Source organism: Diceros bicornis, chromosome X, assembly GCF_020826845.1.
Source record: "Diceros bicornis minor isolate mBicDic1 chromosome X, mDicBic1.mat.cur, whole genome shotgun sequence".
Taxonomy (NCBI): domain Eukaryota; kingdom Metazoa; phylum Chordata; class Mammalia; order Perissodactyla; family Rhinocerotidae; genus Diceros; species Diceros bicornis.
In genome coordinates, this window is record NC_080781.1 from 43,941,833 (window position 1) to 44,086,011 (window position 144,179).

Below are 144,179 nucleotides of genomic sequence, written 5' to 3' on the forward strand. Positions count from 1 at the left end.
TTGATCTATTTGTCTGCTATTTCACCAATACCACACTGATTATTGTAGCTTTATAGTAAGTGTTGAAGTTTGTTCTTCTTCAGTATTGTGTTGGCTCTTCTAGGTCTTTTGTCTTTCCATATAAACTTTAGGATAAGTTTGTTGATATCAACAAGATAACTTGCTGGGATTTTGTTTGGGATTGCATTGAACCTATAGGTCAAGTTCTTGACAGTACTGACTCTTCCTATCCATGAACATGGAATGTCTCTCCAATTATTTAGTTCTCCCTTGATATTTTTCATCAGAGTTTTGTAGTTTTCCACATATAGATTTTGTACTTCTTTTGTTAGATTCATACGTAGGCATGTCATGTCGTTTTGGGGGGTGCAAATGTAAATGGTACTGTGTTTTTTATTTTGAATTCCGATTGTTTATTGCTGGCATATAGAGAAGTGATTGACTTCTTATATTAACCTTGTATCCTTCAACCTTGCTGTAACCACTTACTACTTCCAGGAGAATTTTTGTTTGTTTGTTTGTTTCGTCGATTCTTTAGGACTTTCTGCATAGGCGATCATGTCATCTGTGAAAACAAGACACTTTAATCTCTTTCTTCACTAAACGTATACCTTTTCTTTTCTTGTATTATTGCGTTAGCTAGGAATTTGAGCACAAGGCTGAATAGGAGCGGTAAAAGGGGACATATTTGACTTGCTCCTAATCTTAGGGGGAGAGCATCTAGTTTCTCATCCTAAGTGTGATACTAGCTGTAGCTTTTTTGTAGATGTTCTTTATCAAGTTGAAGAAGTTCCCCTCTATACCTCTATTTCTAGGAACTTTTCTTTTCACGAACGGGTGTTGGATTTTGTCTATTGATATGGTTTTATGACTTTTTTTCTTTAGCCTATTGATGTGATGGATTAAATTAATTATTTTTCAAGTGTTGAGCCAGCCTTGCGTACCAGGAATAAGTCTCACTTGATTGTGGTGTATAATTCTTTTTATGCATTGTTGGATTTGATTTGCTAATAATTTTTGAGGATTTTTGCATCTACATACATGGGAGATATTGGTCTGTAATTTTCCTTTTTTGTAATACCCTTGTCTGGTTTTGGTATTAGGGTAATGCTGGCCTCATCGAGTGAGTTAGGAAGTGCTCTGTCTGCTTCAATTTTCTGGAAGCGATTGTAGAGAATTGGCATCGTTTCTTCTTTAAGTGTTTGGTAGAATTCACTGGTCAACCCATTCTATTTTGGAAGGTTATTAATTATTAATTCAACTCATTGAATAGATAAAGGCCTATTCAGAGTACTTACTTCTCCTTGCATGAGTTTTAGTAGGTTCTGTCTTTCAGGATATTAGTCCATCTCATCTAAGTTCTCAAATTTGTGGACGTAGAGTTGTTCATAATACTTTTTATTATTCTTTTAATGTCCATGGAATCAGTAGTGATAGTCCCTCTTTCATTTCTGATCTTAGTAATTTGTAATCTTTCTTTGTTTTGGTTAGCCTAGATAGAGATTTACCAATTTTATTGATCTTTTCAATGAAGCAGCTTTTGGTTTCATTGATTTTTCCCTGTTAACTTTCTGTTTTCAATTTTATTGATTTCTGCTCTAATTTTTATTATTTCTTTTCTTCTGCTTATAATAGATTCAATTTGTCCTTCTTTCTCTCATTTCCTAAGGTGGAAGCTTAGATTGTTGACTTCAGATTTCTCTTCTTTTCTCATATATGCATTCAATACTATAAATTTCCCTCCAAGCACTGCTTTCACTGCCTCCTAAAATTTTGATAAGTTGTATCTTCATTTTCATTTGGTTCATAATACTTTTTAACTTCTCTAGAGACTTCTTCCTTGACTCATGTGTTATTTTGAAGAGAAGTTTGTTGTTTGACCTCAAGACGTTTTGGGATTTACAGCTTTCTTCTACTGATTTCTAGTTTAATTCCATTGCGGTCTGAGAACATGCTTGGTATGAATTCTATTCCTTTAAAATTGTTAGAGTGTGTTTTATGGGCCAGAATGTGATCTATCTTAGTGACGTTCCACGGGAGCTTGAGAAAAATGTGTATTCTTACGTTCTCACGTGAAGTATGCTATAAATGTCAATTTGATCCAGTCGATCGATGGTGCTGTTCTGTTCACCTATATCTTTACTGATTTTTTGCATGCTGGATGTGTCGTTTATTGACAGAGGGGTGTTGAAGTCTCCAACTATAATAGTGGATTTGTCTATTTATCCTTGCAGTTCTGTCAGCTTTTGACTACATATTTTGATACTCTATTGTTAAACACATATACATTAAGGATTATTGTGCCTTCTTGGAGTTTGGACCCCTTTGTCATTATGTAACGTCCCTCTTTATCCTCGGTAATTTTCCTTGCTTTGAAGTCTCCTTTGTCTGAAATTAATATTGCTACTCCAGCTTCCTTTTGATTGGTGTTAGCAAGAATTTTTCCAGGTTGTTGCTAAAACTTTTCATCTGTACTTAATATGGTATTAATTTGTTGTTAAATTTAAGAAATTAAAAAAATTAATTCACCAAGTTCAGCCATACTAGGCTGAAATTCTCCTATCAGACCTACCCTCCCGCAGGTAACAACTATATATATTCACACACACACACACACTCACAGAGGTACACACTTACCTGAAGGCACGAAGGGTGAACATAAGTAGGCAGAAATTAGAGGAGAATGACATTTTGTTTAAACAGAGAGTTTCCTTTTAATCCTTCTTTAGATCATTTGTCCATTCGTCGACTGTATAAACCAATTTTTCTTTTTCAAATGCCTTATTTTATTTTTCTTTTCTTGAGAATGACATTTTTAAGAAGTATCAGTTTACCATTTTTTATGGGTTTTAGTCTGAGAGCAGGTTCCAGTCTTTATCTGCAGGGTGACTAAAAACTCAGATGGAAAATCTGTAGTCTTGATGGCTTGAAAAACTGGAATACAACGTTTGGGGGCAACCATAGCGGATAGAAAGTGAGGAGGGTATACGCTGCTATAGAAACAGCCAGAGAGGAGGAAGCCACGTTCTTCACGTAACATTTGCCAAATTCTTGGCTGACCTCTGAACTCCGACTACATGGGCAGACTCCAAGCTGGCTAGCTAAGGCTAAAAAAAACTGAATTGAGTGACATCACCAAGATGGCAGAGTAAGTGACCCCCAGCCTCCGTCCTCCTACAAAGAACAACAATTAGATAGCTATCCACAAATAAAAATAACTTTGGGGGAGCTCAGGACTACACTTAAGAAGCTTCAGCAACACAGTGGAGCAAAAAACCTGAGAATAGCCACACAGAAAAGATAGGAAGGACAGTATCATTTTGCCTGCATCATCCCACCCCGCCCCCCAGGCCAGCACTGCTCAGTGCCAAGATGGAACTCCCTGGCCCAAGAGAGTTCCCCTCACAAGGAGAAGGAGAGCAGGGTGAGTGACCAGCTTCCTCAGCCTTTCAGGGCACTGCACGAAGGACTCACTTTGGTTTCATCCCACCCAGACACCAGCAAAGCTGAGCCGTCTAGAGACGGCTAGGAACAAGGAAGAAGGGCAGGGGCTACAAGTATCAGCCACTTAGTGGGAGTGCCCATGGTTCTCAGTGGCCTGCTCTGCAGAGGACCCCAACACCCTTTGCCTCTGAGCACCTCAACATCCCTTGAGGATACGGTGAGCTCCCCCATGCAGCTTTCATCACCGAGGACCCTATTGCGGACCCCAACAGACCACTCTGCAGGGGATCCCAGCAGTTTTGCTGCTGAGGAAACCAATGGCCAGCAGAGACGCTGCAGACTCCGAGCAGATTTTCAGGTTCACAGGCACTAACCGTCTGAGTCGGTCCCCACCCCCTCCCCACCACACACCAGAGCCACCCCAGCCAATGCCATCGCAGATGCCCCAGCCTGGGATCTCTGCCAACCCCAGCCTCTACGGACACGAGTGTGCATGACACCAGCCTAGGCCCCCACAGCCAACCCCCACCACTGTGTGCGTGCCCATAGCTAGCCCCTGCAGCTGCATGAGTGCACACCAAAAGCCCAGGCCTCTGCCGCTGTGTGGGTGCCCGGAGCCGGCCCTGACTCTTGTCACTGGCCTGCATCGCCATGCACGTGCCAGTGGCTAGCCTCTGCAGACACACGAGTGCACACCAACAGCCCAGTCCCCTGAAGTTACTCATGCACCTGGACCTGGCCCCGACTGCTGTCATTAGCCTGCACTGCCGCACACGCCCACAGCTAGCCCCTGCATCTGTGCACCTGCGTGCCACTGGCCCTGACTTCTGTCATTGGCTTTCATGGCCACGCACGCACCAGTGGCTAGACCCTGCAGCCACATCAATGCACGCTGAAAGCCCATGCCCCCGCAGCTACTTGTGTGCCCAGATCTGACCCTGACTCCTCTCACTGACCTGCACTGCCTCGCATGCCTGCAGCTAGCCCCCGCATGCCACCAGCCCAACTCCTGTCACTGGTCTTCACTGCTGTGCATGTGCCCACAGCTTGCCCCTGCAGCCACACGAGTACATACCAACAACCAAAGCCCCACAGATGCTTGTGGGCCCAAATCCAGCCCCAGTTCCCATCACTGGCCTGCACCACCAGGCACGCCCACAACCAGCCACTGCAGCTGTCCACATGCACGCTGCTGGTCCTGACTCCAGTCACCAGCTATCATTGCCATGCATGTGCCAGCAGTTGCCTCTGCAGATGCATGACGGCAATGCCAACAGCCCAGGCCCCCATGTGCGCTTGTGCACCTGGATTAGGCCCTGATCCTGTCACCTGCCTGCATCGCCATTTGTACCCACCACTAGCCTCTGCAGCAGTGTACCCGCATGCCCCTTCCCCCAACCCCTCACTGGCCCCCACTGCTGCATGTGTGCCCTCGCCTAGCCCCTGCAGCCACACAAGTGCATGCTGACAGCCCAGGCCTCTGCAGCTCCTCGTGTGCCCACAGTTGGCCACGACCCTGGTCACTGGACACCAGCCCTCGCTGCTGAACCTGGAGGTGCTGCTAAGGACCCCAACAGTCCTCGCAGCCACCACAAGCCCCCTGCAGCACTTGCCACCAAGGATCACACAGTGGTTGATGTGAACACGAGGTGCCTGAGCTAACAAGACACCATGACCCCTGGATGAGAGCTGCCACATGGCCCTGCACTTGGTGTGCCACACCATAAGACCCGGGACCACAGCATGCTCCAGAGTGACCTCACCCACAGATGAAGATATTTCCTTACAGAAGTCAGTCCATAAAGTCTGGAAAAGGTGACTACTTCCTCAAATGCACAGACACCTAGCCAAGGCTACAGGGACCATGAAGAATCAGGGCGACATGATACCATCAAAGGGAAACAATGAACTGTCCCGTAACCGACCCCAGAGAAACGGAGACCCGTGAATTGCCTGACAAACAATTCAAAATAATTGGTCTAAAGAAGCCCAGAGAGCCACAAGAGAACAGAGATAAACAATTTCACAAAAGTAGGAAAAACAATACAAGAACAAAACGAGACATTCAAGAAAGAGATAGAGGATGTAAAGAAGGACCAAACAGAAATTTTGGAGCCGAAAAATACAATGAATAAACTGAGAAATGCAGTAGAGAGTTTCAACAGCAGACCCAATCAAGCAAAACAAAGACTTAGTAAACACAAAGGCAAGTCATTTAAAATCATCCAGTGAGAGGAACAAAAAGAGAAAAGAATGAAAAGAAACGAAGAAAGCTGTGGGACTTATGTGACACCATCAAACGAAACAATATTTCGCATTATGGGAATCCAAAAAGGAGAAGAGAGACAGAAAGGAGCAGAAAGCTTATTTAAAGAAATGGTGGCTGAAAACTTCCAAAATCTGGGGAAAGAAATGGACATCCACGTACATGAAGCTCAAAGGTCCCCAATCATGTTCAACCCAAAGAAGACTTCACCAAGACACATTACAATAACACTGTCAAAAATCAAAGACAAAGAGAGAAACTTGAAAGCAGCAAGAGAAAAGAAGCTCATCATAAACAAGGGACTCTCCATAAGACTATCAGCAGATTTCTCAGCAGAAACCTTTCAGGCCTAGACAGACTAGGTTTATACATTCATAGCGTTACAAGAAAAAAAACCTGCCAACCACGAATACTCTACCCAGCAAAGCTAACCTTCAGAACTGAAGAAGAGATAGAGACAAACGTTCGCAGACAAACAAACGCCGAAAGAGGTCATCACCGCTACCTACCTTACGAGAACTGCTAAAGGGAGTTGTTCAAGCTGAAAGAAAGGATGCTAACTAGGAACATGAAATCATATGAAAGTTGAAAACTCACTGGTAAAAGTAAATATAGAGTAAGATTCAGCATATACTAATATTGTAATGGTGGTGTGTAAATCACATAACTCTAGCATAAAGGTTAAAATACAAAAGAATTAAAAATAACTTAGCTACATAATTTGTTAATGGATACACAATATAAAAAGATGTAAATTGTGACAACAGCAACATAAAATTTGGGGGCGTGGGGGTAAAAGTGTTGAGCTTTTATGTGCAAAGTTAAGTTGTTATCAGTTTAAAATAGACTGTTATAACTATCAGATATTTTATGTAAGCTCCACGGTCACCACAAAGAAAAAGCCTATAGTAGATTCACAAAAGAGAAAGAGAAAGGAGTCAAAGCATACCGCTCTAGAAAATCATCAAATCAAAATCACAAAAGAAGAGAGCAAGAGGAGAGGAGAGGATGAAAGGATCTACAAAACATTCAGGAAACAATTAACAAAATAGCAATAGTGGGCCGGCCGGGTGGCACAAGCGGTTAAGTGCGTGAGCTCCGCTTCGGCAGCCCAGGGTTCGCAGCTTCGGATCCTGGGCGAGCAGTGACGCACTGCTTGTCAAGCCATGCTGTGGCGGCGTCCCACATAAAGTGGAGGAAGACGGGCATGGATGTTAGCTCAGGGCCGATCTTCCTCAGTAAAAAAAATAATAATAATAACCAAAAAAGAGGAGGATTGACATTGGATGTTAGCTCAGGGCTCATCTTGCTCACACACACAAAAATAGCAATAGTAGGCCCTTACCTGTCAGTAATTCCTTTAAATGTAAATGGATTGAATTTTCCAATCAAAAGACATAGAGTGGCTGAATGAATGAAAAAACAAGACCCAACTATATGCTGCCCATAAGAAACTCACCTCACCTTTAAGAACACACATATATCTGAAAGTGAAGGGATGGAGAAAGATATTCCATGCAGATGGAAACCTAAAGAGAGCAGGGGTGCCTATACTTATATCAGAGAAAATACACTTTACATCAAAACCTGTATAACACATATGGTCATTATAAAATGATAAAGGGATCACTTCATTAAGAGGAAATAACGATAGTGAATATACGTGCCCCAGCTTCCAAGCTTCTAAATACACGAAGCAAATACTAACAGAGCTGATGGGAGAAATAGAAAGCAATACAATAATAGTAGGGGACTACAATATCCCACTTTCAACAATGGATAGATCATCCAGAAAATCAATTAGGAATCACTGAACCTCAACTACTCTTTAGACCAAATGGACCTGACAGACATACAGAACATTCCATTTAACAGCAGCAGAATACGCATTCTTCTCAAGCATCCACAGAACATTTTCCAGGATAGGTTATATGTTAGGCCACAAAACAAGTCTTTTGCTGCGGGTGCTGTCGAGTCAATTCCGACTCCTAGCGACCCTGTGTACAACAGAGCGGGACCCTGACTGGTCTTTTTGTGCCATCCTCTCACTTTCTGGCACTATATCAGACAATGCTCTGTTGCTGTTAACAGAGTTTCCACGGCCAATTTTTTCAGAAGTGGGTGGCCAGGTCCTTCTTCCTAGTTTGTCTCCGTCTGGAAGCTCCACCGAAACCTGTCTACCACGGGTGACCCTGCTGGTATTTGAAATGCTGGTGGCGTAGCTTTCCACATCACAGCAACACACAGCTGCCACAGTATGACAACCGACAGACAGGTGGTGTGGTTCTCTGATTGGGAAACAAACCGGGGCTGTGGCAGTGAGAGCACCAAATCTTAACCACTAGACCACTGGGGCCGGCCAAACAAGTCTTAGGAAATTTTAAATGATTGAAATCATACCAACTATCACTTCCAAACATAATGGTATGAAACTAGAAATCAAAAGCAAGAGGAAAACAGGAAATTTCACAAATAGGTGAAAATTAAACAGCATACTCCTGCACAACCAATGGGTCAAAGAAGAAATCAAAAGGGAAATCAAAAAGTATCTTGAAAAAGACAAAAATGGAAACACAGCATACCAAGACTTATAAGATGCAGTAAAAGCAGTTCTAAGAGGGAAGTTTATAGCAATAAACGCCTACATTAAGAAAAAAGAAAGATCTCAAATAAACTACCTGAATTTACCCCTCAAGGAACTGGAAAAAGAAGAACACACTAAGCCCAAAGTCAACAAAATGAAAGAAATAATAACAATCAGAGCAGAAATAAATGAAATAAAGACTGAAAAAACAATGGAAAACATCAATGAAATTATGAGGTATTGTTTTGAAAAGATAAATAAAATCGACAAACCTTTGGGTAGACTTTGAAAAAAAAGATAGAAGACTCAAATAAATAAAATCAGAAATACAAAATGAGACACTGGGGCCGGCCCGGTGGCACAAGCGGTGAAGCGCTCACGCTCCGCTGCGGCGGCCCGGGGTTCGCCGGTTCGGATCCTGGGCGCGCACCGTCGCACCACTTGTCAGGCCATGCTGTGGCAGGCGTCCCATATAAAGTGGAGGAAGATGGGCACGGATGTTAGCCCAGGGCCAGTCTTCCTCAGCAAAAAGAGGAGGATTGGCAGATGTTAGCTCAGGGCCGATCTTCCTCACAAAAAAAAATTAAAAATAAGACATTAAAACCGATACCATGGGCCAGCCCCGGTGGCCTAGTGGTGAAGTTTGGCGCTCCACTTCCGCGGCCCGGGTTCGGTTCCTGGGCGTGGACCTACACCACCAGTCTGTCAGTGGCCATGCTGTGGTGGCGGCTCACATACCAAGGAAAAAAAAACGAGGAAGATTGGCAACAGATGTTAGCTCAGGGCGAATCTTCCTTAGCAAAAACAAAACAAAACAAAAGACCAATACCACAAAAATATAAACGATCATAAGAGACTACTATGAACAATTTTATGCCAACGAATTGGATGACCTAGAAGAAATGGATAAATTCCTACAAACACACAAACTACTAACACCAAAATGAAGAAATAGAAAATTTGAGCAGACCAATAACCAGTAATGAGATTGAATCAGTAATCAACCATCTCGTCCAACAAAGAAGGACCCAGGACCAGATGGCTTCACTGCTGAATTCTAGCAAACATTTAAGGAATAATTCATACCAATCCTTATAAAACTCTTCCAGAAACTTGAAGAGGAGGAGGGAAGATTCCCAAACTCATTTTACAAGGCCGGCATTACCCTGATTACAAAGCCAGACAAGGACACTACAAGGAAAGAAAATTATAGGACAGTGTCCCTGATGAACATAGATGCAAAAATATTCAATAAAATACTAGGAAACTAAATTCAACAGCACATTAAAAGGCTTACATAACATGATCAAGTCAGCCTTATCCCTGGGATACAAGGATGCTTCTACATAGGCAAATCAATAAACGTGATACACCACATTACCGGTGTGAAGGGTAAACATCATACGATCCTCTCAATAGATGCAGAAAAAGCATTTGACACAATTCAACATGCTTTCATGATAAAACCTTGCAACAATTAGGTACAGAAGGAATGTACCTCAACAAAACAAAAGCATACCTGATAGCTAACATCACACTCAATGGGGAACAGCTTTCAGCTTTTCCTGTAAGATTAGGAATAAGACAAGGGTGCCCACTCTCACCACTTCTATTCAACATAGTACTAGAAGTCCTAGCCAGAGCAATTAGGCAAGAAGAAGAAATAAAAGCCACCCAAACCAAAAAGGAAGAAGTAAAATTGTCTCTGTTTACAGATGACGTGATCTTACATATAGAAATCCCTAAGGATTCTCCCAAAAGACTGTTAAAACTAATAAATGAATTCAGTAAAGTTGCAGGCTACAAAATCAACATACGAAAATCAGTTGCATTTCTATACACTAACAATGAGCTACACAAAAAGACCTTAGGGAAACAATCCCATTTACAAGAGCATCAAAAAGAATAAAATACTTAGGAATAAATGTAACCAGGAGGTTAAAGATCTGTACACTGAAAACTATAAAACGTTGATGAAACAAATTGAAGAAGACACAAATAAATGGAAATATATTCTGTGCTCATGGATTGGAAGAATTAATGTTGCTACCATGTCCATTCTACCCGAAGCAATCTACAGATTCAAGGCAATCCCTTTCAAAATGCCAACGGCATGTTTCACAGAAACAGAAAAAATAACCCTGCAATTTGTATGGAATCACAGAAGTCCCCAAGTAGCTAAAGCAATCTTGAGCGAGAATAACAAAGCCTGAGGCATCGAAACCATACGTCACTGGCATAAAAACAGACACAGAGACCAATGGAACAGAATAAAGAGCCCCAAAGTAAACCCACGCATACATGGTCAACTGATACTTGACAAGGGAGCCAAAAATACTCAATGGGGAACGGACAGTCTCTTCAATAAATGGTGCTGAAAAAACTGGATATCCACCCCACGAAAGAACGAAGTTGGACCCTTATCTTACACCATACACAAAAATCAACTCAAAATGGATTAAAGACTTAAACGTAAGACCCGAAACCCTAAAAATCATAGAAGAAAACATAGGGGGTAAGCTCCTTGACATTGGTCTTGGCAATGATTTTTTGGATTTGACACCAAAAGCACAGGCAACAAAAGCAAGAATAAGCAGCTTGGACTACATCGAACTAAAATGTTTCTGCACAGCAAAGGAAACAATCAAAAACACGAAAAGGCAACTTACAGAACGGAAGAAAATACTTGCAAAGCATATCTGATAAGGCGTTAATATCCAAAATATATAAGGAACTCATGTAACTCAATAGCCAAAAAACCAAATAACCCGATTAAAAATGGGCAAAGGACCTGAATATACATTTTTCCAAAGAAGACATACGAATAGCCAACAGGTGCATAAAAAGGTGCTCAACATCACTAATCTTCAGGGAAATGCAAATCAAAAGCACAATGAGATGTCACCTCAGACCTGTTAGGATGGCTATTATCAAAAACTCAAAAGATGACAAGCGTTGGCAAGGATGTGGAGAAAAGTGAACACTTGTGCACGGTTGGTGAGATTGTCAAGTGGTTCAGCCACTATGAAAATCAGTAAGGAGTTTCCTCAAAATGTGAAAAATAGAACTACTATATGATCCAGCAATCCCACTTCTGGGTACCAATCCAAAGGAAATAAAATCACTATCTCGAAGAGATATCTGCACCCCCATCTTCATTGCAGCATTATTCACAACAGCCAAGGTACGGAAACAACCTAAGTGTCCATCGACAGATGAATGGATAAAAAAAAAATGTGAGGTATATACACACACACTGGAATATTATTCAGTCTTGAAAAAGAAGGAAGTCCTGCCATTTGTGACAGCATAGATGAACCTGGAGGACATTACGCTAAGTGAAATAAGTCAGACACAGAAAGACAAATATCCCATGATCTCACTTACATGTGGAATCTAAGAAAAAGTTGAATAGTGCTTACCAGAGGCTGGGTGGTGAAGGGAAAGGGAATATATTGATCCAAGGGTACATACTTTCAGTTATAAGATGAATAAGTTCTGGGGATCTAATGTACAGTATGGTGATTATGGGTAATAATAATGTATTGTATACCTGAAATTTGCTAAGAGAGTAGAACTCAGGTGTTCTCACCACACTCACAAAAAGGTAACTATGGGAGGTGACGGATATGTTCATTGGTTCGATTGTGGTGATCTTTTCACAATGTATACATATATCAAAACATTAAGTTGTACACCTTAAATATACATAATTTTTATTTGTTAAAAATTAAACAAAAAAGAAGGGCCAAAAAGCCTGAACTGGTATTTGAGCAGTTACTACACCACATGGGAGATGGAATTTTCAGTTTGACTTCAGCCAAGTTAACTGCCTACCCAAACAATAGATAAATCATAAATATATAATTAAATAAGTATTCTGAAAGTAAAACTCTGTCATAATTAAAAATACATTTAAAAATACAAGTAATAGATATTAGGAATATGACAGAGGAAATAGAGGGTGCTATGAGAATAATAGGTGGGGCACCAATCCAAGATGCAGGTGGGGAGCCATGGAAGTTTTCCTAGAGGAAATGACATCTAAGCTTCGACTTGAAAGATGAACAAGAGGAATAAAAGCAAGAAAGAGCTAAAAGGAATAAAAGCAAAAAGGCACCCTGGAAAGGAGTTAGCAGGACTCCCCACACATGAGGGACAGTCTTCCTTGGATATTTCCCCTTTGTAGTCTGCCTCTTGGCGGGGCAGGATTTGTAAGTAGCTGGATGAGAGTAGCCCACCTTCAGATACAACCTAGCTTATTTATCACACTGGCGTAAACCTCCCCGATTACGTAGGCCACATCAGTCCCCATGGGTCAGGGTCTGGCTGTGGGAAGGCTTGGCAGGGAGTGGTCTGATCTCGGTCTGGCTGAGAAGATAAGAGAGTGAGAGCGGGACAGCGAGCGAGTGAGAGAGCGAGTGACAAAAGATGCTATGCTATTGGCCTTGAAGATGCAGGAAGGGGTAGGCAGCCTTTAGAAGCTGCAAAAGGCAAGAAACAGATTCTCCCCTAAGCCTCCAAAAGGGACTCAGCCGTGTGGACTCATTTAGACTTCTGGTGGCCCAGAACTGGAAAATCATAAATTTGTGGAATTTTAAGATCCTGGTAATTTGTTGCAGCAGCAATAGGAAACCATTAGAGAATCCCAATTCCTTTCTTGACCATGAGGCCCAACTCAGCCTTCAGTGAATGTTGTGAAGTTATCAAGCATGTGAAAACCAAGACACTCACCTGGAGAGAAATCGATCTTATAAAACTGGGCTGGGTTCAGGTGCTACTCCTCTAAAGCCCTTGAGAGTAGTATAGCAGTTCTGCCTGCCCCACCTGTCTGGAGGACACCTGGTGGCTACTGACCTCAATGGTAGTAGTGGGTGTTGGAGTAACAGTTGCTTCTGTTTTGCTCCCTCCCTCCCTCCCACTCCCCTCCCCCTGCCCCCTCCGGCTCCCCGTCTGGAATAATTGTCTGTAGCCCCATTGTACAGCAGGTGTTTAAGAAATAACTTCTCGCTGTACAGTGTCAATGAAGCAGAGTAGGAAAAGGAGCTACCATTTACTGAGCACAAATGAGGCAGAACAACAGGGGAGTTTAGAGTAGGGAGATTTGAAGTCACACAGACCTGGACTTGAATCTCCGCTGCCAACTTCATAGCTGAGGCGCCTGGCCACATGTCCTCCTCCATGCAGTGGTGATTCACTGGGCACACTCGGGGGTCGGGCTGCCTGGTTCATATCAGCTTTATTACTAACTTCCAGTGTGACCATGGGAAATTCTGACCCTCTCTGTGCCTCAGTTCCCTCATCTGAAAAATAAGCTTAGTAATACTTCCAAACGGCCTTCGTCTGTGTTCCTAGAGCCCCCTGCTCTTGCTGTTAATTTTCTAGGTGAGAGGCACAGATGTCGTTCAGGGTTACACTGACTGAATCAAGAACGTGAACCCACAGATGAGCGGACTTGTCGAATACAGAGGAGCTCCTTCACACACACCAGGAGACGGCTCTCTCGCTCTCTCTGGCGCGCGCTCTCTCTCTGGCGCGCGCTCTCGCTCGCTTGCTCTCGCTCGCTCTCTCTCTCCGGTATCCGATTTCTTCTTTGGCCACTCATCCCCCAGCCCATCCCAGTCTGCAGCTTCTTCCCTTGTGTCTCTCCTTTGCATTCTCACCATACCCCTAAAAGACTGCTAATTCTTCACGTTAAGCCCTGTCATGTAATTTGTCCGTTCGTGTGTCTGCCTACCACACTAGACCTTGAGATGCTTGAGGAAAAGAATCAAGTTATGTTGGCTTTTAGCCGTCCAGCATCCAGAACACTTCCTGAATCTTGGCATAGAAGAAAACTAAAAATCAATCCAAGGAAAATTTTAGAAACTTAGGAAATCATTGGAAAATGAATTTAGAAATACTACAGATATAATAAATCCAGTTCCTTTCTGCTGTATTAAATACTTCAAATACGTTTTTGAATTTACTCCCCGCTACACTCGGAATATGGCGTATTATTCCCCTTTTCTCATATGAGATTACTGGGACCCAGAGAACTTCAGGACCATTTCCATGGTCGCGGGGCAGGTATGTAACAGAATGAGCATGGACAAGCTCCAGGTGTCTACGGACGATGTAAAAAAATCGCTTAGGAGAAGGGGCTACAGATACAGTTCGCCAATATTTTATGCCAGGACGGCTATTTTAGGATCAGGAGAGGCCTCATTTTCAACAAGTGGCCAATCCTGGCAGTGCAGACAAAAGGGTGGCCGAGTAAGTTCTTAGCACCTGAGCACCCCCCAGCTCCACCCAATCTGCACTGCAGGGTGACGACTTAGCCAGATTTGCGTTTATGGCTGAGCATGCCATAGGCAGGGTAAGGAAGCCAAATGCCGCCCAACCGCACAGCCAAGAGCGGCCCAAGGATCCCTACTCCCCTTGCTCCCTGCCCCCCACGCCAATCCCCACCCTCAGCCTCACTGCCCCCACCAGCGCAGCCACTTGGCTCAAGGCACCAGGTGCGCGCGGCCGCCAGCTCGTGCAAGCCGGGGTCAGGAGCCTGGCGGCGGCAAAGAGCACTACTGAAAGCAAACCGGCAGGCCAGGGAAGCTGGCTCCGAAGACCACAGCTCTGTGCACCGCCCCGGCGCCCGCCCTGTCCCGCAATGAGATGGACCTGGGCGCGCAGCGGGAGCGCTGGGAGACGTTCAGGAAGCCGCGGAGACTCAGCTGCGAGGGTACCGCTAAGTCCCTGCCGGACACCTTCCAGTAGCCAGGCCTGGTGCACTACACCGGGGGCTGCCACTGCGGCGCGGTTCCGTTTGAGCCTGGGCCCCTGCAAACCCGTGAGTCGTGGATCGCAGCTGCAGGCTGTGCAGGAAGCAGCAGCACCGCAGCACCGACGCTTCCTCGTCCTGGCCTTGCGCTTCACTCTCCTCCTGGGCGCCGAGAGCATCGTCACGGATCGATCCCACACGCACGCGGCACTGCGCAGCTTCTGCGGCGGGTGCCGGGTGCAGAGTTTCCATGCATCTGCCTCTGACCCCGGGGTTTATGGCGTCGCTCCGCACTGCCTGGACGCCGGAACATTTTCCTGGAGGTAAAGCCTACGAACACGTGGAGGCCCCCTTACTCTCGTACTAGTCCACGCTCAGCTTTAAGCAATTTAGCAAATTTACCATTTAAGTGTTCTGTGTTTACGGCTCTAGAGGCATCTGCTCCAGGTAAGCAGATCTTGGTTGTGATTCGCTGAATCGGTCTTTCGCGTGATCGTTTGCCCTGCAACCTCACCTCTCCAATGGGCTCAGGAAAAACAAAACAAAACAAAAAACACGTTGATTCAGTTTTTCCAGCGTCGTCTTGTGTCTTGACATGAGTACAGCCATGTTTGGCCGCTCCATTGACCTATAGCCACCAGCACAAACAGAGATAGCAAGCTGCTTTCTGTGTGGTGGGAACTGGCCCTTCCCCCACAGAGAGAGTTGCAAGTTGTAACATTTCAAGGCTCTTGGAGCGTCGTAGCACGGAATGGACTGGCCATCTGTGCCGGGCTGGGACGATAACCAAAGAGAACAATGCACGTACACAACTACTGGGCTGGGACGTTAGCCAGGGGGCTCAGTGCACGTACGCCACTGATAACCATTTTGTGCATGGAAACACTAAATGCTTGCTCTGCAAACTCTGTAATTGCTTACTCTGAAAATTACTGATGGTATAAAAACTGCTGGAAACTGAGCCCTAGTGAGAGTTCCACCTGTGGAAGGGACACCTTGCCCAGGACGTGTGATCCTTGCCCAGCCGTGTCGACTGACAGGGCTCTCCCGGCAGTGGGGCGTGGATGTTGTGAGTAACTGATTTGATGTGAAGCAATTGATTTGATATGAAGTAATTGATTTGATGTGTTCTCTTTTCGGTCAACCTGGTGTTTCTCTTTCTGGTTGATTTGTGTCATTTCTCTTCAGCCGATGTGGGTGTTTTCCCTTTCCAGTCGGGCTGATGTTTTTTCCCTTCTAATACTTGACCTATCTAGATCTGTTTGCAGACTGTCACCTTTACTATCCTCTATATAATAAAATATACCTTCAGTCCATTTGTTTGGAGTGGAAAGTGTCTTTTACGTCTCCGATCGAATCCCCGAACCTCTCATAACATCTTGTTATAAGACAGGGGCTGGCGATCTCTAACCTCTTTACACGAGGGCACTGAAACCAGAAGTTCTCACTTGTGGCCATTTTTCGCAATATGCTACAATCACTGTAAGGCTATGACTTAGAAATATCATGGTAAATTCCAGAGAAACAGACAAGATGAAAGTTGTCTCAGGGAACCAGAGCAGGAGTGGGTAGGGTATGTGTGTGAGAGAGAATTTGGAATAAAATAATTTCTGATTTCATTAAAGGCTAGCGTTACTATTTAACTTTTAAGATCATGTATGTATGGTATTTTGAGAAAATTAAAGAATGCGATGCATTTTATGTAGAAATAATCTGTAGACATTCTAAGTAGAAAAATACATAGAAATAATAAGCTTAACTTCAAGAAGATTAAATAAATGCTCAAAGATACATACAGTTCCTAAAACAGTTATTACCTCTCACCTGTGGGTGTTAATTGTGACTATTTGTAAATTAATACCCATTTTGCTCTCCATCCCAGCAGGTTTGCACACTAATTGACTTGAGTAATAATGTAAAAATTGCACTTTGCTGAATTTGGGGTAAACAATGCAAGGGAGGGGACTATATTCTCACGTCCCAGATGAAGAAACTCAGGCTCAAAAGATTCAGTAACTTGGAGCCACCGGTTGCGGTTGCGTAGTGGTTGAGTTCGCCGCTCTGCTGTGCAAGCGTGGGGTTCGCAGGTTCAAATCCCGGGCGCAGACTGACACACTGCACATCAAGCCATGCTGTGGCGGTGTCCCACATACAAAATAGAGGAAGATGGGCATAGATGTTAGCTCAGAGCCAATCTTCCTCAGCAAAAAAGAGGAAGATTGACAACAGATGTTAGCTCAGGGCCAATCCTCCTCACCAAAAAAAAAAAAAAAGAAGAAGAAGAAGAAGAAGGAAAAGATTCAGTAACTTGCTGAAAGTCATACACTAAGTAAGTGGTGGAACTGGGACAGTCACCCAAGTCCATCTGATATCAGCATCTATGTTATTTTTACAGTATATCTCTCTCCCTTCCTTAGAATGTACATTTTCGAATAGCCACATATTTATGGTGTTATGGTGTTATGCTTCCACTAGGTTTCGGAACCAAAATTACTGTTGAATGCACAAGAAAAGTTGAATACAATCATCCCATGCTTTTAAGAAATGACAAATTCCTAAAAGAATAAAAAAGTGGTTTAGAAGCTAGAAGACAAGACAGAAATCTTCCAAATTTATGTAATGAAGCAAGTCCAAACCCGGATTCCAAAACCAGGCAGAGACAGTATAACACACACACACAACACACACACACACACACACAAACGCACACACACACATACAGAAATATGGGTCTACCTCACTTATTGACACAGATTAAATTTTTTGTCAATAAAGTTTGAGTGGATAAAATTCAACAGTGTATAAAAATCTACCACGTCCTGGTAGTTTCCTAGTCATGAGAGCATGGCGTAATGTTAGGAAATATTTTAATAATCTATGATATCAATAAGTCAAAGGAGAAGAATCATATAATGATCTGAAGTGCTGAACAAAGAATTCAATAAATTCAGTCAATCTGGTAAACTCTGCGGTTTTTCTTAGTTCTTGTTTAATTGATCTGTCATCAGCTGACAGAATTATTATGTTAAAATCCTACTGTAGTTGTATCTAATACTCTTGGGACCAAATGTCTCAGAATTCATACACCATACATTATGTAAGATCCGTAGCAGGGTCTAGAGTAACACTACTGAATCTCATACAACAATATTTCTGCAGTGAAGCATATAAATATTTCACTCCAAGATATATAAAGACTACAAATAGCCTCATGTCCGTTCAGGTCAAGTTTTATGGGCAAATGAGTCAGGAAAAGTAAGTTCAGTTTTCAAAGCATTTTTGATTCTAAAATTGCCTATAAGGAATTGTGAGTCTGGAGTATATTTCTGTCAATTCTTTTTGCCTTTTGTAAGGCTATTTCTTTTATTTTAGCTTTTTTTTTTCCTAAATTGAAGTAGAACATACAAAGAGAAGAATGCGTAAATCTTAAGGGGCAACAACTTGACGACATTTCACAGCGTGAACACACGCATGCAACCGCCGCCAAGACCAAGATCTAGAACCTTACTGGCTCCCGGGAAACCTATATTATGCCCCTATCTAGTGATAACACCTGAAAGTTAACCACTGTTCTGACCTATGTCACTATATATTCATTTTGCCTGTTTTTTTAAACTTTACACAAACAGAATTATCAATCATGTACATTTTTATGCCTGGTTTCCTTTGCTCAGTACTCTGATTTGTCCAAATTTGTTGCATGTAGGGACAGTTGCTTGTTTCCTTGCTGCATAGTATTCCGTTATATGGATACCACACTTGTATTTATTCATTCAACTGTTGATAAACATTCAGATTGTTTGCAGTTTGCGACTATGTCTAAGAATGCTGCTATTAACATCCTTATTCGTGTCTTTTGGAGAAGATGTTTATGCATTTCTGTTTGATGTATATACTTTGTGTGGTAGGCAGGATTCCATGATGATGCCCAAAGACCCTTGTCTTTGTATAATCTCCTCCCATTGGGTGTGGATGGAACCTGTGGATATGATGAGCTATCACTCCCATGATTATGTTAAATTATATGGCAAAAAGGATTTTGCAGATGTGATTGAGGTCACAGATCAGCTGACCTTAAGATAGGGAGATTATTCGGGGTGGGCCAGACCTAATCGGGTGAGCACTTACAAGGGCCGAGGCCTCTGCTGAAAGAGAAGTTTGAAGCATGAGAGAGCATTTGGAGAGGGCCACATGGCAAGGAACTTCAGGCAGCCTCTAGGAGATGAGTGTTGCCCCTGGCTGACAGCCAGCAAGAGAATGGGGGCCTCAGTCCTCCGGCTACAGGGAACTGAATTCGGCTAACAACATGGAGGAGTTTGGAAGAGACTCTTCCCCAGAGCCTCCAGAAAGGCACACAGCAAGGCCACCGCCATCTCACCCTGTCAGACCCTGAGCAGGGAAGCCAGGGAAGTCACACTGGGCATAGACTTCTGACCGGCACAACTGTGAGCTAATGAATGGGTGCTATTTTAAGCTGCTAAGAGTGTGGTCATTTGTTCCACACCAATAGGAAAGTAACGTAGATTTTGATACCTTGATATGGGGTGCTGCCATTGCAAACACCTAAAAATGTTGAGGTGGCTTTGGAAGTGGGTAGTGGGCGAAGGCTAGGGGAATTTTGAGTGCATGCTAGGGAAAGCCTAAGGTGCCTTAGCAAAAGCCTTAATTGCCTTGGACAGACTGTTAGTAGAAATCAGCTGAACGTCCAGACTGCTCTGGGACTCGAACTCCTTTCTGCCTTCCATTTCCCCTCTGTATTAAACGCAAATGTTTATAGCTGTTATCCTATGCCTGTCCCACCATTGTGTGCTGGGGGAATATAGCTTGTCACTTGAGTGTCACCGGTCCTCAGTTGGAGGGGGATTGTGCCCCAGGAGTTGTGCTGTATGGATCATACCCAGGAACCTACCTCATCCCTGCCTGATTTAGATGACTGAGATGGTGAGACTTAGCTGAGCTTTTGGAATTGAGCTGATGCTTTAAAAGTACCATGAAGAATTTGGAAACTGTGGGGTGCGGGTGAGTGAATATTGTATGTGGGACAGACTGAATTACTGGGGGCCAGAGGACGGACTGTGGTGGGAAGAATTCTAAGATGACTCCTAATGACCCTTGGCCTTGTATAGTCCCCTCCCATTAAGTGTGAGAGGAGCCTGTGAATTTGATGACGTATCACTCCTGTGATTATGTTACGTTATATGGGAAAAGAGATTTTGCAGGTGTATTAAGGTCGCAAATCAGTGGACTTTCAAATAAGGAAGTACCCTGGGTGAGCCAGACCTAATCAGGTGGCTGTGCATTTAAGCTGGCCTGTGCATTTCCTGAGACTCAAGTGTGAGAGGGTGCATGGAGGGAGTGATGTGGCAAGGACGTGTGGGAAATCTCTAGGAGCCAAAAGTGGAACTAAATTCTGCCAATAATTTGAATGAGCTTGGAAATGCATTCTTCCAAAGAGCCCCCATAAAGGAACACAGCCTGTCTGTCTTATTCAGCTAGGCTGCTATAACAAATTACCACAGACTGGGTGGCTTAAACACCAAACATTTATTTCTCACAGTTCTAGAGGCTGGGAAGTCTGAGATCAGGGTGCCAGCAGATTTGGTGTCTGGTGAAGGCTTGCTTCCTGGTTTGCAGATGGCCACCTTCTTGCTGTATCCTCACATGGCAGAGAGAGCTCTGTTCTTTTCATCCCCTTATAAGGGCACCAATCCCATCATGGGGCTCTGCCCCCACGACCTCATCCAAACCTAATTACCCCCCAAGGGCTCCACCTCCAAATACCATCACACTGGGGATTAGGGTTTCAACTTGTGGATTTTAGGGGGACACAAGCGTTCAGTCCGCAGCACCGGCCGACTGATTTCTCAGGCTGATTTCACCCTGTGAGACGCTGAGCAGAGAACCCAGGCATGCCGTGCATGGACTTCTGAACCTGCAGAACTGTCAGCTAATACACGGACATTGCTTTAAGCCACTAAGTTTGTGGTAATTTGTTATGCAGCAATAGAAAACTAATACAGAAGGAGTTGCTGGGTTATAGCAAATGCATGATTTCAGCTTTAATAGATACTGCCAAAAAGTTTTCCAAGCGGCAGTACCGATCTACACTCACCGGCAGTTAGAGTTCCAGTTCCTCTCTATCTTCTCCAACTCTTGATATTGGTAGTGATTTGGGCTATTCTGGTAGATGTTTACTGACGTCTCATTGTCGTTTAAATTTGCATATCCCTGATACTGAGTTTGGGCAATCTTTTATTTGTTTATCGGTCAGTTGGATGTCCCATTTTGTGAAGTGCCTATCGAAATATTGTACCAGTGTTTAATTGCATTTACTTTTTTTCTTGATTTATTCTGTACATAAGATATTTGTTGGATATGTGTGTGTGGAGATAGAGATACATATATATTTTTTTTCAATGTTTTTCTTTATTATCAGTGCCCTTTGTGTCCCGTTGCAAATATCATCATCTACTGCAAGGTCATGGAGATATGCCTATACATTATCTTCTAGAAGCTTTATCTTCTGGAATTAATTTTTGTGCATGATGTGAATTAGGGGCCAATGTTGTTTTTTCCATACAGACGGCTATCCAATTAGTCCAGCTCCACTGACTTAAATGACTAGCCTTCCCCCAGAGCACTGCATTGGGACCTTTGTTGTAAGCCAGGTGACCCTAAATGTATATGTATGACCATATATATATGTCTGTCTGTCTGTCTGTGGACTCTTTGTTCCATTAGTCTGTCTGTTCTTGTACACAAATCACACTATCTTAGTTATTATGGCTTTACACTTGGCCTTGCAATCTGGCTGTGAATGTCCTTCAAATTTCTTCTTCTGGTTGGCTTTGGCTGTTCTTGGCTCTTTGATATTCATACATATTTTAGAATCAGTTTGCCAATTTCCATTTACAAAAGCCCAGCTGGGATTTCAACGGGGATTAGATTGAATCCATAGACCATTTTGATGAGAAATCTCTCTTTGATTTAATTTTTACAATACTGTCTTCTAATCCATAAATATGACCTATCTTTGATTTATCTGGGTCTTCTTTAATTTTTTCTAGGAAATGTTATGCAGATTTCTGGGCAGAGGCCTTGTGAATCATTTATTAGATTTGTTCCTAGGTATTTGATGTTTTCTGATTCTACAGTAAATGGCATATGAAAATGTTTCTTTATAATTTTTGATGCTGATACTTAGAAATACAACTCAATTTTCTAACATTGACCTTATATCCAGCGATCATGCTAAATTCATTTATCAATTCTAATATTTCATACATACATTCTTTAAGTTATTTTCTGTAAACAATCTGTTGTGTCTCTTTTATGTTTTTAAGAGCTGAGAAACCTTTCCCTCAAGACCTCAAAGCGACTTACATTTACATCTCATTAACTACAACTGGGAAATGTCCATTCGCAAACCAGTCACTGGAGTGGTAATGAGATTACTATGACCTGGTTAGTCAAACACATTGCCCTTTATATACCAGATACATTGCATTATGATTATGATGCCACAATTTTTCTTTATTTTGACCAAATATATAAATATTTATAAATTAATGTTTTGATTAGAAGGTTGAGAATCAGGAGATAGAAGATGATGGATTGGTATGTGTGGAATACTCTTCCATGTAAATGAGTTGAAACTACGATTCTTAAGTTATATAATTTCTTAAGCAATGACTAGCATGTTTCATATGTGAAAAACACTTGTAGCTGTGGAAGAAGAATGAACTTTTACAATGAATTACTTCATTTCAAAAAACACCCTTTTTGCTGTTTATAAAGCACAAAATTATCATAGAAAATTTAACACATACACATATCAAACTTTTAATAGTTATCAATCACTGGTAGGATGGATTGTGATTTAAATTTTGTCTTAAACTTTTCTGAATTATCTAAATGCTCTACTGCAGGGTTTGCCCAACTCCACACTCTCGGCATTTTCGGTCAGATAATTCTGTGTTGTCGGAATTGACAATGCTCTCCAGTGCACTGAAAAGATTGAGAGCATCCCTGGCCTCTACATACGAGGTGCCAGTAGCACCTCTCCCTCCCCAGTTGTGAGAGTTTTCAGACCGTTTCAAATTTCCCTCCCCCCGGGGGGGTGGGGCGCGTGTGGGCAAAATGCCCCTGGTTGAGAACAACTGCATTATAGTAAAAGGAATTCTAATATATGTAGAAAGCTAGGGGTAGATGTAAAAATAAATACATAGGTAGATGTAAATATAGATCAGTAGGTAGAGTAATATCATGTGTTTTTTTTTTTTTTTTGTATAATATCATAGCCATTTTCCCAAGGCATTAACATTTTTTCAAAAACATCCTGTAAAAGCTGCTTAAGTTCATTCCATGGACATTCAGTATCCTATTGGAAACCAAAGTTGTTTCAGATTATTTAAAATAAATGACAGTTAATGATCACCTTTGAGCATATAACCTTGCGAGTATATATGGGTATCTCTTTAGAAGTAATGCCTAGAAGAAAAATTGTAGCGTCAAATGAACAGGTTTAAGACTTATTTTATAAGTATCATCACCTTTCCATCTGGCAAGACGCTATGAATTTATAACCCCATCCAGTAGTATAGAAGATAGCCTGTTTCTTTTTACAACAGCTTAAAACCTAATTAAACATTAAAATTGTTTTAAAAATGCAAAGGGCTCTACTTTTTTCTGAATACAAGAATAATGTATGCTCATCGAAACATTCAGAAGACAAAGTCTGAGAGAACAAAACTCACCCTTCCAGGTTTTCTTTTCTATGAGCACATATATACATAAACACTATCTCTTAAACAGGAGCACTGGGAAAGAGAAAGGAGAGGGCACTGAAGACACACCAATGGAGTTAAAGAGAGGGACTTCCTTAGCATAAAGTTTGAGATCTTAGGGAAGAGCAAATCAAGAAGTGGAAGATTTTATATATATACACACATACAAATCCTTTAAAGAGAGCCAAGACAGATGGGGGCGTTTTAGCTATTACTAAGTCAAGGATCCTGACTAAGGCCCAGAGATTCTAGAAAGGAGGAAGGGAAAAATCTCAGAGAATAAAGTGAAATGACTGCCAAGAGGAAAACTGGATCCATGAAACTGGTGAAAGTTGACCTACAGAATTAAGAGAATGCCTATAAGTTGGGGTTCATACCCCTAAATGACGAGGACAACTGCAGAGGGCGTAGCGGCTAACATGGTCAGAACAGGATCACCAATTCCCACTGTCTCCGATATTCAAGCCTTCCCTGTTCCAGGAAGTGACACCACCATCCACCCAGATATATGGCCAAAATCTAGGAGCCATCACTGATTGCTGTCCTTCCCTCAGGACCTCACAGTCACTCAAGTTTTCCCGGCTGATGCCCCAGACATTGTGGAGCAGAGACAAGCCATTCCTGCTCTACCCTACCTGAATTCTACCTCTACAAACTCCACGAGCATCATAAAATGGATGTTGTTCCACAACACTATATTATGGAGTGGTGGATGACCAGAACACCTTCTATTCACTTATTCTTCATTTAAGCCATCCTGTACTTCATCAGCCTTTCGTTTTCCATATTCCATTTTTATTCAATTCTGACTCCATCCTTCATAACCTTGTATTCTGTATTTCATTCCATTCTTTTATGGTATTTTTAAATTTATAGTGCATATTTCATAGTCCATTTATTTCAGGCCATCGCATACTCTATTCCATTCTATAGTCATTTCTATTTCAATTTCGATTTTCTTCAGTATTTTATGTCACACTATACTCCATTTCACTCCTTTTCTCATATAACATTGTATTTTTCTTTTATTCCATATGCATTAGATATTTATTTCCATTTTGCACTCCATTCCACTTTCCCGTTATATTCCATTCTATTTTCCATTCCATATCCCGCTCAAGTCCGTGTTCCATTCTCCATTTTATTCCAGTTTCCACTACAATCAGTCTCCATTTCATCGCATTCTGAATCGATTCCATTTCAAATCTGTTTTCCACTCCATATTATTTAATACTCCTAATACCATTCCATTCTATTTTTGAGTTGCATATCAGTCCAGTTGCTCATCCATTCCACTAAATAATCCCATTCCATTCAGCCAAAATTGCTATAACAGCCACTTTCAGGAGAACCACTTGGTGACATTTTTATTAAAGAAGTACAAATGTGCATGGTCTGTACCAAGAATTTCCTCTTCTGAAAATTTATCCAAAACAAGGTCACATTTGGGGATATGAACAATTTTTAGCAAAAAGGATATGTCTCACAACGATGTGTTATAGAGAGTGAAAAGTTAGAAACAACATATGTGTTTATCAATACAGCAATGTTTGAAAATGTAAGCTTCCTCCATAAAAGGAGTATTTTGTGGTTACACAATGGTCTTGTGGAAATTTATTTACTGACACGGAAAGTGTGTTTTCTGGACCCAACAAGCAGGTTACAAAACTATGTATGAATAAATAATGTCCCTTTTATAAAACGAAAGAAGTATGAATTATTTATGAGTGGCCAATCTACCAGAAAATAATTAAACATTTCCAGTACTTGCCTGTGAGTACCTGGGAAATTTAGGTTCTAGTTTTCCTACATTTGCTTTTCTGTTTTGGGCACTAAACCTGCAGTAATAATGACTTTTGTAATAACGACTAAAAATCAGTGTCCAAATATTGAACTTCAAGCCTGTGCATCACAGCATATTTATAGTGACATCACAGAGACAACTGTAACCAAGAATGGAGACTGGGTCAAATAAATTAATGAGCATTCATCAGTGGATGACGATGCAGCTCATAACAAATGACAAAACATATTTAAGGACAGTATCCCCCTAATCCCAGGCATTATTCAGGGTCTGTATTCAGGGGCAAGTCAAGGAGAAACATCTTACTGGAAAATTCTAAATCCCCCTCTGGTGCGTGGCAGTAGTGCTGAACATTCCGAGCCGGGACATTATGGGCCCCATCCCTTTTCTCGCCTTCGGGCCACTCTCCAACCCTACAGCCCACCAGACCCCCGAGTGGCGTCATCCAGATACCCGGAGGAGTTCCGGGACCATCCCTTCTGGGGCCACACATGGGCCCAGTGTCCTGACCAGACTCCAGGAAGGGCACCTGGCTCGGGGCTGTCTCCTGTTGGCCAGCATGGTATTTCTTTCAAGCCATCTCTTGAGATTGAGCCACCAGAGTGGTGCTGACAAGCTGACTCAAATGGTTTATATACACAGCCTTGTCGCCGCCGGCGCCGCCCCTGGAAACACACACACACCCCGACAAGACACACAGACACAGACAGACAGACGCACACACAGTCACACACTCGCTCGTAGGGGCCCAGGTGAGGCTGGGGAATTCCATCATGGACCTGGCCAGGCCAACCCCAGACTGGGTGCAGCACCCCCCCCCTGTTGCGCACCAGATGGAGCTGGGTTGGCGCGCTCTGGGAAGACGAGAGTCATGTGATAACCAGCTCACCAATCAGAGGTGAAGACTTGACTGGCCCCGCCCACCCTCCTGGCTCCACCAGCCCTGGGCTCAACCCAGGCAGCGTCTGTAGCCGAGCTCTCTTCTCTCAGCGAGAAGCTGGCACGATGGCCACCCAGTCGTGCTGGGAGAGGGAGCAGCAGCCACAGCAGGGTGAGGTGCCCCCAGAGCCCAAGAGCAAGGTAGCCCCTGCCCCTGGCCAAGCCCGCGGCACCGGCAATCCCGGTGCTTCGGTTCCCGCAGCCTCCAGCGACCCGTGTCCGCCGGGTGGCGGCGCCCCGCGCGGTGGTGCAGCAGGTTCCTCCTCCTGTGCCACGGCCTCCGCCGGCGCCATTTCCGTCACTGCTGAGGACCCGTGGCTGCCCTCCATGGACTGTGTGCAGGAGAGGGGGCCCTCCGACCTCCAGGGCGGCCAGAGTCCCCATGCAGGGCCGAGCTGTGTGGTGCCTGAGGCAGGCCAAGGTATCCAGTCCGCGCACACGGGCAGCACGGCGGCCATGGGGCAAGCCACGAGGGTCGCTGGCCGGGCCAGCCGGCCTCCGACCCACACCACGAGCCCAGGCGACGGCCGTGGGAGGAAGCAGCCCAGCCGCGAGGAGGCTGCCCAGGCTCAGAAGCCTCCAGAGCTCTGTCTGTTTCCTGGGGCTCCCGGGCCTCGGTGGTCTGAGCCTTTGCGGCAGTCTTCTCCAGAGTCTCAGCCCAGCAGCAGCGGCCGTTCTCGGGCTTCTCCGCGGAGTCACGCATCCCCGCTGGGCCCTGCTCTCCGCAGCCGCACCACCGCGCCAGGCCCTGCTCTCCGCAGCCGCACCACCGCGCCAGGCCCTGCTCTCCGCAGCCGCACCAGCCCGCCAGGCCCTGCTCTCCGCAGCCGCACCAGCCCGCCAGGCCCTGCTCTCCGCAGCCGCACCAGCCCGCCAGGCCCTGCTCTCCGCAGCCGCACCACCGCGCCAGGCCCTGCTCTCCGCAGCCGCACCACCGCGCCAGGCCCTGCTCTCCGCAGCCGCACCACCGCGCCAGGCCCTGCTCTCCGCAGCCGTGCATCTGAGCCACGTCCTGCTCTCCGCCGCTGTGCACCCGCGCCAGGCCCTGCTCTCCGCCGTCGCCGTGCATCCCAGCCAGGCCCTGCCCTCAGCCGCCCTGCGTCCGCGCCTGGCCCCGCTGTCCGCCGCCCTGCGGCCGCGCCAGGCCCTGCTCTCCGCCGTTGCAGTGCTTCCACGCCAGGCCCTGCCGTCCGCCGCCCTGCTTCTGGGTCAGGCCCTGCCCTCCGCAGCCGCGCATCCGGGCCAGGCCCTGCCCTCCAAAGCCGCGCATCCGGACCAGGCCCTGCCCTCCAAAGCCGCACCAGCCCGCTAGGCCCTGCCCTCCGCAGCAGCAGCACGACTCCAGGCTTTGTCCCTCGGAGCCGCGCCCCGCAGAGAAGATCAGCCCCTAGCAGCCGCCCCTCGCTGCCTGGGCCTGTTGGCCAGAGTCCTCCTTCTTCCCCTGGGTTTGCCTTTCGAAGGCTTGTCCACCGGAGCAGCTCAAGCTCTCCTGATCCTGAGGTCCCAAGCCTTGCTGCCCAGCCCCGTTGGCGTGCAGTCCGAATGCGCGCCTCCTCACCCTCACCTCCTGGTAGGTTCTTTCCTTTACGTGCGCAGTGTGGTGAGAGCTTCTCCTCTTCCTCTTCCTCCTCCTGCTCCCCCCCCTCCTCCCCCACTTTCCCCGGGTCTCCTGGTCAGAGCCCCTCCTCCTCCCCCACTAATTTTTCTGGCCAGAGCTCCTCGTCCTCCTGCCCTAAGTTTTGTGGCCTGGCCTCCATCTCCACCCCTAGCCCTGATAGCCTCAGGCGCGCCTTGCTGCCGCAGCTGGATGCCCTGAGCCCTGTCTCTCCAGGAGAGCAGGCTGAAATAGGGAGCACGCCTCGCCCCCCCACACCTCCTGTGCTGTGACCCTGCATGAGCATCCTCATAAGACCCAGGAAAGGAATCAACGTCCACCCACTGCCCTGAATGGGCTGCCTGCTCCGCAGTTACCTGTGAGGTTTCCAAGAGTTCTGTGAGCCCGCAGCCAATGTCAGGAGCAGTTTTAAAGCTGTTTGGAGAGGCAGTTTTGAAGCCTCTCTTCCCCATAAGCTAGCACTTACCTGCCGTTGGCCCTTGATTCCAGGCCCCCTTCTCCCTCAAAAAGGCCTGCCTTTGCCCCTGAGTTGAAATTTCCTTTTCGCAAGTTGCCTTTATATGACGAAATTTTTGAATGAATGAAATAAAAATGGCGATTTCGTTTTAAAAATGTAGCATTTTGTTCTTGTCCAAACAAACTGTTATCCTATGTCTTATTTAGAGGATTAAAGAAAATTGTTAGCATGCTAGCTGACTCTTTGGAAGGGAGGGGGAATAAAATAACTATCCTGGCAATCGTATAATCCCACTGTCTAAAATGGAGTTCTGTCCAGGAAATTGCCATTTATATGCAATATACCCTCTTAGCATAGGTGATTTGCAACTTGGACAAGAAAAGGGGGCGGGGTTTAACCCAAGGCTGCTGGAGAAAGAGACAGTGATGGAGACATCCAGGGTCAGGAAAGAAGCAGTACATGACCCTGTGAGTGTGTGTGTGTGTGTGTGGTGGTGCCGGCGGGGCGGGGGTGGGGGGGGGGTGGGGGGGGATACTTCCTCCCCAGATGGGAGTAGGGAATGGGAGTAGGGAATGCTGGAAGGAAGACTCAGGATCAGAAAGGGGGAGAACAGCAGGAGTCAGGAGCCTAAGGGGGACGGTCTCAGTTTTTAAAGGAGGGAAAAATGTATATGTTGGGAACAGGGGCTCCGGAGGTCTGTGGGGGGGACGGGAAGGTCGGGGAGGGTGATTCGAGGTGAATGATTGATGTGAAAATGGTCAGATATTCGGTGAAAAAATGTTAGCGGATAATCCCTTTTAAAAAAATAATTGTGACTAAGTTTGTGAGCAGGTATGCAAGGGTGAGTGTGTGTGTGTGTGTGTGTGTGTACAGTGTGTGTGTAGACATACTTGGAGAGAACTGAATGGACATACACCATGCTGTGGACAGGGTATACATCCAGTTTTTCGAATAACTGGTGTTATGGTCTTCTACGTTCTACATTGTCCCCCTTGACCTGTAATGAAACTCAACTCAGCTGTTTTTCAAGAAGTCAAGTTGTGGAAACATGGTAGGAGACCACATTAAAGGAATGGAGTGAAAAAAAAAAAAAACCGAACCGGTAAAAGGAACTCGCTCTACCTACTTTCCTATGTTTCTCTTCTCCTTGCTTTTCTAGTATGTGGCCAGTACTGGCATAGACCTGGCCCAGAAGGGCCCTATTCCTGGACCCCACATTTGAGAGTTTCCTGCTCAGGCCCTCTTCATGCTGTATTCAGACCACAGAGCTAGAAGTCCACAAGGACAATGGGACGTACCCGCCAGGTCCCAACACCCTGCAACTTTTGTAGAAAATGTTTCAGTTTCCCTCATTCCCAAGGCAGCTTCCAGGTCCTGTAAGGCCTTATTTTCAGGGTCCTTCTTAAGGAAGCGAGGTCTGGGCCTGTGGTATACACCAAAAGGTGGCCATGCGGCCACTGTTTGTAGAAGCGAAGGGTAGACAAAGCTTGGAGGTGTAGGCTGAGGTGTTCTCAGGTTTAAGTGTGAAACATCTCTTGGTGTAGGATACAGTTGGCTGTGGGAGGAGATCAAGGATATGGGCCTAGGGCCTTCATTTGTACTTTTGCCCCAGACATAGTGCAAATGTTAGCAACTGTCCTACATGCATAATTAGCTCTGTAGCCCAGCCCCAGAGAGTTAGAGACACCCAAGGATATATATCTAGGAAGCCACATCTTGTCCCTGGAGGTGGCTCTGACCACACAATGCCCTCCTCGTATCACAGATGTTGGGAGAAGCAATAGTTCAGGTCCTAGGTCTGGTTCCTTCCTGCAGTGAGCCAGCATTCAGTGGGCTGAATCAGAGATGCCTCCACCCTACTGCATGCTAGTGTTTTAGTGAGCCTCCTGGGCATTTGACCTGCTTGGGAGTGGCTCTTAATCCAATGTCCTTAACTCAAGCCCACCATCCTAAGATCTACAAAGCTCCTATTGACCACAAGCTCTTCTTCCTTCTATTGACCTTTGGTCGTTCCAATACTCCCTCCTTATGAAAGTACCAAATGCCATCACACAACAGATCTTCATACTGCAGAATCCAATGGATAATTCTTAGATTTCACCTTGCTTGACTGTCTGGCAGCATTTGACACAGTTGATCCCTCCTTTTTCCTCGATACATGTTCTTCCTTAGTCTTTAAAGACTACTTTCTTTGTGTTCACCCCACATTCTCCTAGACCTTTCTCATTTTCCCCACCTCTAAGTTTTGAATTGCCCAAGGCCTCAGTTTGTGGCCTTTTCTTCCTATACACATTTACTTCCTAGGAGATCCCGTCTAGTCTCATGTCTTTAAATATTGTTTTAAGTTGCTGAATCAAAACATTGTGTATCCACTTCTATCCATTCTCCTGTACTCCAGTCATGTATATCCAGCTACCTAATTGACTTTTTCACCTGAGATGTCTAAATGGCATCTCAAACTTCAGTAATATGGAGTTCTTCCAGTAGAAATATAATGCTAGCCACACATGGAATTTACCATTTTCTAGTAGCCAAATTTAAAAATGTGTAAAGAAACACATGACATTAATAAATTATTTAATTCTATCTAACATATTATTTCAACATATAATCAATATAAAAATTATTAACGAGATACTTTATATTTTTTCCTACTAAGTCTTCAAAAGCTGGTGTGTAATATACACTCACAGCATATCTCAGTTCTGACTAGCCACATTTCGAGTGCTCAGTAGCCACAAGTGTGGACATGTGTGTACAGCACAGTTTTAGATCTTCAGTCTAACGCTCTCCCAACTGAGCTATTTCGGTGAGGACTAGACCTTCTCATTTCCTTAGTCTCTCTCGTTCATTTCCTATTGAATTGTGATTCTACTTCTAGCAGTTTCTCATAATTGTGGGCTCCTGTCCAAGAAGGGAGCCCTGAGTTGTCAGTACTGAGAGTTCACTGGGGCTATGATGCTCCGAGCACCTTTAGTGCCTCTTGAGCTGGGCCCCATGCACTCGCCTGGTATTGAAAGGGGCAAAAACCCTACCAGTTTCAGCTGCTCTTTCCAATGAGTTTGCTAGTTTGTGGTTTTCCTATTATCAAGTTAGCCAGATGCTGTGCCATTACTTCTTTTTCCTCCTGCACAGACACTGGTACCATGTAGGTAATGTGACTGTTGGTGGTTTGTCCTTGTAGGGGATCAGAATTGGCCACCTCAAGATGTGTCTCTTTGGCATGAGGATTATTTTGGGCTGGTTACCTTTAAGAAACTGCAGATGGGTGAGAAGCTCTGAAAACGGAGTGGAGGTTACCCTTTGTAAGAGACATTTACATTTGTAAGGGAAATCTCCGTTTGTAAAGATATCTCCCTCTCTGTACCAGGATGAGGGGGATGACCTTATCTCTAGAAACTCTTATCAGTGCCGAAGGCAAGGACTCAAATCTTTATAATAACATTACTCTTGTTTACTGTGCTTTTCTGGTAATCTCTCATAACTGACTCCCCCTTACCCCCAACATCCTCCTTTGTCTTTAGCTGAAGATGCTCTTTAAGGTGGCAGCTTCAGCCATTCTGACTGAGTTGCTCAGTTTTTCTGGGTTTCTCCCATGTATACATGGTATAAAGCTTTGTTTGATTTTTTTCCTGTTATTCTGTCTCATGTCAATTTAATTAGTAGCCCAGCCAGAATGATGCAGAGGGTAGAGGAATTCTCTTCCTCCACTACATACTCATCTACTTGAATTTTGGGGGTTTAGGAGATAGCCTGTAACCTAGATTTGTCGAAAATATTGTCCATGCATTTTGCTTTTGCTCTCTAGTTGCTCTGTCTGTCTTTGTGTGGGTGTTTGGCGAGATTGAAAAGCTATATAGCCACTGCTGCCACCATCTTTCCAGAATCTCTACCACCAAGTGTCCTTACTCCTTGAAAAATGTGCCACCTCCTTCTTAGGTGTTGCCCCGATGTCTGATGATAACAACAATGTGTATAGTCAACACTTTGGTACCTCTTGAAGGAACACAATTGGATCCATCTTCTGTACTAAAATGGAGTAAAATGGAAAAAAAATAAATTCAGGAATAAGAACAAAAATGTATTGAGCATGCATCTAAAAATATTTAGAACTAAAGAAAATATTTTTGAGAACACATTTTAAAAGCTTTTACTTTGTCGTTTCACAAACTGGCCCCTGTACATGGAGGGCAAGGAGAGACCGAAGAAAGAGACAAACCACTCCAGATTAGTAGGTGGCAGGTTTAATAATAGCAAGGGAACTTACATACGAGGCTTATCGTGGGTGGCCACAAGACGAGTAGATCTCCGCACTGCCCACCAGAATCTTAAAAGTTTATCACAGGCCTTAACTGGGTTCAGTCAAGTATACAGTCCAGATGGTCTCATCAACACCTTACTCTCTAAAGGCTGCATCCTTGCAACAGCTCCCACTGTGGGAACAGTGAGCAGCACGTACATTCCAAGGACGGGGCGAGCCTCTGATTGCCTAGGTCCAGCTTGTGGGTCAACTGGCGGTCACGTCCTCTCAATTACCTCCTCCAACATACTTATTCTTGAATAATTCTACAGATGTACAAAGACAGAACAAGTAGACAACTTTAATGCAGCAAGTCTCAACCTCCCAATGTCAGAACGCCTATATTTATTCCCATTTTACCGTTGTGGAAATTGAGGCTCAGAGCAATTTTGTGGCTTTTGAGATCTCATTGCTGGCAGCGCTTGGCTCTGGAGTCTGAATTCCTGGGTTTGAATTCTGGTTTTCCTCTTGACTCACTGTGCGTTCCTGGACAAGTTCATTAACCCGGGATCCTAAGTTTCCTTATTTGTCAGTTAGGCACAATGAGTGCACGCCTGCTAGATTGTTGTAAGGATTAAAGTGGATGGTGCATGTTAAATGTTTCCAAGAGTGTCTGGCACATAGTGAGTGCCCAGTAAAGATGGTTCTTATTCTCTTTAGGATTATGATCATGTACCCAGATATTTCTGACCTCAACAGCTAGACTCTTAACATTTTTTCATATCTTTCTCAAGCAACAGTACTTTAAAATCAAATTAGCCATTTTGAAAATGGAAAGGACCATTTATTATGGTACTTTATAATATGAGTGCATTTCCACACACTATTGCACAAAAACAAAAACAAAAAACAAGGAAAACAAGCTCCTAGATACAGAGAACAGATTGGTGGTTGCCAGAGGCGGGGTGGGTGGTACGAGAAATGGGTGAAGGTCAAAAGGTACAAACTTCCAGTTATAAAACAAATCGTCGGGCTGTAATGTGCAACATGGTGACTATAGTTAATAATACTGTATTGCATATTTGAAAGTTGCTTAGAGAGATCTTATTCTCATCACAAGAAATACATTTTTTTTGTAGCTATGTAAGGTGACAGATGTTAACTACACTTATCGTGGTGATTATTTTGCAACGTATACAAATATCAAATCATTATGTTGTGCACCTGAAACTAACATAATGTTGTGTGTCAATTATACCTCAATTAAAATAATAAGTAAAAAAAAATTTAAGATAAAAAAGGAAAGAACAATTCATTACTGTTCTTACTTTATAATATGAATGCATTTCCACAGGCTATTGAGCAACATTTTCGCCAACACCAGAAGCCACTGTATAAAAATGTAAAAAGCAAAGTGTTTAGCTTCCAAGGTACAAACTCTAGAAATATAACAAATTCGAACTTGAAGTAGTTATGTAAATACTTCTAAGAGTAATTTTCTTCCAGGTGTTATTTGCATCCTATTTCATCTTAATGGGTAAATGGAATACACCTGGGATTAACATTCTTGACGGTAAGTTGCTTTTACACATTACATAGCATGACGATATAATGGGTAACAATTATAGTATGTTTATATATTTAAGTAATGTTTTAATGCTTATACTGTGGGAGATCAAAATTTGGCCACCCTGAAATATATCTCTTTACCTTGATTGTTTTCTCTGAAGGACATTTGACCTCCCCCACTAACTGCCTAAAGAATTTGACATGGTGGCTCCTTCCTGGAACAGATCTTCTATCATGATGGCTATCAAGATAATGTAGGATAGAGGTTACAATAGCAAAGGCACCAAGCCCCTTTTATCAAAAAACTCTGTCTCTCCCTGACCACATTATCTATAGATGACCCTGAAAAGAATTGTCCTCCTGCCCTCTGAAGTCCCAGGCCACTACCCACCCCCAACACGCTCCTCGCCTTTAGCTGCAATACTTAAGCAAGCAGCTTAGACAGAGGGACAAGTTGCTCATTTCTGAGTTTCTCCCATGTATACATGTTATTAAACTTGGTATTATTTTCTCCTGCTAACCTGTCTTGTTAATTATTTGGCCAGCCATAAGAACCTTAAGGAAAAGGGCAGAGGGAGATTCTCCCTCTTCCCCCGGCAATACATATACTATTTTAATCCATAGAATAACCTTAGGGAATAAGTGTTCGTATTGAGCCCATTTTTACAGATGAAGAAATTCAGGAACAGGGGTTATATAAGATAAGAAGGAAACATACATTGAGTTGTGGACTCCATCATGGTCTTCTGCAAAGTTATAAACTCGCTTTGTGAAATAAACTGCATGACATGCCCCTGCACAGAGCACTACTGTTCTGCCAAGTGTAAAGGTGATGGTTTGGGCACGTTGATCTACTGCTGTTTGTTATGGGGAAAGGTGTTGTTTTTGTATTGTGTAAAAGTACTCTGACCACTCAAACTTTGTATGGAAGGTGAAAAATTCCGGCTGAGCCACAGTAAATCAAAGGCACATGTGAAAATGATCATAGCAAGAGATTATAATTTATTGTGCAGGGAAGATTAATCTACCTGGAATCAGGAGCAGGGCATTTAGAACATGACAGAAAGATGACAGGGCTCTTCTTGGGAATTTCTGTGCCCTCTCTAGTATGAGGGAAATATGTAGTTTCCTTTTGTGTCCCTGCCATCTTCGTGGTGTGCAATTCCCAGAAACAGCTGTGAACTGGGAAAGAGGAGGTGAGTGGCCTGTCTCAGAGTCCGGCATCTCTCATAGCTTGGCAGAGCTATTACCCCAGGGTTCCATGGTGGTGTGGGACCAGGAAATACCAGAAAGACCTTCTGTAGTCTTTCCCTGGAAGTTGCCTGCTGATCAATAGGGCTGGCGTTAGGGTCATGTGACCTGTGCAGTTGCACAGGCCCCTGCTTGGTTTAATGATGTGCTGTTGCCATCTTGACACTGGTAATGATTTTTGAACAAGGGACCCCGTATTTTCATTTTGTACTAGGTCCTGCAAATTATGTAGCCAGTCATGATACTGTATTTAGTAGAATTTTAAAAATTTCTGGGCAAGCAGAGTCCCAGGAAATGTAGCTGGGGCTGTGAGTTAAAACAGATGACATTGTCATAACAGTGACTACAGGGTTGTATTAAGTATATCTTTTTACTCTGATGCTTTGCTATCTTGGGGCCTTGCCGACACTGCAAGGGACTGCGCCTCCCAGGGTTACCTCATTCTTAGAGATAGTACTCCCTCTATATGCAAACCAACCAATCAAAGCCCACACCCAAACAACCTCCTTTATCAGGCTCTCACACTTGGGCCGCTATTACCCTGCCCTCATCACCCCAGGGCTGGGTACCAGACAAATAGGGACAGCCTCTATACCCAAGAGCCTACTGAAATTATTCAAATTGGCCAATCCTAAACCTGCCTACCCTACCTTGCCCGTTCCTTTCTCAAAAAAGCACAATAAAGGCTCCTGACCACGTTTCCCCCCCTCCCTCTGCCTCCTGACTGACCCTGGGGCTTTGCTGTGGGCCTGCTTGGCATGGCGTGCCCCCTCCTTTTGGGAACTGTGAGTAACAAACTATCTTTTCAATCATCTTTTTCAAACTTTTTTTTCAATCATCTCTTGATCTGTTGGCTTCACCATACTCGAATGATAATAAAACCTACATTTAAAACAAGGGTAATGTAAACTGCAGAGGGCACTGGGATCACACAGTCCTGGGTCTGAAAACCAGCTACACCTCTGGCTTATTGTGTGACTTTGAGGAAATTATACAACCTCTTTGACCGTTGGTCTCCTCTTATGTAAACTGAGGATGATAATGGTCTGTACTTCATAATCCTTCCTCTGAGTTACCTATCCTGCTCCTGCCCACTCACTCCACTGGCTGTGATTTAGGGTCCTTCTTCTGTGTTCCCAGACCCCCTTGTTCTTAACCTTGTCAGAGCCTTCATTACACACTTTTACAAATTATATTTTTGTATAACCATCTTCCCATTAGACTATGAAAACTTGGATAACTTAAATGGAGCCTGAATTTTTTGTGTCCCAAGCCCAGCAAAGTGCCCTGGAGCCTGGTGTCCAGAAAGAATTATCTACTGAATTGATGGTGATACCACAGCTATGTGCTTAATAAAAAATAAAAATTAATTTACAAAATATTTGTTTTTTGGAAATAATATATAAATGTTGATGTAAAATAACCAATAACCATTCTATAGATAAGAGAAATAAGGTGAGTTTTACTTTTTAAACACACCCAGGATACATTTTCATGAAAATTTCAAAGAGGTATTTAGTTGCAAATTAGCAGGTCAACATGACCTTGAAGTAAAGAAAGAGACAAATATGGGCATTACCAATAGGGCATTACCAATAGGGCGTAGGAGGGGAAGTATGCATTCTTAAGAGAGTGCATTCTTTACTTTAATGGTTAAAGCAGATGTACAATGTATGTTTGATAGGCCATAAGTCAGGCTTCTTTAGTGCAAGCCGAATCAGTTTTGACCACGAATAGTTACCTCATATACCTCAATAAGTAAAAATCTCTTGTCGTTTCCCCCTTTTGATCAATAATCTTTCAATAGAAAGCATTGCTGATCAAAATATTGTCCTTCAGTGCCAGAGTGCTTGCTGCCTGCCCTGGGTCCATCATGTCCCTTGGTCCTAAGCTTTTATTTCATTGATTTGCGCAGTTATCTACATTGGGGGAAATAGTCACATATAGTGGACAAGCATAGAGGTATATATTAACAGTGGAAGCATTTCATAAGTTATGTAATTTGTCAATTATTTTTAGATTATAGCACAAACATTGTACATGTGTTTTTACATGACTTCCTATATTTACATTGTTTATAACAATTATAGAACAGGTGATCCAATACTTGAAATGATTAGCTTAAAAATGAATCCTTAGGCAGAGCTTTAATAAGAAAAGGAGATTCCTCCAGGGTTGTAAGATTTATACCATCTCAAGTCTCTGAGCAATCATTACTCTAGCTTGCATGCTAGTCTTACAACACTGAGTAAAGAAAACAGTAATTAGTTTGAATATTATGACTAATACAAGACTTCCAAGGAGTAATAGAAATAGGAATTGCAATCTGGGTCACAAATGGAAGCCAATACTGGAAGAGAGCCAAATAAACAAATCAAGACTAGGGGTAGGGTCGCTTAGGGCATTTGCCTACTTTTTCATGTGCTTTAGCAGGGATGACACATTGGAAGATTCATCAGGTATAAAAACACGGCATTCAGTTTGAATGATTACACACATACCACCTTGGGATGCAGTTAAAATATCTAAAGCCATCCTATTTTAAAGGGCAGCCTTTCTCATTAAAGATATTTTAATATTTAATAAGGCTATTCCTGCTTGACTATCATTAAGGTCTTGTTGAATAAATTTATTCAGGGCTTCTATGTGTGATATATGACATCTTCTAGCCCCAAAGAGGAGAAAATATAGCTGCTAGGTGGCCATACCAGTGGGACACTGAACGAGCCCATCTGGCCTTAAGGAGAGGAAGATTGGCAACAGTTGTCAGTTAAGGGCAAATCCTTCCCTGCATCCAAGGGAAACCCAGGGTGCAGCGTCCTAGCCATCTGGGTGGTAGCCAAGACCAGAGGTTTGTTCCACATAACCATTGAGTTCCATTAGGAGCCACCTGATAAATGCCTGGCCTTTAAGACCAGTCTGTTCCAAACCAATCACTTTCTTTAAGTATGATAGTATTATTAAAACCTTAAATGGAACAATTATAAAATGGGTATATAGTTTCAGCATTACAAGGGTTTAAATGAAGAGATATAAGATTGGAAATACAGGCCTGGTCTGGAGTCTTGGGACAGCTGTCTACAACAGATGCCGTCTTCTTCTCATCCTGGTTTGGAGGTATTTGTCTTGGCCAGTTGAAGGCAGGTGTCAGAAACAGGAGTTGAAATCCACTCAGGCAGAGGAGCCTTTCTTAATGCGAAATGTGTATCCATGAGTCTATGCCCTTTAATTTTGCAGCTCATGGATTGCTTAAAAGTACCTGTTATGGTTCTTTCCAATGGGGCTGCAGAGTCTTCTATTTGATGCCTCTTCCAATAAATAAATTGTCCAGGTTATAGTCCATGATCCGTAAGGTCTTCATCTCCTAGGAGCACTCTGTGAAAGGAATCAGCTACTAACCTTTCATTTCTTTTAAGCACCTCAATGAGACCCTGACGCCAATGTAATATATCCCCCTTAAGCAAAGTTGGTTCATACATTTCCTCATCTAATTGCATGGGCTGTCATGTTATTATTTCAAAAGGAGATAGCCAATGTTTACCAAAAGCTGTAGATCTAAGATTATGAAGTACTAGTGGAAGAGCTTTTGCCCATGAGAGACTAAATGCTTCTGAAAGTTTTGCCAACTGAGTTTTGATTGTACCGTTAGTAAAAATGTTGTATTATTGGCCAAATGTCACAAATAGATTTAATAATTTCTCTGGTAGGATGAGCTCCCCAGTCACTGAGTAACTCAGTAGGAATTCCCTAAACAGAATTATTCTTTCCAATAATTGACCTACTACTAAAGCTGTTGTTCTTTTGCAAGGAAAGGCCTTAACCCGATGTGAGAACACACAGATCATTACTAAGATATTTATATCCTTGATATGATGGCATTTGAACAAATTTCATTTGCCATACCTCAAAGAGTCCCTTAGGAAGTGCAAAGTGACCTTGCGACCCATTAAGTGTTTTCCCAGGTTTATATTTAGGACATATAATACAACAAGCGTATGCTTTATGAGCCACGGTGGGAGAAATTTTCCGAAAGTATTGTTTTCCCCACAAAATCATCTTTTCAGGGGCCCAATGGGCAATTGATGTATATGCTGGAGCAAAGGCAATGGTGCTCCAATAGGCACTATGGTTGGTTATCAGGCCGGAACCACATCTGTGTGGTGGTGTCAAAAATTCCCGCTTTTTGTTGCCACCTTTGTTTCTCTTCTTCCATGGTGATTTCTTGAGCCTGTAGAAGGAAATCTTTCACTGGGTTAGCAGCGTTAATAGAAAGTAATGGGCACTCTCGAGGCTGGACCGCATATCCAGCTTGATAACGTCCTTGTTTATCATTTAAGTAAGACTCACCTATAAGCCAAATTAGATAATAGAATGTGGTCATGGTTGTTTTCTCCTCTTGTGCTGGAAGGAAGGTAGCAGGATTAAGATAAGATAGTGAATAATATTTACCTACACAATATAACCTAAGAAGGTTTATCATCATCTACTTGACAATGCTTCACATGAAATTTAGCATAGAAAACAAGCCTAATTTGTTCAGTGTCTCCCTCTATATAGGGAAAACAAATTTCTTTGAGAAATCCCAGGTGCCCTCTGAAAATTCTCAAAGAAAACAAATTTTTTTTCAGATCAAAAGAAAGACTTCATTTAGGATCTGAATTTTGGGGGAAGCTTTTCAAAAATATCAAAAGGTTTTAAAACACTTGGTCAAATAGGAAACAACACTCACTGTGAAACAATGCTTAGTTATCTGTTTAACCAAAGTGAGATTCACTCAAAAGTGAAGAAAACCTTTTATAATCTCTTTATCAGGAGCAGACTAAAAGTTCATGAAAATTATCCTTTTGAGAGAAAGAAAACCAAATTCTAATTTTGTGCCCCCTTACTTTTGATATTAAAACTCATTTACCTTATTAACTAAATTTATTCTAATCTTAGCCAACTTGACCATGCATAAAACTCTTTTCTCAAGGTTCCTTTTTCACAAATCTGCTATAACTTTCTTTTTGTATTCAGAATTTGTCCCATGCCTTCCTTTTTTTTCTAGTACTTTAGAACAAACTTATCTTTCTTGAAGAAACAAAAATATTTCCATTCTTTATACTTTCTTTACTGAAAATATACATCTTACTTTCCTTGAATATAGAGATATTCTCCTTACTAATCTTTAGTAGCTTTAATCCCATATATTAATTAGAATTTTTAACCCTTACAGACCTTAAGTTTTAGTGAAAACTAAGAAGTAAGCAATGATATACTGTCTTTTACATTAGCAATCTGTGGCTTGGCAAATTCATAAAGACTTTTTATAATTTCTAGAAACATGCTACCTCATAGTGCAATCTGTTAATAAAATACAAGACATGTTTACTAATAGATCCAAACACCTTTTAGTTTCTCTTTAATAAGAAGCCAAATAGTAGATGAACCTATATTTAGTACTTAATGTCTAATATTTTATCTTATGTGGAAATGACTTAGATACTTGACAAATGTCTATCATTTAACTTAATTTAACAAAATTCTAAGATTTCAAGTCACCGAAAGGTTTTGAAGTTATTTTAAGTACACACACCATAACATATAATTATTGTTAAAAAGTTCACCCCAAAACTTTTGTCTTTTCACATCTATTTACTTGTTTCCAATAATTATGTTAGGGTAGCCTACAAAAACTCCATGAAACATTAGACAAAATCAGCTACCATTCTAAGCTATTTTGCTGACAAATTTTGTAACAGTGATACATGAGCTTATTTGACTAATAAACCCAAACTGCATGTCTGCATCATATCCAATGCTGATAACAATGAGAACATAGCTATTTCAATCAAACCAACAAACCTTAACAAGCTTTTGTTTACCAAAGATTATTTCATATCATGTTAACTTGAAAGACATTTGGGTCTTTCTTTTCCTTTCTTCCTCCTTCCCTTCCCCCTTTCTCCTTCCCTTCTCCTCCCCCTCTTTCTCTTCCCCCTTCCCTTTCTTTCCCTTCCCTTCCCTTTTTAGGTTTTTCAATATCTTAATTGAGGTATAATTGGGATAAAGTAAATGAACATATTTAAATGTATAATTTGATAAGTTTGGATACTTGTATATTCCCATGAAATCATTACCACAGTCAAATTAATAAACAAATATGTTACCCCCAAAAGTTCACTCGTGTCTTTCCCCACCAGGCCCTATCCATGGGGAATCACTGACTTGCTTTCTGTCATTATATACTGCTTTGCATTTTCTAGAGAGTTTTATATAAATCAAAATACATAATGTATACTCCTTTTTGTCTGGTCTCTTTCACTTAGCATAATTATTTTGAGATTCACACATGTTGTGTGTATCATTAGCTAATTATTTTTACTGCTGATTGGTAGTTCATTGCATTGATAAACCACAATTTGTTTATTCAAACACGTGTTGATGTATATTTGATTTGTTTTCATGTTTTGGTATTACAAATAAAGCTTCTGTGAACATTTGTGTACAACTCTTTGTATAGACACTTTCTTTTCTCTTGAGTAAATATCTAATAGTGAAATGGCTGGGTCATACGATAAATATGTGTTTTACTTTTTAAGAAACTGTGAAATTGTTTTTCAAACTGTTTATACCATTTTACATTCTCACTGGCAGTGAGAGTTCAATTCCTCCACGTCTTTGGCAACATTTGGTAGGGGTAAGACATTTAAATTTTAGACATTCTAATAGGTGTGTAGTGGTATTTCGTTGTGTTTTTAATATACATTTCCCTAATTACTAATGATGTTGAACATCTTTTCATGTGCCGATTTGTCAAAACTTTTGACAGTTATTTATTGTTTTGTTTGTTTAATTACCTTGGGGTCTGAGAGTTCTTTATATATTCTGGATACCGGTTTTCTGTCAGATATGTGATTTGCAAATATCTTCTCTCACTCTATGGCTTGTCTTTTTATTCTCTTCATAGCATCTTTTAAAGAGCAGAAATTCTTAATTTTATTGAAGTCCAGGTTATCGATTTCTTCTTTTATGGATCATGTTTTTGGTATCATATCTATGAAATTGTTCCCTAACTCAAAGTAACACAGATTTTCTGCAATTGTTTTCTAGACATTTTATACGTTTAGCTTTCACCTTTAGTTTTATGATATATTTTGAGTTAATTTTTGGATATTGTTCAAGGTATAGATCAACGTTCACATTTTAGTTTTGAATATGGATAACCATTGTTTCCAGAACCATTTTTTGAAAAGACTAACATTTTACCACTGAATTTCCTTTATACTTTCATTGAAAATCAATTGACCATGTATGTGTTGATCTATTTCTGGACTCTCTGTTCTGTTCCATTGAATATCCAAAAGCCAATACCACACTGTTCTCATTACTGTTACTTTGCAAAAGGTCTTGAAGATAGTTTCTTCTTCTTCAGAGTTAGTTTGACTATTCTAGCTCTTTTATAATTTTATATGAATTTTAGATTCAATTTATCAATATTTAGAAAAAAAACCCTCAACTTTTTTAAAGTATAATTTGAGGTATAATAAACTGCCTATATTCAAAGTACACAATTTGATACACTTTACCATACGTATATGCCCATGGACCATCATCACAATCAAAATGTTCCTCCTACTTAATTGTAATCCCTCCCTCCTTTCTTTCCCATCTTCTCACCCTGTCCTTAGGCAATCAATCATCTGCAGTCTGTCACTACATATTAGTTTGCATTTTCTAAAATGTTATATAAATGGAATCATAGAGCATGTACATTTTTTTGGTCTGGCTTCTTTCACTTGGCATAGTTATTTTGAGATTCACCCATGATGTTACATGAATCAATATTTTATACCTTTTTATTGACGAGTAGTCTTAAATGTATATCCCAAAATTAATCTATTTACTTGCTGAAGGACATTTGGGGTCTTTCCAATTTTTGGTTATTACAAGTAAAGCTATTATGAATATTTTTGTATATCTTTATGTGGACATATGCTTTCATTTTTCATGTGTGAATCTCTAGGAGGTGAATGACTGGGTCATATGGCAGGTATATGTTTAATTTTGTAAGAAACTGTCAAAATAGTTTGGAAAGTGGCAGTATCATTTTACATTTCCACCACCAGTGTATGAGGTTTCCAGTTCTCTTATATTCTTGCCGACACTTGATGTGGTTAGTCTTTAAATTTTCACATTTTAATAGCTGTGCAGTGGTATCTAATTGTGATTCTAGTTTGCATTTCCCTAATGACTAAAGTTGTTTATCATTCTTTTCATTTTCATTTTCCATTAACATGTGACAATGAAAATTTGTGAAGTACCTGCAACACTTTGTTCATTTTTGCAGGTGATTATTTTCTTACTGTTGAGTTGTGAGAATTCTCTATATGTTCAGAATAGAAACCCATTATCGAATATGTGATTTTCATATATCTTCTCCCAGTTTGTGACGTAGTTTTTCATTGTCTTTGCAGGGTCTCTCAAAGAGTAGTTTTGAGGGGCCGGCCTGGTGGCGTGGTGGTTAAGTGCAGCACACTCCACTTTGGCGGCCTGAGGGTTCTCAGTTCGGATCCTGGGCATGCACTTGTGTGCTGCTTCTCAAGCCATGCTGTGGCGGCGTACCATGTAAAGCAGAGGAAGATGGGCATGGATGTTGGCCCAGGGCCAGTCTTCCTCGACAAGGAGAGGAGGATTGGCATTGGATGTTAGCTCAGGGCTAATCTTCCTCACAAAAAAAAAATTAAGAAAAAAAAGAGTAGTTTTGAACTTTGATGAAAATTTATTTATCAAAATTTTCCTTTGTCATGCTTTTGGTATTGTATCTAATGAATCTTGTCACAAAGATCTCTAATATTTCTTCTAGATGTTTTATAGTTAAAAGTTTTACTTTTAGATCTAAGATCCATTTTTGTATATGCTGTAAGGTAAGGATTGAAGTTTTTTTTTTTTTTGCATATAGATATTCAATTGTTTCAGTACCATTAGTTGAAGTCTATCCTTTCTTCATTGAATTGCATTTGCACCTTGTTGAAAATCAATTGACCACATATGTGTCAGTATATTCCTTGACTTTCAATTGTGCTCTATTGTTCTAGCTTGAAACCAATACTATGCCTTCTTGATTACTATGGCTATATAATGAGTCCTAAAGTCAGGTAGTATAATTCTCCCAAGTTTGTTTATCTTTTCAAAATTGTTTTGGCTAGTCTAAGACCTTTACATTTCCATATGAATGTATAGAATTTTTATTGGAATTATGATTAATTATGATTAATCTATAGATCAATTTGGAAAATGTTGACATCTTAACAATATTAAGTCTTTCAATTCATGTGTATTTCTCTATTTACTTAGGTCTTTAATTTCTTTCAGCAGTGTTTTATAGTTTTTACTGTAAAGATATGTCCTACATGTGTTCTGTTGTAGTTCTTACTAGGTATTCCATATTTAAAAAAATTCTACTATAAATTGAATTTTTATTTCATTTTTTTATTTTTCTGCTACTAGAATATAGAAATAAAATTAAATTGTATATATTTTCCTTGCATCTGTCAAGCTTGCTAATAACTTCACTAATTTGTTCTGGTAATCTTATTTTGTCGATTCATTAGGATTTTCTGTTTAAATGATAATGTCATCTATGAACAAAGAGTGTTTTAATTCTTTATTTCCAATGTGGATATCTTTTATTCCATTTTCTTACATGCGTGCACTGGCCAGAACCTCTAGTACAACGCTGAATGGAAGTGGTGAGAGCTGACATCCTTGTACTGTTCCTTATTTTAGGGGCAAAATATTCAGACTTTCATTATAACCTATAATAATAGCTGTTTGTTTTTGCATAGGCTCTTTATGAGTTTGAAGAAGTTGCTCTCTACTCTTAGTTTTCAGAGAGCTTTTCTTGGAAAAGTTTGGATTTTTGTCAAATATTTCTTGTTTCTCTCTATGTTTTGATGAGTATATTATTTTTCTATTTTCATATGTTAATTTGGTAAGTTATATTGACTGATTTTTTAAATGTTAAAATTAACTTGAGAACCTGGCATAAACTTAACTAGGTCATTATGTGTAATCCTGTTTTAAATATTACTTTATTCAATTTTTTGTATATTTAAAAATTTTTACATCTATATCATGATGGATATGTGTCTGCAGTTTTCTTTTTTAATATCTTTGGTTTTGTATAAGAGCAACACTGGCATCATGTAATGTGTTGTGACGTATTATTTCCTATTGAATTTTCTGGAAGAATTTAGTAGAGTTGGTATTATTTCTTCCTTAAATATTTGGTAAATCATAACACTAAAATCTTCTGGTCCTGGAGTTTTCTTTGTTGGAAGATTTTTTTTGTTTTGCTTGTTTATTGTGGTAACATTGGTTTATAACATTGTATAAATATCAGATGTACATCATTATACTTCTATTTCTACATGGATTACATCATGTTCTCATGTTCACCACCCAAATACTAATTACAATCCATCACCACATATATGTGCCTAATTATCCCCCTTGTCCTCTCCCTCCCCCCTCCCCTCTGGTAACCACCAATCCATTCTCTGTCTCTATGTGTGTGTTTGTTTGTTGTTGCTGTTATCTACTACTTAATGAGTGAGATCATATGGTATTTGACCTTCCCCTTCTGACTTATTTCACTTTGAATAATACCCACAATGTCCATCCATGTTGTCACAAATGGCTGGATTTCATCGTTTCTTATGGCTGAGTAGTATTCCATTGTGTATATATACCACATCTTCTTTATCCATGCGTCCCTCGATGGGCACTTAGGTTGCTTCCAAGTCTTGGCTATTGTGAATAACGCTGCAATGAACACAAGGGTGCATGTATCTTTTCGCATGGGTGTTTTCACGTTCTTTGGATAAATACCCAGCAGTGGAACAGCTGGATCGTATGGTAGTTCTAGCCTTAATTTTTTGAGGAATCTCCATACTGTTTTCCATAGTGGCTGCACCAGTTTGCAATTGTGGGAAGATTTTTACCTACAAAGTCAGTTTTTTAAATAAATACAGGGATGTTCAGATTATGTATTTCTTCTTGAGTGAGCATTGGTAGTTTAAGGCTTTCAAGGAATTTGTACATTTATTATAAGTTGTCTAATTTATTCACATTAAGTTGTTCTCATTATTCCCTTATCATCATTTTAATATCTGTAGAATCTGTGATGATGTTTCCTCTGTCATTACAAATATTAATAATTTGTGTTTTCTTTCTTTTTCCTGATAATTCTGAAAAAAGATTTATCAATTTTTTCTGATCTTCTCAAAGAATCCATTTTTATTGTTTTATTGTAAAACAGTTTTTACTGTAAAAAAATATTTTACCTCTACTGTTTTACTACATTCTATTTCATTGATTTTTTTCTCAAAATTTTTTTGCTCTTTTTTCCCCCACCTCTATTGAGATACAAATGTGTTATAACATTGTGTAGGTTTAAGGTGTACAATGTAATGATTTGATACATGTATATATTGCAAAATGATTACCACAGTAATGTTATTTGACACATCCATCACCTCACATAATTACCATTTTTTGTTGTTGTGGTGAGAACATTTAAGATCTACTTTCTTAGCAACTTTCAAGTATACAATACATATTGTTAACTAATGTCACCATGCTATAAATTAGATCCACAGAACTTACCAATGTTATAACCAAAAGTTTGTACCCTTTGATCAACATCTGCCCATTTCCCCCATCCCCCTAGACCCTGACACCCACCAGTCTACTCTCTGTTTCTATGAGTTCTATGTTTTTAGCTAACACATATAAGTGATATCATTCAGTATTTGTCTTTCTTTGTCTGAATTATTTCACTTAGCATAATGCCCTCAAGGTCCATCCATGTTGTAGCAAATGGCAGGATTTCCTTTTTTATGGCTGAATAATATTCCATTATGTGTATATATAGATATTTATATGTGTATATATATATATATATATATACACACATATATATATATGCCATATTTTCTCTATCCTATCATCCATCAGTGGACACTTACCTTGTTACCATATCTTGGCTAATGTGAATAATACTGAAATAAACATGGGAGTGCTGCCGTCTCTTTGAGATAGCAACTTCACTTCATTCGGATATATACCCAGAAGTGAGATGGCTGGATCACATGGTAGTTTTATTTTTAAATTTTTGAGGAAACTCCATACTGATTTCCATAGTGGCTGTACCACTTTACATGTTCACCAACAGTGCAACAGGGTTCCCTTTTCTCTACCCTTGCCAGCATTTGCTATCTCTTGTCTTTTTGACAATAGCCATTCTAATAGGTGTGAAGTGATATCTCATTGTGGTTCTGGTTTGCATTTTCCTGATGATTAGTGATTTGAGTACCTTTTCATGAACTTGTTGGCCATTTGTAGGTCTTCTTTGGAGAAATGTCTACTCAGGTCCTTTGCCCATCTTTAAAATTGAGTTATTTATTATTTTGCTATTGAGTAATATGAGTTCCTTATATTTTGGATATTAACCCCTTAACAGATATATAGTTTGCAAACATTTTCTTGCATTCCACAGATTGCCTTTTCATTTTGTTGATTGTTTCTTTGGCTGTGCAGAAGCATTTTAGTTTGATGTAGTCCCATTTGTTTTTGCTGTGTATGCTTTTTGTGTCATATCCAAAATATCATTGCTAAGACAAATGCCAAGGAGATTTTCCTCTATGTTTTAGTCTAGGAGTTTTATGGTTTCAGGTCTTATATTTAAGTCCTTAATCCGTTTTGAGTTAATTTTTGTGAGTGGTGTAAGATAGGGGTCCCATTTCATTCTTCTGCATATGATTATCCAGTTTTTCCAACACCATTTATTGAAGAGATTGTCTTTTCCCCATTTAGTATTCCTGACTTCTTTGTCAAATATTAGTTGACCCTATATGTGGGGGTTTATATTTGGGCTCTCAGTGCCAATAGTGTATGTGTCTATTTTTATGTCAGTACCACACTCTTTGATTACTATAGCTTTGTAATATAGTTTGAAATCAAGAAGTGTCATGCCTCCAACTTTGTTCATTCTTAATATATCTTTGGCTATTCGGGGTCTTTTGGGATTCCATATAAATTTTAGGATTTTTTTTTCTATTTCTGTGAAAAATGCCCTTGTAATTTTGATAGGGATTGCATTTGTTTTGGGTAGTATAAGCATTTTTACAATATTAAATCTTCTGATCCATGAACATAACATATCCTTCCACTTAATTGTGTTTTCCTCAATTTCTTTCATCAATGTCTTATGTTTTCAGAGTATAGATATTTTACCTCCTTGGTTGAATTTATTCCTAGATATTTTATTCTTTTTAATGTTATTGTAAATGAGATTGTTTTCTTTATTTCTTTTGCAGAAAGTTTGTGGTTTGTGTATAGAAATGCAACTCATTTTTGTGTGTTGATTTTGTATCGTTAAACTTTACTGAATTTGTTGATTAGTTCTAACAGATTTTGGTGGAGTCTTTATGGTTTTCTATATATAAAATTATGTCATCTGCAAGCAGACAATTTTACTCCTTCTTTTCCAATTGGGATGCCTTTAATTTCTTTTTCTTGCCTTATTGTTCTGGGTAGGACCTTTAGTACTATGTTGAATAGGAGTGGTGAGAGTGGATACCCTTGTGTTGTTTCTGATCTTAGAAGAAAAGCTTTTAAACTTTCACCATTGAGCATGATGTTAGCTATAGATTTGTTATATATGACCTTTATTATGTTGAGCTACATTTCTTCTATACCCCTTTGTGAGGGTTATCATAACAGGATGTTGAGTTTTGTCAAATGCTTCTTCTGCCTCTATTGAGATCATCATATGATTTTTATGTTTCGTTATATTACTACGGTGTATCACATTTATTGATTTGCATATGTTGAATCATCTCTGTATGCCAGGAATAAATCCCACTTGACTGTGATGTAGGAAACTTTAAATGTGCTGTTGAATTTGGTCTGCCAGTATTGTCTTGAGAATTTTTGCATCTATAATCATCAAGGATATTGGCCTGTAGTTTTCTTTTCTTGTAGTGTCCTTATATGGCTTTGGTATCAGGGTAATGCTGACCTTATAAATTGAGTTTGGGAGTGTTCCTTTCTCTTCATTTTTTTGAAGCATATGAGAAGGATTGGCATTAATTTTTCTTTAAATGGTTGGTAGAATTCACCAGTGAAACCATCTGGTCCTGGGCTTTTCTTCATTGGGAGGTTTTTGATTGCTGATTCAATCTCCTTACTCATCAGCAGTCTGATCAGATTTTCTATTTCTTCCTGATTCAGTCTTTGTTGGTTGTATGTTTATAGGAATTTATCCGTTTCTTCTAGGTTATCCAATTTGTTGGTGTATAATTTTTCATAATAGCTTCTTATTTTCTTTTGTATTTCTGTGCTATCAGTTGTAATGTCTTCTTTATTATTTATAATATTATTTATTTTAGTTCTCTCTCCTTTTTTCTTGGCAAGTCTACCTCAAGGAGTCAATTTTATTTATCTTTTTTTAAAAAAATGATTCTAGTTTCATTGATATTTTCTATAGTTTTCCTATTCTTTCCTTCATTTATTTTTTCTCTGGCCTTTGCTCTCTCCTTCCTCATGCTAACTTTGGGCTTAGTTTGCTCTTTTTCTAGTTCCTTGAGGTGTAAATTTAGGTTTATTTGATATCTTTCTTTTTTCTTACTGTAAGTGTTTAACTCTTTGCCAAATCAAGATCAGGAGCAGATTGTGGTACTGATTACAAACTGTTCATATCAAATATCAGAGTAAAGCTGAAGAAGAGCACTAAAAGAATTGTCGTGCCAATATAGCATAAACAACATTCCCAACAAATTCAAAGTGCACATAAAAAACAGATTTGCATTGTTAAACTTAATTGACTGAGAACCAGAAGAACTATGGACTGAAACCAGAAATAGTATTAAGTAAGAATGCAAAAAGACAATGCCTAAAGTAAAAAGAAAAGAAAAATCAAGATGGGTGACAGAAGAAACACTAAAAATTGTTAAGGACAGGTGAGAAGCAAAAGTAAGAGGTAACAAAAGTAAGACTAGAATCCTGAATGCAGTTTTTCAGTGACTATTCACATAGAAATAAAGAGAACTAATATGATGGCCAATGCAAAGAGATAGAATAAAACAACAAAAAATGAAGAGCAAGAGGTCTCTTCTAGAAGATTCAAGAAATCAAAAAGAAATTTAAACCTAGATTAGGAGTGATAAATGACCAATGGAGAATCACACTATCTGATCAGAAGAAAATAAAGTAAATGTGGAAACAGTATACTGAAGATCTAGACAGAAGAGACGAAAGGATGACAGATTCCTTTGAAGAAGATTCCTAGGAGGCAGAGCCTCTAATTCTAGAAAGTGAAGTGAAAACTGCCCTCAAAGTACGGGGAAGAAATAAGTCACTAGGGGTAGGTGGGATATCGAAAGAATTATTTCATTCCACAGAGATGAAATCTGTCAAAATTCTAACAAGAATATTTGAACAAATATGGAAAACAAAACAATGGACTCAGACTGGAAAAGCTCAATATATATCCAAATCCCCAAGAAAGGGGATGCCAGGAGTGCAGTAACTATAGGACTATTACTCTAATTTACCATGCAAGTAAAGTGATGTTCAAGGTGCTGCAACAAACGCTTTTACCGTATATGGAGCAAAGAATGCCTGATGTGCAAGCTGGATTTCGATAAGGGAGAGGCACACAAGATCTAATTGTGATTATTCATTGACTACTGGAGTGCTCCAAAGAATTCCAGAAGATTAGTCTATGTTTTATACACTACAGTAAAGCCTTTGACTGTGTGGATCATGAAGAGCTATGGGCTGCTCTGAAAGAAGTGGGCATACCTGAGCACTTGATTGTTCTGATGTGTAACCTTTATTTTGGACAAAAAGCCACTGTCAGGACAGAATGTGGAGAGAGAATGGTTTCCTGCAGGCAAAAGTGTCAGACAAGGGTACATTTTCTCTCCCTATTTATTTAATTTACATGCAAAACATATCCTACAAAAAACTGGGCTACTCTCAGATGAAGGAGTGAAAATTAATGGAAGAAATATCAATTTAAGATATGCAGGTGACACTGCCTTATGGGCAGAAAGCAGCAATGACTTGAAATGACTTCTGACAAAAGTGAAAGAAGAAAGCACCAAAGCAGGACTGCATTTGAACATCAAGAAGACAAAAATCATGACCACAGAAGAACTACACAACTTTAACATAGACAATAAAAACATTGAAATTGTTAAAGATTTTGTTTACCTTGATTCAGTCATCAATTTAAATGGATACTGCAGCCAAGAAATCTGGAGAAGACTGAAACTTGGAAGGGCAGAAATGAAAGAATTAGGAAAGATTATCTAGTGTAAGGAAGTGTCATTAGACTCTAAGGCCAAGATTATCCACACCCTAGTATTCCTGATTACTATGTACAGGTGTGAAAGCTGGACAGTGAAGAAGGCTGACAGGAAAAAAATTGATTCATTTGAAATATGGTGTTGGAGAAGAGCTCCACAGATATGCTAGAGTGCCAGAAAGACAAACAAGTGGGTCCTAGAGCAAATTAAGCCTGACTTATCGCTGGAGGCAAAAATGATAAATTGAGGCTGTCCTACTTTGGGCACATCATGAGAAGGCAAAATTTTTTGGAAAAGACAATAATGTTGGGAAAAGTAGAAGGCAGCAAGAAAAGAGGAAGACCAAATATGAGATGGATTGACTCCATAAAGGAAGCCATTGGCATGAGTCTACAGAAGCTTGGTAGGGCTGTTGAGGACAGGACATTGTGGACATCACTCCTTCATAGGGTCTCCAGGAGCCGGAGGCAACTTGACAGCATATAACGACAAGATGTTTCTCACTGTAAACTTCCTTCTTAGACTTGCTTCTGCTGTATCCCATATGTTTTTGTATGTTGTGTTTCCATTTTCGTTTTTTTTTTTAAAGATTTTTAAATTTCCTTTTTGATTTCTTCTTTAATCCATTGGTTGTTCAGAAGTGCATTGTTTAATTTTCACCTGTATGTGAATTTCCTGTTTTCCTCCTGTAATTGATTTCTAGTTTCATACTATTGTTGTCAGAAATGATATTTGGTATGATTTCAATCTTATTAAATTTGCTAAGACTTATCTTGTGACCTATGATATGATCTATCCTGGAAAACGTTCCATGTGCACTTGAGAAGAATGTGTATACTGCTGTTGTTGGATGGAAACTTCTGTATATGTCTATTAGGTTCATTTGGCCTAAAATACAGTTCAACTACAATGTTTCCTTATTGATTTTCTGCCTGGATGATCTATCCATTGTTGAAAGTGGGGTATCAAAGCCCCCCACTATTATTGTATTGTTGTCTATTTCTCCCTTCAGATCTGTATTTCTTTAATATGGTTAGGTGCTCCAAAGACGGGTGCATATATATTTACAATTGTTATATCCTCTTGATGAATTGGCCCCTTTGTCATTATATGATGACCTTCTTTGTCTCTTGTTACCATTTGTAGATGAAAGTCTATTTTGTCTGATATAAGAGTAGCTACCCCTGCTCTATTTTGGTTTCCATTTGTGTGAGAGATCTCTTTTGGTCCTTTTATTTGAACCTATCTGTGTCCTTAAAGCTGAAGTGAGTTTCTTGTAGGAAGCATATAGTTTAATTTTGATTTTTCTCCATTCAGCCACTATATACATTTTGATTGGAGAATTTAGTCCATTTATGTTGGAAGTAATTATTTATAGATAAAGACCTGCTAATGTCATATAAATAACTATTTTCTGGTTGTTTTGTAGTTCCTTTCTTCCTCTTTTGCTGTCTTCCCTTGTCAATCAAATATTTTTTTATTGATGTTTTAATAGTTTATAACATTGTGAAATTTTGGGCTGTACATTTTTGTTTTTCCATCACCATATATATGTCTCCCTTCACCCCTTGTGTCCACCCCATACCCCCATTGCACCTGGTAACCACAATACAGTTTTCTCTGTCCATGTGTTGGTTTATATTCCACATATGAATGAGATTATACAGTGTTTGTCTTTCTCTTTCTGGCTTATTTCACTTAACGTAATACCCTCCAGACCCATCCCTGTTGTTGCAAATGGTACAATTTTGTCTTTTTTTAAGGCTGAGTAGTATTCCATTTTATATATATACCACATCTTCTTGATCCAATCATCAGTCGAGGGACACTTAGGTTGCTTCCACTTCTTGGCTATAGTGAATAATCCTGCAATGAACATAGTGGGGCATAAGCCTCTTTGTATCATTGATTTCAGTTTCATTGGATAGATTCCCAGTAGTGGGATAGCCGGATCATAGGGTATTTATATTTTTAATTCTTTGAGGAATCTCCATACCATTTTCCATAGAGGCTGCACCAGTTTGCATTCCTACCAGCTGTGTATGATGGTTCTTGTTTCTCCACATCCTCTCAACATTAGTTGTTTTTTGTCTTGGTGATTATAGCCATTCTAATGGGCGTGAGGTGATATCTTAGTGTTGTTTTGATTTGCATTTCCCTGATATGAATCGAATATTTTTTGTAGTGGTATGCTTTGATTCCCTTCTCTTTATCTCTGTGTATCTACCATAGATTTTTGCTTTCTGGTTACCATGAAAGCTTACATAAAACATCTTATAGATATGTCTATTTTAAGCTGATAATACTTCCATTGCATACAAAAACTGTACTCTTTTAACCCCCTCATTTCATGTTTTTGATGTCACAATTTATATCTTTTTGTATTGTCTATCCATTAAAAATTATTGTAAGTATAGTTATTTTTAATATCTGTCCTTTAACCTTTATGCAAGAGCTAAGTGACTAACACACCACCATATTACAGTATTGGAGTCTTCTAATTTTGACTATATGCTTACCTTTACCAGTGTGTTTTATATTTTCATATGTTTTCATGTGACTAATTAGTGTACTTTTATTTTAGCTTGAAGATTTCCTTTCAGCATTCCTTGTAAGGGAAGTCTACTGGTGATGAACTCCCTCAACCTTTGTTTATCTTGGAAATTCTTTTATCTCTCCTTCATTTCTGAAGGACAACTTTGCCGGGTAAAGTACTCTTGGTTGACATTTTTTTCCAGCACTTTGAATATATCACCCCACTCTCTCCTGGCCTGCAAGTTTTCTACTGAGAAATCAGCTGATAACCTTATGGGGATTCTCATGTAAATGACAAGCTTCTTTCCTCTTACTCACCTGTGGGTGAGGGAATGTGGAGCACTCTGTGACCCTGGGTCTAGTGGCACAAGATGCCAAGTATGGGAGCATGTGGCAGCTCTCAGTCCAGGGGGCCATGGTGTCTCATTGGCTAAAGTACCCATCATCCACAACATCAACTACTGCATGATCCCTGGCAAGAGCTGTGGGGAGTCCACAGTGGCTGCATGGGCTCTTGGGGTCCTCAGTGGCACCTCCAAGTCCAGCATCTAGGGATTAAGGCAGGTGGCATTGATGGCTGGAACCTGTCGTGTGCACACAGTTGGCTATGGGGGCTGGCTACAGATGCCTGCGTGGTGTCAAGGGCCGGCTGGCTGCAGACATATGTGCATTGGTGATGGCCATGCCCAGCAGCAGGAGCTGGAGCCAACCATGGGTACACAAGCAGCCACAGGGAACCTGGCTGTTGTCATGTACTCAAGTGACTTCAGGGGCTAGCTGCAGACACATGCTTGGTGGTGAGGGCCAGTGATGGGAGTTAGGGCTGGTGGTGGGCAGGTGCACAGCTTCAGGGGCAAGCAGCAGGTAAGCATAGTATTGTAAGCCAGTGACAAGAGTCAAGCCTGGATCTGGGCCTACAAGCAGCTGTGGAGGCCTTGGGTGTTGGCATACATTTGTGCTATTGCAGGGGCTAGCCATGGGTGTGTGCATGGTGGTGGGGGTTAGAGATGGGGCCTATGATGGTGTCTTGCATGTGCGCAGCTGCAGAGGTGGGAGCTGGCTGCCAGTGTGGACCCCAAGCTCTGGCAGGGGAAAGGGAGGCCAGGAAGGGAGGGACTCAGGCAGCTGGCTTCCATGAACAGGAAAAGCTGTGGGGCAAAAATTTCGGAAGCAAAATCTGTAGGGTGTCTGTGCTGGATGTGCTGGCTATTGGTTTCCTCAGCAGCAAAATCTGCAGAGCAGTCTGCTGGGGTCCACAACAAGGTCCTCAATAGTGCAGGCTGAGAGTCTGCAGCATCTGCAAAAGCTATTGAAGTCCTTAGCGGGGATGGCTGCTTGGATCCTCTGCAGAGCAGGGCACTGGGAACTGTGGTCGCTCCCATCACATGGCTGATATTGGTAGCCTCTGCCCTTCTTCCTTCTTCCTATTCTTCTCTACATGTCTCAGCTTTGCTGACCTCTGGTTGGGGTGAAACTGAAGTGAGTCCATCATGCAGTGCCCTGAAAGACTGGGGATGCTGGTAACTTACACCACTCTCCTTTTCCCAGGGAGGGGGAACTCTCTGGCCAAGGAGTTCCCTCTTGGTTCTGAGCGGTGCCAGCCTGGGTTATGGGATAATGCAGGCAAAATGTAACTGTTCTTCCTAATCTTTTTGTGCCGTTCTCAGGTTTTTTGCTTCTCTGTGTTGCTGAAGCTTTTTAAGTGGATTCCTGAGCTCTCTCAGAGCTACTTTAGTTCAGTGATAGCTGTCTAATTGTTGTTTTCTGTGGGAGGCTGGAGGCTGGGGTCTCTTACTTACTCTGCCATCTTGACGATGTCTCTCTAACCTTTAATCTGCTTAATTTGGAATTCATTTTCTCTCTTATTTTTTTTTGGTTGAGGGAGATTGGCCACTAGCTAACATCTGTTGCCAATCTTCCTCTTTTTGCTGAGGAATATTGTCGCTGAGCTAACATCTGTGCCCATTTTCCTCTATTTTTCATATGGGATGCTGCCACAGCATGGCTTGATGAGCGGTGTGTAGGTCTGTGCCAGGGATCCGAACCTGCAAATCCCAGGCCACCAAAGCAGAGCACACAAACCTAACCACTACACCACTGGGCTGGCCCCTTCATTATCTCTTTTATTCTAAGGTAGAAACTGAGGCCATCAGTTTCAAATTTTGTTCTTTTCTAATATTGGGTTTCACTGCTGCAAAAATTTCCCTAATTATGGCTTTACCGAATCCTACAAATTTTGAAAAAAAAAGTTTTGTTTTCATTTAGTTCAAAATATCTTCTATTTTTCTTTTGATTTCTTGTTAAACTCAAAGATTTCTTAGAACCGTCCTATTTAGTTTCTGAATACTTGAGGATTTTCCACATAACTTTCTAGTATTGATTATTATTTTAATTCCACAGTGGTCAGATAACAAACTTTGTATGACATACATTTCAATTTATTGAGACTTATTTTATGGCCTAGGATATGGTCTACCTTGATAAATGCTCTATGTGTAGTTGAAAAGAAGATATATTTTTCTGTTATAAGTTGGAGTGTCTCATGTATGTATTGATAGTGTTGTTCAAGTATTCTTTATTCTCACTAATTTTGTTTCCTTGTTCTATAAAATATTGAGAAAGTTGTGTTGAAATCTTAAACTGTATTTATGAACTTTTCTACTTCTTTTAGTTCTATCATCATTAGTTAATTTATTTTGTAGCTCTCTTATTAAGTGCATAGGTATTTAGGATTTTATGTCCTATCAATGAAGGACCACTTTGTTATTGTGAAGTGACCCTCATTATTATTGCTCTGAAGTATACTTTGTGGATTAATGGTATAGCCACTCCAGCTTTTCTATGATGAGTCTATCTTTTCCAAACTTCTCTCATTAAGCTGTTTGTTGTTTTATATTTAAAGTAGGTTTTGTGTAGACCGTATATAGTTGTGTCTTGCTTTTTTTCCCCCAATCTGATGACCTCTACCTATTAACTAGGGTGATTAGGTTATTTACAATTACATTTAATGTGATTACTGATATGATTAGACTTAAGTCTACCATTTTGGTATTTTTTTATCTATTTATCTAATCCATTATTTGTTCCCTTTTCCTTCTTTCTCTGATTTATTTGGATTGAGGCTTTTTTTCCTTTTTCTGAGATAAAATTCTCATAATATAATATTCCCCCTCATAAAGTGTATAATTCAGTGGTTTTTAGTATATCCACCATGCACTGGAGCCAGGAAGAAGAACCCAATGTTCCAAGAATAACACCCCAACTCTACAAGTGGTAACCAGGGGAGAATAGCAGCCCTTCCAGCCATAGAACCTTTGGTCTATAGAGGAACATAGGGAGTTGGGGCAGAGGCAATCAGTGCCCCAGTATTCTTAGCATGCTGCACCTGGTTTTAGAGCTTCCACCCTATAAATAGGGACGGGATGAAAGAAGGGAACTCCAGTTCTCTCCGCAGCTACTGCCTGGAATAGAGCTTCTGTCTCATGTGGCTGGGAGATAGTAATAACACTGGCAGCCTGTGCTTTTTGGGTTGAAACTGCAGCCCCAGACTGCACCTGCCTGAAGTAGAGCTTCCATAACGTGGAGTTGGAGGTGAGGAGTAATGATAGACTCTCAGTCTTCTTACCAAGGTTTAATAGATTTTTTTGAATGGATGCTTCTACATTTGTCATGTGTCCTTCAGTTAATTTCCAGAGACTCATTAATTGCTTTGTTATAGGGTCCTCTGATCTTCTTCTTCTTCAATCTTTCAAGAAGTCTCACCTTAGTAATTACTTCTTTAAATATTTTTTCTACACTAAACTCTTTCTTCTTTTCTTCAACATCTTGAAAGACACAAATCTTATACTTTGAATATTGCCCCGCAAAACACTGAGGCTCTGTTCTTTATTTTTGTTTATTTTTTCATTCTCTGTTCTTCAATTTGGACAATTTCCATTGATCTTCCTTCAAGTTCACTGATGCTTTCCTTTGTCATATACATTCTGGTATTGGGTCCATCCAGTGAATGCTTTATATATGTTAATATATTTTTCTGTTTTAAACTTTCTATTTTAAAAAAGAGTTACTATTACTCTGCTGAGAACACTTATTTTTTTCTGTTTATTTCCAATATGTTTATTTTTACCTCAGAGAACCTAGGTACGCCAGCTACTTTAAAGTCTTTGTGTGATAATTCCAACATTTTGGTCATCTTAAAATTGGCGTCTCGTTGATTGTCTACTCCCTTGAGAATGATCACATTTTTCTGCTCCTTTATGTGTGGTGTAATTTTTGATTATATCCTTAAAATTTTGAATATTATGTTCTGAGCCACTGAGTCTTTTAAAATAGTCTGGAAAATGTTTATTTATTTATTTATTTTTTGATTTGTTTCTTTTAGGAGCCAATCAATCTAGTTCAGTTCAGATTGCATGTTCTGTCTCACCTTTTATGGCTGGGAATTCCAATGTTAGTTCAGTTTTCAAAGCCTTTATTGTGCTTCTTTAGGTCTGTCCTGCACATGTGCAGCTCATGGGTGAGCCCAGTTTATCAATTTTATTCATTTTCTCAAAAGTGCAGCTTTTGGCTTCATTCTTTTTGTCTATATTTTTTTGGTATCCCACTTCATTGATTTTTTAAAAATACTATTTCCTTGCTTTGGGTTTCTTTCTCTTCTTTTGCTAGCCTCTTAATGTGGAAAGTTAGATTATTGATTTGAGGCCTTTCTTATTTTCTAATATGTTGATTTAATGCTATATATTTTCAGGTAGGTACTGCTTTAACTACATTCCACAAACGTTGACATATTATAGTTATAGTTTTATTCAAATTCAAATATTTTCTAATTTTTCCTGGGACTTCAGGTCTGATCCACCTGTTATTTAGAGGGCTGTTGTTTTATTTCTAAGTAATTGAAGATATTCCAGAAATCTTTCTGTTGCTGATTTCTAGTTTAATCCTGGTACTATAAAGAAACACTCTATGTTTGATATAAATTCTTATACATTGCTTAGGATTTTTAAAATGACCCAGGATATGGTGTATCTTGGGAAATGTTCCATGTGCACTCAAAAAGAAAATGTGTTGTGTTATTGCTAGATGGAGTGTCTTATAAAGTTGTACAGTTTTAGGAAGTTTAACCCATGAATAGATTTGTATTACCGCCGCCACAATCAACATACAGAAAAGTTCCATAACTCCAAAGAAACCCCTGTGCTGCCCTTATAGTCACTATTTCATCCCACCCCTTGGCAACCACTGATCTGTTCTCCATCACTATAGTATTTTTTTCTTAAGAAGGTAATGTAAAGGGAATTTTTCAGGATGTAGCCTTGGCAGACAGACTTCTCTCACTCAGCATACTGCCTTTAAGATGTATTAAAATTGTTGCATGTATCAATAATTCATTCCTTTATATTGCTCAATAGTACTCCATCGTATGCATGTACCACAGTTTGTTTATCTATTTACACGTTGAAGTGCATTTGTTGTTTTTTCCAGTTTTTGGCTATTAAAAATAAAGGTGATAAAATTGTTTATGTACATGTATTTGTGAGAGCGTAAGTTTTCATTTTTCTTGGGTAAATATCCAGGAGTGGAATCACTGGGTCATAGGGTGATTGTGTGATTAGATTTATGAGAAACAGACAAACTCTATTCCAGAGTCCTATACCATTTAATACTCCCACAAGCAATATACGAAACTTCTATTGTTGGGAATTCTCTCTTAGAGATCTCTCTTAGAGTCATCTTAGTGTTTTCTTTATTTAATCATTTAAATAGGTATGGAGTGATATGTCGTCATGGTTTTACATTTCATTTCCCTAATGGATGATGATGATAAATATCTTTTTATGTGCTTATTTGCCATCCTTATATCATCTTTGGCAAAGTGTCTCAAAGATCTTCCTCATTTTTGACTTGGTTGGTTTGTTTTCTGTTTGTTACATTTGGAGAGTTTTTTATACATTCTGAATATAAATCCTTTGTTAGACATATGATTTAAAAATATATTCTCCCTGTATGTAGCTGGTATTTTCATTCATTTAACAATGCTTTTTTAAAAGAAAAGGTTTTTAATTTTGATTAAGTCCAATTTTTCAATTTTGTCTTTTATGGATTATGTGTTTAGCGTAATATATGAGAACTCTTCACCTAACCCTAATTCTCAATGATTTCCTCCTATATTTTCTTGTAAAAGTATTATTGTTTTATGTTGTACATTTAGATCTGTGATGTATTTTGGCTTAAATTTTGTATAAGGTTTGAGATTTGGGTTGAAGTTAATTTTGTTGCATATGGATGCTTGATTGTTCCAACATATATTTGAAAATATTACTTCATTTGCAACTTTATCAAAAATAACATGGCTATATTTGTGGGAGACAAGTTGTGCGTTCTCTATTTTGTTCCATTGATCTATGTGTCTATCACTTAGCTATTACCACACTGTCTTGATTTCTGTAGCTATATAGTAACTCTGAAAAGCAGTGTAAGTTTATTATACTTTTTTAAAAGTGCTTCATGTTTTTTGTTTTTTTTGCCCTTCTGTACTTTTCTGTATAAATGTTGGAATCAATTTGTCTGTATCTACAAGAAAATGCTGCTGGGGTTCTGATGGATATTGTATTAAATCTACAGATCAATTTGGGGAAAATTGAGTATTTCCTGTATGGATCTTCAATCAAATTCTCAGTTGATTTCCGTCTTTTAAAAATTATTTCAGGGACCGGCCCTGTGGCTTAGCAGTTAAGTGCGCATGCTCCACTACTGGCGGCCCATGTTCGGATCCCGGGCGCACACCGACGCACCGCTTGTCCGGCCATGCTGAGGCCGCATCTCACATACAGCAACTAGAAGGATGTGCAACTATGACATACAACTATCTACTGGGGCTTTGGGGGAAAAAAAAAAGGAGGAGGATTGGCAATAGATGTTAGCTCAGAGCCGGTCTTCCTCAGCAAAAAGAGGAGGATTAGCATGGATGTTAGCTCAGGGCTGATCTTCCTCACAAAAAAAAAAGAAAAAAAATTATTTCATAAGTGTTTGGTAATATCATGAACACCCCACACTGATCGGATGGACGCACACTCAAAAACGATTTGGATGTCAAGGCTGATGGTGCCACATACACACTGAGAAGATATGAAAAGCTTTATTACTCACATAATGAAATTTTTTGGGGAGAGCAGGGTTGCTCCAAGCAAGTCCAAAAATGGCTTGAGAGAACACGGAATGGAGACTGGCTTGGGTTTTTTATGGTGGTTAGGGAGTGGGATCAGGTTAAGGGTTCCCATGCTTAGGCCAGGGCTTGCCTGCTTTGAACATCCTGCTGGCCCCAGAGGAGGAAACACACCGGCTTTCTTATCAGCGTGCCCAAATGTAGAGCAAAATGGGCATAGGGAGAGGGAGGCTTAACAGTTGTCAGCATTAAAACAAAAAACAAATGGAAGCAGATGTTTATTACAGTTAATATTTAGCATACAAATCATTTACATATTTTGTTAGATTTATAACCATGAACATAATTTTTATTGGATTTTGAAAATAGTATTTTTTTCAATTAATAAACTTTATTTTTAGAGCAGTTCTGTGTTCACAGAAAAACTGACTGGAAAGTACAGAGAATACACATATACCCACTGCCCCACACACACACATAGCCTCCCCTACTAACATCTTCCTGCACCACAGTGATACATTTGTGACAACCAATGAATTTACATTGACACATCATTATCACTTAAAGCCCATAGTTTACATCAGGGTTCATTCTTGGTGGTGTACATTGTATGGGGTCTGACAAATGTGTAATGACATATATGCACCATTTTAGTATCATACAGATTAGTTTCACTGTCCTAAAAATCTGTGTGCTCTGCCTATTCATCGTTCCTTCTCCTCTAACCCCTGGAAACAACTGATCCTTATACTGTCTCCATGGTTCTACCTTTTCCAGAATGTCATATGAATTGAATCATACAGGATGTAGCCTTTTCAGATTGACTTATTTCAATTAGTAATATGCATATAAGGTTCTTCCATGTCTTTTTGTGGCTTGACAGCTCATTCCTTTTTAATACTGAATAATATTCCATTGTCTGGATGTACCACAGTTTATTTATCTATTTACCCACTGAAAGACATCTTGGTTGCTTTCAAGTTTTGGAAATTATGAATAAAGCTGCTATAAACATCTGTGTGCAAGTTTTTGTGTAGACATAAGTTTTCAATTCATTTGGGTAAAAAGCGAGGAATGCTATTGCTGTACCATATGTTAAGAGTATGTTTAGTTTTGTAAGAAACTGTCAAACTGTCTTCCCAAGTGGCCATACCATTTTACATTCCCACTAACAATGAATAACAGTTCCTATTGCTCCACATCCTCACCAGCATTTGACGTTGTCAGTGTTTTGGATTTTGGCCATTCTAATAGGTGTGTAATGGTATCTCATTATTGCTTTAATTTGCAATTCTCTAATGACATGTGATGTTGAACATCTTTTTAATTTTTTTTTTTTGCCTTCTGCATTTATTCTTTTGTGAGGTGTCTGTTCAGGTCCTTTCCCAATTTTTTAAATCAAGTTGATCAAGTTGTTTTATTATTGTTAAGTTTTAAGAGTTCTTGGTATATTTTGAATAATAGTCCTTTATCATATATATCTTTTGCAAATATTTTCTCCCAGTCTGTGGCTTATCTTCTCATTCTCTTGACATTGCCTTTTACAGATTATTTAAGTTTTTAATTTTAACAAAGTACAGCTAACCAATTAATTATTTCATGGATCATGCCTTTGCTGTTGTATCTAAAAAGTTATTGCCTTACCCAAGGTCAATTATGTCTTCTTCTATGTTATCTTCTAGAAGTTTTATTGTTTTGCATTTTACATTTAGTTCTATGATCCACTTTGAGTTAATTTTTGTAAATGGTGTAAGATCTGTGTCTAGCACCATTTGTTTATAAGACTATTTTCTGCTCCACTGTATTACCTTTGCTCCTCTGTCAAAGATCAGTTGCCTATATTTATATGGGTCTATTTCTGGGCTCTCTATTCTGTTACACTGATCTGTCTATTCCTTCAAGCATACCACACTGTCTTGATTACTGTAGTTTTACAGTAGGTCTCAAAGTAGGGTAGTGTCAAACTTCCAGTTTTGTACTTCTCTTTCAATATCCACTTGGCTGTTCTGGGTAATTTTCCTCTCCATATAAACTTTGGAATTATATTGTCAATAACCACAAAATAAATTCCTATGGTTTTGATTGGGATTGCATTGAATCTATAGATAAAGTTGAGAAGAGCTGACATCTTGACAATATTGAGTCTTCCTATCCATGAGCATGGAATATCTTTCCTTTTATTTTAATCTTCTTTGATCTCTTTCATCAGAGTGTTGTAGTTTCCCTCATTTGTACATATGTTGTTAGACTTCTAACTAAGTATTTTATTTTGGGGGGTGCTAATGTAAATGTTTATGTGGTTTATTTTGGTAGGGGAGAGATTGGCCCTGAGCTAACATCTGTTGCCAATCATCCTTTTTTTTTTTGCTTGAGGAAGATTGTCCCTGAGCCAACATCTGTGCCAATCTTCCTCTATTTTGTATGTCGGACGCCACCACAGCATGGCTTGATGAGCAGTGTGTATGTCCGTGCCCAGGATCCGAACCCACAAACCCTAGGCCGCCAAAGTGGAGCGCACGAACTTAACCACTATGCCACTGGGCCGGCCCTGGTAATGTGTTTTTAATTTCAAATTCCACTGGTATATAGGAAAGCAATTGACTTTCATATATTAACCTTGCATCCTGCAATCTTCCTATAATCAGTTATCAGTACTTTTTGGTCAATTCTTTTGGATTTTCTACATAAATGATCATGTCATCTGCAAACAAAGTCAGTTTGATTTCTTCTTTCCAAATCTGTATTACTTCTATTTCTTTTTCTTGTCTTAATGCATTAGCTGATTGTAGTGGGAAAGCTTCAAGTTTCTCACCATTAAGTAGATGTATGTTTTTTATCAAGTTGAGGAAGTTCCCTTCTATTCTCAATTTGCTGAGAGATTTTTATCATGAATGGACATTGAATTTTGTCAAATGATTTTTGTGCATTCATTGGCATGTTCATGTAATTTTTATTTTTTAGCCTGTTCATGTGATTGATTTTATTAATTGATTTTTGAATGTTGAACCTGCCTTGCATGTCTGGATAAACCCCACTTGCTTGTGGTGTATAATTCTTTTTATATATTATTGGATATAATTTACTACTATTTTGTTGAGGATTTCTGCCTCTATGTTTCTGAGAGATATTGGTGTGTAGTTTCCTTTTACTGTAGTATCTGATTTTGTATTAGGGTAATGCTGGCCTCATAGAATGAGTCAGGACGTTTCCATCAGTTTCTATCTTCTGGAAGAGATTGTAGACAATTGGTATAATATCTTCCTTAAACGTTTGGTAGAATTCACCACTGAACTCAACTGGGGCTGTTGCCTTCTATTTTGGAAGGTTACAAATTATTTATTCAAAGTATTTTATAGATATAGGCCTATTCAGATTGTCTGTTTCTTCTTGTGTGAGTTTTGGCAGATTGCCTTTCATGGAATTGGCCTATTTCATCTGGGTTATCAAATTTGTGGGAATTCAGTTGTTTATAATATTTCCTTATTATCCCTTTAATGTCTCTTTGTTGCCCTTGCTCTTTGTTTCTATTTTAGTCTTCCACTGTTTTCTGCCCTTTTGTGGTTTTAACTGAGCATTTTATATTATTCTATTTTCTCTCCTTTCTTAGAATATCAATTATGCCTTTTTTTTTTTTTTTACTTTTTTTAGTGGTTGCCCTGGAGTTTTCAATATACATTTACAACTAATCCAAGATTATTTTCAAATAATACTATACCACTTCATTGGTAGTGTAAGCCCCTTATAATAACAAACTATTCCTACCTGATTCCACCCTCCCATCCCTTGTATCATTGATGCCATTCATTTCACTTATACATAAGTGAAGCATACATAATCAAATTGTTGCTATTATTATTTTGATCAAACTGTTGTCTGTTAGATCAACTAAGAATAAGAAAAATAAAAGTTTTATTTTACTTTCACTTTTTGATTCTCTGATCCTCTCACATTCTTTATGTAGATCCAAATTTCTGGCCTATATCCTATCTCTTCTCTCTGAAAAACTTCTTGTGACATTTCTTGCAAGGCAGGTCTACTAACAATAAATCTCCTCAACTTTTGTTTATCTGAGAAAGTCTTTATTTCTCTTTCACTTTTAGTGAGCCTATGACTCTGGACTGTGAATTTCACAAGTGTTTCTGAAATTTTTTGCTCCCCCTATAGGTAGGAAAGTATGGCTAGAGTGGGCTGGAGTTGGGTATGTCCCTCCTCCTAAGTGGAAGGCTAGAGCTCATTGGAGTTGAGTATTTTTCTTCCTCCAGGTCAGTTAGGCTCTGATAATACCCCAGAAGTTTAGGCTCTGGTTAACTAAATTCTCGTGAAAATGGACCTTGTTAAGAAGAACAGAGTGCTTTGGCGTATTTCAGAATGGTTCTTTTTCCCCCTCCCCCTACCAGAAGCATGATGGGATTTTTCACTGATATTTACTGTGAGAACCTAGTTGAGCTCCAGGAGGTAAATCTTACAAAATTTTGCCTGCACTACCCCCCCAGTGACTTGGTCCCTCTGGAATTTTTAACATTCAGAGTTGTCCACACTGGGCCTCCAGCAATTCATCAATTACAGTCCAAGTGTTCCCATGCTCACACTAGTTCCTGTGGCAGTTTCTGTTTGTGAGTCTCTGCTCTGGTAAGATTGTGACTGCTTGTATTTTCAGGTCTCTCTCTCCGGTTTTGGGGGCAGTGGTTTGCCCTGTACCTTCACGTCTCTCACAGATGGTAGGAGAATTATTGATTTTCCGTCTTTTCAGCTTTTTACTCATTGTCAGGATGGAGTGGTGACTACCAAGCTCCTTACATCAAGAAGCAAAAAAAGGAAGTTTCTCCTTCACTTTTGAAGAATAATTATGCAGAGTACAGAATTCAAGGTTGGTGGATTTTTTCTCTCAACACATTAAACATTTCACTCCACTCTCTTCTTGCTTACATGGTTTCTGAGGAGAAGTTGGATGTAATTCTTATCATTGCTCCTCTCTAGATATGATGTGTTTTTTTTTCTTCTAGCTTCTTTAAGATTTTGTCTTTATCTTTGATTTTCTGTGGTTTGAATATGATATGCTTAGTAATAGCTTTTGGGGGTTTTCTCAACTTCTTGGGTCTGTGGTTTGGTGTATGACATTAATTTGGGGACATTCTCATTCATTATTGCTTCAAACATTTCTTGTGTTCCCTTCTCTCTTTACTCTCCTTCTGGCATTGCAATTGCATGTATGTTATGTCTTTTGTAGTTGTGTCACAGTTCTCAGATATTCTGTTCCTTTTTTTTCAGTCTTTTTCTCTTTGTTTTTCATTTTTGGAAGTTTCTATTGTCATGTCTTTAAGCTCAGAGATTCTTTCCTCAGTTGTGTCCAGTCGACTAATGAGCCCATCAAAAACATTCTTCATTTCTGTTAGTGTTTTTGATATCTAGCATTTCATTTTTATTCTTTCTTAGACTTTCCATCACTATACCTACATTATCCATCTGTCTTGCATATTGTCTCCTCTTTTCATTAAAGCTCTTAGCGTTTTAATCTAACTTTTTTTTTAAATTCCTGACCTGATCATTTCAACGTTCTTGCCATATCAGACTCTGCATCTGATACTATTCTTGTTCAGGCTCTTCAAACTGTGTTTTTTGCCTTTTTTCTATGCCTTGTAATTTTGGTTGAAAGGTGGACATGATGTACTAGGTAAAAGTAACTGCTGTAAATAGGTCTTTAGTAAGGTAGTGGTAACATATTCGGGGAGAAAAAGGGTTCTAGAGTCCTATGATTAGGTCTCAGTCTTTGGTGAGCCTATTCTCCTGAACTTTGAATACTACCTGTGCTTCTCAGTTTTTTGCCTCCTTAGGTGGGACAGGATGGCTAGAGGGGGCTGGAGTTAGTTATTTATCTTTCCTCAGATATGTTAAGCTCTGATAAAACCCCAGCAAGTTAGGCTCTAGGAAAAGAGTTTCCCCTGAGGACAGGCCTTATGAAGAACAGAATGCTCTGGTATATTTCAAATGGTTACTTTTCCCTTCCTCCTGCCAGAAGCACAAGAGGATTTTTCTCTGATATTCACTGTGAGAACCAGGTTGGGCTCATGTAGATAAAACTCACAAAAATGTGGGGGCCCTCCAATAACTGGGTCCCCCAGGAGTTTTTAACTCTCAGACTTGTCTACACTGAGCCTCCAGGAATTCATTAATTACAGTTCTGGTTTTCTTACCCCAGCACTGTTTCCCTACGTGTTTTTGCTCATGGGTTTCTGCTCTGGTAAGTTGTAATTTTCTGTACCGGCCTGTCTGTCTCTCCAGGTTGGGGGCATCAGTTGGCCCTGTAATCTCATTTCTCTAACAGATCTAAGAAAGTTGTTGATTTTTCAGTTTTTTTTTAGTTTTTTACTTGTTAGGATGGAGTGGCGACTTCTAAGCTCCTCACATGCCACACTAGAAACTGGAAGTACATTTTTTTTTTAATTTTCAGTTTCCAATTGTGAATTCCTAGTGTGTAGAGTTACAATTGATTTTTGGGAGTTAACATTGTATCCTACCATCCTGCCAAACTGACTTATTAGTTCTAGAAGTTTTTATATTTAATTTTTTGTAGCTTCCTTGGGATTTTTCTACTGAGACAGTCATAACACCTGAAAATAAGGATGGTTTTATTTGTTTCCTTCCTATGGGTAAGAATTTATTTCATTTTTCTTGGCTTATTGCCAGGTAAAATTCCCAATAAAGTGTTGTATAGGAGTAATGAGAGTGGACATCTTTGACTTATTCCCAATCTTATTGGAAAATCATTCAGTCTATAAGCATTAAGCATTATGTTAGTTGTATATTTTTTGTAGATGCCCTTTATCTGATTAAGGAAGTTTCCTTCTATTAATATTTTATTGAGCGTTTTTAACATGAATAGGTGTATTTTTTTCAAATGCTTTATTTTCAATCTATTGATATGATCATGTGTTTTTTTCTATTAATCTGTAAATATGATGGATTACATTGATTGATTTTCAAATATTGAACCAGCCTTTCATTCCCAGGATAAACCCCACTTGATTATGCTATTTAATTCTTTTTTACACCAATAGATTCAATTTGCTAAAATGTTACTGAGTATTTTTGCATTTCATTCAGGAGGGATATCAGTTTGAAGTTTTCCTTCTTTGTACGATCTTTGTATGGTTTACTATCAGTTTAACTATGGCTTTATAAAATGAGTTCTTAAGTGTTCCATATTTTTTCTATTTTGCAGAAGAATTTGTATAGAATTAGAGTTTTTTTCTTTTTTTTCAATTATTTTATTGAGCTCATAATGGTTTAATGAAATCATTTGGGATTAGAAATTTCTATTTCAGAAGGTTAAACTACAAATTCAGTTTTATCTTCAGGTTTTTTTTTTTTGTAGTTTGTGGTATTCAAGTTATTGGTTCCTTTCATCTAAGTTTATTTTGCCTTACTCAAAATTCTGTCAATGTGGAGAAGTAGCTACATGGAGGGCATGGTCAAAAACATTTAAGGGCAAATGAACCAGCCTCTGCAGCCTGGGGCAAAGGATATCTGTTGGAGTAAACAATAGATGTGCCAAAAAGCCAGGGAAGAAAATAAAACGGCAACCTACAAAATGGGAGAAATATTTGCAGACCATATATTGGATAAAGGATTAATATCCAAAATATATAAAGAACTCACACAATTCAATAACAAAAAAAAAAACCCCAAACAATCCAATTGACAAATGGGCAGAAGAACTGAATAGACATTTTCCAAAGAACATATCCAAATGGCAAGCAGGTACATGAAAAGATGCCCAGCATTACTAATCATCAGGGAATGCAAATCAAAACCATAATGAGATATCACCTCACACCTATTAGAATGGCTATCATCAATAAGACAAAAGATAACCATTGTTGGTGGAGATGTGGAGAAACGAGAACCCTGTGCACTGTTGGTGGGAATGTAAATTGGTGCAGCCACTATGGAAAACAGTATGGCGGTTCCTCAAACAATTAAAAATAGAATTACCATATGTTCCAGGAATCTCCCTTATGGGTCTATACCCAAAGGAATTGAAAACAGGATATTGAAAAGATATCTGCACTCCCATGTTTATTACAGTATTATTCACAATAGCCAAGATGTGAGATTACCTAAGTGTCTGTAAATGGATGAATGAGTAAAGAAGATATGGTACATATATTCAATGGAATATTATTCAGCCATGAGAAAGAAGGAAATCCTGCCATTTGTGACAACACGGATGGACCTTGAGAGCATTATCACAAATGAGATAAGTGAGACAGAGAAAGACAAATACTGTATAATCTCACTTATATGTGGAATCTAATAAAGCCTTACTTGTAGAAACAGATTTAGAATGGTGGTTACTAGGGGCTGGGGGTGGGACTATTAGGGAGGTATTGGTCAAAGTGTACAAACTTGCAGTTAGAAGATGAATAAGTTCTGGAGATCTGATGCACAGCATAGTGATTATAGTCAACAGTACTGTATTATATACTTCAAAGTTGCTAAGAAACTACATCTTTATGTTCTCACCACAAAAATGAAATGATAATTATGTGACATGATAGAGGTGTTAACTAATGGTACTGTGGTAATCATATTGCAATATAGAAATGTATCAAATAAACACATGGAACAACTTAAACTTAACGTTATATGTCAATTATATCTCAATTAACAAATGTGGCATATGCATATGCTGGAATATTATTCAGCCTTAAAAAGGAACAAAATTCTGACACGTGCTGCAACATGATTAAAGTTTCAAGACATTATGCAAAGTTAAATAAGACAGACACAAAAGAGCAAATATTATATGTTTCCACTAATATGAGGTACCTAGAGTAGTCAAATTCATAGAGACAGCATGTAGAATGGCGATTTCCAGGTGCTGGGGAGATGGGGGAATGGGAAGTTTTTAAAATTTTTTTTTAATAATTTATTTTTTTGTGAGGAAGATCGGCCCTGAGCTAACATCCATGCCAATCCTCTTCTTCTTTTTTTTTTTTTTGCTGAGGAAAACTGGCCCTGGGCTAACATCTGTACGCATCTTCCTCCACTTTATATGGGACACCACCACAGCATGGCTTGATGAGCGGTGCATCAGTGTGCACCTGGGATATGAACCCGGGCTGCCAACAGCGGAGTGCACGCACTTAACCACTGCACCGTGGGGCCAGCCCTTATTTTTTTATTTTATTTTTTTTGTGAGGAAGATTAGCCCTGAGCTAACATCTGTCACCAATACTCCTCTTTTTGCTGAGGAAGATTGGCCCTGGGCTAACATCCATGCCCATCTTCCTCCACTTTACGTGGGACACCACCACAGCATGCCTTGACAAGTGGTGCATCGGTATGCACCTGGGATCTGAACCCCAGGCCACCGCAGCAGAGTGCACGCACTTAACTGCTATGCCACCATGCAGGCCAGGACTGGGAAGTTTTTAACGGGTACAGATTTTCAGGTTGGGACTAGGAAAAAGTTCTGGAGATGGATGGCAGTGATGATTGCACAACAATGTGAACACACTTAATGCCACTGAACTATATATACTTAAAAATGGCAAGAACGGTAAATTGTATGTTTTCTATGTTTTACCACACTAAAAATAATTAAGCCAGCCTTGGACGTTTCCATAGCAACTGTCAACATCAAATGAAACATCCAAAATTCTGAGGGAACCAAGAAGACCTCCAAGTATAAAAGCAATACACAACTCTTAAGCATACAAGAACACCTACAAAGCTTTCCACAAAAACTGCTGGATTATTTAAATACAACTAAGAGATGAATCAAGATGACTATGACTCAGGAATGGTAAAAGGACTGGTCATGAGCTTTGAGTTCATTTAAATATATTGATAGAATGAAAGGGCTATGAAAATTATGATTAGTAAAATGTTATGTAGATGTTTCATACTTTGATAAAACAAATGACAATAATATACCAACAAAATCATAACTTGGCAAGAAGAGAAGAAGAAGAAAGCATAAGTATGCTACTTATCTTTCACAACAAAGAGTAAATGGACACCACCAATAGTTGAAATGTACCTTTGAAAAATGGAAAACATCAACCTTTTACTGTTTTTTTTTTAATTCCTGTTTAAAGGGATCTTTTAGAAACTAAAATATACTATTTTGAGAAGAAAAGAAGACATGCCTTTGTGTACACAAAAACACATAACAAATTTGGATATTGTTTTATCATTCTGCATAATTTAGAATATGAAAGTACATAATTGGTTTTTAAAAAGTTACTATTTTTTACTTTACTCATTCTTTGACAGCATTGATTTAATTTTCATTAAGAGTGACATGCAATTTATTTAGCTATATTTATATGTAGAAAAGTTCTTATTTTAAAAATAAGAGTACCAGGAGAGTGACGTCAGCATCATGGCGGAGTGAGCTTTCCCGTGAATTCTTCCCCCACAAGATACAATAAAAGCAACAGCCACAGACCAACAACGGAATCCCAGACAGTGAAAAGCTAGAGCAGAGGGATCCACACTGCCGCACATCTGAGAGCGGAAGGTGCTGGGCCCCCGGAGGAAGTGGGGAGAGGTAAGGAGAACTCCGCTCCCTCCCCATCAGATCAGCGATCCGGTCCGCGCGGCTCCCAGAGAGGGGGGAGGGGCGGCCCTCGGCGGGAAACTGTAGCTCTTCGGGCTCTCTCAGCCAGTGGGAAACCCCCGCACAGAGGGCTCAGAGGAGCCACAGGGCTACCATCAACATCTGAGCAACCCAGAGAGCGGATAAAGAGGGGCAAACGAGAAGCCTCCCACGTCAGGGACCCAGAGGGCAAAAGAGAGAGCTCCCCCCTCCCCGCAACCCGGAGTCTGCAGCTCGACCAGATCTAGCGATCCGAGGCAGACCTGAACAAACTGGACTGGACCCGTGGATCGCAGTGGGGAAAAAAAACAAAACAAAACAAAACAAAACTGTGGATCGCAGCAGAAAAACTGGGGCAGAGCGCAGGGGGCTTAGACTACACAGCCCTTTACCACCAGACAGTGGCGGCAGGTGGAAATTGCAACCAGAGACTTCCAGGATGAGGAAAATCAAAACCAACACAGGAACCACAATGCAAAAATATATGAAATCACCAGGCCAGAAACAAAAAGACAAGCACCCAGAAATCAACCCCGAAGACACAGAAATCCATAAACTAAATGACAGAGATTTCAAAAGAGCTATCATAAAAACACTCAACGAAATACGAGACAACACAGACAAACAATTAAATGAGATTAGGAGTTTCTTCACAAAAGAGATTGAAATCATAAAGAAAAACCTATCAGTGCTGATGGAGATGAAGAACACAATGGAGGAGATAAAGGAGAATCTGGAATCTTTAAAGAACAGAGCTGACAATATGGAGGAAAGAATTAGTACTTTAGAGGATAGGAATACAGATATACTCCAGATGGAAGAAGAGAGAGAACTAAGACTAAAAAGAAATGAAGAAAGACTCCGAGAAATATCAGACTCTATTAGAAAATGTAACATAAGAATTATAGGTATTCCTGAGGGAGAGGAGAGGGAAAGAGGAACAGAGAGCCTATTCAAGGAAATAATGGCTGAAAATTTCCCAAATCTGGGGAAGGAGCAGGAAATACCAGTAAGCGAAGCCAACAGGACGCCTATATATATTAACAGACAAAGGCCTTCACCACGACACCTAGTGGTAAGGCTAGCCAGGGTCAACGACAAAGAAACAATATTAAGGGCAGCTAGACAAAAACAAAAAATAACGTACAAAGGAACTCCCATCAGGCTCTCAGCGGATTTCTCAACAGAAACTTTTCAGGCTAGAAGAGACTGGAATGATATATTCAAAATACTAAAAGACAAAACCTTTCAGCCAAGAATACTCTATCCAGCAAAAATATCCTTCAAATATGATGGAGAAATGGTAACTCTCCCAGATAAACAAAAGCTAAGGGAGTTCATGGCCATGAGACCCCCACTACAAGAAATACTCAAGAAGGCCCTCAGGCCTGAAAACAAGAAGAGAAAGGGAACACAAAGCTTGGAGTAAGGAGAAAAGTAGGTAGACAAAATCAGAGAAATAGTAGATCTTTACCAGAATAGGTTAGCAACCACTTAAATACTAAACTCAAAGATCAAAGGAAGAAATTCACCAAAAATAAATTTAACCTCATCACTGTAAACCCACAGCCACAACACAAGATAGAATAAGGTATAACAAGAGCAACTTAGAAGGGGAAGAGGAAAGTGACTGAATTGACTTAGTATAAGGAAATAGGAGGCTATCAGATAATGGACTATCTCATACAGAAGATTTTTTGCCCAAACCTCAAGGTAACCACTAAACAAATAATCAAATTAAAACCACATATGATAAACAAAGAGAAAACTAGAAGAATCATAAGACAGAACAACCAAACTGAATTGGCAGTCCAAAACAAATGGGACAAGAAACAAAGGAAATGCAAAAGAACCAGAAAATAAGTGACAAAACAGCAACATTCAGCCCTCATATTTCAATAATTACCCTAAATGTAAATGGATTGAACTCTCCAATCAAAAGATACAGAGTGGCAGGATGGATTAAAAAGCAAGACCCAACAATATGCTGCCTTCAGGAAACACATCTTAGCACTAAAGACAAGCACAGGCTCAGAGTGAAAGGATGGAAGACAATACTCCAAGCTAATGGCAAACAAAAGAAAGCAGGTGTTGCCATACTCATATCAGACAAAGTAGACTTCAAGATAAAACAGGTTAAGAAAGACAAAGAAGGGAAATATATAATGATAAAAGGGACACTCCATCAAGAAGACATATCACTTATAAATATATATGCACCCAACATATGAGCACCAATGTACATAAAACAACTATTAACAAACCTAAAAGGAGAAATCAACAACAACACAATAATAGTAGGGGATCTTAACACCCCACTTACAGCAATGGATAGATCATCCAGACAAAAAGTTAATAAAGAAATATTAGACTTAAATGAAAAACTGGACGAGATGGACCTAGTAGACATATACAGAGCACTCCACCCAAAAACAGCTGACTACACATTCTTCTCAAGCATGCGTGGAACATTCTCAAGGATAGACCATATGTTGGGAAACAAAGCAAGCCTCAATAAATTTAAGAAGATTGAAATCATAACAAGCATCTTTTCAGACCATAAGGCTATGAAACTGGAAATGAACCAGGAAAAAAAAACTGGGAAAGTGACAAAAATGTGGAGATTAAACAACATGCTACTGAACAACCAATGGATCATTGATGAAATTAAAGGAGAAATCAAAAACTATCTGGAAACAAACGAAAATGATAACATGCCATATCAAACCATATGGGATGCAGCAAAAGCGGTCCTGAGAGGGAAACTCATAGCGATACAAGCCCACCTTAACAAACAAGAAAAAGCCCTAATAGGCAACCTTAAATTACACCTAACAGAACTAGAAAAAGAAGAACAAACAAAGCCCAAAGCCAGCAGAAGGAGAGAAATAATAAAAATCAGAGCAGAAATAAATGATATTGAGACCAAAAAAACAGTAGAAAGGATTAATGAAACAAAGAGTTGGTTCTTCGAGAAGATAAACAAAATAGACAAACCCTTAGCCAGGCTAACTAAGAAAAAAAGAGAAAAGGCTCAAGTAAATAAAATTAGAAAGGAAAGAGGAGAAATTACAACGGATACCATGGAAATACAGAGGATTATAAGAGAATACTATGAGAAATTATATGCCAACAAATTGGACAATCTAGAAGAAATGGATAAATTCTTAGACTTATACAACCTCCCAAAATTGAACCAAGAAGAAATGGAGAATCTGAATAGACCAATCACAAGTAAAGAGATTGAAATAGTAATCAAAAACCTCCCAAAAAATAAAAGTCCAGGACCAGATGGCTTCTCCAGTGAATTTTACCAAACATTCAACGAAGATTTAATACCCATCCTCCTCAAACTATTCCAAAAAATAGAGGAAGATGGAACACTTCCTGAATCATTCTATGAGGCCAACATCACCCTGATACCAAAACCAGACAAAGACAATACAAAGAAAGAAAATTACAGGCCAATATCGCTGATGAACATTGATGCAAAAATCCTCAACAAAATATTGGCAAACCGAATACAACAATATATTAAAAAGATCATACACCATGATCAAGTGGGATTTATACCAGAGATGCAGTGATGGTTCAACATCCGCAAATCAATCAACGTGATACATCACATCAACAAAACAAAGAATAAAAACCACATGATCGTCTCAATAGACGCAGAGAAGGCATTTGACAAGATACAACATCCATTTATGATAAAAACTCTCAATAAAATGGGAATAGAAGGAAAGTACCTCAACATAATAAAGGCCATATATGACAAACCCACAGCTAACATCATACTCAACGGGGAAAGACTGAAAGCCATTCCTCTGAGAACAGGAACGAGGCAGGGCTGCCCACTCTCACCACTCCTGTTCAACATAGTACTGGAGGTTTTGGCCAGAGCAATTAGGCAAGAAAAAGGAATAAAAGGAATCCAAATAGGTAACGAAGAAGTGAAACTCTCACTATTTGCAGATGACATGATTGTATATATAGAAAACCCTAAAGAATCTGTTGGAAAACTGTTAGAAACAATCAACAACTACAGCTAAGTTGCAGGGTACAAAATCAATCTACAAATATCAGTTGCATTTCTATATGCTAATAATGAACTAACAGAAAGAGAGCTCAAAAAGATAATACCATTTACAATTGCATCAAAAAGAATAAAATACCTAGGAATAAATCTTACCAAGGAGGTGAAGGACCTATACAATGAGAACTACAAGACATTATTGAGGGAAATCCACGATGACATAAAGAAATGGAAAGATATCCCATGCACGTGGATTGGAAGAATAAACATAGTTAAAATGTCTATATTACCTAAAGCAATCTACAGATTCAATGCAATCCCAATCAGAATCCCAATGACATTCTTCACAGAAATAGAAAAAAGAATACTAAAATTTATATGGGGCAACAAAAGACCCCGAATAGCTAAAGAAATCCTAAAGAAAAAGAACAAAGCAGGAGGCATCACAATTCCTGACTTCAAAACATACTACAAAGCAATAGTAATCAAAACAGCATGGTACTGGTACAAAAACAGACACACAGATCAATGGAACAGAATTGAAAGCCCAGAAATAAAACCACACATATACGGACAGCTAATTTTCGACAAAGGTGCTAAGAACATGCAATGGAGAAAGGAAAGTCTCTTCAATAAATGGTGTTGGGAAAACTGGACATCCACATGCAAAAGAATGAAAGTGGACCATGTGCTATCGCCATTCACAAAAATTAACTCAAAATGGATCAAAGACCTGAAGGTGAGACCTGAAACTATAAAACTCATAGAAGAAAATATAGGCAACACACTATTTGACATTGGTTTTAAAGGAATCTTTTCGGATGACATGCCTACCCAGACTAGGGAAACTAAAGAAAAAATAAACAAGTGGGACTTTATCAGACTAAAGAGCTTTTATAAGACAAATGAAACCAGAATCAAGATGAACAAACAACCAACCAGCTGGGAGAGAATATTTGCAAAACATACATCTGACAAGGGGTTGATCTCCATAATATATAAAGAACTCACACAATTGAACAACAAAAAAACAAACAACCCGATCAAAAAATGGGCAGAGGAAATGAACAGACACTTCTCCAAGGAAGATATACAGATGGCCAATAGGCACATGAAAAGATGCTCAACATCACTAATCATCAGGGAAATGCAAATCAAAACAACACTAAGATACCACCTCACACCCGTTAGAATGGCTATAATCACCAAGACAAAAAACAACAAATGTTGGAGAGGATGTGGAGAAACAGGAACCCTCATACACAGCTGGTGGGAATGCAAATTGGTGCAGCCTCTATGGAAAACGGTATGGAGATTCCTCAAAGAATTAAAAATAGAGATGCCCTATGATCCAGCCATCCCACTACTGGGAATCTATCCAACGCACCTGAAATCAACAATCCAAAGAGGCTTATGCACCCCTATGTTCATTGCAGCATTATTCACCATAGCCAAGAAGTGGAAGCAACCTAAGTGTCCCTCGACTGACGATTGGATTAAGAAAATGTGGTATATATATACAATGGAATACTACTCAGCCATAAAAAAAGACAAAATCGTCCCATTTGCAACAACATGGATGGGCCTGGAGCGTATTATGTTAAGTGAAATAAGCCAGAAAGAGAAAGACAAACACTGTATGATCTCACTCATATGTGGAATATAAACCAACACATGGACAGAGAAAACTGGACTGTGGTTACCCGGGAAGTGGGGGTGGGGGGTGGGCACAAGGGGTGAAGGGAGTCATATATGGGGTGATGGACAAACAAAAATGTACAACCCAAAATTTCACAATGTTAGAAACCATTAAAACATCAATAAAAAAAAAAATAAGAGTACCAGGGCCAGCCTCAGTGGCCTAGTTTTTAAGTTCAGCATGCTCCACTTCAGCAGCCTGGGTTTGGTTCCTGGGCGTGGACCTACACCACTCCTCTGTCAGTGGTCGTGCTGTCACGGTGGCTCACATACAGAAAGAGGAAGATTGGCAACAGATGTTAGCTCAGGGTGAATCTTCCTCAGCAAATCGAGGAAGATTGGGAATAGACGTTAGCTCAGGGTGAATCCTCCTCAGCAAAATAATAATAATAATAATAATAATAATAATAATAATGATAATAACAATAGCACCAAAGTTATAGCATTCAATTTTATCAGAGATTGTATTCTTTCTAAAAGCTTAATTTTTAGAAAAACAAACTAAATTACATTGTATATTCATTTCATACTTATAATTGGCCTGTAGATTATTTTTACATAGCCTAAGAGTTATATGTAGAATGATATCACCACCCTTACTCTTTTCATATAGTAGGTTTTTCCTCAAGCTTCCTGTGTGAGAATGAGAATTTCCAGAAGATAATTCTAAACCTTACACAGAAAAAACAAAATTTCTTAATAGACAATGAATTAAAGTGATCAAAAAAATTAGTTGAGTGACACAAAATACATATCAATAACATTTAGGAGCTATGATATAGTCTTGTATCCCTAACAATTAAGAATGATCTTTTGATTCCCAATACCTGTTTTAAAAAGTAGCCTTTTCCTTTTCCTAGTTTCTGACATGAGTGGGAGAAGATGGTGTTCTAGAAGAGATACCTATGTATTTTATATGGCATTCCTAATTCCAAGTAAATATCAAGGCAAGTGTAGGGGTTCTTAATATGACACCCAAAAAAGTCTGTCAAGACAAACTCTTATGCACAATCTTTAGAAGAGATTGTTTCAGGTGTCCTAACAGTTTAAACAGTCTGTAACAGCTGAATATTTAAAAAACTAACTCACTCAATTGGGATGTAACATGAAATAGATAATCTGGACACCCCTGTGACTAATAATGATATCGAATTTGTAGTTTAAAATCTTCCAAAAAGAAATTTCTAGACAGACATGGCTTCACTGGCAAATTCTAAAAAATTATTTAAAGAAATAACAAAATTCCACATAATCAATTCAAGAAAATAGAAGCAGAGTGAACATTTTCAACCTCTTTTTAACAACCTAACATAGATGCAAATTTTCTCAACAAAATATTAGCAAATAGAATCCAGCAATATATATATAAAAATAATGCACTATGAACACCTGGGGTTTATTCCAGACATGTAAGGCTGGTTCAATATTAGAAACCCAATCAATGTAATGCATCATGTTAGCAGCATAAAGAATAAAATCACATGATAAGATCAATTGATACAGATAAAAATTTTGAAAAAATCTAATACCCATTCATCATGAAAAATCTATCAAACAATGAATAGAAGGGAATTGCCTCAACCTGATAAAGAGCATTTGCCCAAATCCTACAACTAACTTTATGCTTAATTACAAAAGACTGAATACTTTTCCTCCAAAATCAGCAACAAGGAAGGATGTCCTCACTTACTACTCCTATTCAACATAGTACTGGAAGCCGTAGCCAGAGCGATAAGGCAAGAAAGGGAAATATAAAGCATACAAATTAACAAGGAAGAAATAAAATTGCCTACAGTGGAAGATGACAAGATTTTCTACAAGAAAATCCTAAGGAAACTTAAAGAAAAAAAAAACTGCTACACTAATTAGTGAGACTAGTAAAGTCATGGGATGCAAGATCAGTAGACAAAAATCAATATTCTGTCAGTGCAGTGACCTTAAAAATGTAGGCCTTCTGACTTTGTGGGAATGAATATATGGAACCCAAAATTTAAAAGCAACATTTATAATTGCTCCATAATAAATACTTAGGAAAAAATATAGCAAACTTGTATCTGAATCTGCATGTTTACACTTAGAAAATGCTCATGAACTAAATCAAAGAAGACCAAAATAAGTGGGGAGAAATACCAAATTTAGGCATTAGAAGGTTCAATTTGATCTATAAATTTCATGTACTTCCTATCAAAATTACAGTAGCTTATCCTGAGATGTATATGGAAAAGCTAAGGAACATAATATGTAAAAAAATTTGAAAAAGAATAAAGTTGGAGGAATCACACTACTCATTTTAAAGACTTTCTATACTGCTACAGTAATCAAGACACTATGGTACTAGATGAGAGACAAACACATAGATGAACAGAATAAGATAAAGAATACAGAAATAAGAGAGAGTGATGTCACCAAGATGGCACTTTAGGAGACCCCAGCCACCATCTCACCCACAAAGATCAACAATTAGACAGCTATCCATGAACAAAAATAGCTCTGGGAGATCTCTGGAATCCACTTCAGAAACTTCAGCAACAGAGTGGAACAAAAAACTTGAGCATAACTGCACAAAAAAGGAAGGAAGAACAGCTTCATTTTCCCTGTGTCATCCCATCCCCCAGGCCAGCACTGCTCAGCACCAATAGGAAACTCCCCAGCTAGAAAGAGTTCCCCTTACCGGGAAAGGAAGAGTGGGGTGAGTGGCAAGTTTCTCCAGCCTTTCAGTGCACCACATGAAGGATCTGCTTCAGTTACACCCCACCCAGAGACTGGTAAATCTGAGATGTATAGAGATGGCTAGGAACAAGGAAGAAAAGCAGAGTCTACCAATATCAGCCACACAGCAGGAGCAACAATGGTTCCCAGTGACATGCTCTGCAGACAACTCCAGCAGCTTTCATCACTGAAGAAACCAACGGCCTGGCTGAACTTCTGTCACCAGCCTCCACTACCTTACATACACCTAGGGAGTGACTGTGCAGCCACAGGAGAGCATGCCAACAGCCAGGGCCCACACAGCTGCTTGTGGGCCTAGATCAGGCCCTGTCTTCTGTCACTGGCCTTCACCACTGCACTCACCTGCAGCTAGCCCCTCCAGGTGTGCACCTGCATGCCCCCGCATGACCTCTGTCCCATCACTGGTCTCCACTGCCATGTGCCCATTTCAAGACTCAGTAGCCACAGTAGTTTACTCTGATAGCCAGGGCCCCCACAGCTGACAGTATGCCTGCAGTTTGCCTTGGCCCTTGCTGCATGACCTGGCCCTGATCACTACATGTGTGTTTACAAGTGGTCCCTGCTACTCCACAGGCACCTGCAGCTGGCGTCCACAGCTGAGCATGTGCACACCACTGGCTTTGTCCACTACTGCTGCTTGCCCTAGTCCCTAGACGCTGGACCTTCAAGCACTACTGAGGGCCCTCAACACCACTTGCAGTCTCTGCAGACCCTTGGCAGTGCTTGCCAAGGAACACACACTTATGGATGCTGTGGACTCCAATGGCCTGAGATGATGAGTCACCATGTCACCCCCTAGAGCTGGTCCTGTCACATGCCCCCACACATGGCACTCTGCAACACTAGGCCAGGGTTGCAGCATGCTCCAGAATTCCCCTACCCACAGGTTGAAAGTCTTTCCTTACTGAAGTCAGTCCATAAAGTCTTGAAGAATGACTACTTCTTCAAATGCACAGACACCTATGCAAGGCTGTAAAGATCACAAAGAAACAGGGAAACATGATACCACCAAAGGAATACTGTAAACCTCCAGTAACTGACCACAAAGAAATGGAGATACAGGAATTGCCTGATAAAGAATTCAGAATAATTGTTCTAAAGATGCTCAGAGAGATACAAGAGAACACAGATAAGCAATTTAACAATATCAGGAAAACAATACAAGAACAAAATGAGAAGTTCAACAAAGAGATAGAAAGCACAAAAAAGAATAAAACATAAATTTTGGAGCTGAAGAATACAATGACTAAACTGAAGAATTCAATAGAGAGCTTCAACAGAAGTCTTGACCAAGTGGAAAAAAGAATCAGTGAGCTCGAAGACAAATTATTTAAAAACATCCAGTCATAAGAGCAAAAAAAAAAAAAAAAAGAATTAAAAGGAATGAAGAAAGTTGTTGGGTTTTGTGGGACACCTTTAAGAAAAACAATGTATGCATCATAGCAGTTCCAGAAGGAGAAAAGAGGGAGACAGGGTAGAAAATTTATTGAAAGAAGTGATGGCTGATATCTTTCCAAACCTGGGGAGAGCTTAGAATCCAAGTTCATGAAGCTAATAGATCACCTCAAAATTTTGATCCAAATTGATCTTCTCCAAGACATATTGTAATAGAACTGTATAAAATCAAAACGTATAAAATCAAAGAGAGAATTTTTAAAGCAACAAGAGAAAAAAAATTCTCTCATGCAAGAGAACCCCCATAAAGCTATGAGTGAATTTCCCAGCAGAGACCTTGCAGGCAAGGAAAGAATAGGCTGATATGTTGAAAGTGCAGAAAGAAAGAAACTTCCAACCAAGAATACATTACCCAGTAAAGCTGTCCTTCAGAAATGAAGTTGGGACAAAGACTTTCCCAGGTGACAAAAGTTGAAGAAATTCATCACCACTAGACCTGCCTTACAAGAAATTCTGAAAAGAAGTTCTTCAAGCTGAAATGAAAGGATGTTAACTGGTAACATAAATACATATGAAAATTTTAAAAAACTTTTAAAGGCAAGTATATGGTGAGATTCAGAATACTCTAATACTGTAATATGGTGGTGTGTTAACCATTTAACTCAAGTAGAAAGGTTGTAAGATGAAAGTCTTAAATTAGCTATAGCTATGATAATTTGTTACTGGATACACAGTAGAAAATGCATACAAATACAAAATAGAAATAGATGTAATACAAATTACATAGATGTAATTACAAAATAGAAAATATGTTAAGTGTGATGTAAAAAGATATAAATGTAGAATGGAGGATAAAAGGGTAGAGATTTTTTTGCTTTGTTTTGTTTCATTGAAGTAACATTGGTTTATAACATATAAATTTCAGGTATACATCAATATATTTTGACTTTAGTACAGACTACATCATGTTCACCACCAAATGTCTAGTTACCATCCGTCACCATACACATGTGCCCCTTTACCCATTTTGCCCTCCCCCAACCCCCTTCCCCTCTGGTAACCACCAATCTGTTCTCTGTATCTATGTGTTTGTTTATTTATCTTCCACATATGAGTGAAATCATACAGTATTTGTCTTCCTCTATCTGACTTATTTCACTTAGCATAATACCCTCAAGGTCCATCCATGTTGTCACAAAAGTCAAGACTTCATCTTTTTTATGGCTGAGTAGTATTCCATTGTGTGTGTGTGTGTGTGTGTGTGTGTGTGTGTATGTATGCATACCACATCTTTATCCATTCATCTGTCGATGGGCACGTAGGTTGTTTCCAAATCTTGGCTATTGTGAATAATACTACAATGAAAATAGGCGTACAAATATCTTTTTGGCTTAGTGCTTTCATGTTCTTTGGATAAATATCCAAAAGTGGGATAGCTGAATCATATGGTAGTTCTACTTTTAATTTTTTGAGGAATCTCCATACTGTTTTACATAGTGGCTACACCAAGTCATATTCCCACCAGCAGTGTATGACGGTACCCTTTTCTCCACATCCTCTCCAACACTTGTTATTTCTTGTCATTTTAATAACAGCCATTCTTATGTGCATGAGATGATATCTTATTGTAGTTTTCTTTTGCATTTCCCTAATAATTAATGATATGGAACATCTTTTCATGTACCTATTGGCCATCTGTATATCTTCTTTGGAAAAATGTCTATTCAGATCCTCTGCCCATTTTGGGAAGGTTTGGGTGGGTTGTTTTCTGTTGTTGAGTTGTATGAGTTCTTTATATATTTTTATATTAACCCCTTTCAGATATATGATTTGCAAATATCTTCTCCCAATTGGTAGATTGTCTTTTCATTTTGTTGATGGTTTTCTTTGCCTTGCAGAATCTTTTTAGTTTGGTGCAGTCCCACTTTTTACTTTTTTTCTTTTGTTTCCATTGCCTGAGGAGACATATTCAAAAAGATACTGCTAAGACCGATGTCAAAGGGCATACTGCCTGTGTTTTCTTCTAAGAGTTTTATGGTTTAAGGTCTTATATTCAAGTCTTTAATCCACTTGGAGTTAAATTTTGTGTATGGTGCAAGATAATGGTATATTTTCATTCTTTTACACGTGGCTGTCCAGTTTTCCCACCACCATTTACTAAAGAGACTTTCCTTTCTCCATTGTATGTTCCAGGCTCCATTGTTGAAACTTAACTGTCCATAAATGTGTGGGTTTATTTTTGGGGTCTCAATTCTGTTCCATTGATCTGTGTATGTGTTTTTCTGCCAGTACCATGCTGTTTTCATTATTGTAGCATTGTAGTGTATTTTGAAATAAGTGTTATACTTTCAGCTTTGTTCCTTTTTCTTGGGATTGCTTTGGCTCCTCAGGGTCTTTTGCCATTCCATACAAATTTTAAGAGTCTCTGTTCTATTTCTGTGAAAAATAACATTTGGATTCTGATAGTGATTGCATTGAATCTATAGATTGCTTTAGGTGATACGGACACTTTAACTATGTTAACTTTTCCAATCCATGAGCATGGAATACCTTTGCATTTCTTTGTGTCTTCTTTGATTTCTTTCAACAATGTCTTATAGTTTTCAGTGTACAGGTATTTCACCTCCCTGGTTAAATTTATTCCTAGATATTTTGTTCTTTTGTTGCAACTGTAAGATTGCAAAAGGAATTTTATTCTTGATTTCTCCTTTTGCTAGTTCATTGTTAGTGTATAGAAATGCAACTGACTTTTGTATGTTGATTTTGTACCCTGCAACTTACTGTTTGTCAGTTATTTCTCACAGGTTTTTTGGTGGATTCTTTAGAGTAATATATATATATAATCATGTCATTTGCAAATAGTGACAGTTTTACTTCTTCCTTTCAAATTTGGATACCTTTTATTTCTTTTTCTTGACTAATTGCTCTGACTGGGACTTCCAATACTATTTTGAATAAGAATGGCAAGAGTGAGCATTGTTGTCTTGCTGCTGTACTTAGAGGGATATTTTTCAGTTTTTCACCATTGAAAACTGTGGGTTTCTCATATATGGCTTTATTATGTTGGGGTACTTTCCTTCTATACCCATTTTATTGAGAGTTTATATTATAAATGGATGCTGACTCTTGTCAAATGCTTTCTCTACATCTATTGAAATGATCATGTCATTTTTATTATTCATTTTGTTAATGTGGTGTATCACATTGATTGACTTGCAAATGTTGAAACATCCTTGCATCCCTGGAATATATTCCACTTGATCATGGTATATGATCCTTTTAATGTATTATTGTATTTCATTTGCTAATATTTTGTTGAGGATTTTTGCATCTATGTTCATCAGTGATATTGGCCTGTAATTTTCCTGTTTTGTGTTTTTCTTGTCTGGTTTCGGTATCAGGGTAATGTTCGCCTGATAAAATGAGTTACGAAGAGTACTTTCCTCTTCAATTTTTGAAAGATTTTGAGAAGGATAAGTATTAAAATCTTCTTTGAATGTTTGGTATAATTCACCCAAAAAGTTGTTTGGTCCTGGACTTTTGTTTTTTGGGAGGTTTTCATTACTGTTTCAATCTCTTTACTAGTGATTGGTCCATTTAGCCTTTCTATTTCTTCTTGATTCAGTTTTGGAAGTTTGTATGATTCTAAGAATTTATCCATTTCTTCTAGGTTATCCAATTTATTAGTGTGTAGCTTTGCATAGTATTCTCTTATAAGCCTTTGTATTTCTGTGGTATTCATTGTAATTTAAGGGTAGATTTTTTGTATGCAATCAAATTAAGTTGGTATCAGCTTTAAATAGTCTTATATATATAAGATGTTCCACGTAAACCTCAGGGTAACCACAAAACAGAAACCTAAAGTAGCTATACACAAGATAAAGAAAAGTAAATCAAAGTTTACCACTACAGAAAATCATCAATTCACCAAGGAAAGTAGCAAGAGGGAAAGAAAGGAATAAAGGAAATACAAAACAGTCAGAAAACAATTAACAGGGTGACAATAGTAAGTCTTTACCTATCAATAATTACTTTGCATGTAAATGGATTAAATTCTCAAATCAAAAGTCATACAGTGGCTAGATAAAAAAAACCAAGACCCAACTATATGCTGCCTACAAGATACTCATTTCAACCTCAAGGACATACATACACTCAAATAAAGCATGGAAAAAGATATTCTACACAAATTGAAACTAAAAGATAGTAAGAGTAGCTATACTTATATCAGACAAAATAGATTTTAAGTAAAAAACTTTGATAAGAGACAAACAATGTCATTATACAATGATAAAGGGGTCAATTCACTGAGGATATAACAATTGTAAATATGTCTGCACTCAACATCAGAAAACCTAAATATATTAAGCAAATACTAATGGATCTGAAGAGAGTAATAGACAACAAAACAATAATAGTAGGGGACTTCAATACCCCACTCTCGGGGCCAGCCTAGTGGTTAAGTGTGTGCACTCCACTACTGGCAGCCCGGGTTTGGATCCCGGGCGTGCACCGATGCACCACTTGTCCGGCCATGCTGAGGCAGTGTCCCACATACAGCAACTAGAAGGATGTGCAACTATGACATACAACTATCTACCAGGGCTTTGGGGAGAAAAAGGGGAAAGAAAAGGAGGAGGATTGGCAATAGATGTTAGCTCAGGGCCGGTCTTCCTCAGCAAAAAGAGGAGGATTGGCATGGATGTTAGCTCAGGGCTGATCTTCCTCACACACACACAAAAAATACCCCACTTTCAACAATGAATAGATCATCCAGAAAGAAAATCAATAGGGAAACATTGGACTTGAACTATACTTTAGACTAATTGAATCTAACAGAACATTCCATCCAACAGCAGCAGAATACACATTCTTCTCAAGTGAACATGGGACATTCCCCGGGATATATCATATGTTAGGTCACAAAACAAGTCTCAGCAAATTTTAAAAGATTGAAATTATACCAAGTATCTTTTTTGACCACAATGGTATGAACTAGAAATCAATAACAGGAGAAGAACTGGAAAATTCACAAATAGGTGGAAATTAAACAACATGATCCCAAGCAACCAATGGGTCAAAGATGAAATCAAAAGGGAAATGGAAAAATACATTGAAACAAATAAAAATAGAAACACAATATATCAAAAGTTATAAAATGGAGAAAAAGCAGTGGGAAGAGAAAAGTTCATAGTGATAAATGCCTACATTGAGAAAAAAAAAAGATCTCAAATAAACAACCTAACTTCTTTGCACCTCAAGGAACTAGAATAACAAGAACAACTAAGCCACTTATGCAATGTTATATGTCAATTATATCTCAAAAAAAGAAGAATTAACAGAAAAAAAAGAACAAGCCCAAAGTTAAAAGAAGGAAAAAGACATAAAGATTAGAGTAGAAATAAGTGAAATAAAGAATAGGAAAACAATAGAAAAGATCAACAAAACTAAGAGTTGGTTTTTGAAAAGATAAAGAAAATTCATAAACCTTTAGCTAGACTTATAAAGAAAAACAGAGAGAGGACTCAAATAATTAAAATTATAAATGAAAAAGGAGACATCACAGCTGATTTCACAAAAATATAATGGATCATAAGACTACTATGAAAAATTATCTGCCAACAAATTGGATACCATGGAAGAAATCAATAAATGCTGAGTTACTTACAATCTCGTAAGTGTGAATCATGAAGAAATAGAAAATCTGAACAGAACAACAACAAGTAAGCATATTGAATTGGTAATCAAAAACCTCCCAACAAAGAAAAGCCCAAGACCAGATGGCTTCACATGTGAATTCTACCAAACATTTAAAGAAGAATTAACACCAATTCTTTTCAAACTCTTCCTAAAAATTGAAGAGGAGAGAACACTCCCAAACTCATTTTACCAGGCCAGCATTACCCTGATACCAAAGCCAGATAAGGACACTACAATAAAAGTATGGACCAATATCGCTGATGAATATAGATGCACAAATTTTGAACAAAATACTAGCAAACTGAATTCAACAGCACATTAAAAGGATCATTCATCATGATTAAGTGGGATTTCTTCCTGGGATGTAAGGGTGAATCAACATATGAAAATATACAAATGTGATACAGCACATTAATAGAATGAAAGACAAAAATCATATGATCATTTCAATAGATGCAGAAAAAGCATTTGACAAAATTCAACATCCTTTCATGACAAAAAACTATCAACAAATTGAGTATAGAAAGAACATACCTCAACATGATATAGGCCATATGTGACAAATCCTCAGCTAATGTCACACTCAATGGGGAAAGGTTGAAAGCTTTCCTTCTAAAACTGGGAACAAGTGTTTCCACTCTCACCACTCCTATTCAACATAGTATTGGAGGTCCTAGCCAGAGCAATAAGGCAAGAAAAATAAATAAAAGGCATTCAAATTGGAAAGGAAGAAGTAAAATTGTCTCTGTTTGCTGATGACATGATTTTATATATACAAAATCCTAAAGACTCCACCAAAAAACTGTTAGACCTAATAAACAAGTTCAGTAAAGTATCAGGAGACAAAATCAACGTACAAGAATTTGTTGCATTTCTATACACTAACATTGAACTATCTGAAAATGAAATAAAGAAAACAATCCTATTTACAATACCATCTAAAATAATAAAATACTTAGGAATAAATTCAATGAAGAAAGTAAAAGATCTATCCACTGCAAACTATACGATAAAAATTAAAGAAATTGAAGAAGACACAAATAAGTGGAAAGATATCCCATGTTTGTAGATCGGAAGAGTTAATGTTGTTAAAATATCCACACCATCCAAAGCCATCTATAGATCCAATGCATTCCTTATCAAAATTCCAATGGAATTTTTCAGAGAAATAGAAAAGGCAATCCTAAAATAATATAGAACCACAAAAGACCTCAAAGAGCCAAAACAATCTTGAGAAAGAACAAAGCTGGAGGCATCATGCTTCCTGATTTGAAGCTATATTACAAAGCTATAGAAATCAGAACAGTATGGTTCTAGCATCAAGACAGACATGCAGACCAATGGAACAGAATCAAAAGTCCAGAAATAAACCCATGCATATACAGTCAATTAGTATTTGACAAGGGAGACAAGAATTCTCACTGGGGAAAGGATAGTCTCTTCAATAAATGGTGTTAAGAAAACTGTATATCCACATGCAAAAGAATGAAATTGGACCCCTATCTTACATCAGTCACAAAAATTGACTGGAAATGGATTAAGGACTTCACCATAGTGAAGCCTTTGAAACCCCTACAGATACCATGATACCATGAAACCCCTACAGGAAAACATAGGGAAAAAGCTCCTTGACATTGATTTTGGCAATGATTTTTTTATATGACACCAAAAGCACGAGCAACAAAAGCAAATATGAACAAATGGAACTACATCAAACTAAAAAGCTTCTGAACAGCAAAAGAAACAATCAGCAAAATGAAAACACAATCTTAGGAATGGGAAAAAATATTTGCAAGCTTTATACCTATTAAGGTGTTAATATCCAAAATATATGTTGGGGCCGGCCCCATGGATTAGTGGTTAAGTGCACGCTCTCCGCTACTGGCGGCTGGGGTTCGGATCCCAGGTGTGCATTGACGCACCGCTTGTCCGGCCATGCTGAGGCCGCGTCCCACATACAGCAACTAGAAGGATGTGCAACTATGACATACAACTATCTACCGGGGCTTTGGGGAAAAAAAAAGGAGGAGGATTGGCAATAGATATTAGCTCAGAGCTGGTCTTCCTCAGCAAAAAGAGGAGGATTAGCATGGATGTTAGCTCAAGGCTGATCTTCCTCACACACACACACACACACACACACACACACACAAATATATATATGTATATATATATGTAGAACTCATACAACCCAATAGCAAAATAAACAATCCAGTTAAAAAATGGGAAGAAGACTTGGTTAGACATTTTTCCAAAGAAGGAATACAAATGGCCAACAGGTACATGAAAATGTGCTCAATATCACTAATCATCAAGGAAATGCAAATCAAAACCACAATGAGAGATCATTTCACATCTGTTAGAATCACTATTATCAAAAAGACAAGAGATGATAAATGCTGGCAAATATGTGGAGAAAAGGAAACTCTCTTACACTGTTGGTGGGCATGTAATGTGGTACTGCCACTGTGGAAATCAGTATGGAGGTTCCTCAAAAATTTAAAACTAAAACTACCATATGATCCAGCAATCCCACTTCTGGGTGTATATCCAAAGGAAATATAATTACTATCTTAAAGAGATAGCTGCACTCCCATGTTTACTGCAGCATTATTCATATTAGCCCAGACATAGAAACAACCTAAATGTCCACTGATGGATGAATGGATAAAGAAAATGTGGCATATATAGATAAATATACATTTATATATATATACACACAGTAGAATATTATTCAGCCACAAATAAGAAGAAAATTCTGCCATTTGCTACATGGATGGACCTTGAAGGCATTATGCTAAACGAAATAAGTCAGACAGAGAAAGACAAGTACTGAATTATCTCACTTATATGAGTTACCTAACAGCATTGATCTTACAGAAACAGAGAGTAGGATAGTGGTTTTCAGGGGCTACGGGGGTGGGGGAAACGGGCAAATGTTGGTCAAAGGGTAAAAATTTTCAGTTATAAGATGAATAAGTTTTGGAGATTATACAGCATGGTAACTATAGTTAACAGTACTGTATTGTATTGTTCAAAGCTGCTATGAGATTAGAGCTTTAAAGTTCTCAACATAACAACAACAAAAACAACAAAGTGGTAATTATGTGAAGTAAAGGATATGTTAACTAACCTGATCTTGATAAGCATTTTGCAATATATATGTGTATCAAATCATCACATTGTACACCTTAGACTTACACAATGTTATATGCTAATTATATCTCAATAAAGCTGAAATAAAAGAATACAGAAACAGACCCACACAATTAGACCCAGCTGATTTTTGAAAAAGTTGCAAAAGTCACTCAATGGAGGATGGATACTCTTTTCACTAAACGGTGTTGCAACAACTGCACATCCTTAGGCAAAAAAAATTAATCTTGACCTAAATTTCACTCTTATACAAAAGTTAACTCAAAATGGGTCACAGATTTAAATGTAAAATGCAAGACTGTAAAACTATTAGAGTTAAGCATAGTAGAAAATAGTCATGAACTAAAGTTAGTGGAAAGATCTTAGACATGAGACCATAAGAATGACCCAGAATAGAAAAAATTAATTTTTGGACTTCATCAAAATAAAAAATTGCTCTAAAAAGACCCTGTTAAGAGGATGAAAAGACAAGCTTCAGACTGGGAGAAGATATTTGCAAAACACATTTCAACGAAGGACTCATATCCAGAATATATAAGTAACCCTTTAAACTCAACAGTAAGAAACAAACAATACCATCAGAAAATGGACAAAAAACATGAACAGATACTTCATCAAAGAGGATACATAGATGTAGAAGGCCAATAAGCACATGAAAATATGTTTAACATCATTCGACATTAGGGAAATGCAAACTAAAGCTACAATCACATTGTAGATACCACTTCATGCATATGAGATTGGCTAAAATACACACACACACACAAACATACATCTTAGGCAATACCAACTGCTTGTGAGGATATTAAGCATCTGGATCTCTTACATATTTCTGTTTTAGAAATGTAAAATGGCATAGTCCCTCTGCAGTTTCTTATGAATTTTGGCAGGTTTTTACAAAGTTAAACATAAACTTACCACACAACCTATCAATCACACTCCTGGGTATTTATCCAAGGGAAAAATAAATGTGTATACACACAAAAACCTGCACCCAAAAACCTGTACATATTAGCTTTATTTGTATTAGCCCCAAACTGGAAACAGCCCAAATGTCCTTCAATGGATAATGGATAAATAAACTATGCTACCATCCATATAATAGAATACTACTTATCTATAAAAGAGAGTGAACTATTGATACAACTAACTTAAATTGATTTCAAGGATGTTAAGCTGAGTTTCTAAAGCTAATCTCAAAATGTTACATGCTGTATGACTTCATTTATATTATACCCTGAAAAGGACAAAATTATAATGATGAATAGATCAGTGGTTTTAAGGGGTTAGGGTTGGGGGGAGGTTCTGACTATTAGGGAGCAGCACGAGGGAGTTTTTTTCATGGTGATAGAACAATTCCATATCCTGATTTTGTGGTGGTTACATGAATCTATACATGTGATCAAATTTCACAGTACTATACACCAAAAAAAGAAAAAAAGAAGAATGAATGTACAGACTGGTGAAATTCTAACAAGGTTTGTAGTTTAGTTAATAACATTGTATTTTCCTGTGTACTATGGATATGTAAAATGTTATTGAGGAAATCTGGATAAAAGGTAAATGGGAACTCTGTACTATTTTTTCCAATGGCTTTATTGAGATATAATTTACATTCCATAAATTTACTCATTTAAAGTGTGAAATTCAGTGTTTTTTACTGTTTTTACAGGGTTGCACAACCATCACCATAATCTAATTTTAGAACATTTTTGTTACCCCAAAAAGGAAATTCATGCCTGTTAACAATCACTTCCCTATTTCCTTCTACCACAGACCTAGGGAACCATTAATCTACTTTCTGTTGCATACTATTGACATTGCATATAAATTGAGTAGTGTAATATGTTCTCTTTTGTCACTGGCTTCTTTTCGCTTTTCATAAATTAAAGGTTCATACTTGTGGTAGCAAATATCAGTAATCCATTCCTTTTTATTGATGATTAGTAGCCCATTGTAAGGATATACCACATTTTGCTTATCTATTCACCACTGATGAACATTTGGGCTGTTTCAACAATTGGATGTTACGAATAATGTTGCTATGAACATTTATGTACAAGTCTTTCTATGGATTATGTTTTCATTTTTCTTGGGTCGAAATCTAGGAGTAGAATGGCTGGGTCATATGGTAACTCTCTGTTTAACATTTTGAAAAACTGCCAAAATGGCTATACCATTTTTCATTCCCATCAGCTATACATGAGAGTTCTTATTCCTTCAAATCCTCACCAACATATTTTATTGTCTGGGTTTTTTGTTGTTGTTTTTATTACCATAGCCATTCTAGTGGGTGTGAGGTGGCATCTCAGTGTGGTTTAATTTGCACTTCCTTAATGATTAATGATGTCGAGCATGTTTTCATATGCCTATTGACAATTTGCATATCTTTCTTGGAGAAATGCCTATTCAGATCCTTTGCCCATTTAGTAACTGGGTTGTCATCTTATAATGACTTTGAGAGTCCTTTATATATTCTAGATATAAATCCCTAATCAGATATATGATTTGCAAATATTTCTTCCGTTCTGAGAGATATCTTTTCATTTTCTTGATGGTATCATTTAAAGCAAAACTTTTTTATTTACATGAGCTCCATTTTTTAGTTTTTAAAATTGCATGTGCTTTTGGTATATATCTAAGAAATCTCTGACTAACACAAGGCCAGCTTTACTCCTATGTTTTCTTCCAAGAACCATATTTTTAGCTCTTATAGATAGGTCTATGATCCTAATGCTTTGAGGTAGAGGTCCATATCCATTCTTTTGCCTGTGAATATCCAGTTGTCCCTACACCATTTGTCGAAAACACTATTCTTTCCCCACAGAATTGTCTTGGCCCCTTTGAGTTGTTACTTCTTCCTTTATTATATGCGAGAGTTTGTGAGGGATTGGTATTAATTAATATTTAAATATTAATTAGGGTTCACCATTAAAGCCATCTGAATCTGGACATTTTTTGTGAGAGGTTTTTAAATTACTAATTCAATCTCTTTACTTGTTATAGGTCTATTCAGATTTTCTATTTCTTCTTGAGCCAGTATTGGTAATTTGAGTCTTTGTGGGAATTTGTCCATTTAATGTCTTATGTAATTTGTTGATATACAGTTGTTCATGGAATTCCCTTATGATACTTTTAATTTCTGTAAGTTTGGTAGTGTTGTCTCCTCTTTCATTCCTAATTTTATTGAGGTGTGTCTTCTCTCTTTTTTTCTTGGTCAATCTAGCTAAAAGTTTATTATTTTTTAAATCATTTTTAAGGAACAACTTTTGGTTTTGTTAATTTTCTCCATTGTTTTTGTATTTTCTATTTAGTTTATTTGCACGCTAATCTTCATTATTTCCTTTCTTCTGTTTTCTTTTGGTTTAGTTTGCTCTTCTTTTTCTAGTTTATTAAAGTGAAAGGTTAGTTTATTGATTTTAGAACTTTCTTAGCATTGTACAGCAATTAATTTCTTTCTAAATATTGTGTAAGTTGCATTTCATAAGTTTGGTATATTGTTTTCATTTTCATTTGTCTCAACATATTTTCTAATGTCCCTTGTGTTTGCTTCTAAAATCTATTGGTTATTTAGGAGTATATTGCTTAATTTCCACATATTTTTGAAGTGACCAAATTTCCTTCTGTTATTTATTTCTAATTTCATTCTATTTTGGTCAGAGGACATATTTGTATAACTTGAATCATTTTAAATTCATTGTGGGTTATTTTATAGCCTTGTCTGTGGACTATCCTGGAGAATGTCTCATGTACACTTGAAAAGAATATGTATTCTGCTGTTATAAAGTGTTCTATAAGTATCCATTAAAGTTTAGTTGGTTTATATTCTTTATATTGTTGTTCAAGTTTTCACCCTTGTTGATCTTTTGCCTAGATATTTTATCCATTATTGAAAGTATGATACTGAAGTTCTGAACTGTTATTGTTGATTTGTCTATTTCTTTCTCGAATTCTGTCCATTTTTGCTTCATGTATTTTGGGGCTTTGCTGTCATGTACATGTACATATATGATTTTTATATCTTCCTGATTGGTTGATACTTTTTTTTTTTTTTTTTTTTTTTGTGAGGAGATCAGCCCTGAGCTAACATCCGCCAATCCTCCTCCTTTTTTGCTGAGGAAGACGGCCCTGGGCTAACATGGGTGCCCATCTTCCTCCACTTTATATGGGACGCCGCCACAGCATGGCTTACCAAGCAGTGCGTCGGTGCGCGCCCGGGATCCGAACCAGCGAACCCCGGGCCGCCGCAGCGGAGCGCGCGCACTTAACTGCTTGCGCCACCGGGCCGGCCCCTGGTTGATACTTTTATCATCATAAAATGTCCCTTTTCATCTCTAACAACATTTTTTGACTTAAAATGTATTTTGCTTGTTATTGGTATAGCCCCTGCTCAAGTTCTCTTATGGCTGCTGTTGCACCACATAAAATTTTTCATCTTTTTACTTTCAACCTATTTGCATTATTAATGTAAAGTATGTCTCTTGTAGACAGCATAGGTAGGATTGGACCTTGTTTTTCTAACCTGGCAATCTCAACCTTTTGATTCGATTGTTTAATTCATTCGTATTTAACGTTATTATTATGTTTTGATTTATGTGCACAATGTATAAGCACAATTTCATAGTTATGCTTTTGGTTTCTATATACTTCATGTCTGTTTTGTTCCTCTGTTCTTCTCTTTTTGTCTTTATATTAAGTGGATATTTTCTAGTATACCTTTTTAATTCCTTTAATGAATTTCACTACATATTTTGAATAATGTTTTTAGTTGTTGCTTTGGCTTACAATATATACATTGACTTAAACTACTTCAGATTTATGCTGTTAATTCCAATAAGATAGAGAATTTTAGCTCCTTTATAGCTTCCTTACTTTCCCTGTTTTTGTGCCATATTGCACATACAGCATCTATAGATGTTACAAACACAATACAATATTACAAGTATTGCTTTATATATCTTGTAAAGAAGTTAAGAGAATAAAGGATAAAAATATGGCATTTTTTATATTAACCTTCTTACTATTTCTGGCTCTTTATTTCTTCTGGTAGATTCAGGTTACCATGTGGTGTCATTTCTTTAATATACTTTATGTCTGACCCCCATTCTTGTGCTGTTACTGTTAAATGTATTATATTTCTATATGTAATAGGCCAAATATACAATTATATAGATTTTTAGGCAATACTTTCTTAAATCTGTTAAGAAATGAGGAATTATACAGTCCTTTATAATTATCTACATAACTATTATTATAATTCTATTTTTTTGGGGGGGGTAAGGAAGATTGGCCCTGAGCCAACATCTATTGCTAATACTCCTCCCTTTGCTTAAGGAAGATTGTCACTGAGCTAACATCCATGCCAATCCTCCTCTACTCTATATATGGGATGCCATCACAGCATGGCTTGGTGAGTGGTGCGTAGGTCTGTGCCCGGGATCTGAACCCACGAACCCTGGGCCACCAAAACGTAGTGTGTGAACCCAACCACTATGCAATGGGGCCAGCCTCATATAATTATCTACATAATTATTTTTACTGGAATTCTTTGGTTCAATGTGTGGTTTTAAATTATTCTATAGTGTCCCCTTCTTTCAGCCTGAAGAACTTCCTTTAGTATTTCTTGTGAGACAGGTCTGATAATATATTAGGTTCCTATTGCTTATGTAACAACTTACCACAAACTTAGTGGCTTAAAACAACCCAAATTTATTATCTTAAGTTCTGGATGTCAGTAATCAATCCATCTCACTATGTTGAAATCAAAGAACGTGTCAGCAGAGCTGCACTCCCTCTGGAGGCTCTACAGAAAATTCTGTTTTCTTGCCTTTTCCAGCTTCTAGAGGGCACCTGCATCTTTGGCTCATGTCCCTTTCCTCCTTCTTGAAAGCCATCACTCCAACCTCTGCTTCCATCGTCCCATCTTTATTCTAACTTTGACACCCTGGCTTCTATTTTATAAGGATCCTCCAGTGACTTTTTCATTTCAGTTATTGTACTTTTTGGTTCCAGATTTTTTATTTGGCTCCTTTTTTAATAATTCCTATTTATTGATATTTTCTATTTGATGAGACATTGTCATCATACCTTCTTATAATTATTTAAACATGGTTTCCTTTAGTTCTTTAAATATATTCATAATAGATATTTTACAGTCTTTGCCTGCTATATCAACATCTGGCCCCCTCAAAGGCAACTTCTGTTACCTGTTTTGTTCCTGTGTATGAGTCACATTTTCCTGTTTCTTTGCATATCTCTTAATTTTTTTCTTGAAAAATGGACATTTTAGATAATGTAGACCACCAGAGATGAATACAGTTTTGGCAGGGCCCTCTTTGATTATCTCTCTCACTGAACTCCCATTTAGATTTCAGGCTGGTCTACCTCTATTGGTATCACACTCTGATTGTTAACTGAGTGCTCTATTGTTTTAGAAAGTGTTGTGAGCCTTAAATTCTCCCATGCTCTGATCCAAATAATGTCAGCCACCTCAGGCAGGGCCAGGGAGCTGCAATATTTCTTGGCTTGCGCTCCTCATCCAGGGCAGAACCTCTTCACTATGAAGTGGGAACTGGAGGTGAGTGTGTAGGCTGGTGTTGCTACTTGGCTTCCACTGCTTGCCCAGTATATATTTTCCACAGCAGGTGTAAGGGTAAATATAAATCTAAAAATGGAAGAAAAAAAGTTTTCCATGGCCCAAAAAAGGAAAAAAGACACCCTTACCCTTATTTTCAAGCATATACTTTTGAAAACATTTAATTGTGAATTCTTTCTCTGCCCTGTTGAGATGCATGTAAATCTTCTTAAAAGCTAAGTAAGCCTTTGGCCAGCTTTACAACCTGGGAATGTCTTTCTTAAGGATCTGGGCGCCATCTCTTTGAAACATAGACATCAAGGAAGATAGTACCCCTATCTCTCCCTCTCCTTGGAAGTTTAACTTAGGTGTCTGGTTCCAAATTGTAACTACCTACCTGTCACAAAAATATGAGAAATTTTATTATTCCTTTGGATAAAGGCAGTTAGCAAAGATAAATGGCCCCTTCAATTACCAGGTGAATTTAAGATGAACTGTATGTGAAAAATGGTGCTGTCAAGTCCTCTTACTTGAGGACTAGTCATTGTTTATCTTGAGGACATGTAGGTAATGGGTTGTATCTGCCTGGGCTATGTAAAAAGGTAAGATTTTTTTTTCTGTTTTTGCAATGTCTTTAGAGATTGCCTGTGATGCACATTACATTCTGGTGTAATGCTTATTTAATAATAAAACTATTTCCTTTCTCTTCTACTTTTGTAGAGGTTTTCTGGATTGGCAGGAGATTTTGTTTGTAATTACGTTTTCCAACAGAGATTTTGGGGAAGAGGGAGAATCCCCTTCCACTCTTTCCCTTAAGGTTCTTATGGCTGGCCAAATAATTAAAAGACAGGTTAGCAGGAGAAAATAATGCCAAGTTTAATAACATATATACATGGGAGAAACCAGGGAAACTGAGTTTCTCAACAAGTGGTGATGATTCTCGTCTTAAATACTATCTTCAGCTAAAGACAAAGGAGGATGTTGTGGGAGGGGGGAGTCAGTTTTGGGAGATTACCAGAAAAGCACAGTAAACAAGAGTAAGGTTATTATGCAGATTTAATGCCTCACCTTCCACATTGATAAGTTTCTAGAGATGAGGTCAACCCCCTCTTCCCAGCATAGAAAGGGAGATACCTTTACAAATGGAGATTTCCGTTATAAATGTAAATGTTTGTCTGACGACCCTTTTACAGGGCCACCTAGAGAATGTGGCCTGGGAGAGACATAATTTTTGATAAGATGGGCTTGTTGGTGCCTTTCCTCTTGTAATGTCTATTTTACATTATATTACAACCATCATGAGATAGTGGCTCCTTCCTGAAACAGATCTTCTATGTTAAATTCTTTAGGCAGTTTGGGGGAGGTCAAATGTCCATCAGAGAAAATAATTAAGATAAAGAGACATATTTCCAGGTCGCTAATTTCGATCTCCCACAGAGGCATTTGGGGGAAATTTGGAAAAAATTACATTTTTCCAACAGAGGCACCTGGGGGACTTGAGATCTGCTGCTGGACTTCTGACCCAAATGGAAGAGCTTTTCTGCAACAGAGAGCTAAAGGAGATGGGAGCTGCCATTAAGCTGCTGATACTCAGCTGTTGAATAAGCTAGAATAGTTAGTTCTTCAGCAACGTGGAGATGTGTGTGGGAGGGTGCAGCTCCAGGCTCAAATGCCAGAGTTTTCTGCTGTTCCTACTGAATTGCAGTAGATTTTGTTGGATAATAGTTTCTCAATTAGTTATAAACACTTTGGTCAATCTCCAAAGACTTTGTTCAGTTTAAAAGACTTTTCTCTGGAGGAAAGAATTTGCTGAGCTCCTCACACCACCATTCCAGAAGTTCCACCCCCTGAACTATTTTTGCAACTTCTTGTGAATCCTAAATTATTTCAAAATGAAGAGTTTAAAAAATAAAATGAAAATTCAGTGATATCTACCATGATTCAGGCAGCGTCCTAGATGCTGGATTTACAAAGACCAGTGAAACCTGGTTGTTTTCCTTAAGGGTCATACAGTAAGGTGTGGAAGACAGACACTCAAGTTGAAAAGCACTGAAACATGCTATAGATGCTGAATTAGAAATCTATGCAACTAGTCAGAATACAAAGAGGGACAAAAAACAAGAGTAGTCAGTAAAATAGAGAAATGGCCAACAAATTAAAAGAAAAATCAGAGGAACTGTGTCCTTTTGAGTGTGAGAGTAGTCACTTATACTTGACAGTTTAAGTGATCATTGAGTTTTACATCCTTGGCTCTTTCTAGGTAATATTGATTGATATCTCTCCTCAAAATAAAATAATCTAATTTGCAGGCTTGCCTTAATTTGCTCATACATCCAATCAAATAATATTTTATGGGACTTCTCTTTACATCAATCACTATTTATCAGGGAAACTTTCAGTGAATTATCTTATACAGCCCCTCTATAAGATCAAATCTGAAGGTAGGGAGTAATGGGTTGGCCAAAGTACTTTATGAAGTCAAGAAGTCAGGAATAGAAGTTTCCAAAAATGGGAACATGGGGTAAAGAAGAAAAAATCTCAAATGAGGTGAATTTTGAGTATAGATGTGTCCTATGTCAACTCATTTTTCATTTATTTTTCCAGTAGAGACATAACTGAAACAATGATAGCAATACTTTATTGAGCAAGTAACAAATGTTATAGTAATTCATTCAATAAATGTTTACTGAGGATAGGGAGATGACATAAGCTGGGTTTCATCCCCCAAAGATTTCATGTTCTAGTGGGCAACATGTAGGTAGATAATTCAATCAAATTGTGAGGAGAGCTATGACAGAGATAAGCAGAGGGGACCCAGGGAAACAGAAGTGGGCCTCTTAACCTATGTGGCCATGAAAGATTTATCAGAAGAGGTAACATTTAGGAACTAGGTACTGTTATGATCCTCAACAACAGATTAGAAAACTGCAGATCAGGGAGGTAAAGAAACTTGTCCAAGATCACATGGATAGTAAATGGTTGAGCCAGTTTTCATTCTTGGTATGATGGTTTCCCAAACCTCATTTGTTTTACTTGACTGCCACCACTCAGATTTTCAGTAGGTCCGCTTGCTTCAGTTTTTAAAAAAAATCTGCTTCCTCAAAGAATTAAAAATAGAGATGCCCTATGATCCAGCCATCCCACTGCTGGGAATCTATCCAATGCACCTGAAATCAACAATCCAAAGAGGCTTATGCACCCCTATGTTCATTGCAGCATTATTCACCATAGCCAAGAAGCGGAAGCAACCTAAGTGTCCCTCGACTGACGATTGGATTAAGAAAATGTGGTATATATATACAATGGAATACTACTCAGCCATAAAAAAAGACAAAATCATCCCATTTGCAACAACATGGATGGGCCTGGAGTGTATTATGTTAAGTGAAATAAGCCAGAAAGAGAAAGACAAACACTGTATGATCTCACTCATATGTGGAATATAAACCAACACATGGACAGAGAAAACTGGACTGTGGTTACCAGGGGCAGTGGGGGTGGGGGGTGGGGGGTGGGCACAAGGGGTGAAGGGAGTCATATATATGGTGATGGACAAACAAAAATGTACAACCCAAAATTTCACAATGTTAGAAACCATTAAAACATCAATAAAAAAAAATCTGCTAAATTTTATAATCCATGGGAAAGTCACAAAAAGAGACCCCACATCTGCTGGTTTTAGTACTGCTCCTCTGAGTTCTAACTACTAGGCCCTGGTGCTAGACAGAATTCTGAGCATAGTCTAGAACTAAATATTTTTTTCTTCTGCAGACTGTGAAATGATAAATGATTCATTTCAGCCTTGAGTATCAACTACTTTTTTCCTGTTTCACCCACTCTTAAAAACAATTTTAACTCACTTAATGCCCTCTCAAAATCTAATCAAATAAAGATATAGTATGGATCTTTGTAAAGATCCTAGAATTTCCTCCCCTGAAATACCATCCAATTGACTATTCACATCAATGGAAACTGGACTTGGAGTGTTATAAAAATCCTGCTCAAAAGCATATGTTAAACCGTTACCATTTTCCAGTAAGTACAGTTTGAAAGGGCCAATTAAAAACATGACTCACATGAGACTATAGAAAGGTAGCTTCTACTCACTCTTTAATAATTTCCTCCTCTCCTTTTGGGTATCTGAACCTCATAGACCAGAAGTAGTAGTATCCTAGAATGAAAAAACTAAAACTAAAACCTTTCTTCCCTTTTCTTCTCTTTTTAATTTACCTCTATGCTATACACTGGCCTTAGTGAGAAACACTGTGATAACCAAATGGATGTGTGTGTGTGTGTGTGTGTGTGTGTGTAGCTATCTCTGAATGGTATATTTTCAATAATTTATGACCTTTGTCAGCAGAGAAATTGCCTAACCTCTCTAATTCTTGTTTTTTCCTTGTATAAAATGTTGGGTAAAATAACTATTTCTCAGAGATGGTGTGAGGTTTAGATGCCATAATATACGTGAAAATACTTTTGTGAACTACAAAGGGCTATACACGTATTATATGCTCCCTGGGAATATTTTGATGCACTACAGATATTAATCACAGAAAAAGCAATTTTTATAAAAGCAAACAGTTTCTCTAGCCCAATTCCTAGTACACAATAGTGAGTGCTCAATATATTTTATTGTACTAATGAGTTTACACAAACTTAACTCATTCAGAAGTCATAATAAATGATTCCTCACACCACACTAGGAACTTGAGATTCAAATGGATGAAACAGGGTCCATGGGACTCATGGACTAGTAGGGAAACAACCCTGGAAACAAATAACTACAAAAACTGTGACAGAGTACACAGTAGAAGTGTATACTGAGTACCATGTGGTTGTACAGGTAGGACAGGTACTCCCAAATCCTTTCTATCTCTCAGACTCTTGTTCTATGGATTACCATATCTTCCTATGTCTTCATCTTCTCCCTCTCTACTGCTCCTCCCCATCAACAAATAAGCCATGCTACCATCTCTGTTGCAAAGTTTAATGAGTGAGTCGGAAAAGTACTTCAAGGAACTGTAAGATTCACAGTGGAATTTCATTTTAAAGTTAAATGGGAAGGGATGGCAACAGAGTAGTGGTAGAGTGAGGTATCTAGTTTTGGTTACCAAGAATATGGTAGTGTCATTCACCAAGACAGGGACCCGAGGAGGAGGGAAATTATTAGGGAATGGAGGCTTTGCAAGGTGACAGCTTCAGATTTGGACGAATAAATCATAATTATGTTTAATACTTCATACTTGGAAAGAAGTGGAACAAGATAATTGAGGAAGAAGTTAATCTTAGGCCAAATTTAGCTCAATCCAGGCTCTGCTGTACCTGAGCTCTATGACCTTGGAAATTGACTTTTATATATTGAAGCTTCCATTTGCCCAACGTTATTGATAAAATTAAAAACAACGTTACAAGACATAGTAGGGAACACAGACTCTGGATTGGATTGCCTCAGTTTAAAACTCAGTGCTACCCTTTACTTGCTATAGGAGAGTGAGTAAATTTTAACTTCCCAGTAGTCTTATTTATAAAATGGCATATTAAATAACAGTGTTGACCTCACAGAGTTCTTATGGAAATTCAACTACTCAATATGTTAAATAGTATAGACCAGTGCCTGGTATATAGCAACTGCTATGTTTTCTAAATATATTAAAAATACATAATTGAAAGTTCATTGCAAATCTCATAGGATATGAAAATAATAAATAGTCATTGTTGTTATGCCACTATACCCTCTTCTAAAATCTTGATTAAAAAATAATGTCATGGCGTGTCTTCATAGCTTAGAATTATCTTTGATTTTAAAATGGAATTCCACTGTGAATCCTGTAGTTCATTGAAGCACTCGCCTGACTCGCCCACTAAACTGTGACTGTGGCTGTCACAGAGATAGTAGCCTGGCTTACTCTGGACTGTTAATCTGATCTTTCGAGTGTGGTCCTCAATGAGTCAGTTTCCTGTGGCCAGGGACGCTCAGCAGCAGCTTCAGTGCACTGGCACCATGAGTTGCTCTGCTGAGGATGTGGCCCCCACACTGAGATCATAATAAGACCTGAGATCACCAAATTTGTTCTCCTTTCCTATAGAACTTTCTCCTACATTCTCTCTGTCTGACATTTCTCTCCATCTCACGGCCCTGTGGCATCAGACACATAAGTGTCTTATCCTCTGGCAAGGTGCTATTAGGACTAGTCATGAAACAGACTGTGAATATATGGATTTGAGCTTCCTGAAGCAGGTAGAGCGCAAAATCCAAATAATGCATAAAATATATTCAAACAGAGGTATTGTTCTGGGAGTGGAAGCAGTGGTTTGTTTAGTTTGCCATTTAACTATAAGAAACAGGGTCACATTAAATAGAGTTTCTATGGGTCTGTAGTCACTTGTCGCCACACAGGTGTTTTCCAACCTCACTGGGACCCTCACTGCAGCCTAGAAATCTTGCTCTGTTTTCTCAGTCAGTTCTCTTTCCTATTCTCCACAGAGCTACATCAATTCTGCTCCCCTTTCTCCTAACCTCTTCTCTTATACATTCTCTCTTCACACTCTGTAGATGATTCTGATTCTTGCCTCTCCAAGAGAAATGAATCTCTCATTAACATACCTCAATTTCATAATGCAAAGGTACAACCTGCCTTACATCCTTTCCTCCTTCCCTCCTGGTATAGTGGAGGAGGTAGCCTTCCCCCATCTAAGATAAATTCTTCACTGTGCTTCACATCAAAAGTCCTTCTACTCCCTCAGGCTCTTGTTCCATTGGTTATCACATCTTCTCATGTCTTTAGGCTTTCCCTCTCTACTGGCTCTTCCCCATCAGCAAATAAATGTGCCCAAGTCTCTGCCACCTTGAAAACATTAAAATTCTCCTTCAATCTGACAATACCTTTAAGCTACTATTCCATTTCTCTGTTGTCCTTCATAGTCAAACAACTTGAATGAATTATTTAGACTCACTGAATCTAATTTCTTATCTCCCATTCATTCCTCAGCCCACTGTTATCTGCCTTCCCACCCTGCCACTCTATTGAGATAATTCTTATTCATGATCTTTTCTACTATGTCACCGTCACTGCAACACTCATACGCCTTACATCTCCCTCCTTAAAATGTTGTATACTCGCAATTCTGTCACTTTACTTTCTCCCAGTTTCCCTCTTATTTTAATGACTACTCCTTTTTTAATGATCCCTTTGTATGTACTTATCTCTCTACCTACCCCAGAAATTTTTCTTAATAGTTTTATTAAGATATACACTACAGTCCATAATCTTCACCCATTTAAAGTGTATAATTCAATGGTCGTTAGTGCATTTACAGAGTCATGCAATCATCATCATAAGCTAATTTTAGAATATCTTCACTATGACAAAAAGAAACCTTGTACCTATTCAAGGTCAATCCCAATTGCCCTTTCCTTCAGCCATAGGCACCCATTAATCTATTTTTTGATTCTATAGATTTGCCCATACTAGACATTACATATAAATGAAATCACACAATATGTGATGTATTGTGTCTGACTTATTGTTCATCCATGGAATAGTATAGTACTTCATTTCCTTTTATTGCTTAATAATATCCCATTGTATTAATATACTACAGTTTGTTTATACATTCATCTGTTGATGGACATTTGGGTTGCTTCCATTTTTTGGCTATTATGAACAATGCTACTATAAATATTCATGAGCAAGTCTTTTTGTGGAATATATTTTCATTTCTTTTGGTTATCTATCCAGCAGTGTAATTATTGGGTGATGTGATAACTCTGTTTAACATTTTAAAGAACTGACAAATTATTTTCCAAAGTGGTAGTGATATTTTACACATATGAGGGCTCCCATTTTTTCCACATCCTCACTAGCACTTGTTATTTTTAGCCTTTTTAATTATAGTCATTCTAGTGGGTAAGTGATATCTCATTGTGGTTTTGATTGCATTTCCCTAATAACTAATAACGTTGAGCACCTTTTCATGTGCTTATTGTCCACTTTGTATATTCCTTTGAGAAAATTCTATTCAAATCTTTTGCTCTTTTTTAATTGCATTATTTGCTTTATTATTGACTTGGAAGTGTCCTTTAATATTCTGGATATGATGCAGATTGTTGATCATTTCAAAGAGCCATCTTTTAGTGTTGCCGATTTTTTCTATTATTTTTCTATTGTTTAATTTATTTTCATTCTAATCTTTTGTATTATCTTCTTTTTCCTTGTTTTGTGTTTACTTTGTTCTTCTTTTTATAGGAATTAATATTTATGAATTACCCTTTAAGTGCTGCTTTAGCTGCACCTTAAGTTTTGGTGTTTTGATTGCATTCACCTTGAAGTATTTCCTAATTTACATTGTAATTTCTTCTTTGACCCATTGGTTACTTAGGAATGTATTATTTAATTTCAACATATTTGTGAGTTTTCCATATTTCTTCCTATTGCTTATTTCTAATTTAATTCCATTTTGGTTAGAGAACATAATTTGTATGATTCAATCTTTTAAAATCTATTGATACATGTTTATGGCCTAGCATATGCCTATTTCGGAGAAGAGTCCATGTATTGGAGTGGAATGTGTACAGTCAGCCCTCTATATCCATGGGTTCTGCATTTATGGATTCAACCAACCACAGATTGAAAGGCCTACAATGCTAGTGTCTGAACTGAACATGTACAGACTTTTTTTCTTGTCATTATTCCCTAAAAAATATAGTATAGCAACTATTTACATAGCATTTACATTGTATTAGGCATTATAAGTAATCTAGAGATAATTTAAAATATATGGGAAGTTGTGCATAGGTTATATGGAAATACTACACCATTAATTACAAGAAACTTGAGCATCCGTGGATTTTTGTATCTGTGGGATGTGGTTCCTGGAACAAATCCCTTGTGGATACTGAATAAAGGCTGTATTTTGTTGTTGTTTGGTAGAGTTGTCTTTAAATGTATGTTAGTTTAGTTGTTTTATAATGTTGTTCCCTTGTTGCTACTAGTATCCTGGAGCTACCAGACCCCTCTTAATTGCTCACCATTAAGAGCCCCATTGTTGTGTTAGCATCATGGCGGAGTGAGTTGCTGCCTTTGTCTCTCCTCTCTAAGTTACAACCAGTAGGACATTCATGGACCAACAAAGGATTCTCTGCACAGCGCACCAGAACACCTGAGAGATCCAGATATCTATACATCTAAAAGTGGGTAGACTGGACTTCGTGGAGGAAATGGAATCAGGGTGCAGCAGCAGCGGCTCCCAAGATTGAAGGCTCCAGAATGTGTGGCCACACCTGCAACCATAGGCTCCAGGAACTGAGGTTAATGCCCACAAATGGAGGCCCCAGGAACTGCTGGGGTGCCTGAAACATGAGATTCCAGCAATCACACCAGTGCCTGAGACCAGAGGCTGCAGGAACTGCAGTGACACTCATGACTCAACCCCTCTCCCTTTTCCAGCAGTGGTGGTGGCACTCATGACCTGAGGCTCCAGGTGCCACTGTGGCATCCAAGACCAGAGGCTCCAAGAACCATGATGGTGTCCATGACCCAGCCCCCTCCCCTCTCCCCTGGCAGTGGCGTGCCTGTCATCAGACCTCCCAGCAGCAGGGGCTGCATCCAAGACCCCAGTGCCCCCAACAGCAGCTGCAGTGCCTGAGACCTGAGGTTCCCAAAAACCACACTGGTGCCTGAGACCTGAGGCTCCAGGAACTGTGGTGGCACACGTGACCCAGGTTACCCTCCTCTCATGGTGGTGGTGGCGGTGCCTGTGATCCTGGCGCACCTAACAACAGTGGTGACACCTGCAAAACCCAGTGCCCCCAGCAGCAGTGGTTCCAGCACCCCCAGAAAACCCAGGAGCAGCAGCACAGGTGATGCATGTGGCAGCAGCATCCAAGGCTGTAGAGAGCTTGCTAACAGCAACAACGGATCCCATAAACTCAGTCCCCCACTAGCTGTAGCAGTCCCCACAACTCCACCCCACCCCCCACGGCAGTGGCACCCACAGATCCAACAAACCCAGATGTGGCAGAGGTGCCCATGACACTGGATCCCACCCCACCAGCCCCTCCACCCATCACAGTGGGGGGACTCGTGACCCAGGCGACTCCAGAAGTAGCAGAGGTGCTCACCAGCGATGTGACATTGGTGGCAATGCCTGAAACTGCAGAGACACCATAAGCAGCCTGGCACCAGCAACCTCAGAGCACAAGCAGCACCACAAGGGCAATGATGACACCTCTGGCAGAAGCAGTGGAAGGTGGAAAGTTCAGGCTCTAAAATACAATCAGAAGATTCAGAATCAAAGTAAACAAAGCTTTACCTAAATAAGAAAGGTGTTTTCTACTACAAATGTGCCAGCAAAGGAACAACTCATCAAGCACCATGAAAAACTACAGTAATACAGTATCACAAAGGGAAAATGACAATTCTCCAGAAACAAAACTTGAAGTCATGGAAGATTGCAATCTACCTGATAGAGAATTCAAAATAGCTGTCAAGAAGAAACTCAATGAGCTACAAGAAAACTCAGAAAAACAGTTCAATGAGCTCAGGAATAAAATTAATGAACAGAAGGAGCACTTCACCAAAGAGATTGAAACTCTAAAGAAGAACCCAACAGAAATTCTGAAGATGAGAAACTCAATAAATAAGATGAAGAATGCTTTAGAAAGCATTGGAAATAGAGCAGACCATAGAGAAGAAAGAATTAGTGACCTTAAAGATAGAAATCTAGAAATCATTCAGGTGGAAGAAGACAGAGAACTAAGATTTTTAAAAATGAAGAAATTCTATGAGAAATATCCAACTCAATTAGGAAAGGCAACATAAAGATAACAGGTATGCCAGAAGGAGAAGAGAAGGAGAAGGGAGCAGAGACCTTATTTAAAGAAATAATAGCTGAGAACTTCCCAAACCTGGGGAAGAAACTGGATATACAAGTACACGAAGCTAACAGGAAACCTAATTATCTCAATGCAAAAGGACCTTCTCCAAGGCACATTATATTAAAACTGTGAAAAGCTGATGACAAAGAAAGAATATTAAGGGCAGCCAGAGATAGGGAAACAATACCCTACAAAGCAACCCCCATTAGGAGTCAGAAAATTTCTCAGCAGAAATTCCAAAAGCTAGGAGAGGGTGGAATGATATATTCAAAATATTGAAGATAAAAACTGTCAGCCAAGAGTACTCTATCCAGCAAAGTTATCTTTCAAATATGAAGGAGAAATAAAAGCTTTCCCAGACAAACAAAAGCTGAGGGAGTTCATTGCCACTAGACCTGCCTTACAAGAAATCTTGAAAAGAGCTCTCCTACCTGAAATGAAAAGGCAAAGGTATATGAAGCTTTAAGCAAGGTGATAAATAGACAGAATCAGAAAATTGCAACTCTATATGAGAATAGGTTAGTAAACACTTAATTATAACATAAAAGTTAAAGGGAAAGAAAGAATTAAAATAACTATAACCACTTAAATTTGGTAATGAACTCACAATACACTAAAGGGATAATCTGTGACAATAAAAACAGAAGTGGAAGAGGAAAAGGACAGAACTTGCATAGGCAAATGAAAATAAGGTGCTATCAGCAGAAAAAGGACTATCTCATCTACGAGATCTTTTATGCAAACCTCGTGGTAACCACAAAACAAAATTTCAGAGCAGAATCACAAAAGGTAAAGAAAGAGGAAACTGAGAAACACATCACAGAAAACCACCACTAAAATGACGGAAAGAAATCAAGGAAAAAGAAACAATGGAAATATAGAGCAACCAGAAAATAAAAGATAAAATGGCAGTATTAGGTCCTCATATGTCAATAATCACCCTAAATGTAAATGGGTTGAATTCACCAGTCAAAAGACACGGAGTTGCTGGATGGATAAAAATCAAGACCCAACAACATGCTGCCTCCAGGAGACCCATCTCAGCTCTAAAGACAAACATAGGCTCAAAGTGAAGGGATGGAAGATGATACTCCAAGAAAATGGCAATCAAAAGAAAGTGAGTGTAGGTATACATATATCAGAAAAAATAGACTTCAAGTCAAAAAAGATAACAAGAGACAAAGATGGGTATTATATAATGATAAAGGGGAAAATCCATCAAGAAGACATAACATTTATTAATATCTATGCTCCTAATATAGGAGCACCAAAGTATATAAAGCAATTATTAATAGACCTAAAGGGAGAAATTGACAGCAACACCATAATAGTAGGGGATTTTAATACCTCATTTACATCAATGGATAGATCATCCAGACAGAAAGTCAACAAGGAAACATTGACCTTAAATGAAACACTAGATCAGATGAACTTAATAGATACATATAGGACATTCCACCCAAAAGCAGCAGAATACACATTCTTTTCAAGTGCACATGGAACATTTTCAAAGATAGACCATATGTTGGGAAACAAAGCAAGTCTCAATAAATTTAAGAAGATTGAAATCATATCAAACATCTTTTCTGACCACAATGGTATGAAACTAGAAATCAACTACAAGAAGAAAGCTGGAAAAGTCACAAATATGTGGAGACTAAACAACATGATACTGAACAACTTTTGGATCAACAAAGAAATTGAAGGAGAAATAAAAAAATACCTGGAGAAAAATGAAAATGAAAACACAACATACCAAATCTATGGAATGCAGGAAATGTGGTACTAAGAGGGAAGTTTATAGCAATACAGGCTTACCTGAAAAAACAAGAAAAACCTCAAACAATCTAAGAATACACCTATAGGAACTAGAAAAGGAAGAACAAATGAAGCTCAAAGTCAGTAGAAGGAATGAAATAATAACCAGACAAAAAATAAATGAAATAAGGACTAAAAAGACAATAGAAAAAAATTAATGAAACTAAGAGTTAGTTCTTTGAAAAGATAAACAAAATGGACAAATCCTTATCTAGACTCACTAAGAAAAAGAGAGAGAAGGCTCAAATAAATAAAATCAGAAATAAAAGAGGAGAAATTACATTGGATAGCACAGAAATACAAAGGATTATAAGAGAATACTATGAAAAGCTATACACTAACAAACTGGATAACCTAGAAGAAGAAATAGATAAATTCTTAGAATCATACAACCTTCCAAAACTGAATCAAGAAGCAATAAAGAGTCTGAATATGCCAATCACTAGTAGAGAGATTAAAACAGTAATCAAAAAACAAAATTCCAGGACCAGAAGGCTTCTCAGGGGAGTTCTATCAAATATTCAAAGAAGATATGATATCTATCCTTCTCAAACTCTTTAAAAACTTGAAGAGGAAGAGATGCTTCCTAATTAATTTTATGAGGTGAACATTACCCTGATACCAAAACCAGACAAGGACAACACAAAAAAGGAAAATTACAGGACAATATCCCTGATGAACATAGATGCAAAAGTCCTCATCAAAATATTAGCAAATCAAATACAATACATGAAAAGGATCATACACCATGATCAAGTGGGATTTATTCCAGAGATGCAAGGATGGTTCAACATTTGCAAATCAATCAATGTGATACACCACATTAACAAAATGAAGAATAAAAATTATATAATTATCTCAATACATGTATAGAAAGCATTTGACAAGATTCAGCATCCATTTATGATAAAAACTCTCAATAAAATGGGTATAGAATGATAGTACCTCAACATAATGAAGACCATACATGACAAGCCCACAGCTAACATTATACTCAATGGTGAAAAACTGAAAGCTATCCCTCTAAGAACAGCAACAAGACAAGGATGTCCCCTCTCACCACCATTATTGAACATAGTATTGGAAGTCCTAGCCAGAGAAATCAGGCAAGAAAAAGAAATAAAAGGTATCCAAATTGGAAAAGAAGAAGTAAAACTATCACTATTTGCAGATGACATGATTTTATATGTAGAAATCCCTTAAGAATCCATACAAAAAAAAAAAAACTCTGAGAAATAATTAACAAATACAATAAGGTTGCAGGGAACAAAATCAACATACAAAAATGAGTTGCATTTCTATACACTAGCAATGAACAACAGAAAGAGAAATCAAGAATACAATCCCATTTTTGATTACAACAAAAAGAATAAAATACCTAGGAATAAATTTAACCAAGGAGGTGAAAGACCTATACACTGAAAACTATAAGACATTATTGAAAGAAATCAAAGAAAACATAAAGAAATGGAAAGATTCCATGCTCATGGATTGGAAGAATTAATATAATTAAAATGTCCATATCACCTAAAGCAATCTACAGATTCAAAGGAATCCTTATCAGAATCCCAACAACATTTTTCAAGGAAATGGAACAAAGATTCCTAAAATTTATGTGGAACAACAAAAGACCCCAAATAGCCAGAGCAATCCTGAGAAAAAGAATAAAGCTGGAGGTATCACACTCCCTGACTTCAAAATATACTACAAAGCTATAGTAATCAAAACAGCGTGGTACTGACACAAAAACACACACACAGATCAATGGAACATAATTGAGAGCTCAGAAATAAAACCACACATTTATGGACAGCTAAGTTTTGACAAAGAAGCCAGGAACATACAATGGAGAAAGGAAAGTCTCCTCAATAAATAGTTTTGGGAAAACTGGACAGCCACATGCAAAAGAATGAAAGTAGACCATTATCTTACACCTTATGCAAAAATTAACTCCAAATGGATTCAACACTTGAACGTAAGACCTAAAACCATAAAACTCTTAGAAGAAACCATAGGCAGTACACTTTTTGACATTGATCTTAGCAGTTTCTTTTTGAATATGTCTCCTCAGGCAAGGGAGACAAAAGAAAAAATTTAAAAATGGGACTACACCAAACTAAAAAGCTTCTGTACGGCAAAAGAAACCATCAATAAAACGAGAAGACAATCTACCTATTGGGAGAGAATATTTGCAAATCATATATCTGATTAGGGGTTAATATCCAAAATATATAAAGAACTCATACAACTCAACGACAAAAAACAAACAACCCTATTAAAAAATGGGCAGAGGATCTGAACAGACATTTTTCCAAAGAAGATATACAGATGGCTAACAGGCTCATGAAAAGATGTTCAACATCGTTAATTATTAGGGAAATGCAAATCAAAACCACGATGAGATATCACCTCATGCCTGTCAGAGTGACTATTATTGAAAAGACAAGAAATAAATGTTGGAAAGGATGTGAAGAAAAGGGAACCCTTGTACACCGCTGGTGGGAATACAAATTGGTGCAGCCACTATGGAAGTATGGAGATTCCTCAAAAAATTAAGAATAGAACTACCACATGATCCAGCTATTCCATTTCTGGGTATTTATCCAAAGAACATAAAAACACTATTTTGAAAAGATATATGCACCCCATTGCAGCATTATTCACAAAAACCATGACATGGAAAGAACCTGTGTGTCCAGTGACAGGTGAATGGAGAGATTACACACACACACACACACACACACACACACACACACGAATACTAGTCAGCCATAAAAAAAGTGAAATCTTGCCATTTGAGACATCATGGATGGACATTGAGGGTATTGTGGTAAGTGAAATAAGTCAGATGGAGAAAGACAAATACTGTATGATTTCACTCGTAAGTGGAAGATAAAGAAACAAACACATAGATATATATAACAGAGTGGTGGTTGCTGAGGCGAAGGGGGGTTGGAGGAGGGCCAAAGGGGTAAAGAGGGACATTTGTAGGGTGATGGAAGGAAACTAGACTTTTGGTGATGAACACCGTGTAGTCTATACAAAAGTCAAAATATAATGATATACACCTGAAATGTATAGAATGTTATAAGTCTATGTTACCTCAGTAAAAAAAAAAAAAAAAAAACTAATTTAAATCCATCATGATTTGAGTAACTGGTTCAATACAAATTTAATGGCTGGTAATAGCACTGGCTATGTCCCCTTCAAAGGTTACTGTTTATAAAATGAAAATAAATTAGATGAGTTTCAACAACAAAAAAAGGTCCCCATTGTTTTCAACAATGCCCTTACGCATGAATTTTTCCAGATTCTTTTCTAAATAAGTTTAGTGCCTTCAGGCAAAGCTGCTGTGCTTAGTTCTTATGGCCAGCCTCTCCACCCAGGCAGAAACTCCAGACAACTGTACTTGAACTGGGGGTGGGTATAGTAGGACACTTCTTCTGTAGTAACACCCTATTCTATTTGTGGGCACTGAGGGGAGATGGTAGCCCCTGGGTATTTCAGCTTCCTTGTCTCCATCTTACAAATGAACTGAGGCAGAGGAGATTGGGATCCCACTATACTTGGCTTGTCATGCCTGAGGCCAAGCCCCCACTCTACAATTGGTAGTTAGTCCTCTATCCCAGGCTTACCTGGAATAACACTTCTGCAACATGGGGCTGTGGGAGAATAAGAGACACTGGTAGCCTTTTTCTCCTGCGGTGAAAGCATAGCCCTAGACTAGGAACTGGTAAGACAGGGTGCCCCCATCTTCTTGGGCACATCCATATTTGGAGTAGAGCTTGTCACATGGAGCTGGGGGAGATGAAACAGGTTATAGCTCAAATGCCCCAGATTCTCACTATTTTTACAGAGATTTAGTAGATTTTCTTGAACAAATGTTTATTCATTTGCTGTATGCCCTTATGACAATTTCTAGGGACTTTAAACATGTGTGCGTGTGTGTACATACATATAATTGTCACCAAGTAAATGGTGTTTCACTAGGAAGCAAGTCCACTAAGATCCTCACAAAATCATTCTGGAAGTCCTGCACCCACCCTTAAATGTTGATACTCCTCAGGGAGATCTTCAATGTCCTCTCTCTATACCCTCTCCTGGATGACTTTGTTTATACCTACCTCTTCACCTACTGCCCATCTACTGATCCAAATCTACAATCCAAAATCTACACCTTCAGCTCATTCTTATTTCCTAAGCTGCCTGTCTTTGTATCTCTGGCCTTTTGGACATCTCCAAGGTAATGTCCCTTGAGTATCAGAAACTAACATTTGTAAAACTGGTCTCATCTTCTTGGCCCTGCATAACTAATGCTTTCCCTCTATTAGATTCCATGTAAGGGAATGATACCATCAACTCAGTTGCTCCAGCTAGATATTTTTAAATATATCCATGATATCTACATCTCTCTCATCTCCCATATCCAATTAATCTAACTCACACCCCTATAAGCCCTATATATTTCTAAAACATGTCCATGTCCATAAAATATATATTTCTATCAACATGGTCAACACTCTAGTTCAGGTCACCATCATTTCTCACCTGGACTATTGCCAGACAATTTTCCACTCTTCAGACAAATTGACGTCATGTCTCCTCTCCTCAAATGCCTGAACAAGTCACATCAGACCCTCTATAATCTGGCTTTTTCTTACCCCACTGGCTTCATCTCTAGAAGATCCTTTCTTCTTCTCTATAACCTCAGACTATATGCTAGACATAATGAGCAAGTTCCTGTTCCTAAAAGCACCATACTGTATCTGATTTCCAGAATCTTACACCTGCGCTTCCCTCTTTCTGGAACATACTCCCACCACTTCTCCTGGCAGCCTTCAGATGCCAAGTTACATGGCACTTCCTCTGAGACTCTCCAACCACCCCCCCACTAAACTAGGTTAGTTCCCCCTACTATGTGCTAGCAGAGCCCACTGACTCCCCACTCTCATAAAAAACATTTAGTACATTTTCTTGGAATTTTTTGTTTTATTTTTAATAGTGTGGGAGATCAAGATTTGGCCCCCCTGAAATCTATCTCTTTACCTTGGTTGTTTTCTCTAGGGACATTTGACCTCCCCCACTAACTGCCTAAAAAATTTGACATAGTAACTCCTTCCTGGAACAGATCTATCATGATGGCTGTAAAGATAATGTAGGATAAATGTTACAATAGGAAAGGCACCAACAAGCCCCTCTTATCAGAAGTTCTTTCTCTGGCCACATTCTCTGGATGACCCTGCGAGGAGTTGCCAGACAATCATTTACATTTACAAGGGAAGTCTCCATTTGTAAAGGTATCTCCCTCTCTGTATTGGGAAGAGGGGGGATGAGCTCATTTCTAGAGACTTATCAATGTGGAAGGTGAGGCCTTGGGGCTGCATAATAAATCTTACTCTTGTTTACTATGCTTTAGTGGTAATCTCCTGTAACTGACTCCCCCCACCCCCAAAATCCTCCTTTGTCATTGGCTGAACATGGTATTTAAGACGAGAATTTCTGCTATTGTGTTGAGAAACGCAGTGTCCCTGCTTTCTCCCATGTATACATGTTATTAAACTTGGTATTATTTTCTCCTGCTAACCTGTCTTGTTAATTATTTGGCCAGCCAGAAGAACCTTAAGGGAAAGGGCAGAGGGAGATTCTCCCTCTTCCCCCGACAATAGCATTGTAACAATGTTAATTTTTTTTATTGAGGTCATATTGGCTTACAATAGTGTGTAAATTTCAGGTGTACGTTATTATATTTCAATTTCTGTATAGACTACATCATGTTCACCACCAACAGTCCAGTTTTTATCCATCACCATATAAATGTGCCCCTTTTGTCCTCCTCCCACCCCCTTCTTCTCTGGTAACCACTAATCTCTTCTTGTCTATGTGTTTGTTTATCTTCCACTTATGAGTGAAACCATATGATATTTGTCTTTCTCTGTCTGACTTATTTCACTTAGCATAATACCCTCAAGGTCCATCCATGTTGTCACAAACGGCATGATTTTGTCTTTTTTATGAGTAGTACTCTATTGTATACATATACCACATCTTCTTTATCCACTCATCTGTTGATGGGCACTTGGATTTCTTCCACGTCTTGGCTATTGTGAATAATGCTGCAATGAACATAGGAGTGCATATATTTTTTTGAATTGTTGATTTCCTGTACTCTGGATAAATACCCAGTAGTGGAATAGGTAGATTATATGGTAATTCTATTTTTAATTTTTTGAGAAATTTCCATACTGTTTTTCATAGTGGCTGCACCAGTTTGCATTCCTACCAGCAGTGTATGAGGGTTCCCTTTTCTCCACATCCTCTCCAACATTTGTTATTTCTTGTCTTGTTAATTATAGCCATTCTGATGGGTGTGAGATAATATCTCATTGTAGTTTTGATTTACATTTCCCTAATACTTAATGACGTTGAATATCTTTTCATGTGCCTGTTAGGCATCTGTATATCTTCTTTGGAAAAATGTCTTTTCAGATCCTCTGCCTATTTTCTGATTGGGTCATCATTTTTTGTTATGGAGTTGTATGAGTTCTTTACATATTTTGGATATTAACCCCTTATTGGATACACAATTTGCAAATATTTTCTCCCAGTTGGTGGGTTGTCTTTTCATTTTGTTGATGGTTTCCTTTGCTGTATGGAGCTTTTTAGTATGATGAAGTCCCATTTGTTTATTTTTTCTTGTGTTTCCCTTGCCTGAGTAGACATGGTATTCAAAAAGATACTGCTAAGACTGATGTCAGAGAGTGTACTGCCTATATTTTCTTCTAAGAGTTTTATGGTTTCAGGTCTTACATTCAAGTCTTTAATCCATTTGGAATTAATTTTTGCATAAGGTGTAAGATAATGGTCTACTTTCATTCTTTTGCATGTGGCTGTCCAGTTTTCCCAACACCATTTATTGAAGAGACTTTCCTTTCTCCATTGTATGTTCTTGGAACCTTTGTCGAAGATTAACTGTCCATAGATGTATGGTTTTATTTCTGGGCTTTCGATTCTGTTCTGTTGATCTGTGTGTCTGTTTTTTGTACCAGTACCATGATGTTTTGATTACTATAGCTTTGTAGTATGTTTTGAAATCAGGGAGTGTGATACCTCCAGCTTTGTTCTTTTTTCTCAGGATTGCTTTGGCTATTTGGGGTCTTTTGTTGTTCCATATAAATCTTAGGATTCTTTGTTCTAGTTCCATGAAAAATGTCATCGGGATTCTGATTGGGATTGCATTGAATCTGTAGATTGCTTTAGGTAATATGGACATTTTAATTATGTTTATTCTTCCAATCCATGAGCATGGACTATCTTTCCACTTTATGTCGTCTTTGATTTCCTTCAATAATGCCTTATAGTTCTCAGCGTATAGGTCTTTCACCTCCTTGGTTAAATTTATTCCTAGGTATTTAAGTCTTTTTGTTGCAGTTGTAAATGGGATTGTATTCTTGACTTCTCGTTCTGCTAGTTCATTGTTAGCGTATAGAAATGCAACTGATTTTGAAGCCAGGTACCTGAAAGGTCCTGTAGATGTTAACCAATTTGCTGTTTTTCCTGTTTACTTGAGGGGTGACTCAGGGGTCTCGAGGATTTGCGAGCTTGTTTTTCAGAGGATTTGTGAGCTTGTTTCACAGAAGAAAGAGAATGCCTTCGGGGAGCTTGTGATTACCAAATGGCTGTCCCTCAGCAGCCCTTGAAGCCCAGAAGTTAGATTGCCCAGGGGCTTTTTGGGAGTTTATTTGTTTCCCGAAGCGTCTCCTGTCAAGCCCCTTAGCTCTGTAAAAGCCCCCTACTTTCTGTTCTTGGGGATATGGATTTGAGGGAACCCAGGCTCCCACCTACTCTTTTGGACAATTCGAATAAACCTTTCTCCATTTCTAAGCACCGATGTCTCAGTGTTTGGCTTACTGTGCATCGGGCACACAAACTTGAGATTAAGAGGTTCACTATCAATTTTGGTGAGCCAGCCAGGAGTCTTGTGCCCAAGGCTGTGTGGCCCCAGTGAGTGTTCGAGTGGTTGGTGGTCCCCAGCAGCTGCCTGGGTGTGTTTGCCCCGGGGACTTCCCCTACTGCTCCCCGCTTCCCACCAGCATTGGCTGCCCTTGGTGCAATACTCATTTGGAGTGGAGAAATGCATTGGACTTCAGTCCTTGTGTGTGAGTATGCGTTTGTCTTGTATGTGAGTCTGTTGTCAAGTGAGTCACCATGACACATGCAATTGTGAGTTCTCTGTCTCTCCGTTTTCATTTTGTGTGTGATTGGAAATGAGGGACCCTCGTTTAGGAGAGATCCAGGGGATTGTTGAACTTTACCTTCTGTTGTTGTCCTGCAGGAGTTGGTTTTGCATTTACTCGGTGAGTCAATACATGTGTGGTCGTCAATCTCTGTCTCTCCATTTGCATTGTGAATGAAGCATGGACCCTCGTTTGGGAGAGATGTGGGGATTTTGGACTTCATCTTTTGTTTTTGTCCTGCAGGAGTCATATTTTGTCTTTATGTGAGTGCGTTTGTCGTGTGTGTGTGTGTGTGTGTGTGTGTGTGTGTAAGTTTGTTGGTTTGATTGAAATGGGCATGTCCTCAGACTTACTGGTAGTGGCGGTGGCCCAGATGGGAAGGTGGCATGGATGGGAAGGCAGCGTGGAAGGCAGAATGGGGCGGTCTGGTGCTCCATTCCCTGTCACAGCAGCGGTGACGGTGGTGGTGGGAGGGGTGGCCTGAGAGCAGGTGGGCACCTCTGTGATTGGCCATGAGCAGTGGCAGTGATGGCAGCAGAAGAGGCTTGGCACCCAGTTGCTTCACTGCAGGCTGGACACCGGGCTGGAGACGGATAAAATATGTCCCTGGGTCAGAAATTGGTGGGTCTAGTGGGAGAGCTATGCCAGGGACAGACCCTGGGTGGAATCCCAATGACCCTGATCATTAAGAAAAACTAGGACATTTTTAGGGTCTGAGTCTGACATTATGATAAGTCCAACAAGGCCCTGAGGCAAAACCCTCCACCTCTTTTCCCAGAGGCTATGGGACTGCCTCAGGTGATAAACCCTGAGACCCAGGGCAGTACAGTAGTTCTTAATACCTATTTCATATCTCAAAGTCTTCCAGACATCCATAGGAAACACCAAAAGTTGGCTATATGTACTGATACTAATTCTGCAAGGCTAGTAGAGGCTGACTTTGGGGTATTCAATAACCAGAAAGTAACTGAGGATGAAAAGGCAAACTACCCTGCTAGCTGTGGCCCTCCAGATGGCTCAAGGTAACCTGAGAGAGAGGGTGAAGACACACCATGGGTGAGTGACCCCGGCCCCCACTGAGAGACCAGAAAGCCACCAACAAAGTCGGGGGCTAATCAGTGTGCATACTGCGAACAGGAAGGGCATTGGCAGCAGGACTGTCTGAACCATCCCCAGAGAGGGAGGGGATCAAACAGGACCAAGCCATGGTAACTTCCCTTGACTACAGATGAGATGTGATGGGGCTGTGGGGCTCCCCAGTTGGCTCTACGAACCCTGGGTGACCTTGGCAGTAGGAGAAGAGCAAGGTCCCAGCATCTGGCTCAATACTGGAGCCAAATTCTCCGTGTTGAATACCCAAAAAGGGAAACCTTTCTAAGAGAAAGTGTGATGTAAAAGGGGTATCAGGAAAAGGAGAAACCAAAAGGTCTCTGGAGCCCTTGACCTGTGAAATAGGATCAAAACGCTGAGGCATTCTTTTCTGTATGTACCAGAATGCCCTGTTCCCCCTTTAGGGAGGGACATACTATCTAAGTTAGGGGCCTCGATAAGCTGGGACCAAGTCAATAAAGTTGGAGAGTTGAGCTATAGAAGGCAAATTAACTCAGAAGTATGGGCACAAGTGTAGCTGGAAGAACCCAGGACCCTGTCACCATAGCCGAATCAATGAACACAATGACAAGGGATCGAGGAAAAGAAAAATGGTTTAATTTTGCCAGCAAAATGAGGCTGTGGTGGGCTCATGCCCCAAGACCCACAGTCCTCCTGAGGCATTAGGAGTTGGGGTTTTTAAAGGAAAGTCTGTGGGAAAGAATGTACTCTTCATGACTATGATTATTTTCTGAAGGAGAATATTGTGGGGCACTGGGCCAGCTGTTATCTCTATCTATAGCAGGAGGTTTAGGGCTCCATTGATCAATTTTCCTGTGCCACCCAAAATTGGGCCCTGGGAAGTGGAAGGAAAGTGCCGCTAATTATGATTACAAAGTTTACAAGGCTTTAGATAGGAGAGGGGAGCTGTGGCTTTGCAGTTCAGTGTCCTCCCATCAGCCTGTGTTTGGCCAGGATAAGAGAAGCTGCAGGTGTCCTCTGTTTGTCTGTCTCCATGATAAATGGTGGATTAGGCACTAGGAACCAGGAGTTGAGGAGCTTCAGCTTCTTGATAATTTCAGGGTATCAGTCTCCCTGTAACAAACCTCAAGAACTGGTAATTAGCCAGAACTTCAGTGTGAAGCCACCTGGGCTTTTAACAATTTATTACCTCCATTAGCCTTGTGAAATTCAGGGATGCAAAGGCTAAAACAACCAATATCTACAAGTGAATGTACCTTAGAGAAGCAAGGAAGGGGAATGAGTGCTTTTTGGTTTTTAACCTCATATATATATATATGGGTTCCCATATAACCCCATATATATACATATATGGGTTCAACGTAGGGGAACTGATATCAGGGCCAGCATCACAAGGACAGGTGGGATTAGCAGCCAGTGCCATGCCAATAAAGGTAAAATTGAAGCAGATAGATCACTGGCCCTGGGTGAAACAATACCCCTTGAAGCCAGAAGCCAGAAGAGGAGTCTTTCCTGTAATCAATAGGCTTTTAGAACAGGGATTGACTAGGCCATGGAGATTCCCATGGAATACTTGCACTTTACCTGTTAAAAAGCTGAGAACAAGGGAGTATAGATTTGTTCAAGACATTAGGACTCTCAATGCTATACAGTACCGGATTTAAAAGATGCTTTTGGATCCTTATGAAGCTGGGTATCTGAGGGGTACTGTAGATATTAAACCAATTTGCTGTTTTTCCTGTTTAACTTGATGTTACCGCACCAGGTCTGTTTTTGCCCGCCGCCCAGAAAGCCAGTCACCGAGACGACGAGGTTGCAAAGAGAGCGGTTTTAATCACAAGGCAGCCAAGTGATGAAAAACGGGAGAACAAGTCTCAAATCCACCTCTCTGAAAATAGGGACTCAGAGGTATTTATGGGGAAGGGGAAAGGTGGTCTGAAATGATTGGAGGTGAGGAGAGATGAGGTAATTGATGATCTGCACAAGTGTAGTCAGCCTTCATGCCTCTTTGTAGGACACATGTTCACAGAATGGCGGCTTTAGCATGCCCTGAGGGTGGAGTTCCAACCTCTTGCCGTCAAAAGGGCCCAGTTGATGGGTTGGTAGTCTCAATCCAGCCTGAAGTGGACAAAGGGTTCAGTTCCTGAAAAAAATAGCTCAAACACCCATTACCATGGTAAGCCAGGCTCCAGGGAGATGTCATCTATTGGAACCTAGTGGGAGTCAGATAGCATATTGCCCAAACAGCACAGTTAACAATGAGTAAGTTTATCATGCAGATTTAAGTCTTCATTTTCCATTCTGATAAGTTTCTAGGTAAGGCCATCCCCCTCACCCTTCCTGGTACAGGGAAGAAGATACCTTTATAAATGGAGATTTTCTTTACAAATGTAAATGTATTTTATAAAGGGTAACCGGAACTAAGAATGGGCTTAGCACCGATCCACCCAGACACCGGAGACATCTATGGAGATGGCCTATTCTGGGGGCAGGCCTCCTATCCCAAACTCCTTTGGTTAGTTAGTGGGGGTGGGGGCCAAAATGTCATTCAGGCAGAGACATATTTTGAGTTGGCAAATTCCAATCCCCCATAGTTTCTAGCTGCTTAATCATCAATGGCTGTTTGCCGGTTTCATTGAGGGGCAACTCAGGGGTCTCGAGGATTTGTGAGCTTGTTTTGCAGGAGAAAGAAAATGCCTTTGGGGAGGTTTCGATCACTGGATGGCTGGCCCTCAGCAGCTCTTGAAGCGCAGAAGTCAGATTGCCCAAATGCTTATCAGGAGCGACCCCTTTGTTTCCCTGAAGCCCCTACTGCCAAGCCCCTTAGCTCTATGAAACCCCTCTGCTTTCTGTTCTTGGGGAGGTGGATTTGAGCGAACCCAGGCTCCCACCTACTCATTTTGGCCAATTTGAACAAATCTTTCTCTATCTCCAAGCACCAATGTCTCAGTGTTTGGCTTGCTGGGCATCAGGCACACGAACCTGAGATTAACAGGTTCAATATCACTTATCAGCCACCATCCCCTAGGTGATGTCTGATCACCTTGCCCTGCCTTCAGCAGGAATCCTATTAGGTCTATGTGATATTGTTATTTATAATAAGAAATATCTTCATTTCATTTCTGGCACAGAGCTCCTAAAACCCTCGTAATTTCGGATATAAGAGCCTAGGGGCATCTTTTGTTATAATAATTACTTTAGTCCTCAGCTCCAGAACAATAAAGGTGAAATGAGTATCCCTTGTTATCCGTAACAAGCCCCTTTCAACCACACCTGAATTTATGTTAATAAGGTGACCTTTGGAAAGCCCCTAAGGGTGGGGGCTGGGGAACAAATTGTGTGATTAGAGGGTTCACCCCCATCCCCCACCCTACACCTCTGAGGTGGGGAGAGGGGCTGAGGATTGAGTTTAATATGGGATTCAGAGAGCTTTCAGGTTGGTGAACCTGGAGAGATTCAGGGAAAGTGGCACACCCAGAGGGAGACCAGGAGCTCCATGTCCCTCTCCCACATATCTTGGTCTATGCATCTCTTCCATCTGGCTGTTAAGTAAAATGTTTTCCTGAGTTCTGTGAGCCACTCTATCAAAATGTTTTCTTTTTTTTTAATACATTGACCTCACTTGTTCTTTTTTTTTTTAATTTTTATTTATTTATTTTTTCCCCCAAAGCCCCAGTAGATAGTTGTATGTCATAGCTGCACATCCTTCTAGTTGCTGTATGTGGGACGTGGCCTCAGCATGGCCGGAGAAGCAGTGCATCGGTGCGCGCCCGGGATCCGAACCCAGGCCGCCAGTAGCGGAGCGCATGCACTTAACTGCTAAGCCATGGGGCCGGCCCTCAAAATGTTTTAATCAAACACAAAGGAGGGGGTTGTGGGAACATCTAGTCTGTGGCCGGTTGTTCAGAAGCACAGGTGACAACCTGGACTTGCCATTGGTATCTAAAATGGGAGGCAAAAGGTAATTTTGTGGGATCTGATGCTATCTCTAGGTAGATAGGGTCACCAATATCTAAAAAGACTGTTAAATACTTAGGGTTTGAACTTTCAGAAGGACAGAGAAGCCTGCTCCCAGATAGGAGGGAAGCAATCGCTCTAGTTGCAACTCCCACTACCTGTCAACAATTGCGGGGATTTTTAGGAATGGCAGGCTGTTGAATTTGGATACCCAACTTCAGATTAATTGCAAAACCTCTATATGAGGCCTTAAACGGAGGAGACCTCGAGCCTTTGGTGTAGACACAAGAGTGCCAGAATGTGTTCAATCAGGTTAAAGAAAAATTATTAACTGCTCCGGCCTTGGGACTCCCAGATTTGAGAAAGCCCTTGATCTTTTTGTACACGAGAAACAGGGCCTTAGTTTGGGAGTCCTGACCCAGAACCTCAGACCCACCAGGAGGCCTGTGGCCTATTTTTCTAAGCAGTTGGATCAGACGGTGAAAGAATGGCCACCTTGCCTGCGAGCCGTTGCTGCCACCTGTGACATACTACAAGAAGCTGAAAAGTTCACATTGGGGCAGCCCACCACGGTGCACACTCCCCATTGTGTCCTCCCTTTGTTAGAACAGAAAGGAGGATATTGGCTAACCTCAGGATCAGGCTATTTTATTAGACAACACAGAGGTAAAGTTAAAGCCTATTTCTACCTTAAACCCTGCAACCCTGCTACCTACCGATGTTGAACAGACCTCCTTTCATGATTGTCTTCAGATCACTGAACAGGTGTTCTCAAGCTGACCTGATTTGACTGACCAACCATTGGAGCAGCTGGACTTGGAACTGTTCACTGATGGAAGCAGCTTCACGGATCAGGGGCAACGTCGATCAGGGTACACAGTTGTCACCCTACAGGACATCGTGGAAGCAAAGACTCTACCTCCAGGTACCTCAGCTCAAAAAGTTTAGGTTATAGCCCTAACTAGGGCTCGTCGAAGAGGTAAAGACAAAAGAGTACAGACTCAAAATATGCCTTTTTAGTGGTCCATGCCCATGGGGCCAAATGGAAAGAGAGGGGTCTCTTGACTGCTGGAAAGAGGGACATAAAATATTCTCAGGAAATATTGACCTTATTAGAGGCCATTAATGACCCATGGCAGTAGCCATCATGCACTGCCCTGGACATCGGAAAGGGGACACTTTGGAAGCCAGAGGCAATCAACTGGCCGATCAGGTAGCAAAGACTGCTGCTAGGACTGTGAGTTTCGAGGCACTCCTGGCTCCCTTAGTTCCCCAAATTGACTTTACTAAATTCCAGCCTACCTATACCCAGAAAGATTTAGAGAGAGCCAGAGAATGGAGATTTGACTCCTCCTTTCTGGAGCATCCTGGCTGGAAATGTAACTCAAAAGGATTCGTCCTGTTACCTGAAGCCCTTCTGGGAGAAATTGTTAGTCAAATCCATCAGAGCACTCACTATGGGAGGGATGCCACCTTGCAGTGGATCCAAAGGTATTTAACTGGTCTAAATTTGCAAGAGACCATTATCAGTGCCAAAAACAATCCCAGGACAGGGCCGACCTCCTTGACAAGGGGGTTCAACATCGAGGAGTGGCCCCCTGTGATGACTGGCAAGTGGACTTTACTATGATGCCTTGAGCCTCTGGGAATGTCAAGTATCTCTTAGTATTCATAGATACCTTACCAAAGCTTTGCTAAAGGAGATCATTCCCAGGTATGGACTCCCACTGTCAATCCAGAGTGTCAATGGAGCCGAATTTATCTCCCCAATAACCCAGGAAGTATCAAGCGCCTTGGGGATCACTTGGAAACTCCACGCCCCGTGGCGGCCCCAGTCGATGGGAAAGACAGAAAAGATGAACCACGCATTAAAGAAGATGATTGCCAAAATCTGAAACTAATTTAACCTGGGACAAGATGTTGCCCTCTGCCCTGTTGAGGATCCTTGTAGCCCCCTGAAGTAGACTTCAATTGAGCTCTTTTGAAATGAAATGATGAGCCCCTATGAAATGAAAATGATGATTCTTGGCTTCACCAATAGGGGGAGAGTATATTCAACAGAAGGAAATATCGATCAGGCAGCACTTAAAATTTTTCTAACTTCTATTCATGAGTTTGCCTCTCACAGGTCCCTGTTCCTGTCAGATATTCCACTCCACCACATCAGGCAGGTGACCAGGTTCTCCTTAAGTCTTGAAAGATGTGTGGACTAGAAGATCAACTAACCCCCAGGTGGACCGGGCCTTATGAAGTCCTCCTGACCACCCATTCATCAGTCAAATTGGCTGGAGTCAAGCCATGGATTCATCACACCTGAGTAATGCTTGCCCCCCTGCCTCATGACCACAGCACTCAGAAACTGAAGAAAAAACTGGTCATGCAAGCTGCTGAAAGACCTTAAACTGCTGTTGCAGGTTAAGACAGCTGACATCAAATAGTCAGATAAGTAAAATGAATTGGGTTCTTGCATTTTGGGTTCTGGAAATTTGGGTTAGTCAAATATGGTATATCAAATAATGATAATGCAAAATGCAAAATTTAGCCCGGTACCCGAGAATATTTTCAATCTAAGTTTGAAAAATTTCCTTCCTCCGTTTCCCCATCTTTGCCCCCTTTCAGCAGGAACTAGTCAGAAGGATCAATACCCAGCTTCCTACAAGAATTAGGAAGGGAAAAAAAGACCGTGGGGATTGCAGACAGGTACCTCAGGGGTACTGTGGATATTAAACCAATTTGCTGTTTTTCCTGTTTTAACTTGAGGGATGACTCAGGGGTCTCAAGGATTTGTAAGCTTGTTTCCCAGAGGATTTGTGAGCTTGTTTTGCAGAAGAAAAAGAATGGCCAGCCCTCAGCAGCCCTTGAAGCCCAGAAGTCAGATTGCCCAGGTGCTTATTGGGAGTGATCCCTTTGTTTCCCTGAAGCGTCTCCTGCCATGCCCCTTAGCTCTATAAATCCCCCCTATTTTCTGCTCTTGAGGAGGTGGATTTGAGTGAACCTAGGCTCCCACCTACTCATTTTGGCCAATTCGAATAAATCTTTCTCCGTTTCTAAGCACCAATGTCTCAGTGTTTGGCTTCCTGTGCATCGGGCACATGAACTTTTTGTATGTTGATTTTGTACCCTGCAACTTTACTGTATTCGTTGATTATTTCTAATAGTTTTTTGGTGGATTCTTTAGGGTTTTGTAATTTTTTGTTTTAGTATCTGTCTCCCTAGTACACTTAGAGCTCCATGAAAACAGGGGTCATGTCTGATTTGTTCAACCCATCTATCCCTAGAAGTAACAGAATTCTTGGCCTAAAGTTCTGAATAGCTTTACCACAGCTAAAGCTCAGGTGTAAGGCTGGAGGTACTAGACAAATGCAAATACTTTTCTATTTATCTACCAGGTTAAAACTAGATGAAAAAACACAGCTTAAAGAACTCAAAATTTTACTGCTTGGAACATAATAGAGGATCCTTCTTCATATATAGAACATATTAAGATTTAACTCAGGATTAGAAAAAGGTGATTGTAAATAGACTGACAGCGGAGTTCTTGGGCAGCAGAGTGTTGCTCTAAATAGAATACATTCAGGATGGGGCTAATTCCTAAAACGTCCACTAGGGAGCATAATGTCAGCGCTGGTACCATCTACTAAGAATGACTTTGCAGTCTATGTCTAATACCCAAGAAATGAGGTCTAAGTTTGAGTAGGTAGACAAAAGGAAAAGAGAGAATTGATACTAACTCTGTTCTGGGTCATCTATATCTTCAACACTGGCCTCAAAGAAGTCTAAACTTTCTGAGATCCTGGCCTGCTTCTTCACACTGCTGTGTAGATTTACACAGGGCATGGTGTTAAGTCTTTTCGGACCATCCCAGAAAGAGGTGGAGGACCAAGTTCACTATAAGATATTGTCAGTCTGTTCCTCTTTGTCTTAATATAGAGCATGAGCTTTGGAGTAATATAAAACTGAATTTCTATCCCCAACCCATCACATTCTAGCCATTTGATACATTCCACTGATTTCAGCTTGACATCTTTGATTCTGGGAATATAAATTTAAGACACTTTGAGTACTGTTTGGAGACTGAGTTGCGAAAGCAGCTTTCCCTTCTCCATAGGTGTGGGAATAACTTTGTCCATGATTTTAAACTGCAGGCACTCAGGTTTTTGGTGGTGATGAGGAATAGGGGGTGGGGTAGGGACTTCCCTAGGCCATTTGGAGTCAGCTTGTGTTAGGGAACTAGTCTAACAATGGAACCTAGAAAAGATATAACCTGTGAAGTAGTTGTAAATTGTGTTCTTTGTATTACATTTGCCTCACATAATCTGGTAATCTTCAGTAAAATCTCATTAAAAGTTATGGCCTGGGGGCCGGCCCGGTGGCGCAAGCGGTAAGTGCGCGCGCTCCGCTGCGGCGGCCCGGGGTTCGCTGGTTCGGACCCCGGGCGCGCACCGACGCACTGCTTGGTAAGCCATGCTGTGGCGGCGTCCCATATAAAGTGGAGGAAGATGGGCACCGATGTTAGCCCAGGGCCGTCTTCCTCAGCAAAAAAAAGAGGAGGATTGGCGGATGTTAGCGCAGGGCTGATCTCCTCACAAAAAAAAAAAAAAAAGTTATGGCCTGGTCTCTGGTGTGCTGCAGGAAATTAGGGAAGGATGAGTGCACATTCTGGGGTAAAAAGGTAGAAGGAGAATAGGATTCCATTATCCCAGTCCGCAGGGGTGGTGTCCTTGTTTACCAGTTGAAAACCACTGTGCCCAGATCAGCAAATTCATGAGAGTCACAGGTTACAGAGAGGTAGTGATATGGTAGCTTGCTGAGAATCCAGAGAAGACAGAGGGAACATTCTGGAAAACAAGGTAGTAGCAGGCCTACTTTTAGCCAATATATTGCAATTATGTGATTTATTAAAGGGGCAACCCCTCTGAATTGATTCCCTCCACCACCAGCCCCTGCCATCAGCCTCAGTGCTTGGTGAGTAGCAAGTGTGTGTGGAAATTAGGTAACAAACCAAACCAAACCAAACCAAAACAGGCCTATTCCACCCTGCATCGGAACTTGATGAGTTAGAGCTTGGTCTGGATTTCAGACCTAAGTTTTGTGCTATGCCTGCTGCACTTGTGCAGGACACAAGTAGCACAAATTTTATAATGGCCCTGAGCATTAGCCTAAAAAATTCTGAGAAACAGCAAGATGCCTGTGTGGTGCATACTTAACAATCAAAGGGGTCATGGATTTTTGGAAATATTCTGGTGGAAAGGGCTCACCTGTGCCATCTGTGTTTGGATTATGTATATTTATATTTGAAAAGAAAAAAGGCTGGAATATATATATATACATATATATACACATTTTTTTCAAACTTTGTTATTCTGGGTAGGGGGGTCATGTGTGATTTTTGATTTGTTTTTAAGGGAATTTTAGAAATTTTCTGAAATTAAGATGAATTAATTTTGTAATCAGAAAAAGAATATAATGTGTTCTTTTAAAGAAAAATTGTAGAAGGGAGTGTTGTCTCATCTGGAACCTAAGCTTATGTTCACCACTGGGGTTCAAAGTTTTCTGGTCATGTTTGGCATACTGATGGGGCTAAAAGTGTTTTTGCATGTGGAACTTGGAGATATCTAAGGAAAGAATTCACATTAAGGGAAGAGCAAGTCTTTCAATATGTATAGCTCAGGAACAAAACCTAGGTTTTTGGAGGGGAGGAGTGAGTTTGTCTGACTGGGCTGTAGATTTGCCTTCTGAACAGCCTTCCCTACCTAAATCTTAGGGATGGGGGTGGGGCGACAAGTAAATTCTGAAGATTTTTTTTTCAATTTTTATTATGGAAAATTTCAAACATATACAAAAGTATAGAGAATAGTATAACGTACTCTTAGATATCCATCACACAGCTTCAACAATTATCAATTTATCATCAATCTCGTTTCATCTATATACTCACCTACCCCACCCTCAGATTATTTTGAAGCAAATACCAGGAGCATATCATTTTATCTGTAAAATTTACAGTACATTTCTCTAAAAGATAAGGATTTTTAAAAAAACATAACCACAGTACAGTACCATATTACACCTAAAAAAAAATCAATAAATTGGGAAGATGTGTTTTTATTTCAAATTCTGCAAGGATTGGGGGAAAAATCAATACATTTCACTGATACCATGAGGAAGGGTGTAACACTAAAATGGAGCCCAAGTTTTTTCTGATGTACCTGCTTTATAAAGCAAAAGAAATAAAACTACCATATTAAAGCCACTTTGCGGCCTCTGTAGGGAGCTGGGGAAGAGTGCTGATATCACAAATCCCATGGCGAAACCATAAAATTTCCTCTAAACATCTTTGTCATTTTCTTAAAGTTGCTCTCCTGGAGGCAGTTGACCCAAGTCCTCTCTTTCTAAATCCTTCATTTTCTGTGGCCCGCCTCACAGATTTCTTTTTTTTTTTTGAATGTCTTTCCAAGTGACAACAATTTACCTGTCTCTCAGTCTTCTGCAGTCTTACATGCAGAACCAGGCGGGATGAGGAGCTAGCTAAGTGTACTGGAAAAGGAGATGAAAACTGTGGCCAACTGAATCAGTAAGAGATGCAAAAGGAACCTAGGCAAACTAAATAGCATAATTAACTTTGGAAACGGCCTATACTCCAGTCTTGGTTGGCTCTTGCATCAAATAATACAGTATACTGAATCTGTAAAATAAGAAAAACAATCTTTTCTTCAGAGATGTTAAGATTACATGAACGAAGTGGTTATGGCATTGCAAAAACATCAAAATTTATTTTTATAAAAACTCACAATATTATCTTGTGTTCATTGTATTTATTTTTATAGTTAGTTTTATAGCAAGTGATATTTTTTGAAGAAAATTTTAAGCAAATTAACAATAGTACAAAAACACTGACGTTGTTATACAAAGGACTGATTCTACAAAATGTTGCCCTAAGTGATTGAGTAATCTTAAAACTGTACTAAACCACTGTGTGATATGACACAAAAATATGAGTAATAATTCTAGTCCTTGAACATCTTACAACTGCCTTGAAAAGTTTCTGAAACCTGATAGAGAAAAGCCACACACAGGGTGCCTAGACAGCATAGATACTCTATTAGCACCAGATTGGAAGGGGAATGTTTTGCCATGTAGTGATTACAAAAAATGAATTGAATCAAAGAAGCGTCAGTGATGTCAACCATATTTCAAGTAGTGTCTCAGATGCAGAATATGCAAAGCGTAAGGAAATGTGGTCCTTGTTCTCAAGGATATCATAGTCTAATGGAGAAGGCAGACACATCAAAAAAGCATTAACAAAAGGCGATAGGTGCTAAATTAAGAGTCTGTTCACGTACAATAGTACAACAACCAGGGCAAGAGGAGTCAGTGGAATAGACAGGGAAGGAGTGTTCCAAGATGTAGGAGGAAAACCAGATGAGCCGTCTCCTTGGAAACATGAAAGCGCCAACTTGTACTTGACAATTCCATTGGTTCACAAAATTTATTCTTTCAAAGCAAGCTTGAATATCTTTGCTGTTCATCTGGAAAAACAAATCAACATACAATTAGCAGGCTTATACTAATTTAACACTTCCTCAAATTGACAAATTTACAAAGGGGCTATTATCTGCATCACTCACTTTGCATCTGGAAAGCCTTCACAGAATTATCTAATGCAGATGCAGTATAAGTCTGGATCAGCAGCTGAGGGAGTTACAGGTCAATATATACTAAGAAATGAAAAAATCAGGAAAGCAGTAATACTAGAAGTTTTGCAAAAGAGGGGTGGTCATCTAAGACATAAAAAATCCTAAATCCCATGTTCTGCACTCTAGGCTTATGGAAATAATTCAGGCTGGTTCCCAGCCATCAAAGAGTGTGTGGTCTGCAAACATGCCACGCAGTCGCCACATAGCCATGCAAATAGGTAACTACAAGAAACTGTGACAACATGACACACAGAAGAGGGTATCTTAACCCAGGTGGTCAGGCAAGACTTCTCATAGGAGCAGTTTATGAAGTATCTGTTTTTATTATCTCCAATTTTACGTTAACAAAAAACTGAGCATAAGATAGATAACTTGGCTGAAGTTAAGAGAAAAAAATGAAACCACTTTTCAACCCTAGGTCTGTCTGACTTCAAAGCTCCAATGCAGTTTCTATCACATCAAATTCTTTCTCATAAAAATGTCATGTTCTACCTCAGTCACCATAGTGACTTTTCCACTTCTCATAGTGCTGTTTGCCATAAACATTTAAAATCTGCTAAATACAGTATAACAGTTTATCAGGAGATAACTGTCAGGAAAATACTGATAAAACTCTGGTAGTGCCTGGTGGCTGCCCCACATGGGACACCTGAAAGTAAAAGCTGTGCCCAGCTAAATATACACTATTTATGTGTGTGTGAATTTTTGAAAAAATTCTATACATTATAGACACAGAACCAATTATTTCCAGTATATCTACGTATCTATATTAACCTATGTTTTCTCTCTATACATTAACAAGAATAAAATATCTGACCAGCTGAAAATGAAAGCTGTTGATAAAACATGCAGAAAATAAATTTCTGATTTATGTCTACAAACCTCAATTATCTGTGGAGAATACTCTTTTTCCTTTTTTATCAAGGGGAGGGCTAAAAAAGCAAATAATGTACAAGTGACTTTTTAACACTCTTAGAAAGAAAAAAAAAAAAAATCCTAACTGTGTATCAATGTTTGGAGCACTGAAGTGGTAAAAATTTTCTACATACTACCTCTGGTCACCTGTTTTAGCCTGAAACTCTTGGTTTGATGAGAAAAAAAGAATCTCCTTCGAGCTTTTAACTATTCTGACTAGGCTAGGTTCCAGAGATTATTTCACAAAAACTGCTTAAATGAACCTGACAGTCAATCCTGAAACACAGCACGACTTATTCTAAATGTTTCAGGCAAAAAAGGGAAAAACAACCCACAACATATTTATAGGCTAATGATTCTTAGTAAGCATACTGTACAGTTTTGCCTTTGTCAAATACTTAATTCAAGAACCAAATAAGAAGATGCATTATTACCTCTAAGAATAACAAGTTAAGCCTCAAAAGTATTTGTGACAGCATTTCAAGTGGAAGGGGTTTTTATCTACAAAAATACCTGTAAAATAAGAATCCAGTATATCTGCCATGTTAATGTAGAATTTAAGACTCTTCTTGAATAACTAAGTTATTGGGGGAAAATATTTTTGGGTCTATTTGAGATTGAATAGTAAAAGTCAATTTGTTTGAAATTAAAAAAATATGTGCTCAAATATATATTTCATATATATCACTTTCTTAGAGAAAAACAGAAAAATACTCAATAACCATATTTGATCAAACTATATAATTCTGATAATGAAACTGTCATTGGTTTTAAGAACCCACGCATTTTTTTAGTTTGATAGCATTAGTGCATAAAATATATTGTAAATTGAAACTTGTACTTTATCTGTACTTAAATGTGTAATAAGATTTGTTTTCAAAACAGTGGCACCAAATGTCTTTAGAAAGTGCAACAGAGCCTTTTTAGCAGCAATCATATAAAAATATTAATAATTTGTAGAATTATAATGCAAACCAAATGGAGAAAAATATTTGAGTATCCTGAACAGTAAAACACGCAAAGCACACAAGGGGCAGCACAAATGAGTATATATTCTAAAATTCAATATATAAAGTTCAGAAACAACTATTCTATGGTCTTAAAAGATAGGAAGGCAGGGTACTAATTAGGAGGAGGAATGCAATGGGCTTTTGAGTTACAAGCAATGTTAATTTCTTGACTCGGATTCTGGCTACAAGTATGTGTTCACTATGTAAAAATTCATTAAGGTGTACACTTAAGATTTCTGGGGCTGGCCCCCTGGCTTAGCGGTTAAGTGCTCGCTCCACTGCTGGCGGCCCCGCTTCGGAACCCCGGGCGCACACCAACGCACCACTTCTCCGGCCATGCTGAGGCCGCGTCCCACATACAGCAACTAGAAGGATATGCAACTATGACATACAACTATCTACTGGGGCTTTGGAGAAAAAATAAATAAATAAATAAAATTATTAAAAAAAAAAAGATTTCTGCATTGTTCTGTATGTATGTTGCAAGACAGCAAAATATTAATTTTTTAACAAAGGGTAACTATTAAAATTTTAGCAGTACTTGTGTTTACAAACAGGTTACTTTGAGGAGTACCAGAATGTATTAAATAACCATTATTTTCTACCTTGCACTCATTATTTACTAATAGAATGTTTTAAAAATGCTTAAGTGTTATATATGGCATGACCTTTCCACCCCTAACACTCTCTTCACAAACTTGGTTTTCCCTCTACCTAGCTGTTGACATGGCTAGGAAAATAAAGATAGTTCTAGAACAGAGATCTATGAATTTTAGATGGGATTCCTGATTGCAAGCAAGTATTTAAGCAAATGTAAGAGCTTTTACTTTGGCACCCCAAAAAGTCTGTCCTGTGACACAATACGTTTATCGTAAATCTTTAAGAGAGACTGTTTGGGTGTCCTAACACTTTGAGAAGTCTGTAACCGCTGAATATCAAAAAAGCTAACTCACTCAATTGGGATGTAATTACCATATAAGATTCCATTCTTTTGGCTACCAGTATTCAGACACAAGTTTAACTGGAATATCACAAATTCAAATATGGGAAATAACTTTCTTTCAAAAACTAACTTATATTTAGAGAACTATGGTTCTTCTAGGGTATTAAGAAAGGGGCAATGGAGTTGGAGGTTGAGCATGCTACATCATACTCTGCGAACAGTTTTCATGATAATGTGCACGTCTCAGGATGTGTTTGGCTAACAATACCTTCCTGAGAAGTAATATTTTGTTAAACTACGTATAGGCTACAGGGGAAATGGCCATTTCAAGTAAGCAGTGAAAAATTACCAGTTGAGAAAATTTTCTGAAAATCAAATTATCTACATATGAATAAAGAAACTTCTGAAAAGGGCAAACTTGGTCACATTTCTAAAGATAAAATTATTGTCCAGTGCGGAAAGAGCACAAGACGTAAAATTTCTTAAATACGTTTTTAATTCAAAACTGATTGTTTAAACCAATTCCCATCACAGAAGGGCTTGCTAACAAGGGCTAATGCTATGAATGAGAAAACAACTTCAGAAAAAATTAATGAACGACGCCACACAACCAAGTGATCAGATCCCTACGAAACAAACCACAAGAATGGTACCAAAAAATGCACAGGCGCGCGCGCGCGCGCACACACAAGTACGTGTAAAATGCAAGAAAAAACAAACCACAGAGCCTACACACGTGTACACACACACACGCATCCCCCCCCCCCAAGGGCTGGGTGAGCAGTTAAGGCACCTTTAAAAAAAACCCACGTGGCTTTGGCTTTCCGAAATATGTTACAGAGCTACCAAGAAGCGATTTTCAAAGCATCTGAAAAACCTGCAAATTGAAAACAGCGCCTGACAACTGAGACAGTTTGCAAGCGTGATTCAGAGGTCTGCCAAGGAAACAAAAGAAGCCTCCCTCCTCCCCGTGAGACCGCACATGGTATAGAGGTGCTCCGGGCACTATTTATTCTAGGGTAGGCGGAAAGCAGAAGTCTGTGCAGGAGCGGTACGTACTAGGCATCGCTCTCTGGCAGGGACGGGGCCACGGAGTTTCCATTGGTTGGGGAACCGCCCAGCTTTAGTTTTTCCAGATATTCGGCATGCACGGGCTTGTGGCACCGGAGAACCTTGATCGCATCTTCGATTTTGAACCACTCTCGCTTCCTCCCAATGCTAACCGAATCTTCCCAATCCTCCAGAATCTCAGTGACAGTCAGTACATACACGTACGTTCGGTGCTTGCGATCTTGGTTCTGTTCGAAAATGCCCAGGAGCCGGCCTAACTTCCCCTTGACTCCCGCCTCTTCGTACACCTCTCGGACCGCCGCACCGCCCGGCTCCTCCTCGGGCTCCATGCCCCCGCCCGGCACGATCCAGCGGTCCGGGTACCGACTGCTACTCACTAACAGCACCTCGTCCTCGCGCTCGCTGCGGAAGCACAGGCACGCCGCCCGCTTCTTGAACCCCTCCGGGTCGTAGGTCCGCGTCTGGTTCGGCTTGCACTTCATCCTCGAGGCCGCCTGCTCCCGCTGCTCGCTGCTGCTCGGGTCGTCGTCGTCGTCGTCGCCGCCGCCGCCGCCGCCGCCGCCCGAGGTGCTGGGAGAGAAAGGGCCGAGGGCGAGGGGCGGGGAGACAGAGGCGCCTCAGCCCGCGAGCCCCGGGAGCCTAGGGGAAGATGAGGCGGGGGCGGGGGCGAGCGAGGTACGTCAGTCAGTCCGTCCCTCGCGCGGCGGAGGGTCCCGAGCGCAGACGCCCGAGTGGAGGAGGCGTGACCGCCTCCCCCGCGCCGCGCCGCCGCCGCCGCCGCCGCCCGGGAGCCCGGCACTCTGCACAGAGCCCACTCGCGTCTCGCTCAGCAGGGAGGGCGCGCGTTTCCCTCCATGCTCAGCCGCCGGCGGGACAGGGGTTGAGCGAGGCGAGGCGCATTCGCGCGCGCGTTCGCGTCTCCATTCGCGTGCGCGTTCACGTCGGAGGGCGAGGGGTGGGGGCGAGGGGTCTCGCGGCTCCCGCAGCGCGAGGCGCCTCGGGCCCACTGCGCAGGCGCTCCGCACCTCTCTGCCTGGGAATCTCCTTCACCCCGAGTTAAGTTCACCGCATCGTGGCTTGAGCCAAGGTTGGTTCCACGTGTGCCTTTGAGCTGAACGTGGCTGTGGCGCAGCGAACGTTTCTGCTCACCCTCCCCACCAGGTTGCAGGAAGCACGCACGCAGTCCTTTTACACACAGTAAGGTCAAGGGCATCATCATCCTTGCCCATAATGAATAGTACTGGCTTCTTTATAGCAAGGCCCCAGTTTTGTCAAAAAGATCCTCGGTATTCTAGGCAAAACAGGACCTAATCTCTGCTGAGTCATGTCACGCAGTTTTATTTCTTCAACAGGTTCTTCACCTTGCCAGGCATCTTGGCACAGCCCATAACTTAACACTTGTCTTGAACCCCTGCTGACATCTTACCTAACTTCTGTTCCTCAGTTTGCTCGTCAGTAAACTCCTCGCCTTACCTGGTTCGGCCCTTTGCACTTTGTCATATCCACCCAACAGCTGGAGAACCACCCGAAGTAGTGTTTTATTAAATCCCAAGAATCTCCACCCTCCACGCACTCCACCCTTCTCTCTCTTTCTCATTGATAAGTACTGGTTGGGATTTTGGAAAACATGCCTCTGGAAATCCCTACATGTTTTACATTTTGATTTTTAGAAGTCCCCTGGTGTGGGACTCCAGCAAGGCCACTTGGTGCTCTCTCATCTGTTTGGTCATCCTGTCCTCTTGGCCAAGAAGGGGGCCCCCCACAGCCCACCCTCAAAATGTAACAACCTAAAGCCTTCCCTCTCCTTCTTATTTTTCCTTATTGTTTCTCTGCTCTAACAGTAGCCTCAGGGAGAAGACCTCTGATGTCTCCTGCCTCTTGCCCTATTGCGACTTAGGCATCTTTGTCTCTCTCCTACCCACAGATACTCGGCTGGCATCAGGCAAGCAGAGTCATGAAAACTCAACTTTTCCAATGAAATAATCCCTTCATCAAGGGGAAATTGAATCTGAAATGTAAGTGGAAAGTAGTTATGAAACTTAGAGTCCAATTTTTGAATAAGTTAGTTCAGCTTCCCAGGACCTGCTCCACTCCGTTTATACCCAAATTAGCTCATAAAAGATGATCCCGTTCCCGGTGGCAACACACCTGCAATATCTAGAGCATAATATGACAAAAAGGTATGGGTCGTATACGAAGAAAATGATAAAATGGAGGCATAAAGAGAATGACTTCAACCAATAGAGATACTACTGCTGCTGACCATATGCTAATGATATATGAATGATCAAGGAACATTTGAAGGAATGCAACACCCCATGATTCAAAACAAACTAGGAAAATAGATTTCCGCAGGCTGTATTCCTCAGTGGGTCCATACTCACAAATACACAAATAATGTTCAACAGCTAGAAAAAAATCCATTACGATCAGGATCTAGGCAAATATACCTGTTATCACCAATATTATTAAATATTGTTTTAGACATTCTTTCCAGTGTAATGAGATTGTAAAGAGAAAAAGATCTGTCATTTTGGTAAAGAAGACAAAATTGTCATTACGTGCAGATGATATGAATATATTCTTGGGAAACACCTAAGAAACGATATAAAAATGAATTCCTTTAAATGGTAGAATGAAATATTGATATTTAAAATACCAAGAGCTTCCATGTATGCCAGCAGTAATCACGTAGAAAATATAATGGGCAAATGACGACTTTCACAGTAGCAATATCAACCACCACAAAATAAATAAAATAGCAAGGGGTCCTAAAACATATGGTTAGGACATTGTAGTAGAAAACAATAAAACCTATACTCGGCTTTGAAAGATGATTTGAATAAACCAAGGGGAACTTGAGCAAAGCTGGGAAATCTGGCTGGCGTCTAGGGGGAGGGGTGGCCCAACCAGGCCCCAGCCACATCACAAGTCTACTTTACAATTACCACGTACTATCTCCTTGTCTCAGTATGGAGGTGCCGTTTTCTGGTCTATTCCATCACTTCCACATCAGATTATGCCTCTGCAATATGCCTCTGCTGCGGGTGTATTTATTGGAAGGGAGAGGAATAGCATCACTATCATCTGGAAAGATGCACAGGCTGGATTCCTCCTGGCAAAGTCACAGCACGTTTCTGGATAAAGAGATCTACAACTTACAGGTTTAGTACAATGCCAAGGAAAATTTCGAATTAGATTTTTTCCCAGAATTTCATAAAATAATTTTACTGTTCACTTATTAGACTAATAGGGCAAGATATTTATGACTTCTTCTAAAGAAGAGTCAAGATCATTTTTGAGAGCCTAGATTCCACTGTCTGCTGTATCCATAGGTAAGTATTTCTCTGAGATGAGCAAGGTTATTTCGTGACCCACTATAGTGGTAGACTGTTACAGTAACAACTGCAATTTGTGCATGCCTGCCTGTATCTCCTCTCCCATTGTCCTTGGCCTTGGCGAGTAGCAAGTGTGAAGCGAGCAGAGATTGAAAACTGCCTGCACACTGGTGTTTGCCCTCTCTTGCTGCTCTTGAAACAAGGTGACGACAGTGTGAAGAAGCCCCGGCTAGGTGGATGATGAGAGACCCGTGGCCCACACATCCCTTTCACCCCAGCTGATAGTGAACCAATTGCCAAAAATGTAGGTGAGACCATACTAGACCACCCAGTCCCCAGCAGAGCCGCCTAACTGACAGGGCATTGACCACAGATGCATAAGTAAGCCTTCTTATGCATAAGGACCACCCAGCTGAGCCTGGCTGAAATTGCTGACCTGCAGAATTGTGAGCAAAAGAATCGGTTGTTGTTTAAAGTCACTAAATTTCGGGGTTGTCTGTTATGTATCAAAAGCTAGCTGACACAACCGTTAACTGCCATCCGTCAAAATCCAACCAAAAATAAGAGAGAGGGAAAACCTTTTTCATAGTAGAAATGTAACCTCTGCTTGAAGAGGTTGACATTGAACTTTCCCTTGTGTCGGAAGGAAAGGGATGAGGTTAAGACGTGTAATGCTTGTCGTGTACAGTCTATCTGCCAGGCCCTCTGTTGAGCCCTGTATCCTATGTAACTGACAGCCCGTTAAATCTTGAGGCGGCAGTTATTTCCGCCTCATAGAAGACAAGGCTTAGAGCGGAGTTTGTATTTGAATTCGACTCTTCGTGTCTCTAGCCTGTGCTCTCACAACATCACCATGTCTTGTCAAAAGGACTGTTTTTATCAAGAGCTATGGTTTGTTGTGGCATTTTTTGATGACATTCAGAGCTGACTTCTCAGGTAAGGTGTTCATTTGCTAAGAGTCACTGAGTTTAAAGAACGGTATTCTCCATCTGGATGTTCTTCTCCTGCATGATATTAGTGAAAAGAACACCTGAGTGCCTGTCTTACTCCCACCAATCAAGTGTGTCGCCTTGATACATTACTTAACAATTTGAAGTTCAATTTCCCCTGCAAGCATAAAATGGAATTAAGTGATTCGGAAAAGAAGATATTCTATTTTGTTGTCACTCTAGGCATTGATTTTGGTTTATTGATGCTCTGCTTTTTTTTATGCACTTAATATTTATTTACCAACAGACTTGAAAAATGAGTGTTAAAATCCACCTTCAACAGATTAAGAAACAGGCCGAAACGGGTTTAGGTAACAAAGGCAGTAATTGATGGAGCTGAGATTCACACCTTGGTCTGTCTGACCCCGAAGGTAATCCTCTTCCAACTCGCTATGACAAATTTCACGTATGTTGATAGTTGCTGAGATGCACAGTACCTGTCATTCCTTCTGGTACAGACTTCCTCCTCGCTCATTTTTTTCTACCTGGAAGACCCAGGTGTCCAGGAGAACATAGCTTCTGTGTAATGTTCAAAAGCTGAATGGATCTGCTCTGAGACCAACAAGTCTGGGATACATATTTCTGCCTTTTTTCTGAGTTAGGAAGGAGCAGGCAGATTGGAAAGTGACAGCAACATTAGAAGCATCGTCAGGGCAAGTTGAGCTCCCTTTTAGGGAGATGGGCATGGAACCTAGAACTGCCACTTTTGTGACGAACTTTTAAGGGGAGTACAATTCTAGGAGAGAGGAGCTCCCCAGAACAGATATTACTTCGGATAGAGAATGTTACAGACCTTCTCAGAGCCTTATAGTAGTCACAGCTGGACCCAGCTTTCAGGAGAGTGGCTACAACATATCTGAGAGAATTTCAAGATATATTAAAGGGAAACAGAGTCAGGGGAAGTCACTGTAGTAGTAGTCAGCGAGAGAAAAAAATGGTGTTTTATAAACCAAATGCCCTGGAATTTAGATCTGGCTCTCTCAGTAGCTATGCAGCCTTGAGCAAGTAAATTTCTTTGACCTTAATATTTCTCATCTGTAAAATGGGGATAAGAAAGCACCTACCTCATTAACCTCACCTCTCCTGAAAAAGGCTTTCCTGACCGTGTGTGCTCACCCACCCCTTACGCTGGGATTAAACTACCCTCCTTTGTTGTCCCAGGCTCCCTTGACTTTAATTCTGTCATTGCTCTAATCAAGGAGCTCTTTCATGATCTGTCTGCATGTTTGTAAGGAATTTAAAGGCTGGGAGCCAGCCTGAAACATACCTGTTCCCCCTGAGTCAGCACAGTGCCTGGAACTTTGTGTCTAGCAGGGATTCAGAATACATCAATTGAATGCAAGAGTATGACAGAACCTACATGGATCAAAAAGGACAGTTATTATTGTACCTATTAATTGTTTATTAGAGATGTAAAATGAAAGATGAGTGAACATAGGCAGCTCCATACATATCTTTTCACTTGGGGAGGTTGGGTGGGTTGTGTCTTTCAAACCACTCTCCACAGTTTCCCAAATTCTTTGCTTCTTCCTGTACCTTGGACACTGGTTTTCCTGCAACCACGGAATTGGCTTCCTGGTGGGGCTATACGAGGTGAGTCAGTAAAAACTTCTCAGATACAAAGCGATTGGAACAAAAAATGCCTCTCCAGTTTTTCATTTGATTAATTGATGAATCACGGGATGAATACAGGACTTCTCGTTGTGTGATTTTGTGAGTAACGGCACAGATGTGCACAGAGTCAAGGGTATGAACACACAGATCGATGGGTGTCAGGTCCAGGTGAGTGCTTCCACTCTCTCAAAGAGGCAGCACTCCTTGATTTCTCCTGCTTCGTCATTGGTCACGACCTCTAGCTCCCTGACTGCTGTGTCCCTCCTTTTCGCTGATCCTGTCCCCATACAGACTTCTCATTCAGCACCTAAACCAGTCCTAGTGCTCCTCTGTTCATGCATCAGAGTCAAATGCTAAATCGGCACACAGGTCTACAAGGCCCTACAAGATCAGGGCCCTGTTTGCTCTTTGACTCACCCCTACACTCTCCCCTCAGTCACTCCTCTCCAGCTCTACTGGACTCTTGGCAGTTTCTGGATTATGTCTGCCAGGCTCCCTCCTCAGGGCCTTTGCTGTAGCTACTGCCTTTGCCTGGAATGCTCCCCACCCTGGCTAGCTTTGTCACTTTCATGGAGGCCTTGCTCACTTCTGCCCCTCTCAGTGAGGTCTACCCAGGCCGCTGTATTTTCTATTGCTAAGTGCACTCGTCTTTTCCACCGCCCCATTTTCCTGATCCCCCTTACCTTGGCCTAAACTGTCTCTTTGTTAGAGCACTTATCACCTAGCAGACTATGTTAGTCACTTCTTTGTTATGTTTATTGCTTCTCTCTCTCCTCCCCCGTAGCTCCTGCATGAGCATAAGCTCCTTGATCTTAGGGATCTTTGTCTCTTGCTCAATGGTTTATCTCAAGCAGCCCAGAACTTTGCTGAGCACACATTATAGTCATCCAGGCCATATCTGTTGATGTAATGAACGTGTCTGTCTCCTTTGCTACATTGTGACACTCTTGAGGGCAAGGGCCATGTTTCATTGGTCTTTGTTAACCACCAGCCAGAATACTTTCTCATACAACTGGAAAGACACCGCTGAATATTTGTTGAATTAATTAATTAGTTAATTAATTAATCTTTTGAAAGTGATGCCAATAGGGAAAACACTCTATTTCCAAACCACAGTTATTCCAGTAGGTGCCATCTGGGTCGGCGCCATGCATGTATCAGCTGCCATGTAAACTCTGCTAGTCAGCTGGGAGATAGCTGAGGGCCAGAAGTCTGACTCATTTTTGGTGAATCCCTCATCGGGCTAGCACAGTTCTTACTACACAGCATGACTTAGGGTGGTGTTTCCAGATCTCGGTCATTCGTCACCTCAATGGTTTTTGCTTTCTCTTTGCAGAACATGTACTATAATTTACATAATATATTTTGTTTAAATAAAACTATATCTTTGAGAATAAGACACAATTATATAATGAAACACAATGAAAGCAAAGCAATGGAATGAAATAGTTGAAAGAAAAGTTGAGATTAATGTTAAGTAATGGTACACGTAATGATAGGCACTCCACCAGGCTCTTCATTGATCTTGTTTCATTTAATTCTAATTAAAAACTCTTCAAGGGAAATATTTTAATTCTCATTTCATAATGGGGAAGATTGAGATCAAGGACATTACGTAAACTGCCCAGGATCTGACACTTAGTAGGTAGCCAAGTGAGGTGGAAACTCAGGGCTCGTTGACCATAACACCCTGCAAAGAGTGATGTGCAGGCAGAGCCCAGCTGAACTTGCCCCCAGCAGTCCTGTCTGGTTCCCCTCCCTTTTTCCACTGATACAGCTCTCCAAAGTTATCATCCCGTCTCCAAACACTTTCAGAAGCTATTCATCCCAGAGATCTCTCCCCAGCTCCTTTGGCCAAATGTTGGTATATTCAACACTGATTCCTGCTGTGGCAGATGAAAGATAACTCTTTCATGTCTTTGTAAAGGAATACAATAATTGTTATTTACAACTCCTTCATCACTTTGATGAGATGGATCCTGAGGAGGGTTTTTTGTTGCAGAGCTAGTTTCCTTGTGTGAGAATCCTGTTCTTGGCAGGACGCCTTCCCTTCCACAAAGACATCAAACCAGCCCAGGAGGGAAGATAGTTTACTTATCAGTGATGCTGTGCACCCACAGGCCCAGGCACCATGAGATCCTTCCCTCAGAAGGGAAAAAAGTTTCTCAGGGTCACCATACTGTTCCACAAATTTCCCAGGTTCCTTAGACGAAGACAACAAGGCACAGACAAGTGAGGTTTGATATCAAAACTGGGATCAGGAAAATGGCCGCATTCCCTTTTTCACAGTAAAAGCTTCAAGTCCCACCAATAAAATCAGCCCGTTCTGGAAAGATGCATCATCAGTGAGCACCATGGTAGGGTGGCTATGACCATGGGCTCTGAGCCGGGCATCATTCTCTGGAATTCGAGATTGGTAGGAAAACGGCTTTTCCTTTTCTTTTTTTCCATCTTCTCCCGGGTTGTGTATTTCAAGGCAAGTTTTAAAATCAGTGGTTTTCTTAGCAGTTTTCCCAAAATACAATATTATATCTCCTAAGAGAGGCCACCAATTAGACTTTTAGTTTCTTTTTTTTTTAAGATTTTATTTATTTATTTTTCCCCCCAAAGCCCCAGTAGATAGTTGTATGTCATAGCTGCACATCCTTCTAGTTGCTGTATGTGGGACGCGGCCTCAGCATGGCCGGACAAGCGGTGCATCGGTGCGCGCCCGGGATCCAAACCCGGGCCGCCAGCAGCGGAGCACGCGCACTTAACCACTAAGCCTCGGGGCCGGCCCTGGACTTTTGGTTTCTAAACTTCACTTTAACTTTGATCAAACAGCCTTGACTACCAGCCTACACCTCAAAGGAAGTATCCTTGATGTGTTGCTTTGGATGAACTTTCTGATGTGTGTAATTCCCAAAATTCTTTTAAAGGAATCCTATTTGGGTTTTTTGGTTGTTGTTGTTTCTTAACTACAATATCAGAAGAGATAATAAAAG

At 39.6% G+C, this 144,179-nt stretch overlaps 2 protein-coding genes and 1 pseudogene across 2 annotated transcripts; 2 read left to right on the top strand and 1 right to left on the bottom strand.

Moving 5' to 3' along the window:
* Positions 1–4,905: 4,905 nt before the first annotated feature.
* Positions 4,906–15,603, top strand: LOC131400271 (centromere protein V-like protein 1; annotated as a pseudogene).
* An 11,043-nt stretch (positions 15,604–26,646) lies between these two features.
* Positions 26,647–107,307, top strand: LOC131400272 (EZH inhibitory protein-like). The gene is made up of 3 exons (XM_058535070.1): positions 26,647–28,150; positions 105,909–105,990; positions 107,109–107,307. The coding sequence occupies exons 1-3, from the start codon at positions 26,647–26,649 to the stop codon at positions 107,305–107,307; spliced, it is 1,785 nt and encodes a 594-aa protein (XP_058391053.1).
* Positions 107,308–129,426: 22,119 nt separating this feature from the next.
* LOC131400989 (diphosphoinositol polyphosphate phosphohydrolase 3-beta) lies at positions 129,427–135,809 on the bottom strand. The gene is made up of 2 exons (XM_058535879.1): positions 135,243–135,809; positions 129,427–131,147 (listed from the first exon to the last, which is right to left on the bottom strand). Coding segments are annotated over exons 1-2 (495 nt in total). The 5' UTR covers positions 135,737–135,809; the 3' UTR covers positions 129,427–131,146.
* Between the last annotated feature and the right edge of the window lie 8,370 nt (positions 135,810–144,179).

Excerpts from the sequence above, each read along its gene's own strand:
- LOC131400272 (XM_058535070.1), top strand. The coding sequence starts at position 26,647 with ATGGCCACCCAGTCGTGCTGGGAGAGGGAGCAGCAGCCACAGCAGGGT. Across the intron at positions 28,151-105,908 it reads CTCCTCACCCTCACCTCCTG|GAATTAATATTTATGAATTA; the intron begins GTAGGTTCTTTC and ends TTCTTTTTATAG. Across the intron at positions 105,991-107,108 it reads TTGATTGCATTCACCTTGAA|CAGTGGTGGTGGCACTCATG; the intron begins GTATTTCCTAAT and ends TCCCTTTTCCAG.
- LOC131400989 (XM_058535879.1), bottom strand. The coding sequence starts at position 135,736 with ATGAAGTGCAAGCCGAACCAGACGCGGACCTACGACCCGGAGGGGTTC.